Raw genomic sequence first — 144,179 nt, 5'->3', positions numbered from 1 at the left:
AATGTTACTTTATTTCATGTTATGTTGTAATATTCAATAATTGGGGTGAGGTAGAGACTGTGTTTTATTCAAAAATACAAAAAATGAAATCATTAGTCAAAAAACAGGTGAAGGAAAACCGATGGTTAGATTTAAGGTTTTATCTCAGCCTCTTTTTTTTTTTTTTAAATATATTTATTTATTCATGTATAAAAATGTTTTGTTTTAAAAGTCTTGCCTGCAGAAACAGCAGTTATGTTAATTTTGAGAGAGAAAAATAGTTTAGTGTTAAGGTGGCGACCAACACATTTGACTACCAAATAAAAACAGTTATTTGGACTAAATCTTCTTATTCCAAGATTCAGTGAAAACTACTTGAGTGGTTTGACAGTGAGGCAGATTCAAAATCACACTCATTTGACTTTTTTGGCCAAAAATCTTTATTTTGATGTTGGCAGGGATGATTTTAGAGTCTGTTGGTGATCCAGGCAAACATTCAGAGGAACACAATCAGCCTAAAAAAAAAGTTAAATGATCTGAGATAAAAAAAAAGAAATAAAAAAAAAAGAAAATAATATAAGCAACGATAAAAATTAAATCCATTTAAAATGCAATATTAGAACTAAGATGAGCAATATTATGAAGAAACCATTTAAATAACCTCTTTAAATTAACTTCTTCTCACTCAATATCTTTTTCTAAACTGTGTGGGTGAAACAGAACCACAGAGCCTTATTACTTACTATTATTGGCTACAAAGCAAAGGTTCAAATGTGTACTTTGGTTGCTATTAGAGAAGAAACTTTGGGGGTACCTTCTTGGTCTTCAGACTTTTTTTTTTTTTACCTGCAGGCAGCCAACACCTTCGGGTGCAACTTTCGGCTGAACCCACCCAGAGAGCTGATTGGTTAATGTTTGGAGAATAACTGAAAGAAATGTGCACTTATATGAATCTTATACATGACTTTTAGGACAAACTAGCAGGAACAACTTAGTTTGTCAACTTAAGCAATTATAGAAGTAAATATAGAAAGGGAGAGTGAAAATGTGTGGGTAGAAAGATGTTTGAAAACTTTCTTTAAAGATGAATCTAAAAATATGCTTTGCTGATGATTTATCCTTTATTTTAGGTTGTTTTATTTTGTCTTGTCCAGACTTGTCTTTTTTATTATCTAGAATTGTCTTGCTTTGTCTTGTCAGCTCTGTGTTGTGCTTTTTGTCTTCTTTTGACTTGTCTTGCTTTGTCCTATCTTCTCTAGACTGGTTTTGTCTTGTCTTGGCTCGACTTGCCTTGTCTTTCTTCATCTTCCTTTGTCTTGCTTCAATTTTTTTTTTTTTTTTTGTCTTTCTTTGTGTTGCTTTGTCTTCTCTTTCTGTATTTCTTTGTCATACTTCATCTTGCTTTGTCTTTGTCTTTTCTTCTGTTTTTTGCTTTGTCTTTTCTTGACTTGTGTTTTTTGTCTCGCTTTATCTTGTCTTGTCTGGACTTATTTTTCTTTGTCTTTGTTTTTCTTGTCTTTCTGTGTGTTGCTTTACCTTGTTTTGTCTTGTCTAGATCTTATTTGTGTTACAAAGCAAAGAGACATGAAAAATGTATTGTAAGACAAGAATTACTGTCAAGTTTGCGCCGTAGAAGAAAAGTTGTTTGTGTTCAGTGAAAACGTGCAAACTCCAAGGCTCAGTTCAGGTTTTTGAGGGAGTCCTTAGAAGATAAGAATGAATTAATCTCTATGTTCAATACTCAAGTAAACTCTAACCCTTAAAGCCTAAAGTTTGCAATTAAAAAAGAAAAATTATCAGTTGTTATCAGTTTACCATCAAAAAAAAGACAACACCATGGACCACAAACGTCTCCAGAGGGTGGTGAAGACGGCATCAAAGATCACCAGGACTCCATTCTCCTCTCTGCAGAACATCAACAGAGGAGAGCTGCCTCCATCATTAAAGACCGCACACACCCCCAACACAGACTGTTCACACTTCTACCCTCAGGACGGAGGTACAGAAGTGTCAAATGCAAAATCACCAGACTGAGGAACTCCTTCTTTCCCCCTGCTACCAGACTCCTCAACAGCTCATAGAACTGAACATGATTCACCTTTTCTCATTCCGTGGCTGTTAATATTGACCATTGTTTAAATGATTTTCTTATAGTAGAAAGGTTAACTGGAGCCTTTTTTCCATCTCTGCTGTGTATTGTGTCAACATTTACTGCAGCTGATCTCTGTGTGTGAGTTTGCACCTGCCTGTAAATTGTACTATTTTTATTGGAGTGACGTTTGCACACGTTTTATTACCCCTGAACCTTAAGTGAATCTGCCCCTATATCTTTATTACTTTTTAAATTATTATGATTGTTATTATACTTTTCTTTTCTTTGTTTTGTTTTGTTCTGTTTCATTTCTTTTTTTTTTTTTCTTTTGCGGTATCCAGTGTGAACGGCAAAGTAAGAATTTCATTGTACAGGGAAACATGTTTCCTTACTGTGCTCATAGTACGGATTTGATCGGTTTGGGTAAAATTAGTTCTTCTTTACTTGCCGACTTGACTTTTTACTCAAACCAACAGGAGTCTCCTTGATAAAGCTTTGTTCTTTAATCAGCCCACACACAATCTCTAGCAAAAAACTTTTTAATCTTCTAAACTCATCTCATTGGCTTAAGATAATTACAACGCCCACTAGATGTCACTCCAATAAATTAAGTCAACCTTCTTATGAGTCACATTATCCAATGTTACTGGAGACCAGAGAGAGTAGTGCAGTACTGCTCTACTGATGTTTGATGTTAGTATTAGAAGCAGTTCTGTGTGATGGTCTGGGGTGGAGAAGTGTTGCCCTGTCAATGCATAACAGCTGATGAGGTGTCAACTCTGTGGGACCGTACCATTTATCACTGTTTTATTATTTGACAAAGTGTTTCAGAGCACACACACACCTAAAGGCACACACTCACACGATAAGTACGAGCATCTATCACTGTGTGGCTGATTCGGCAGATGGATTACATATTACTACTGCTTTCTGCCGTTCCATTTTTCACCAAACGCTCACTTTTGGACTATGTTCTAAGTGGCTCTGACAGGTAAGAAGACTTGCATGCATATTGAGCACAGGTGAGATGACCCTGTTGATTGTGAAGCCATATCCCACTCATGGGGACCAGCTTCCTGGTCCTTTAGTTCCCTCCATTCTTTCTCTGCATGCGTTCGCTCCTTGTTTGCAGTCTGCTCAGATCCCTGTTGTATGAGCACATTTCTCATTCCCTCTCCTTTTCTCCCCTCACCCTCGCTCCCTCAAGATTGCTGCTTTATTAAACGATCTTCCTATCTTTCATTTGCTGTGCTCCCCACTCACGGTGCCTGTGTTTCTTTTTTTGCGCCCCTCCACTGCTTCTTCAATGCACATATCCCTCCAGCTTTGCATGTATCAACGCATTGCTCAGTGGACACTCCTATGTACACTTTTGATGCCGTATTGTTGTCGTTGCAGCAAACCAAAGGAGGGAAGGTAATGTAATGGAGGAATTAACAGTTTCCACTTCTCTGAGTTTTATATCTCAACCACTCCCTTTGTTCTCTTTTCTCATGGCTCCAACCCCATGTGCTCCCTCCGTCTCTCTGAGACCCAGGGCAGCTATATTTAGCGGTAGGTTAACTGCTCCTGTCAAAGGTCTGATTTGTATTCTCTGCATGCAAGTCTGACTTGGGCCTCGCAGCAACACAAACAAAAGGCCCTAGTTTGAATATGCACTGAGCTCAGTGGCTTAGGAATCAAAGCCCTCTCTCTGCCCCTCTGCCAGTGGCACCACCTGCTATGGAAAGGGAGGGTGGGTGGGAGCGCCAGGGGAGGGGGGTCAGTGTGGTGGTGGTGGGGGGGTGGGGTCATGGTGACTCAAAGTCAAGTTCAATTTGCACCAAATGCAAAACATCCATGCAAGGAGGTGCTCCACAGAGCAATGGGCCCCCTTTACTTTGTCGCACCACCATGCTCTGATAGTGCCATACCTGAGACTGCAACGGGTCACGCTCTTGTTAGCTTCCCTGGGAATGTTGGATGGCAGGAAAGGGTTGTCATGGAGGGGCAGGGGGAATGGAGGGAGGGGGATGGCAGAGGGAAATTGAAAAATAGCCGATCTGAGAGGAGACGAATTGAGAATAGAAATCATCCCATCCTCATAGTCCACCTCAGGGCTGAAGTGACAGGGGAGATTAAAGTGAAAGGCACGTTCACGTTATGCTACTGTACATGTGAGCACACACACAGCGAGCCTGTGGAGCAGAGCTGGTGCAGAGGTGTGATGCACCCTGCTGCTTTCCCCCTCGTTTCCGCTGTCTGGTCTCATCTGGTCCGGCAGCTTGCAGCTGAAATGGCACCAAACCACACTGAGTACAGTCACTCTGACCAGAGGCTGTTAGCACTACATATCCCACATACCACAGAAAACAGAACCTCCACTGATTGTTCTCGAAGCTTCATCACTCACCCGTGCTGTTACTCTTTCATCAAAAAGATTTACAATCAAGCAAAAAAAGCAGCTTTTCTCCAGGATAATTAACCTCAAATGATATCAATAACATAGTAAAAATTAATAGATAAATAAACAAATTTTCTCTATCGAGTATCTCGCATTCTTGGGTTTGACTCAATAAATATGAAAGTATTTGTACTTTAACGCTTTATAATTGCATGTGTATACTGTTCACACTAAACATTTAACTATACAAAACCTGTACAAAGTTTGGAGCCATACATTGTTCTTTTAATGATGTCCTTATGCAATTGTAGACATTAACAATAAGTAGCAGTTCTTTACTGATCGGTTTGTTTGAACGCCCCTTGCGCACGTTATCACATGCTTTGTTATTTCTGCATCATCGCTTGTTTTTAACTGATGCTGCTGAAAAACAGGCTTTCACATTGAGAGCTAATCGGTGCGTTTGGCAAATGTACCATCTTCAGAAAAACAAGTTAGAGTGAGGTTGCTGGAGGGTAAACCTCCCCAAATCCAATAAAAAAGGCAGGACAGATACACAGATGCTAGCCTATACTCTCTCTAGAGCAGGGAAAGATACAGTGGATGTACTAAAGCTGAAAGCGAAGCTTCTGAAAGAAAGAATAATAACTACAAACCCTGAGGATCTGCTGGGTGTTGGTTGAAACGCCTGCAGCACTTATCTGGGTAACTGTTCTCAGAAACAGAACTAATACATGATCTAATTGCTGTTTAAAGTTATTAATTAAAGGGAGAATATTTTGCCTATAGTTTTACCGTGTAAACAGATGAATTAAGTACAAACATTGGTTAAATATTACAACCATCACCCATTATCAGTGTTTGGACTAATGTGTTATTTTGGGCTGTAACTAATACGCAGTTACTGTTGCTTTACAGTGCTCAATCATGACCTCTGTATTATTTGTATTGTGTCTGTTAGCAGGATGACGTCAAAAGCACTTCACAGATAGAGCTTACACCATGAAAGATTCCATTCCATTTTGGAGGGGATCCCAATCAATATACTGATTCTCGTTCATTTTTCATTTTTAAGTCTTATTGAACTGTTAAATGTTTCCTGTTGCACTTTTTAAACATGTAAAGCACATTGAATTGTCTTGTGTATGACAAACGCTATGCAAATACGTTTGCCTTGCCTTAGTAATACACAAAAATTTAATAATTATTGAATAATTGTAATAGTAATAATAATATATTGATAACAATTCATATAGTGTAAGAATTAAAGTCTAATTATTTACAATTACAACCCCCTTCAACACAGTAGATCATGAAGAGCTGTCCGTGTGTGTGTGACCCCTGCTTTATGGTTATCAATGGGATTTATTACAAGCCTTTAAAGTGGGAATAATCATGGTACCATTAACATGATAACTGTTGAAATCTGGCTTTGTGCTCACTGGGTGCTCTTGTTTTTTTAGGTAAATCATATGTAGATTGGTTACATCTGTGATGTAGTTTCTTATCCTATTTCCTGTTCATAGCCAAAGGTTCACTGAAGACGTAATGTGATGTCATGGCAGAGTCAAACAACCCAAACTGGTGACGTCTCGAAGCACGGCGCAATTTGTTTACTCTCAATGCGCTCTAATACAATACAATGGAGATATTCTCACTATTTTAGTTAGTGGAGGACAAAGACAAAAACATTGTAGTTAAATGTAAGCTGTGTTTGGGCTCAGAGCTCCTTATCTACTGCCATAAACAGTGTTTCTAATCTGTGGAAGTACGGCTAAGCTAGAAGCTTAAAGAGACCCGATGGACACATCCAAAGTGATTGAAGCTATACGCTATCCACACTACGGCAGCTGGATTAGAACCAAGGGAATGTTAACCAGCGACAGCTTGACAGAGATGCTGAACAGTATGTGGTAGAAAAAAAAGCAACCTGTTTCTACGGTGGAGTTGACATTTTAAGGGCCGATAACAATCATGATAGCATGACCAGGTAGCACACGATAAATAAAACATAATAACAAAACATAATCATTTTAATAACACAACATGATGTGAATCCAAATGAAGGGTAACTGTCAGGTTGACAAACAGTGTGTAGTATTCTCCATACAGTAACAGTAGTGACATAGAGACTTTAAAGGACCTGTAGTGGAAATGTATAGAACATAAACTGTGTTTAATGTTTTACCAATAAACTAAATATGTGCATTTGTTTAATAAAACAACACATTTTAAATAGGCTTGGGAGGACAATGAAGCCATTTAGAGAAGGATAATCTGTTATAGAAATACCTGTTTGCATAGCCACAAATAGCACTCACTGCACTACCAGCAGCTAAGTTTAGCATGATGGTGGCCAGGCCACCATGTCTGATGAACGGGAAGGTTTCTTGTCTCCTGGCTGCTCTAAAACGAAATTTTAAAGTTTTTCAAAAAAGTAACCTGACTAAACCTCGAATATTATACATGATTCTTTGTCAGATATTATAATTCACTATAATAATTTGGTGCATTCTAAGGATTTTTAGAAGTAACTTAAAGGTTACAGTAACGCATTACTTCTTGATTTAAAAAATAGAAAAAGATGTCAAAAATCGAATTTGCTATGATTTCCATTGTAAAAACAATTATTTTTGCACATTGCATTGTCAACGTGACTTCCCAACACATTTCTTTTCACGGACTAAAAGTTGTGGTAATACAATGGCAGATGTTTATTTTGGTGCTCATGTGTAAAGATAAGAATCTGACCAAAAGTAAATGTCCTACAGAGTGAGATGACATCACAGGGAATACCTGGAAAAAACCATAAACAGAACTCTAAGAGCCTTCATTGCAAACTCGATGAGGTCGTGGAAAACCACCCTTGAAGCCAATGGCAAGCCACTTGCACAAGTCTCCATCAAATGTGGCATATTCCAAGGAGACGCCCTGTCCCCACTGCTGTTCTGCATAGGTCTGAACCCCCTCAGCCAAATAATCAACAAGACTGGCTATGGATACTGACTCAGGAACGGGGCCACCATCAGTCTCCTCCTCTACATGGATGACATCAAGCTGTACACTAAGAATGAGCGAGACATCGACTCACTGATCCATACCACCCGGATATACAGTGCAGACATTGGGATGTCATTCGGACTAGAGAAATGTGGTCGGATGGTGACTAAGAGAGAAAAGGTAGCCCACACAGAAGGGGTCTCACTCCTAGAAGGAACAATAGCAGACATTGAGGACAGTTACAAGTACCTCAGAATCCCACAAGCAAATGGCAACCTCGAAGAGGTGACAAGGAAAGCGGCTACGGCCAAATACCTCCAACGAGTAAGACAGGTCGTAAGAAGCCAGCTCAATGGCAAGAACAAGTCCTGGGCAATAAACAGCTACGCCCTGCCAGTAATCAGATACCCTGCAGGAATAATAAGCTGGCCAAAGGATGAGATACAGACCACAGATGTTGAGACGTGAAAGCTCCTAACCATGCACGGAGGGTTCCACCCCAAATCCAGCACCCTGAGACTGTATGCTAGCCGGAAGGAAGGAGGCCGAGGACTAGTGAGTGTGAGAGCCACTATCCAGGATGAAACATCCAAGATCCATAAGTACATCAAAGACAAGGCTCCAATAGATGACGTGCTCAGTGAATGTCTCAGACAATGGGGAACAGAAGATGAGGTGCTGGAGGTTCCATCATGGGAGGACAAGCCCCTACACGGGATGTACCACCGAAACATAACTGAAGTGGTGGATATCAAGAAATCCTACCAATGGCTAGACAGAGCCGGACTAAAGGACAGCACAGAGGCACTCATCATGGCTGCACAGGAGCAGGCCTTGAGCATCAGAGCAATAGAGGCCCAGATCTATCACACCAGAAAAGACCCCAGGTGTAGACTGTGCAAAGAGGCCAATGAGACAATCCAGCACATAACTGCAGGGTGTAAGATGCTGGCAGGGAAAGCTTACATGGAGCGCCATAACCAAGTGGCTGGTATAGTGTACAGGAACATCTGTGCAGAGTATGGGCTGGAAACACCAAGGTCAAAGTGGGAAACACCTCCAAAGGTGGTAGAGAATGACCGAGCCAAGATCCTGTGGGACTTCCAGATACAGACGGACAGAATGGTAATGGAGAACCAACCAGACATTGTGGTGGTGGACAAAGAGCAGAGGAAAGCCGTTGTGGTCGACATAGCAATACCAAGCGACTTCAACATCAGGAAAAAGGAACACGAGAAACTAGAGAAATACCAGGGGCTCAGAGAAGAGTTGGAGAAAACCTGGAGGGTGAAGGCATCAGTGGTGCTCGTGGTCATTGGGACACTCGGGGCAGTGACCCCCAAACTGGAGGAGTGGCTCCAGCAGATCCCAGGAAATACATCAGACATCTCGGTCCAGATAAGTGCAGTTCTAGGAACAGCAAAGATACTGCGCAGAACCCTCAAGCTTCTGGTAGAGGACCCGAGCTTGGAGGAAAAAAGAGACCGCCCGCGGAGGGTGAGGAAGAGTTATATATATATATATATATATATATATATATACGCCCCTTGGTGCAGGAAGCAGGTGACTCCTGGGCTGCGTCCAAATACTCCCTCCTATCTCCTTTCTTATCACCTTTTCCCTAAGGTGTGAGTGTTCCTTTTAATGGTGTTGCCGTAAGGAATTGCGGGTCAGCAATACCTCGTCTCCTTTAGTAAAGGATGCATCAGTGTTTCCTAGGATAAAGGAGGTTATAAAGGAAGCATTGAGCCTCCTTTCCTTCGCTTAAAGAAAATCCAAACGCTCTTCATCATGGCCGCTTCCAGGGGTTAAAGACCAGTGCATAGGATAAGAAGATAAGGGGGCCTATATTCAGACGCACCCTCCTATCGCTTTTCCTAGCCACTTTTCCTTAACCCCAGAAGTGTTTAAGTGGTGGCCATGATAAGGAGCATTGAAATTCTCTAAATGCTAGGGAAAGGAGGCTCAATGCATCTGAGTGGAAGGTGAGTGTGAGTTACCATTCTCAATTTTGTTCCTCGTAGCCTGGTAGCCTCTTTTCTTTTGATTTACATTCAAACCGTATGATTTTTGAGATTATATCAGTGAAAAGTGTTATAAATGTGCTTTTAGGGAGAGACTCAAGGTAGGAAATAGAAAGGTGAGATGTGAAGTTGTTGAACATATTCTGCTTATTATGTTGTGTTATCAAGCCAGTATAGTGACAGTGTGAAGCTTAGCTATAATGGTGGTGGCTGTGGACAGGGGGAATGAGTGAGTGGTAGTACCTAAAGCAGGTATTTGGGATTAACGTGTCTAAAGTTAAGCCCAGTATGAGTTTTATCCCACATCCCAAGGCGTGCCAGTGCATCGTAGACCAGTATATGTGCAAAAATCGTTTCCGCAAACCCAGGAACTGCCCCCGGCCAGCAGATGCAGCCAGATCAGCAGAAAGAGTGGGGGCCAGGGAGCCCCAGCCCCCCCCCCCCACGGCCGAGCAGCCCCCCAGACGCCCTCAAGATCCCAGGCCGAGAGGCAGCCACCGCCCCTACACACACATCCGAGGAAGCCCCAAGCAGCCGAGCATCCAGCGCATCCACCGACTCCAACCCCCAACCCCAAGGCCCCCCGCCCAGCATCCCGCCCCCCCACCCACCCACACCCAAGCACCCAAGCCCCGAGGGGAGGGCCCAGAGAGCCCCCCGCCCGAGACCCCAGCAGAGGAGCCAAGGCCCACGCCCAGCAGACGGGTTTTTTGACAGACGTCACTAACCTTCACGCCGTCGGATTATTACCTCACCTATAAGTGCGTCTGATTGTAAAAACAACGTGATGGCCTTTCCTTAGCTCCTTTAGGAAGTCTCCTAACTCCTTTCCTTAACCCTGTGATATCATCCACGGGGTTAAGGAAAGATGGTTAGGAAAGGAGATAGGAGGGACTATTCAGACGCACCCCAGGAGTCCAACTCAACTACCTTCCATCCAATCAGGAGCCTGCACTCCTGTGATGAATGAGAACAGACTTAACATCACACACTATTCCCACAAGTAGATTGGCCAGTGGTGTTGTGTACAGACCTAACGCTGCTTAAACGAGTCACTGTATGGAGTCATTTAAAGCTCCTGAGCTGTCAGGTCCCGCCACATACACAAAGCAAATAGAAATCATGCAGATATGATTCATGTGGTGTTGGTAGGAGATGCCATTCTAAGGCATTTTGGCTAACTGCATTCTGATAAGCCTGAAGTTGGTGACCATGTGCTTGGTAAATATTTCCAATGCATACAGTGACAGTTGGAGACCAGTCTGCTCAGACCAACAGAACCAACAAACATAACCCATGAATGCACAAAACAACCTTCTTAAAATGATGGTTTGACTTGTGAGTGCAGCGTGTAACTCTCAGACAAATGAAAATTTGGTTTGAGAAATTGGGCACAGACATGTAATGAATATATTTGCTGGTTGGCAGAAACCTATTTGAATATAATTTCTTCATTTGCTGCTTAAATCATAGCATTGTCTTGCTCAGCCACTGAAGGATGTAGTGTTGCTTTTCTTTACGAGCTGAACTTGGAGGTAATGAAAGTGACATAATTGTAACACACAGAGCATCATACTTCCTTTTAAACCTTCAAGACCTCACAGCAAAATTCCATATGACAGAGATAAAAAATAACTTAGTATTTATTTATTCATTTAAATTGTGTAATTGTATGACTTTCTGAGCATCTTCATCTTCTCTCTGAGAGTTTTCATTTACTCTGGGAACTTGGGTTTCCTTCCACAGATCAAAACATGTTTGTTGAGTAAATTCTACAGTCTAAACTGACAGTAGAAGTGATTGTGTTACTAAAACCGTCTCAAGATTTGTTCATAATGAGATTTAAACTAAAATGTTAATTACAGTATATGATTGTTCAGTGTGGGGTGACGTGGGTGCGTGGGTGTGTAACAACAGCCTTGAGCATGATAAATAGAAAAATATTTATTCTTTTCCTTCAAATAACTTTATAATTACTGCTATAAGAAAAGAATAGTCACAGATGTTACCTTTTTAATAAAGGTTACATTCTTTTAAAGCCATTTTGTTGCAATGAAAAGAGATTTGTTTAAGCCCTTTATTTCCGAGTGGAGTTACAATGTTCTCCCTTTATGTGGGCATGTTTTCTACTATAGTCCAAAAACTAGTAATCATAGAAATAATGATCCTGGGGATCCATCCAGGTTTACTGTACCTTGTTTCCTGAAGTTGAGACACTCTACAGCAGAAGTGTTGATTGCTTCAGACCATCAGATGTGTTGGTTTCATGCCACAAAAACCGTCCCATTGAATCTCCAGTGAAACGTAGAAAATTTGAGATTCACCATTAAAATTTGTGAAATATTTTTTGTGTAGAATGTTTTGCTTTGGAGTATCTCATGATCTTGATCAGGATAAGCAGGTAAGTATAGTATTTTAATTTTAATATATATTCATTTTATTGTCGATTTAGTGTTGCTGATTTTAATGTTGTTTTTGTTTTTTTATTTCCTGTTTTCTGTTGCACTTTTTAATCATGTAAAGCACATTGAAGTGCTTTGTGTATGAAATGTGTTTCCTTCGTTCCATAATATTATTATTTATTTAAAAAACAAACAAACAGGATAAGCAGGTCGAGAACATCAGGGGGTATGCTATAAATCTAGATTACCACTTCCTACAAAGCTGGCTGGAGCTTAATCACTGTAGCAATTAATGTTGAAAGGCTAACCTGGTAACCAGCAGGTTTGGCTCTGGCTTGGATGTTAGTGAGTCCTAAAGTCTCGCCTACTGACCAATCAGATCTCTTGGAAAATGACCTGCCATTGATAGAAGATTCTGGTTGGTGCAAATCTGAGTTTAGGAAACAAAGATTCTTAATGATAAATGAATCCTTTCATTTACCGATGATATCCTTTAGGATAGATATAGATTTATATCTGATGGACTGATGTACAGTCAGCTGATGAAGCCTGTGTGCGCGGACGGCTGAAGTAATTGTTTAATTAATTAATTAATTAATTACTTCATACGTTGGGGCTGACATTATCAGCAGGAACATGCACAATGTGCTGTCATCTCAGTGTGTGTGATAGAGGTCTACTTACTACTAATAGAAACACGTGTGTGCTGCAATAAAGTTTAACTGCAGAGCGCTGTCCGTTTATCATCCAATGGATTACTATCAGAAATAATCTCGCACTTTTGCGCATTCACAGTGTCAGCAGCTTCCTGTCTGGGTTCTCTCATTCCTGCCTTTTGGTCTGAATTATGGATTGTAATTTTTCATCATTTTAAACTTCAGCAACCTGCTGTGCGCTGCATTCATTATATTGCATTTGTTTGAGATCATAAACTGTTCCTCCATTCACTGTAAAGACGCTCAGTCTGCCAGTTCTCTCCATTGATTGGTCAGACGCTGCAATCTCCACCTCTGTAATCACTTGGCTTCAATTAGCGTGTTGTGATCATAGGTTACCGATAGCTCCTGTCTGACAGGGAATGTTTGGTTAGTTGAAGCCAGTTAACGGAGATTACTGCAATATAGATTCCTAACATAGGCCCCAGATGGATAGTCAAGTTTGTTAAATATATTTAGGATTTATTCATTAAAAATATCTGTTTTTATGTTGGGTAAAAACTTGATGTCATTCAATCTTAAACTTCAGTTGAAATAAATGTTTCCTGAAAAGTGATCAAATTGGTCATCCAAAATGTTGTATCAAAAAGTTGATACATTTGTTTTTTTTAAAAAAAAAAAAAAAAACACGTCAGAAGTATAATACAGGTTAAAGAAGTGATCATATTTAATGCACTGTTTCATACACATAATTATAGGACTCTGTTCTGTGTCATTAGCTGTGCACCATCTTTCATTGTGTGCATTCACTGCAGCACCGTAATCATGCAAATGCATTTTTATAATATTATTGTTCAGGCTTTGTTCTCGTCTTTCTTCAAAACTGCTCATGTGTGCGCACACACGAACATGCTTGAGAGCACATGTTAGGAACATTATGTTGGCTGATTTTAATAGTCGATGTAGCAGTGTTTAGCATTAGAGGATGTCTACTGTATGTTTAAATTGTGTTCCAGTTTTTGGCTGAATTATTACAGGAAATAAATTGTTTCAATAGTGAGCAGGTCTGAAACATTCCAATAGAAATAAACAAATATCGGATCAATAACAGGACATCAACTATTGTTGGTGTGTTCATCTGCCTGCCAGTAATTACAATGTGTTTTATAGAGCGTATTCACACCCACTTTTACGTTCTCATCAGCTCAGGCAGTTATTATCAACATCTGAAATCTATGATGGTGAAAATAAGGTTGCGCCAATCCTTTGTTGCCATGGAAACATGTTCATTTATGCCTACCTGTACAGATGGTTCATATTTATTGGTATCTGTTGCAAGTTTCCACACTGAATAAAGGAGTGAGAGTAACTCTGTATCCTTCATCTTCATCTTCAAAAAAATAAAAATAAATTCAATAAAAAATCTCAAACAGTTTAAAGACTTATTTAATCAATCACAAAACAAATTCAGTTTCAGTGGGTTATATTCAAGATGAATAGAGAGAGTGTGGTTGAGAAAAAAAACAACAACTTGTTGAGCCGTGCTCTTACAATTTTAGCATTTCTACCTGGTGGAGCCACAAAACAATACAGCCATGAGGAAAAGTGTCATCATTAACCTAATTAACCATTACCGTGTCACACATAGCATGTTCCATCCATCCGCCCATGCATGCCCTGGTTAGGGTTGCAGAGGTCTGGTTATGTCAACTTACCAAGGGTGAAACATGGTCCAATTACAGTTATATACACATTATTTCCTAAGGTAAACATACTCCTATTACCCTTTCAGCTGTGGTGGAATGTGCATTTTACACCAAGGACTTCAATAATGTCGAAGATAAATTATTTCATCACTAACACCATGGTTATGTCATCATAGATGGAAACTATTAATGCATAGCACTAAAGGGGAAGCTCAATTTATCATTACAAATGCCAAAAAATGTAATGACTGAAACTCAATGGATACATTTAACAGGGAACCCACACACACACACACACACACACAGACAGATACATAAAAAATAAAAATAACCAATAAGAACCTATAATCAACTTGTTCATTAGCCAGAAAATAGCGGACACAGAAATGGCCATGACCAATCATATCAGTGAAAAAATATGCATATCAAGCTCCTCCCCTCCGGCAGGCGTTACAGATCATTGTAAGCCAAAACAACCCGTCATAAGAACAGTTTCTTCCCCCCAGGCTGTCAGACCTGTTGCTGTGAAATAACCCTGGAGCTAAACTGTCACTGTGAATGTACATATAAGTTTTTTATTTAATTTAAATGTTCATCTACGTACACTCTTCAACGTAAATACTGGAAAAGATAACTACCTCATGTTTACTTCACCATCCTTTTGCACTACACACCACTGCACTATTATTCTATTCTATTATTATATTATCCTATTTAGTCTTGTACATATTAGTCTTTAATTACTGTTTATTCAGTGTTTTTAGTTAATTATTATTATCGTTTACATTGTTCAGAGAGAGCACAGTCTACCAAAGTCAAATTCCTTGTGTGTTAACATACATGGACAATAAAGATGATTCTGATTTTGATATCACTCACAGATTTTGACCTCTGCCAAGAAACTCATATTTATTTATTTGTTTGCTTGTTTGTCTGAAGGATTCCATCAAAGTACTTCATGGATTTTGCCAAAATTCTAACCAAGGATAGACCTCAGGCCATGTAAGATTCTATTAAATTCTCAGTTTGTGATTGACCGATCTTTATAAATTTGACTCACTTATTTAGGGTTGGTTCCTTATATCCACCACCGAGTTTCATCTGGACTGGGCATTTTATCGGGAGAAAAAATTGGGGTTGCCCATACATTTGAACCTAATGTTTTGTTATTAATGGCGATAGATGTTTCTTTGAAGCCTTTAAAGTGTAAATGATCATGTACCATGATCAGAATCACGGATCCAGATAACTGCCAATATCGGGGAAAGAGGAGATTTGGGAGTTGGTGGACATTTGCGCTCTAAGAAGCTGATGTCTTCTCTTCATATTCTGCCACCACATACCTCACACTTCCACTTTAAGCCGGTGGTGGTGTAAGGAATTAAGGATTTAAGCCAGCTTGCAATTAGAAGGTCACTGATTTAAAACCAACCTGGGCCGTCATTGGGATGTTGAACGAGTCCCTTAACTCTAACTGCTCGTGTTGTACGTTGATTTGGATAAAAGCGTCTGCTAAATTAAATTGTAGAATCGTAGCCGCTGCAGCTCAAACAACAGGTTGCACTGCGTTACTCTCATCAGTCATCTCGTCCACCATCACTTCTTCTTTAATCACCAATTGTGAAATTATGTTTCCATTAACTAGTAGATCCACTCCAGTTTCTTCAAAGGTTTATGAAATCACCATTGCCTGTAATTGTCCTGATCTGCTATGGTGTATTAATTGAGCATAGCGTTAGTTCAGGTAGGTCGCGGACGTCAAGCCAATCACACCTCCAATCAACCAACAGCCCAGATTGGCTCCCCATTGGCTAATGCATACAGGAGGCATTACTTAAACCGTGACTACTGTCTCATATCTCCTCAGCAAACATCTCACAACCCACCTCCACCCCAACTCCTAGGGGTCAGTATGTATCCAACTATCTGGGTGTCATTTTGCTGTCATTAACATCTGCTCTGCTCTGTTCCAGGAGGATTCTACTAACCGCTCTCCTTGCTTTAGCCTTTAGCCAGGGCTCATGGAAGGTCAGGGAGGAGTGCTCTCCCTACCTCTGGCATTCCCCGTAAGCACACGGAAAGGGCAAGGAGGTCCCGGAACAGACCCATATCGCTAAATACAAGATTGCATGGACATCACTGTAAAGCTGTTACAGTTACAGAAAAATAACATAAAAAAATAACTCAATTAAACACTTTTTTTTTTGTACTCCAAATAGCACTGAACTTTTCCTAATGCCTGTGATCCCGATATACCCATAATACTGATGCACAGACTACAATGCACAGACACCAACGAGTTGACACGGTGCTTCGTGAGCATTAATTTTAGTTTTTTTTAAACACCTAATGAAAAATTGAAAATTGCGCAAGAAAGAGTTTGCCAATCAACAAAGCTCATACAGCCTCAAGCCTCCAACCTTCCAGCGGAGCTCTTCCACCTCAATGCTAAACATGTAGCAGCTAGCATGGACAACGGTCCAGTCCGAGCAGGCAGTGTCTCCAATCCACACCCGTAAAATGAGTCCATGACTGACAAATTAACAAACTTCCTGGATAAATGGATTGTAGTGGACAGTTGACCACTATCAGTGGTAGATGATGTGGGCGGGGCTAGAAGCGCTGCTACAGATATCATCATCTTACCCAACATATCAACTGCTAAGTAGAAAGAATATTTTAAACTAAATTCATCAGCTTCATCAGTTGCTCTGTTTGTTTCATACCACAGATATTTTGCACTGTTCAGTTTCCACTTCTCTGGAATGTTCTGGACTAAGTGATGTTTTTTTTATTTTAATATAAAAACACATTTGTTTTAGAAAGTTAACCAAAAAAATCCAGAAAAGCATAAATATATATATATATATAGATATATATACAGTATATATGTATGAGATGTGAAGTTGTAGAATATATTGTGCTTATTATGTTGTGTAGCATCCTGCCACCCCCACCCACCCTCACCGAGGTACCCAACCCCCCGAGGGGAGACCCCAGAGAGCCCCCCGCCCGAGACCCCAGCAGAGGAGCCAAGGTCCACGCCCAGCAGACGGCCAGAGCCGCGCTAAAGGGAAGCCGGCGGGTGGGCCCAGAGCCAGCAGGGACCAGACCCCAGGCCAGAAGGACCCTGAACGAAAGCAGCACCAAGAGCAGCGCTCCCAGGGACGACGACCACGTCCATAGTCGCCAAGGGAACCAAGGGGTTGCTGCAAGTTGCCCCGCCGGCCCCAAGGCGCAGCGACCGAGCACCCCAGAGCGCGCCAGATCTCCTTTCCCCACCCCCCGCACCAAAGGGCCCAGCCACACCGCAGAGCCTGGCTCCGGTGCCGCACCCGCAGGCATGGTACGGCGCGGCCTGAAACCACCCCACTCCGGAAGACCCCGGCCAGGCCCGCCGGACCCCAAGGGCATCACTGCAGGACAAGGGACCCCCAAGGGCGAGCCCCCGGGCCAAACCCACGCGGGGAGCGCCCACCCACCCCAGCCCACGAACCAGCCACAACCCAGCAAGATCGCACAACCATGGACGACGCAAGAACAGCAGCCCAGGCCCCGCCCCCCCACCGGACAGCACAAGCCAATGCCCCCCCCCCCCCGGCACAAGAGCAACTAGCAGCCGCCACCACGGGAGAGAGGCACCCCAATGCCACACAACCAATGCGGAGCAGCAGCCCCCAGCCAAAGGCGCAGAATCCACCCACCTGCCAGTCCACAGATAGCCGGACAGACCTACCAAGCTGCCGATACCGACCTCAACCACCGGAACGGCTAGAGCCGCCCCCCAGCAAAAAGCACCACCCCGGAGCGCCAAGCAATCCCGCCCCAACCCCGGCTTAGACGCCAGCACCCCCCAGCGCGCCCACCCCCCACACCGGCGCGGCAGGCCACCCCGGACCCACACGCCGAGAAGATTATTCTGCTCATTGTGCGACTGAGAGCCCTCATATCAGTAATATCAGTGTGTTCTTATGGCTGCTACTTTAGTGTCAGAGTCATTTTCAAGCATTTATGGACCAAACTAGAACCTGTGGTGGGTATGCTTTTATTGTAGCTTACGTACTTTAAGTTCTATTGACATCCATCCAGCCCTCCATCCATCCATCAGGGGCTCTGTATGATGATTTGAACCTAATGTGAAGAAATTGAGGTGTCATGTTTCTCAACAATTTTGAAACAATTTTAACAATAATCACCTGCAGACCACCACATCTTAATGTTGTTACAGGTTTTAGTGAAGTTAAGACCCAGTTCCATCTTTTATTTTAATACAAAAACTCAAAATAACAGAAAATACAAATACAGATTATCCAAGGAAAAATGCCACAACATATGAGCAGAGATGGCAATGAGCCAGCAATCATTCTGTCTAAACTGCTAAATAGGAAGGGAAGCCAATCAGGAAATGCAGCAGACCTGAGTGCTAAATAGGAGGAGCCTAATCACTCAACAGCAGAAACACATGGACGACACTGTACTGAAGCCTGGATTTATCTCCATTAGCAGGCTTCACAGATCCAAACCTCAGAGTTCCTTTACTACCAAGCGTGATATGAACTCACTAAATTAAGACAGGCTTTGTGTGCTCTTGTGACAGGCAGAGATTGCAACGTCCGACCAATCACAATCACAGAGAAACTGTAGAGTCGTGGTTTCTAAAAATGTTCAGTCCCGTACCCCTTCAGACACTGAACCTGAAGCCATGTACCCCCTACTCCTGCACACTTAAAAACATAATAATGTAATCTCATATACAATGTAGCCCTACAGTGATATTTGTCCCTGAAATTTACCTATCCTGTAGAGAAATAAGATATAATACAAAATAATCTGTGAGCATACAAGAAATCTTATTCAGAATTGTCACTTTATTTGACTAATTATCCTATTTCAGTGATAAACCAATCTCTTTGTTTTGGAAATGGAAATCACCCAAACATTTGTTGACTGAACATATATCAGTAAAACAACACATTAATCACTTTGAAACTGTGAAATACATGTTACGGGCCCCAAGCTCTGGGACTGGCGTAGCAGTGATATGTGCAATCTGAAAAAAACACTGAAAAACACTGTGAATGAACAAGAGCAATGAATACGAGGTGTGCTGCCTTCAATCCAGATTGCATTTTCTTTAATCATTCACAAATCACTCTATTTCAGTACCACAAAAGTACACTCCACACTCAGTTTCCATCCACAACATATCAATATAAACACACAAGACACATAACATCATTTCACCAAATTAACATGGCATCATTTATCACTTTCTTAATAAATGTTCTTCTTCAGCTACTAAGCTCACTCACAAAACCAATTTAAGTTTTAACTAACACTTAAGATAATCAGAGACCATTAACTTAAATCCTAAAATTAAAGTAAAGTGCATATTAACAGTTATAAAAGTAAATTAAACTCCCAAAACCGGAGTCTCCGAAATATCGCGATATTTCGGTCACAACATCTCGCGTGACTTCACACGTGTGGGAAAGGTTCGCCTGCTCTAACCCTCACACAAACATCGGTTCTAAAACACCAGTAATGTTTTTAACAGCAAAACATACACATAAACAACAAGGTAGTTACCTTACAGTGTGATAAATGACAGATTTTACTGTGTACTGACCTGAAAAACACTGTGAATGAACAAGAGCCATGAATACGAGGTGTGTTGCCTTCAATCCAGATTGCATTTGACGGGAAACAGGAAGTTGCACCGTAAAACCCAACCCGGGGTGCAGCACCTCGAACACAAAGGTTCCGCTCTGCTCTCTCACCCTGGCTCAAATCAGGACAGCATTAATGAGTGTAAATACTTAATATTAAAGAATAAATAAAATACCCCACACTGGGAAAGTTTGCACTCCACATAGTCCAAGATAACTCACTACTCCCTGTGACTGATATGAGGGCTGACCCAGGGAATTGTAAGCAAGAGCCTGTGGTGGTCTTCTTTCTCGTGTTGATCTTCTGAGGGACAACTCTTGTGCAGCAGCTTGTTCCTCAAGTTCTGAGTCCATCTCTGATGCAACTTGTTCTCTGTCTCTTTCAAGTCCTTGTTGGCCAGTTTGTTCTTTGTCACATTCTGAGTCTTGTGCAAGTTCATTTTCATTTGGATATTGATCCTCTGTGAAAACATCTGGACTCGGAATGTCTGTTTGTGAGTGTTCCACTTGTTCTCTTGGAACAAACACCTGAGATGATGTTGAACGTGGTTGAGTGATTTCTTGTCTCTGTGGCCTTGTCATGACTGGGACTCTGAGCCAATAGCGCGTCCTGGATACACATTCAGAGTCTGATGTGTCACTCTCACTGTCCCGTTACCTTGGTTTTGAGTGGCCCTGCGAGCCTCAAGTCTGTTCCCAACAGCTTCTTTGTTGGTTTCCTGAGCTATGCACACAGGTAAGTCATTGGCAAGATGAAGGAGATTTCTATGAAGCACTCTAGTTTTATTCTCATTGTTCTCAGGAAATACTTTGTAAATGCGACTGTCATTAATTCGTTCTTTGACAATGTACACAGTTTGCTCCCAGTATGACCTGAGTTTTCCAGGTCCTCCTTTTTCCCTTAAGTTGCGTACCAAGACTCTGTCACCAGGTTCCAAAACAACTCCTTTCACATGTTGGTCATAGTACTTCTTACCACGGGCACTGGACTGTTGACTGTTGGTGGAAGCAATGTGATAAGCTTCTTTCATTCTCTTTGCCCATGTTTGCACGTATCCTTGGTGTGTCTCTCTCTTTTTCAGTTCCAAGGCCAAACAAAAGGTCTACTGGCAAGCGAGGGTGATGGCCAAACATTAGGAAGTGCGGTGAAAACCCTGTGGCTTCATGTTTTGTGCAATTATATGCATGGACGACTTGTGGCAAAAAGTCTTTCCAGTTGCCCTTTTCCTTTTCCTCTAGTGTTGTCATTATTTGCAGCAATGTCCGATTAAATCGTTCGGCTGGATTCCCCTGTGGATGATATGGCGTTGCACGGGAGTGACTGACACCTGACAACTGTTGAAGGCCCCTGAACAATGCATTCTCAAACTCACGGCCCTGGTCATGGTGCAGCCTAGAGGGGTAACCGAACCGAGGGATAAAATTGTTAAACAGTTTTTCTGCAGCAGTTTTGGCAGATTTGTTTCTTGTTGGGTACACTTGAGCAAAGCGTGTGAAGTGATCGACTGCTACAAGGATATATTCATATCCTCCTCTGCTCCTTTCCAACAATGTCTCTGCTAAGCTCCTCTGTGCACTCCCCAACATAACTGTCAATGTCCAGGGGGAAGCGCGACAGAGTGTCCGCATCCACATTAACTTTACCAGGCCTGTATTTGATGTTAAATCTGAAATCTGCAAGTTCACCCATCCACCTTTGTCCTGTGGCATTTAACTTTGCGGTGCTCAAGACATAAGTCAGGGGATTGTTGTCTGTATATATGGTGAAGTCTGGAGCATAAAACAGATAGTCCCTGAATTTTTCACAAACAGCCCATTTAAGGGCTAAAAACTCCAGCTTGCCAGAATGCAGACAATAATTTTTCTCCGCTGGGGTCAAAGTTCGTGAGCCATATGCAATGACTTTCAGTTTACTACTCTGTCTTTGATATAACACGGCCCCTAGCCCCTTTTCACAGGCGTCAGTATGCAAGACAAAAGGCAGTTCAAAGTTGGGATAGGCGAGGACTGGTGGATTTGCTAAAGTGTCAATGAGCTGTTTCAGGGTGTGGTCATGCTCACTTGTCCAGTTGATAGGAGTTTTGGATGGTAGCTGGGCACCTGTATGTTTGCTGGGCACACTATCAGAACACCCTTTTACTTGAAGCAGGCTGTATAATGGCTTTGCGATTCGGGAAAAGTCTTGAATGTAGACACGGTAATAGCTTAAAAAGCCAAGAAGCTTTCTTAACTCACCCACATTTGTCGGTTTCTTTTGGCTGAGTGATCTAACTGCATCAATGTCTTTTGGATCAATCCTGACTCCATTTTCTGAGACCAGCCTACCCACATATCTGACCTCCGCTTTAAACAGTTCACACTTTCCCGGGCGTAGCTTGACTCCATGTTGCTGCAGAGCTCTGAGGACTTTGTGCACAGCTTCGATGTGTTCAGCAAAACTTTTGGAGTAGCAAAGGATATCATCCAAGTAGGGTATGCAACAGTCATCACGCTTTTCCTTGATCAAGAATGCTAAACCAACTGTGGCTGCCTAGAGTGTCTAAAAGGTCTTGAATACGTGGAAGTGGGTGGCGATCTGGCACTGTTTTTTGATTGAACAGTCTATAATCAATGCAAAGTCTTAATGTGCCATCTCGTTTTCGCACACATACAACAGGCCCAGAAAAAGGTGATTTTGATTTTACTATCCAGCCTTTTGCTAGCAGGTCCTGGATATATTCCTTGACCTCTTTGTAGAATGGTTTAGGAATAGCCGTGTATGTTCGTTGCACTGGAATGTTATCTTTGAGATCAAGAGTCATTTGTAAACTGGGAATATTGCCGATGTCACCATCATCTCGAGCAAAAGCACCTGACTCCTCAAATAACATTTGATTCACTTCACTCTGTTGCGCTGGTGTTAAATGGCAAATGTCCACGGGAGGGTGCCAGCGGGCTGTGTTTGGAGATTCCTGATCTCGGCTGGAGTCTGGTAAAGATTCAAAAGTGTCTTTGGGGTTGTCCGTTTCAACTATTTTAGCGATAGGCTCAATAGACCCCAAAACGGTTGAGCTGGGCAGAGTCACACTTTGCTTTGAATAATTTAACAGAGGTACTCTAACATACGGCCTTTCTGTTTTTTGGATTTCTAAAAGTCCTGCTCCAACACTAAGTTGTTCGAGGTGGCTATTGTCAAGTATCGACTCAAACAATACATGTGACTCTGTCGAGTTCATAACCTCTGGGACCCTGCATTTAATGTAAGCTATTTGACTGGGGTGAATAGTAACTTCTTTAAAGCCAACCTTTACAGTTGCCGACTCATCTACAAGATTTTCCTGAGTCTGAATGAAGCATACAAAAGCATTTACAGCAGAAACCTCAATCCCCATAGCCCTACCGATAAGTTCTATGAACTTGTTGTTCCCACCACTTTCCTTAACAAACTCCTGTATGACATTAAAGCCTATTATGGGTCTTTCAATCTTGAGGTGGCTCACCAGGAAAGGTACTCGTATCGATAGGTCTGGGTCATTGTTGCCCTCCAGATTGACTACTACCTCTACCCATCCATCGTAAGGTATGGAATCACCTGTGACTGCCCTCACATTGAGATCATCATCCATCAGTTCACTTAAAGATCTGATCTGTTGACCTGGTAAGTATCTGTTTAACCATGCATGGTCTAAAAGACTCACCCCAGCCCCTGTGTCTAGTACTGCAGTAACTAGGTAACCAGCCATCATGCATTTGAGGAGAGATTGGCGACCTACTAGTGGAGCTACTAGACCACCTGGCTTTTCAATGTCAACAGTCTCTTGTGGACCAGTATTACTTATTTCTCTTTCTGACTTATTTTTCGACTTTTTCTTTATTTGGGACAGCTGAGTGTTGTCGATCAGAGGTGGTCCCTCTGCCCTGATCGTCTCCAGTTTCCCGATGGCTTGATTCTCTTCAGGCACCCAACAGCACGATGCCCTTCTTCTCCACAGACAAAGCAATGGCTGCAGTTGGGGTTGTCCTGTGCAGCACATTGTTGACAGTTCTTAGGTCTTTGCATTTTTCTCTCAGGTTGGACTTTGGGCATGCTAAACTTTGTCTCTTTCTTTTCCGCAGTTGGGACTAAAGTTGTTGATTTTAAACTTTCAATGGCTTGAGTGAGTGCTTCAACTTGAGCACTAAGTCTTTGCAGTGTTAAGTCTCTATCTATCCGATTCACATTTAAATTGTCCTTGTTCTTCTCCTTGTTTTGTTCTGTGCTAGTTGCATGTGCTTGAGCCACTTTTGGAACAGCACCACGACCTAATCTGCGCTTTCTTTTACTTTCCTCTGTTGTAGTTTTTATTACTTGGCGAAGCAGTGCCTCATCACTAACAGTGGGGTCGCTCAGGAGTGTTTTCAGGTTGCGGCGAACACTGTCATACTTCTCCCCCCGATGCCCTGACAGAGAGTGTTAAGAAAGATGCATTGGATTGTCGATGTATCATATTTAACAACTGAATCGGGTTGCCTGAGTGAGAACAGGATCTTTTGTTTAAGTCCAATCATTCTGTATAAAAACTGTTGAGGTGTCTCGTTGTCATGTTGTTTGGCACACATCAAATCTTGGAAGAGTCCTGTGCTACTCTTTTCACCTAAGTGAGACTGAAGGAAACTTTTAAGCTCTGTGACTGTGAGATCATCTTTGATGGTCAACATGTCACGAAAGTTACCTGGTTTAATTACATGGAGGACTCCTCTGATTACTTCATTTTGGGTGTGATTTTCTCTGAGACCCTCATCTATTTGTTTACATATGCTATTGTAGCTTATTTCTGATGTTGTGTCACTTATCATTCCCCCATGAATCTTAAACTCTTTGCGGGACAGCAGTGGCAAGTCTTTCATGGAAATCATGCTTTCTGAATGAGTTGTCTGTTGTGGCAAAGAAAACTGTTGGGTGAGCTCACAAAATGGGATTGGTGGCCCCACCTGTCGCTTGTTGGACTGGTGTCTGGATTGGCTGCTGGCTATTGGAATGGCTAGTACCTGGTGGAGTTGAGTAGAGCCTTTCTTGGACTGGAGAGGTTGCAGCAGACAGGACTTGGTTCAGTTGACTTTGAATGTTATAACGAGCGAGTAACGTTTGCACATCTGCATCACTAGTGCTTGGTTGTTGCTGTAGAGTGGGAACAGTACGCTCTCTACTACCAACCTCTTCCTCCAAGAGCACAGGACCTCGGCTGCGACTTACAATCTTCCCATCAATGATACATTCAAGTCTCTTTAGTAGCGGCAATCCTTGGTCTTCCCTTTCCAGGATTTCTCGGAATGTCAAGTACATGGTAAGATACTCAATGCAACTCTCTTCATCATCTTGGCTTAGCTGTGTTGCATCAAGTCCTTGGACTTCGCCGAAAGTGGTTATGATTAGGTGAGCTTCAGTACCTGTCAGTTGGTGAAGCTTCTTCTTTATGCTCCAAACAAGTTGTTTTCTTTCGTCGGCTGACATCCTGCTGGTCTCAGATGCTTGGGTTCGAAATGTCGCACTGTGCAGGCTGTGCACCCTCTTCGCTGGTCACTTGTCCCTCTGTCGCACACTGGGTCACACCTGGCACCGAAGCACAGCAGTCCCGACGTTCAGTATCACTGGCTCAGCAGCAGCCCATGGAGGAATGGCGTGCTGATCCCGGACGAGCCCCCACAATCTGTTACGGGCCCCAAGCTCTGGGGCTGGTGTAGCAGTGATATGTGCAATCTGAAAAAAAACACTGAAAAACACTGTGAATGAAAAAGAGCAATGAATACGAGATGTGCTGCCTTCAATCCAGATTGCATTTTCTTTAATCATTCACAATGGGGAGTGGTGGCCTAGTGGTTAAGGATGCTGGGCTTGTAATCGGAGGGTTGCCGGTTCAAGCCTCACCTGGGCCATCGCTGTGGGATGTTGAGCAAGTCCCTTAACCCTGAACTGCTCCCCAGGCGCCGCAAAATGGCTGCCCACTGCTCCTCAGGGATGGGTTAAATGCAGAGGACAAATTCCATTAATGTAAAAACATTACATGGCCAATTAAAGGCGAAAGCCCCGATTTAACTGAACTTTAACAAATCACTCTATTTCAGGTACCACAAAAGTACACTCCACACTCAGTTTCCATCCACAACATATCAATATAAAGAGACATAACATCACCAAATTAACATGGCATCATTTATCACTTTCTTAATAAATGTTCTTCTTCAGCTACTAAGCTCACTCACAAAACCAATTTAAGTTTTAACTAACACTTAAGATGGTCAGAGATCATTAACTTAAATCCTAAAATTAAAGTAAAGTGCATATTAACAGTTATAAAAGTAAATTAAACTCCCAAAACAACATCTCGCGTGACTTCACACGTGTGGGAAAGGTTCGCCTGCTCTAACCCTCACACAAACATCTGTTCTAAAACACCAGTAATGTTTTTAACAGCAAAACATACACATAAACAACAAGGTAGTTACCTTAAAGTGTGATAAATGACAGATTTTACTGTGTACTGACCTGAAAAACACTGTGAATGAACAAGAGCAATGAATACGAGGTGTGTTGCCTTCAATCCAGATTGCATTTGACGGGAAACAGGAAGTTGCACCGTAAAACCCAACCCGGGGTGCAGCACCTCGAACACAAAGGTTCCGCTCTGCTCTCTCACCCTGGCTCAAATCAGGACAGCACTAATGACATGTGAAAATGTCCAAATGTTTAAGTGTAAATACTTAATATTAAAGAATAAATAAAACCATCTTTTTATTACTATAACATACAAAATAATAAAATAACTAAAAACAATGTGGTCACATTTTTAGGTGCACCACATACAACTCTCTACAACTTTAATGAGAAGGGTGAGGTTTCATATTTGCACTTTTTTGATTAGATTTGATTTGTTTTAGTGTCTGAGGCTGCATGAGGGGGCTTTTCATGTGTAATCTGTGGCAATGCGTGGAGGCTCCTGACTGCTGCTCTATTTACCATATATTCTAGTTTCCAATGTTGTCACACTGTTTTTAATTTTTATTCCTGTACCCCAATGACAATTTGCGTACCTGTGGGGGTACCCGTACCCCACTTTGGGAACTTAGGCTGTAAAGTAATATACATAACAATTGAGGAATAATTATTTAAAAATGTGAATAATTAAAATCCATGATGCAGACTATGAACCACACTGTTGCTGCAGAATAAGCAGGAAGAAATGACAGCGCTCTGATCAGTTTCACTTATTACAGCACAGATGTGTTTCTATTCTCAGTGGCGTGCTCAGACATTTTGGGGTGCAGGTGCTCAGTGAAAAATAAGGGCACTTTATGCAACATATAGAACTGACGGATGCCTTATTATAGCAGTGTGATATTTAAAAAATAAATAACCATTACAGGCACATGTTGAATGTAATTGCATAATTATGTCAATATCTTAGTAAAATTACTTGACCTTTGAACTGGTACAGTTTCACACTATAGCACTGATCAGTCAGGAGTGAAGAGTGAGCGTTACCACTCTCTAAAGCAGCATCCTCCTTGGTGCCATGTCTTTAAAGAGTCTGATGACATCACTATGGTTTACCTGGATGTCTTTCTCTATGGTAAGCTGTTGGATATTGCATAGCCGCTATTTTTTTAATTGTGTCATGTCTTTCACATACACCTGCTACATCATGACTTTCTTGTTCTCCATCATTCTGGTCATAAGACAGAACTTGCTGCTCCCTCCCACTCTGCTAGTCGAATTATCGTGAGACTTTGTCTCAGTCCCATGAGATTGGTGCGCGATGACGTCACCCTTTAAACATGGCCGCGCTGTAGGTATATGAGCGTGTGTGTGGGAGCTGGTCAACTATACCGCTACAGGTAACTAACTGGCTTTTAATTGTTTGTTAAAAGCGGTGAGGTTAAACTCTGATGCCTTCCAACCTTCTCTAGTTGCCTCTACCTCTGTGGACATAGATCGCTTTCTTAGAGGGACTAGATCACAAGTGAACTGGTGAGTGTTGCTACAGTGCTAAATGTTAGCATCTACTTAGCCTTCACTGACGTGTATGGGAAATCAACCATGTAAGCTGGTGCTGGCGCTGGCTGATCATGGTTGTATCTCCAACGCACTATATTCAATTGAAGATGTATTGTATCATGACCTGTGGTGCTTAACTACTATTACTATTGAACTGAAACACAGTAGCAATCTAAATGAAATGGTTGAAATACTATTTTATTAATGAAATATTGATTGTTGTACAACAAAGAATTATAAGAGTACTCTTGTTAAATTAATGGAATTATCTGCTGAAATGTGAATCATGTACATGACGGAATGATGTGATAATTATGGTTATTTACTATGATTACCTAAATATGAAAATGAATTGTATTATTCATACCTGGGTCCTGCTTCCTACAGGCCAGGTTCAATGGTGAGCTAGAAGGCTGTGAGCCTAATGATCGAAGGACACAACGTGTGAGTTCTACCAATCCGGTAGGAGGCGCTGTAGCCATCCACACACACACACACACACACACACTCACTGGACTGCTCTTTGTGAGTCAACTGCGTCTGGGTCATCAGTAAGCACTGCCCCTTGTGTGGGAGAAGTGTTGGATGACCTGGAAAAAATCCTCCTTTGAATATAAAGACTTTGAACATGTTCAGAATCAGAATCAGAATCAGAATCAGCTTTATTGACCAGGTACAGTTTAGAACAATACGAGGAATTTGACTAGGTAGTTGCAGTGAGAGGAGACACATCAACACACCGGAGCAGCCATTTGCGGCGCCCACATATTTAGGTGAAAAAAGGGATCAATAACAGGAGGAGAGGAGGGGGTGAGGGGAAAAAAAACTGCCAGTTTGAAACTGATTTCCCTAAACAGAGAAAGCAGTGTGAAACCAGGAAAAAAACCGCCTCTGCAAACATAAATGTAAGCATGACACAGTCAAACAACTCGAGACAAGGCATGTAGGAAGGGTTGGGTGGGAGGTTGGCTGGGGGAGGGGGTCAGGTGGGAAGAACAACAGGAGTCCAGCCGTTTGGGGACATGGGCGTGCTGCCAGTCGGCGCTGCAACCACGCCTCCATGCAGCTGCGGTTGGGGAGGTGGGGAAAGATGGCCGACGAGGCATTTGAAGTTGAAGACCTGTAGCTGCGTTACTGATGACCAGATGACGTGTGGAAAAGTTCAGCATCAACAGTTCCAGGAGGAATGTAGGGAAGGAGCGGGGGGAGGGAGTGGGGGGTAAGAGCCGCCGTCTGCAGAAACTTCCTGGTGATAAGAGTTGAGACAACCTTGGCTTTAGCCTTGGCAGCTGGGGAGCCGAAAGGGAGATAAGCAATGTGATTTGATACAGGCTATGTTAATTTCCAATAGCCTTCTGTCCTGGGTCTCTCTGCTGTAATCCAATGAGTGGCCTAGTTTCCACTTCCAAGCCGGGTCTCGAACTTCTCCCAGTTGTTATCCATAACGCGTAGACGATCCAAAAGCAGCTCCTGCTTGCTTTTGATATCGATCAACACATGAGTCTGAGTGTTCAGAGCCCTGCTACATCCTTCAGAAATCACTGGCAGCTTTTCCAAAACAGTCGCCAGCGTAGTACGGACTTTTCGATAGATTAGGAAGCCACCAGTTCCGATCAGCAGCATGCCTACTATCATTATTCCAATCATGTAGATGTCCTCCACGTCTTCCACGGAAAGGATGGACAGACACACAACTCGCCACTTGTTCCAAGGGTCAAGTGTGTATCCAGCCGCAAACGTCCCGCTTGGACATGCGGGGTCACCACCCCTGGTTCTTTGCGTCGAAAAAATCTGATCGATAGCACTGAGAGACCAACTAATTAGTTCCATTATTCCGGTTTTGGATGAGTTGCAGAGAGAGGCTCTTGTTAGTTTCACAAGACCTGACAAAGCAGCAGCTAGGAGAGAGATAAGACGGAAGGGAGGGAGAAACAGAGAATGCGACTGACCTCGTCGAGAGAAGCAAGAAGAAGGTTGGACTATTGGACATTTTCAACTACTTTGTATAAATTGTAAATACTTGTAAATATTTTTATCACATAATATAATTCACTGCAGCATATCAAGCCTGTGTCTGTGTGTCTTTAAACATTTCCACTTCCCTCCCAGAGCTGAACTTAAATCTTCTGATCTAGTCCACTGCCATATATTACACATCATAGCAAAATAGGATCAGTTAAACCTGTTACATAATTGGTGAGCTAGCTAGGAGGGATTTGGCTTCTGTTTAGTGTACACCTTGTTCTATTTTTAGGTTTATATTTTTTTGTCATTTCAATTATGGATGTATTTTTGAAACTTGACATTAATATACCAAATGCTGTGTTGGTGGAAGGCATAACAGACAAAGTAGATATAGATGCTGACGTGCTTCAAATCTTAAACCAATATGGTTCAATCAGCAAAACGCAACTTATCTCAGAGTTTGACGGCGCACTCGTAGTTGAATATAGTAACAATGCTGCTTTAGAAGTGTTGCATCCTAACTTACCATATACTTTTACTTCGATTAATGAGACTGTTTCCTTCAGTATTTCAGAACTGTCTGCTGTTTACACCGAACATTTTGGTAAAACTAGAACCAAGTCCTACTTATCTGATCTTAAAAATCTTGCTAAATTGACGGGTGTAGATTACACTGAAGTGCTTAAGTCAATGATGAATCAGATTGGACTATTCATCCATCCATCCATCCATCCATCTTCTCCCGCTTAGCCGTTTCCGGGTCGCGGGGGCAGCATCCTCAGTAGGGAGGCCCAGACTTCCCTCTCCCCGGCCACTTCCTCCAGCTCTTCCGGGGGGACCCTGAGACGTTCCCAGGCCAGCCGAGAGACATAGTCTCTCCAGCGTGTCCTGGGTCTTCCCCGGGGCCTCCTTCCGGAGGGACGTGCCCTGAACGCCTCACTAGGGAGGCCTGACTAGGGAGGCATTCAGGGGGCATCCTAATTAGGTGCCCGAGCCACCTCATCTGGCTCTTCTCGATGTGGAGGAGCAGCGACTCTACTTTGAGCCCCTCCCAAATGACTGAGCTTCTCACCCTATCTCTAAGGGAGAGCCCAGCCACCCTACGGAGGAAACTCATTTCGGCCGCTTGTACCCGTGATCTTGTTCTTTCGGTCATGACCCAAAGTTCATGACCATAGGTGAGGGTTGGAACGTAGACCGACCTGTAAATTGAGAGCTTCGCTTTTTGGCTCAGCTCCCTTTTTACAATGACGGACCGGTGGAGACTCCGCATCACTGCAGACGACGCACCAATCCGCCTGTCGATCTCTCGCTCCATTCTTCCCTCACTCGTGAACAAGACCCCGAGGTACTTGAACTCCTGCACCTGGGGCAGAACCTCATCTCCAACCCGGAGAAGGCACTCCACCTTTTTCCGGTCGAGAACCATGGACTCGGATTTGGAGGTGCTGATTCTCATTCCGGCCGCTTCACACTCGGCTGCGAACCGATCCAGTGAGAGTTGAAGGTCACGGTATGTTGGAGCCAACAGGACCACATCATCTGCAAAAAGCAGTGATGCAATACTGAGGCCCCCGAACCGGACCCCCTCAACGCCCTGACTGCGCCTAGAAATTCTGTCCATAAAAGTTATGAACAGAATCGGTGACAAAGGGCAGCCCTGGCGGAGTCCAACCCTCACCGGAAACGATTTTGATTTACTGCCGGCAATGCGGACCAGACTCTGACTCCGGTCATACAGGGAACAAACAGCTCCTATCAGGAGGTTCGATACCCCATACTCCCGGAGGACCCCCCACAGGATTCCCCGAGGGACATGGTCAAATGCCTTTTCCAGGTCAACAAAACACATGTGGACTGGTTGGGCAAATTCCCATGACCCCTCAAGGACCCTGCTGAGGGTGTAGAGCTCATTGCTCCTCCTGAATCTGAGGTTCAACTATCCGGTGGACCCTCCTCTCCAGTACCCCTGAATAGACCTTACCGGGGAGGCTGAGGAGTGTGATCCCTCTATACTTGGAACACACCCTCCGGTCCCCCTTCTAAAAAAGGGGGACCACCACCCCGGTCTGCCAATCCAGAGGCACTGCCCCCGATGTCCACGCGATGTTGCAGAGTCGTGTCAGCCATGACAGCCCCACAACATCCAGGGCCTTGAGGAACTCCGGGCGGATCTCATCCACCCCCGGAGCCCTGCCACCGAGATGCTTTTTAACCACCTCGGCAACCTCAGCCCCAGAGATAGGAGAGCCCACTCTCGGGTCCTTGGGCCCTACTTCCTGATTGGAAGGCGTGTTGATGGGATTGAGGAGGTCTTCGAAGTATTCCCCCCACCGATCAACAACGTCTCGAGTCGAGGTCAGCAGCGCACCATCCGCACCATACATATTGTTGACGGTGCACTGCTTCCCCCTCCTGAGACGCCGGATGGTGGTCCAGAATCTCTTCGAAGCCGTCCGGAAGTCGTTCTTCATGGCCTCACCAAACTCCTCCCATGTCCGGGCTTTTGCCTCGGCGACCGCCGTGGCTGCACTCCGCTTGGCCCGGCAGTACCTGTCTGCTGCCTCCGGAGTCCCACAGGCCAAAAAGGCCCATCAGGACTCCTTCTTCAGCTTGACGGCATCCCTCACCCCGGGTGTCCACCAACGGGTCCGGGTATTGCCGCCACGACAGGCACCGACTACCTTGCGGCCACAGCACCGATCAGCCGCCTCAGCAACAGAGGCACGGAACATGGCCCACTCGGACTCAATGTCCCCCGCCTCCTCCGAGACATGGTTGAAGTATTCCCGGAGGTGGGAGTTGAAGCTCCTTCTGACGGGAGACTCTGCCAGGCGTTCCCAGCAGACCCTCACTATACGTTTGGGTCTGTCAGGTCTAACCGGCATCCTCCCCCGCCATTGGAGCCAACTCACCACCAGGTGGTGATCAGTTGACAGCTCCGCCCCTCTCTTTACCCGAGTGTCCAAGACATGTGCCCGCAAGTCCGATGACACGACTACGAATTCGATCATCGAACTGCGGCCTAGGGTGTCCTGGTGCCAAGTGCACATATGGACACCTTTATGCTTGAACATGGTGTTTGTTATGGACAATCTGTGACGAGCACAGAAGTCCAACAACAAAACACCGCTCGGGTTCCGATCAGGGGGGCCGTTCCTCCCAATCACGCCCCTCCAGGTCTCACTGTCGCTACCAACGCTCACGTTGGCAGCGAAGCAGCACTCTCCAGTACTCCCTCTAAGGAATCCAAGAAGGGTGGATACTCTGAGCTGCTGTTTGGCCCATAGGCACAAACAACAGTCAGGATCCGTCCCCCCACCCGAAGGCGGAGGGAGGCTACCCTCTCGTCTACCGGGGTAAACTCCAACGTACAGGCACTAAGTCGGGGGGCAAGAAGTATAGCCACCCCGGCTCGGCGCCAATCACCATTGGCGACTCCAGAGTAGAAGAGAGTCCAACCCCTGTCGAGAAGGCTGGTTCCAGAGCCCTTGTTATGTGTCGAGGTGAGACCGACTATATCTAGTCCGAACTTCTCCACCTCGCACACAAGCTCAGGCTCCTTCCCCGCCAGAGAGGTGACATTCCACATCCCTAACGCTAGCTTCAGTAGCCGGGGATCGGATCGCCAAGGCCCCCGCCCTGGACGACTGCCCGATCCACATTGCACCGGCCTCATATGATCCCTCCTGCGAGTGGTGGGCCTACGGGAGGGCGGGCCCACGTCGTCCTTTCGGGCTCTGCCCGGCCGGGGCCCGTGGGCAAAGCCCCGGCCACCAGGCGCTCCCACTCGAGCCCCAACCCCAGGCCTGGCTCCAAGGTGGGGCCCCGGTAGCGCCAATCCGGGCGACGTGAACTGCCTTTGTTGTTTCATGCACATATATGGCTATTGAACCGCTCTTAGTCGGACCCGTCACCTGGGACCTGTTTGCCTTGGGAGACCCTACCAGGCACATTAAGCCCCCGACAACATAGCTCCCAGGATCATTCGGGTACTCAAACCCCTCCATCACGTTAAGGTGGCGGTTCATGGAGGAGAGATTGGACTATTCGTTGCAGAAATTCAGCCTAAAATACAAGTCAAAGATCAACCAGTAGACACAGAGTCCCAGGTCCCGCCAGCGGAACCTCAGATGAAGAAAGTGTCAGACCCGCCATTGTCTTCTTCCGCCTCTCCATTCCAGGACAGCGCCGGTCAAAGATCAGGAATGGGGGCAATTGGACTATTCGTTGCAGAAATTCAGCCTAAGATACAAGTCAAAGATCAACCAGTAGACACAGAGTCCCAGGTCCCACCAGCGGAACCTCAGATGAAGAAAGTGTCAGACCCGCCATTGTCTTCTTCCGCCTCTCCATTCCAGGACAGCGCCGGTCAAAGATCAGCAAAGGGGGCAAGCACCCAACAGTACACTTCTACTGTGCCCCCAGTGATGAGGAACTCCTCATCCAACATTGAAGTAAATCCGCCTGGGGTCCAACGCTACGCTGTAGAGCATATTGTGAAGAATGAGGAGAATATGGCTCATTACCACAAGCTTCAAGTGTTTTCTCGACGACAGCCCAGGCCTGCACATGAGTCTGACTATGAGACCTGGCGATCAGGAGTAGATCTGCTAATGAGAGACCCATCTGTATCTGACCTCCAGTGTTCCCAAAGAATTGTAGACAGCCTTTTGCCCCCAGCAGCTGATCTAGTTAAGCATCTAGGTTCCAACACAATTCCCACTATGTATTTAGACACTCTTAACTCTGCGAATGACACTGTTCAAGATGGAGATGAACTGTTTGCTAAATTCATGGACACGTTTCAAAATGCAGGGGAAAAGTCATCCACATATCTTCAACGGCTTCAAGTTGTCCTGAACTCCGCCATGAAAAAAGGAGGAGTTATGGAGGCTGACTTAAACCGGCACTTGATAACCCAGTTTTGTTGTGGTTGCTGGGATAATGTTTTAATAGCTGAACTCCAGTTAAAGCAGAAGAAAATGAATCCACCTACATTTTCTGAACTGCTTCTCCTTCTGCGTAATGAAGAGGACAGGGAGGCCACAAAAGCACTTCGGATGAGGTAGCACTTAGGGCCCAGTCGCCAGAAAGCAACCACTAATGCCCAGGTTGCTCGGCCTGGATCTGAAGAGGGGGCGATCAGCGCCTTAACATCCATTACCCAGCAGCTTGCACAGCAACTGGCAGATGTACAGCGACAGCTAGCTATGTTAACAGCTAGCCATCCAAAACCGACCTTTCTTCCCAAGAGTGCACCCCACATGCAATCGGTTAAAGGGAAGTCCGCTGGGTCTCAGCCGCGCCGCTCCGCAACATCCCTGCCAAAACCAGGCTATTGTTATAGGTGTGGTGAAGACGGGCACATTCGTCCACAGTGTGAGAATGAGCCTAATCCAGCTTTGGTCGCAAGTAAAAAGAAACAATTCAACAAGAAACAGCAGAACAACCCCACTTACCATCATTTAAACTAAATCCGGTTCCTGTTGAGGGACAAACAGGAGCCAAGAGGGCCCAACCCTGTCCCAAGGAAAAGAAGAGTGTTAAGTGTGCAAAGATGTCACGTGCCATAAAGAAGAGTACACCAGTTCAACTTCCAAAGGGGCTAGTTGGATCAAAATGTTCCACAATTGTCACAATCGCGGGACAACTCCACAGCTCTCTTTTAGATACTGGCTCACAGGTCACCACAATTCCAGTCTCTTTTTACAATCAGAGCCTTAGTGACCAACCTGTGAAGCCCCTATATGACCTGCTCCAGGTTGAAGGTGCTGCTGGCCAAGCAGTGCCATACCTGGGGTATGTGGAGGTGACAATAACTTTCCCTAAAGACTTTTTAGGAGAAGAATTTGAGGTGTTAACTCTTGCCCTGGTGGTTCCAGATGCACATACCGGCAGCATTGCGCCAATACTCATTGGCATGAACACTCTCGAGCCCCTATATGAGCAATACACTACAAGCAGTGTCTCGAGTTTCCAGCCTAATGCACCAGGTTACTGTGCAGTTCTAAAGCTTCTACAGTTGAAACACCAACAGTGCTCTATGGGTAGTGAAGGATCTATGAGGTTACTAAGCCAAAATCATATACCTGTGCTGACTGGTCAGACCATAGTTCTGGAGGGCTCTGTCAGAGTGAATAGGCCACCTCCTGTTTCATGGGCTGTAATTGAACATCCACCATCACCACTTCCCGGAGGGATTTATGTCCAGAGCTGCCTCGTAACACTCCCAACTTGTGCTCCTTACAAAGTTCCTGTGATCATGACAAACAAATCAAAACAAGATGTGGTAATTTCCCCCAAAACCATTATTACTGACATTGGGCCATCACCAACCATCCTGTGCCAGCAAAGAGTGGACACCAAGTCACTTCAAGAAGGTTTCTTGAATTCCACTCTGGATTTTAATTTCGGCGATTCACCTATTCCCACCGAATGGAAAGAGCTCTTAACCGCAAAATTAAACAAGATGCCTGAAGTGTTCTCTCATCATGACTTGGATTTTGGCTGCACAGACCGTGTAAAACACCATATCAAACTCCATGATGAGACTGCCTTTAAGCAACGAGCCAGACCAATTCATCCACGGGACATTGAAGCTGTCCGAAGCCATCTTCGAGACCTGCTTGAAGCTGGTGTTATTAGAGAGTCTGAGTCACCGTTTGCATCCCCGATTGTCATTGTCCGTAAGCGGAATGGCTATGTAAGGTTATGTATTGACTACAGCAAGCTAAACCTGCAAACTGTCAAAGATTCCTATGCTCTCCCGAATCTTGAAGAGCCCTTCTCGGCGTTAACAGGCTCAAAGTGGTTTACTGTCTTGGATCTGAAATCTGGGTATTATCAGATTCAAATGGCCAAAGAAGATAAGGCAAAGACTGCTTTTGTTACCCCCTTGGGTTTCTGGGAGTGGAACCATTACCACCAGTACATTTCAGAGGCTCATGGAGCAATGTATGGGCGATTTAAATCTTAGAGAGGTCCTCGTATTCTCGGACGACATAATTATCTTCTCTGCCACTTTAGAGGAGAATGAAAAGCGGCTGCTGCAGGTGCTCAACCGACTTAAAGAATTTGGCCTAAGATTGTCCCCTGAAAAATGCAAGTTTCTTCAGTCCAGTGTATGGTATTTGGGGCATATTGTATCTGAGGATGGTGTCCAAACTGATCCCAAAAAAATATCCACCCTTAAATCCTGGCCTGTTCCCCAAAACCTTTAGGAACTTCGTTCATTCCTTGGGTTTGCGGGATACTATAGAAGATTTATTAAGGATTATGCCACCATAGTGAAACCTCTAAATACACGTGGCTACACACCTGTGCGACACTCCAATAAAAAGCGAGAATCCACAGTAAAGTATTTGGACCCAAAGCAGTCTTTTAGAGAAAAGTGGACTTCTGACTGTCAAGCGGCTTTCGACTCTATGATTGCCAAATTAACATCTGCCCCTGTTCTTGGGTTCGCCAATTCACAGTTGCCTTACATACTGCACACAGATGCCAGCATAACAGGATTGGGAGCAGTGTTATACCAGGAGCAGAATGGCCAACTCAGTGTCATTGCCTATGCAAGCCGAGGCCTGTCCTCTAGTGAGTCTCGATATCCGGCTCACAAACTTGAATTTCTGGCCTTAAAATGGAGTGTGACAGAAAAGTTATCTCGTCCACCGTCTTGCAGAGCCGATAAAAGACTTCGAAGAAATATCTCCTGATGTTGTTGGTGCCATCTGTCAAAGTGGCCTGGTGAGAACACACCACAATCCCAGCCTGGTTCCAACTGACGTCACTCTAGTTGAATCATTGACCGCTTCAGTCAACGTCATTCCTGATTGTTTTGGAGAAGAGGAGGCACATGGTCTACCCCTTGTCCCATTGCTAACCCACAATGAGTTACGGGAAGAACAATGCGCTGATCCTGCACTGCGTGAGCTCATCCATCAGCTTGAAACAGGCGAGAAAATTCCACCCACTGTTCGAGGGGAACTGCCTGAGCTCCCCTTATTGCTGCGTGAGTGGAATCGGTTGGAGCTGGAGGATGGTGTTTTATACAGGAAGCGGCAAGTAGCAGACCACATTCTCTGTCAGCTCGTCCTACCTCCTGGGTTAAGATCGACCGTCCTAAAGAGTCTCCATAATGATATGGGCCACTTAGGAGTAGAGCGAACTCTTGACTTGGTGCTCCAATGATTCTTCTGGCCGAAGATGGCAGCTGATGTGGAGCAGTTCATCAAAACTTGTGGCAGGTGTGTACGGCGCAAGGCTCTACCAGAAAGAGCGGCTCCTCTCGTTAACATTAAAACTAATCGTCCCCTGGAGCTACTTTGTATGGATTTTCTTGCACTTGAGCCAGACAGCAGCAACACCAAAGACATTCTAGTGCTGACTGATCATTTTACTAAATTTTCTGTGGCTATCCCAACGCCAAACCAAAAAGCTAAAACCGTGGCCAAGTGTTTATGGAATGATTTTATGGTCCATTATGGTATCCCTGAGCGCTTACATTCTGATCAGGGGCCGGATTTTGAATCTAAGCTGATTAAGGAACTCTGCAGTGTCGCAGGCATCCAGAAAACACGTACAACACCCTATCATCCAAGGGGGAATCCCGTTGAGCGGTTTAACCGCACTCTCTTAAGTAAAACGTGAAACCCCTTGTCCATGCGTATAATTGCACTCGGAGTGAGGTGACTGGGTTCTCACCTTATGAGCTCCTATTTGGTCGATATCCACGACTGCCGGTGGATCTAGCTTTTGGCCTACCTGTGCGAGAAACACCCTTTATCTCTCACTCTGACTATGTAAAGAACCTGAGGTTGCGGTTAGAGGAGAGTTACAGGCTTGCATCCAAGAATGCTTTGAAGATGGCTGAAAAAAACAAAACTCGTTTCGACCAGCGTGTGAAGCCTGCAACTCTGGAAACTGGTGATTGAGTGCTTGTCCGCAATGTTAGAATCCGTGGGAAGCACAAACTTGAAGATAAGTGGGAGCACCAGGTGAATGTAGTTGTGAAACGTGCCGGGGATCTCCCTGTCTACACTGTGAAACCAGAGGCCAGTGATGGACCAATCCGCACTCTACACCGGGATTTGCTTCTTCCCTGTGGGTACTTACCAGCATGTTCCAGTCAGGATGAGGTTGAACATGTGTCTGCTGGAAAACCACATACACGTAACCAGAGCCGGAAGATGGGTTCTACTGAAAGCCCACAGAGTGAGACTGATGACGAATCAGTTTTTGAAAATCCACCACAATTCCCAATTCAGCTCAGTGTAGAAAGCTCAAGTGGACTTGAGCTAGTAACCAAAACCAATGATGTTATGGGGTCTGCCTTACCTCAACCCCCATGTAACAAAGACCCTGATCACTTTTCACAACCCTTGCCAACCTACTTACCTGGAATTGGAGGGAATTTTCCATCTGTTGGTGATTGTCCAATGTTGTCCAGTGGTGAGGAAGATGTTCTCGGGGAGATGACCGAGGAAATTGATCAATCCCACAATCGCTTACCTTACCCTATGGAAGTATCTGTGGAAAGAGAGACAACATTATCTGCTGAAGAGGAAATATCCACCAATGCGATGAACAAAACCTTACCTGAAGTTAAAGAACAGTTGGAGCAAGAGGTTGAAGATCAAGGGCTAGTCCAATCTGAGGCATTCGTGGATCCGGCTAATCAGGGCTCTGGCCAGGTTCCCACTGATATGGTAATGACAGACATAGCACCTAGACATTCAAGTCGATCACGTCAACCGCCTCAACGTCTCCAATATTCAGTATTGGGTAATCCACTAGTTTCGGTTGTTCAAACACTCTTTCATAGTCTGTCTAACATTTACACCGAAGCTCTTAGTTGTGCAGCTGCAGTAGATACCGTCCCTAAACTGAAACATTCTGTAACATTGTGACCCTGCAACAAGGACATGCAGGATTTCAAAGGGGGGAGGGTGTAACCCTGTCGCTCTGCTGCTCCCTCCCACTCTGCTGGTCAAATTATCGTGAGACTTTGTCTCAGTCCCGTGAGATTGGTGCGCGATGACGTCATAGTATGACGTTACCCTTTAAACATGGCCGCACTGTAGGTATACGAGCGTGTGTGTGGGAGCCGGTCAACTATACCGCTACAGGTAACTAACTGGCTTTTAATTGTTTGTTAAAAGTGGTGAGGTTAAACTCTTATGCCTTCCAACCTTCTCTAGTTGCCTCTACCTCTGTGGACATAGATCGCTTTCTTAGAGGGACTAGATCGCAAGTGAACTGGTGAGTGTTGCTACAGTGCTAAATGTTAGCATCTACTTAGCCTTCACTGACGTGTATGGGAAATCAACCATGTAAGCTGGTGCTGGCGCTGGCTGATCATGGTTGTATCTCCAACGCACTATATTCAATTGAAGATGTATTGTATCATGACCTGTGGTGCTTAAAGATATATTTATATGAATTGCATTTGAATGATTACTATTGAACTGAAACACAGTAGCAATCTAAATGAAATGGTTGAAATACTATTTTATTAATGAAATATTGATTGTTGTACAACAAAGAATTATAAGAGTACTCTTGTTAAATTAATGGAATTATCTGCTGAAATGTGAATCATGTACATGACGGAATGATGTGATAATTATGGTTATTTACTATGATTACCTAAATATGAACATGAATTGTATTATTCATACCTGGGTCCTGCTTCCTACAGGCCAGGTTCAATGGTGAGCTTGAAGGCTGTGAACTTAATGATCGAAGGACACAACGTGTGAGTTCTACCAATCCGGTAGGAGGCGCTGTAGCCATCCACACACACACACACACACACACACACACACACACTCACTGGACTGCTCTTTGTGAGTCAACTGCGTCTGGGTCATCAGTAAGCACTGCCCCTTGTGTGGGAGAAGTGTTGGATGACCTGGAAAAAATCCTCCTTTGGATATAAAGACTTTGAACATGTTGGACTATTGGACATTTTCAACTACTTTGTATAAATTGTAAATACTTGTAAATATTTTTATCACATAATATAATTCACTGCAGCATATCAAGCCTGTGTCTGTGTGTCTTTAAACATTTCCACTTCCCTCCCAGAGCTGAACTTAAATCTTCTGATCTAGTCCACTGCCATATATTACACATCATAGCAAAATAGGATCAGTTAAACCTGTTACATGTACATAGACTTGGTGCTGCTATGGTGCTTTATCTGTAGATGAATCTGGAAATACATCTATCTCAACTTCTTTGCTGGTAGATGGCATCCTGCTTTCCTGCTGTAGCTGCCTAGAATAGAATAATAATAGTTTTAGTAATAGCCTATTTTTAAGGTTGAATTTACTGTAGCCTATTAAGGTAAATACAATATTACTGCAAGTCTTTTAACATAAATAAGTTGGTACAAAATAATATAATTAGCTAAAATAGCTTAATGCTTAATTTAGTACAGCTAAACCACTTTGTGTAGTTAAAATAACATGTGGACAGCTTTTAAAATATTTCAGTAAAAACAGTTCAACTTTAAAATCTGAGCTTTAAAATGCCCTAAACAGTGAACATGACTCTTGACTCTGACTTTTCATCTTCATCTTCGTCTTCCACCTTGCTGCTCCTGATGGATGCTTTTATCCAGGAGAGCAGAGAGCTGCTCCCTGGGCTTCCTGCTGTAGCTCCCTTTATTTTTACTTTCTTATCCTCTCCTTTCTAGGCATTATACTGTAATTGGTGAATTGGTAAATAAAAAGAGACTAACAATATGAATAAGACTTTTGGTTATATTTCAACAGGACACAGGGCTACTTTTTCTGCAGGCAATTAGGAATTGCCTGTTTGTCAATTATCACATAAATTACAACAAGTGTTATGTAGCCTAATGTAAACCTACACAATAGCCTACTAAACAATGAATCTTAAGTAAGTATAGTGATAGATTCACATGCTGTAGGACACCAATGACCGGTGGTCAACATCACGTCATATCTATTATTGGTTTTGGGCAGCGTCAAGTAGGAATGTGTGATATATTTTATTGTTTATAATTTATCGTCAAAAACATTCTCACCGGTAAGAATATGTCATTCCACAATATAAATGATAAATTTCCATGTCAGAAATTAGCGAAGGCCATGGGCCATTTGTCCCTCAATTTAGCCCAGAATGCCCCTAAAAACTTTGTTCCACAGGACAAAACTGCCCGTTCGTTATCAACAACTTAGTATTCTCTGCCGGAGAGGGTGTGAGGTGTTCGTCTCAGCTACCTGAAGCTGCCGTGCTGCGATACATCATGGACCACTACTTGGTTAAAACCAGATAACCATCCAACAAAGATTCAAGTTCCTCCATCAGATCCACCCAAACACGGGGACAGAGATGAACCTGTAGCAACGATTATGAACTGGAAACTCAACTAAAGCTAACTATGCTAAGCTAACCCACCACCACACAGAGCTAATGCTGACCTCTCCATTAAAAGAATAGACCAAGTAAAAAGAACACGTCTTACTGTCATAAAACCACAGAGAGCCATCGATTTGTTTATGGTCAGATTTAACACTTTGGAATGATAAAAGCTAAACATGTCACGTTGTTTGAAATAAATGTTAGCATAATATTAGTGTCACTATTCATCCGTCCCAACTTGTGAAACGCAATATTTTTAAATTTTATTTCTTGTGTTTACAGACAAAGCTGGTCTCATTAGACTAATGTAAATATTGTGTTTATTACACATAAATATACTGAATGATTAAATCATCAGCTTGATCTGGTTTAATTATAGGAAATCAGAGAAATATTTATCAACCATTACTTTATGCAACTCATTGTCAAATATGAAATAAACAAGATTCATCAGCAGTGGAAACACTATTGAAGTTATTCGTGCTTTTCATGTGCTTTTTTTTTTCTTAGAAAATAATTTCATTTCAAATGAGGAAATAAATGAATTACATACAATAACACTAGAGTGACCCACATGCACAAATATATTCCATAAAATATCAGCTCATGAACTCTATGAGTCAGCAGTTATTGTAGTCTTGTATAATGTGTCTAGTGTTGATGTATTCACATTTATTTGTGTTTGTAAGGAACCTGTTTACACTAAGCTGTGATTTTTTAAATTTATTTATAGCTTTTATTTATCGTAATTTTTAACATTATCGTAATAATACCTGAAATTATCAAGATAATTTTTTTGCTAAGTAGTTGAGCAGTTGGCTAATTTGTGCCCACCTGTGTGGAGTTGCGACAGGCTACTTCACAACAGAGACAAATAAATGCATTCATTTATGTGTTTTGTGGTTGGTGGACAGGGCAGGAGGTGTGTTTCGGGCTGCAGCTGTGCACTGTCTGCTGCTACAACGCGCCTGCGTTTGTGTCTCCGTTTGCTCTGCGCGTTCACGTTGACAGAGGTGTGTGCGGGTGGGGGTGGAGGAAATATTAATTGGGACACTATTATCACATGCTTTTAATCAACAAGCACTTTCAAAAGGGCACTTGCTTGGTCCAGAGGGCAAAGGGCAGGTGCTTTAGCACCACCTAGTGTCTACCTGTGCACGCTGCTGTGTATTCTAAACCTCAATTTATCACACACACACTGGGATGAGAGCACATTGTGTTCCTGCTGATGCTGTTAGCGTCACTATAGCTGCATGTACAGTATGTATGTATGAATGACAGAGGGAATGATCAGGGAGAATCATTCCTGGGTAGAGTGCTGGCTGGAGGAACCTGGAAGTCGGTGGTCCATCCATGATAAGCACAGCTCATTCATTCATCATCAGCTGACAGTAGATCAGTCCATCAAATATAAATCTATATCTTTCCTAAATGTCATCAGTAAATTAAAGGATTGCATTTAACCATGAATAATCTTTCTTTCCTAAACACAGCTGTCAGATCTGCACAAACCAGGATCTTCTAACAATGGGCAGCTCATTTTTCAAGAGAACTGATTGGTCAGGAGGCAGGACTTTAGTACTCACTCAGATCTTATTCACTTCATTCAGCCTAAGTTATCATGGTGATTTAGCCCAATAAGACTTTAGCCAGTGTCGTATAGGACACAGCGATTAAATCCAGGAAGTTTGCACGATAGGGGAAATCCAGCTTTGTAGTACAGGCCCTGTTAGTGTGGAGAGAAGAAGGAATACCTGAAGCACAAAAAAACAGAAGAGGAGTTAATAAGAACATCCTAACAGGGCTAAAACTCACATATTACTCACTCTGACAGACGTAGCTTTCCTATTCTACATTTCAAGTGCCTTATTTTTGGGCCTGATCTTGAAACTACTTAGATAATCACTTTATAAAGATGTAAGTAGATAAGATGTATATAAGTAAGAGATTTTGGTCCTTTAGAACCATGGTCATATTTAGTTTTCCAGTGTTTTGTTTGTTCTTAAGTTTTACACTGTCCCTGGTAATGGATTCCTGTCAGTATGCTTGTGTGACTTACTCCTGTTTTCACAGGTGTGTCTTAGGGCGCTTTCACGCTGTTGTTGTTTCTGTGTCTGTTTTTTCTTTCTTTGTCTGTTAACCTTCCAATGGGACTGGAGAAGGAAATGAGTTGTATGGCTAGAATCTCTTGTATTTACATGTTAATGTATATCAATACGATTTTCCTATTTAAAAGAATAAATGAATAAACTAACCTATTAAACTAAATAAATCTTGTCACGCAGTAACTGCTGTAGTAGTCGTTTCCATAGAAAGTCAACTTCTTTTGACCTGGTGTAAACAAACCCCAAACTGGGGTGGATCAAAAAAGTGGACTCTATTTCGGATAAAAACATGGGTCTCGCAGCAATTGCAAGTGCATTTAGCTCAGTTTCAACTCTGACAGACAGAGCTCCACAAAAATACAAAAACACATTAAAATTTAAAAACAGTTTATATGCATACATGAAGCAGTGGTGAGGAAGAGGAAGTAACAGGAATAACCAGGTTGTAAGACGGCTATGGCTTTATCAGCTCAGGGAGAACACACACATACATAAAACTCTATGACTCGCTGGTGAGAAATAAATCAGGGAGTCAATGACTCACTTCACTTTAGCTCGTTGCTTCTACTGCTTTTTGCAGCTAAAAATTAAAATCATATCCACACTTTACAATACGAGTTATAAAAAAACAAACAAGAACAAGCAACTTTTGTAACTTTTTGTGACAGTGTTTTCCTGTTATTTTGGAACGATTACAAATGTGCATTGTGAAGGCAAATCGAGTCGGATCAAGATGTTTTAATTTTCAGCTGTTCTCCACCCATTCAAACCAGAGTCTGGACAAAGCAACCGGATTTCCTAGCTGCTTCGATCCACTTCTAAAAGAGTATCCAACCACTGAGTGAGAAGCTGCTGCATTGACAATTAAATGTCTTCTTCTCCGTGGTCTGTCTGTGCCCACGTCTATCTGTGTCTGTCCATTTATTTTAGTTTGGAAGTTTTTGGTTTGTACTTTAATTCTTGGTTGCTATTGGTTTTTGTTGCTCCTCCTGCATTCCTGCATGCATACAAGGCAAGGCAAGGCAAATTTATTTGTATAGCACATTTCATACTCAAGGCAGCTCAATGTGCTTTACATGATAAAACATTCAATTGTTTAAAATCAATAAGAACATTTAAAATCATCAGTAAAATCAATTAAAATCATCAGTAAAATCATCATGACATCAACAACATGACTAAAAATCTCTCTCTCAATCATATGCAGTAGAGAAAAAAAGTGCCTTTAACTTTGATTTAAAAATGTTCACATTGGATGCTGACTTCAGCTCCAACCCGGCTCGTCACACACTCGAGCATCGAAATCTCCAGCCAAACATTCTTTTACATCCATTAATCCTTAGATAAACTCTAAGCAGAAAGAGCAGGGATTAAGCTTTGATTGTTGCTTATCACCAAGAGTTGAAAAGATTTTAAAGGAGTTTTTGATTTTAGACTAAGGTCTGAAGTCCTTGAAATGACAAGTAAAGCTGCCAGAAAATACACCGTGCCCGAGGCGACACACAGTGACTGACATACGTGCTCGTATCTACAACATATCACACATGTTTCTCTTCTATAAACCAAGTCACAAGCTGTTGCTCTCAATCTTGGGCCTTCTCCCCTCCCACCCCTCCCCATCTGTCTGTCTGTTTGTCTGAAGGCTGAAATGCACTGCCAAACCCACACCCATAAACGATGACCGATTTTCCCATTTGCAGCTGTCTTAGGCAGACTGTGAGGTGTATTCAGCTTTATGGATATTGACTCCTCCTCTGCTCTTTGATCTGGGCTGTCCACCTTCAGATTCCAGCTTTCTGGTCGGCCATAAAACCAGAGACAGCCCCAGACAAGGAGCTCTGACATTAAACCGTGTGTAGGCGTATTGTCCGAGTTAAGTCGGCCAATCATTGGTTTTGTCAATCACACTTTCAGACAGCCAGGCAGGCCTGAAATAGGATTTAAAGAAGAAAACATTTATCACACACAAGTGAATCAATATTTTGGTTAATTTCATCTTTCTATCCTGATGAATAGGACAAATGATTGTAAACTATTCCTTACACCCACCCTGTTGTTGTTGCTTTCTCCAAATTCTCTTTTCACATGTAAGTGAAAGACATCCAGAGGCTGCCGTCAGTCAGATTTACAACAGCAGCGGTGCAGCGTTGGCAGTGGTTTCACAGGTTGTGCTGGGGTTCTGAGTGACAAGGCTCAGCTTGGCTCGGCCCCTCAGGTCCTGCTGAATGTTGGAGCATGTGTGAGTCCTTGTGAGTCCGTCTGTGGGTTTTTTAGGTCAGCACCTCGCCCTCAGCCCACGGATAACGTCTGTGCCAGATGATGTCATGGTATCGATCAGCAGGGCGTCTGTTGTGAGATTTGGTGTCAGTGTCTGGAGAGAGAGGAGAGGATGTGGCTGATGGGGTTAGAGGGGAGTGAAGAGCGGGAAACAAGAAAGAAAGAGCAAATAAATGAAAGGAATTTAAGTGAAAATGCTGGATTCAAATAAGGTAACACTTTATTCATTAGAAGGGCTTTTTAGGAAAAGATTTATAAAACATTGTGCTCACTGGATGTCCTCAGGCAGTTCGCTGCAGTGCCTCTGGGTTTCAATCCTCACTATGAGGAGATTGAAGAAAGACTTCCAGACTCAGGAGACCAACAAAGGACTGAGGAGGTCCTTTACACATTGCCTTTACAGTCGCAATGCACTTTCATATTAAAGATCCCAATTTAAACACGTAATTCCTGTTTATTAAACCTGTTGTAAGATAGATTGCACAATGAGAAAATAATAAGAGCTACATCACAATCCTAGTTGTGATAGTTCTGTAGCTCTAAAGATTGTAAATGTGATATTTTTTCTCACTTCTGCCAATGTCGGCGCCACTGAACCTCCACTTAGTGACCAATATGAATACAGCAGGAAGCGATGCATTGATCAAATTGTCACTGGCCGAGTCCCCGTTCATCATTCCTGCTATTTTTCATTTTCTTTATGCACATAAATGCCACAAGGACGTGGGCTGGAGTTGTTTCAACGTGCACATGGTGGTATTCAGATGGATGAAGCAGCAGAAGACATTATTTTTGTGTCCTGCTGTTGTAGCGGTTATTCATTACAAACAGACATCATTCATTCATCCATTCAGACTGACCATGACATTCACACCTGCAGCTGACTCCAATTAACCTGACATATATAATTTCTATCATTTCTATTGGCTTCCTCAATTTATTGGGGCAAAATCAAAGCGGTTAACTTCTTGAAAACCACAGTCACTACTGATCATAACACATTCTGAGTGAACTCATCCTTTAATATCTCCGTAAGGTGATCATTTAAACCGAAAAAGCGGAGCAAGAAGGAAAAAAAGTGATCAACCCTCTCTCTCTTTCTCTCTACCCTGTCACCGGACACACACACACACACACACACACACACACACACACACACACACACACACACACACACACACACACACACACACACACACACACACACACACACACACACACACACACACACACACACACACACACACAAGTGATCGCATCACTGGAGCAATGTCATGATGGAGTGACCAAAAAGCACCGCAATGTGCAAACGACACATCAGGGGCGATGGAAGGTGTGAATGCACCTTAATAATGAGAGAGAAGGGCTTTTCGATCTGATACAGAATCAGTATATAGAGGGTTTTCACACTTCAAGGGCAGTAACCCAGATACGTGGCCATGTTGGAGGTAAGCGGATGTTGAAACTACATGTTGGAGGCTCACAGAGGTGTACTCTGTGATGGATAAATCTCAGAAAAGCTCCTCAAAATGTATTATAGATGCAAAGGCATACAGGGAAGGACTTGGTCCGCAGGAAAGGGCACGATATTTGGATAAAATATGGTTTATTGGTGGTGCAGATCCATACGAGTCGACTTCCTCGTCTTGGATCAATGAAGAGAGTCTTCCATCTATTATGTATCCTGATATCATCAACTACCTGGTTTTCACCAAGCCATACACAGCAGAAGACCTTAAATCTTATAGAAGTTTGGAGGTCGGCTGCGGCTGTAGAGGCTCGTGTTAGCAACAGAAATACTGTATATCAGCAGATAACTCAGTCAGTTCTAATAATTTCACAGTGAACCTGCAGTGTAGTTACTGTAAAATAGTATACGACCACCAGGTAATCCTAGATTTAGGCAAATCAAACAGTTATAGTCTGTTAGATTAGACTACTCTGGACCTAGAGCCTCGGATTGCTACGCCGACTACATTCAGTGACCTGCGAAGCCTCGTACCAGCGGTGACGTAAGCAATGTGATCGGAAGCAGGAGCGGGGCTAACAACTAAGCTAAAAGCTAATCCTCATGGAACGCAGCTTTCTTCCATTCTGTGTTCTAATGTCCGCTCTCTGGAGAACAAACTGGACTACCTGAAGCTGGATTTAAATGCAAGACAGGAGATGAGGGTGACGGTGTTTACATATACACCAATAATAACTGGTGCAACAACGGTGAGCTAGTCTCATGTCACTGCTCTCCTGATTCAGAACTACTGATTATAAAATACAGACATTGTTCTCCATGATTTGTTATGACGATTAGTACAGCCAAAAACACGGCAATAGATCACTATTTCCTCGCAAAATTCGGGATTTGCTTGTGTGTGTGATGTTTGTAAACCTGCTGCTTATCTCCAAAATGGCAACTTCCAGGTTGATGACGCGGTTAATGAGGCGCCGTGAAAACCCTCTATTGATCCTGATCCCCTCCAAATTTTGATGAAATCTTCCATTATAAAGCCTATCTTTAGTTTATACTAGTACAGTGCCCGTCCAAAGTATACATTCATGTGTGAGCATAAGGGGTATAATTGCGGGTGCAAAATGTGGGTGTAATTTTCCTGGTTTAATTCTATGGGACATGTGCATGATAAATGTGTTTGTTGTTTGTTTTTTTACTCACTTTTATATTTTTTTGTTTGCGTGTATTTTTCTGTAATGTATGTTTGTTGGAGTCATGTGTATTTTTGTATCTTTCTGTTGTATTTTTGTGCATTTTTTGTATAATTATTGTTTTTTTTTGCCATTGTAGTGTGATTCAGGAGTCAATTTGTGTATTTTTTGTGTAAATATTTAGTTTTGTGTATTTTTTGTATAAATGTTTAGCTTTGCATATTTTGAGCCATTTTCATGTTTTTGTTGTATTTTTCTGTAATGTACAGTATGTTTTTGAAGTCATCATTGTGTATTTTTTTATCTTTCAGTTGCCTTTTTGTGCATTTTTTGTACAATTATTGTTTTTTGTTGCCATTGTAGTATTATTCTGGAGTCATTTTTGTATTAATATTGTTTAGTTTTTTGTTTTATTTTACTCATTTAGTATGTTTTCATCATAAATACTGTGTGTGTGTATGTCTACATCCATCTCCTCCGTGCGTTATCTTCACACACGCGCTCGTCTTACTAAGAGAGACACAGAAGTACCACAAAAAATAAACGTTTTGCAAATGGTTTGATTTTATGGGACATGTGCATGATAAATGTGTTCGTTGTTTTTTTTTTATACTCATTTTTATTTTTTTGTTTGATGTATTTTTCTGTAATGTATGTTTTTTGGAGTAATTTTGTGTGTTTTTGGAGCATTTTTGCATATTTTTATGTATTTTTGTTGTAATTTTGCGTACTTTTTGTATAAATATTGTTTAGTTTTTTGTTTTATTTTACTCATTTAGTATATTTTTTATCATAAATACTGTGTGTGTATGTGTATGTGTATGTGTATGTGTCTCTACATCCATCATCCTCCGTGCGTTATCTTCACACACACGCGCGCGTTTTGCTAAGAGAGACACGGAAGTACCGCGAAAAATTAACGTTTTGCAACACCAAAGTCGCAACTCTCTCTAAACGGCTCTGCGTGCTCCGCATCAGCCGTGTGTGTGTGTGTGTGTGTGTGTGTTTACATTTATTAGCACATAGAATAATATAAGAACACTTACCCTTGTGCAGAACAAACAATAATCAAAGTAGAGCCGTGTTGTGGATCCACAAAAACGTTACATTCCTCTGTCTGAATAACCAGATAGTTTGTGATAAGGTCGACTAATGACCGTCAGCACAGCCACTGCTCACAGTCATGGAGACGAAGGAGGAAGTGAAGTCCGTGACCGGAGAGTTAAAGGAAGTTTGGAATCACATGAATAATATTAAATAACCATGAAATATTAACTTTAATGATTTTTAGCGGTACAAAAACGTTTTTAATATTGAGCTTTTTTTAAAAAATTTTTTTTTTAACCCAAACAACCTGCGACACGGTGATGTCATGAACCCGGAACCGGAAGTAGCGCGCTCAATACCAAGGGAGCCGTAACTATAAAATTAATGTTTTGACCGTTTTGCTCCAAAATAACAGATACACACACTCGGGGTATTTGGAACGTGGATGAATAGCAGTTGATCACAGTTCATCTGTTTCACCTTCAAAATGGATTCCGGAAATCATCTCAACTGTGATTAAGACGGATTCCGGAAGTCGTCTCAGATGTTGCGCTAGCGCCCCCTCACACCCTGAGGTCAAAAGCTGAATAGGTTTCATTTCGGGGGCCGTCCAGAAGTGAAATAGAATTAAAATAAACATTTTGAAATGACCAAATTACTCCAAAATAACAGATACACACACTCGGGGTATTTGGAACCCATTGACCGAGTTTCAGGTTGAACTCACACAGCATCAGGGAGATATTTTCTACAAACACACACACACACACACACACACACACACGCACACACACACACACAACACACACACACACACACACACACACACACACAGACCTCCCTTGCTTTTATATGTAACCAGGCGGTTAAAGTGTGGTAGTTTCCCACCGTCATATAGCCCGTGAACGCATCATCCTCGTCTATCGGACGCTTTCTTAACCACACCCTCTGATTAGAAGGATTATAAGCAGGTGTGCACGCTGTAGCGTCTACGTGTTTGGGCTCCTAGGCTGTACTGTCGGGTGCTAAATGCTATCGATGGGAGTTTGCATAGAGGGGGAAATGCTGCTCTTGTGAGGCGCCCTGAGCCCCCGATGGGAACCGCGTTTCCATGTGTGGAAGTTGGCCGCTGCTGTTCAAATAAGCTCTCAAATCACATTTAAATAAGCTCTCAAATCATATTCTAATAAGCTTTCAAGTCATATTTTAATAAGCTTTCAAATCATTTTCTAATAAGCTCTCAAATCATGTTTACTAAACGTGGCACCATGCACTTTAGCTGAATGAAGTGAGGTTTAGCTGATTAGTTTGATTTTGTTAATCTTTGTCTAACGTTTGGGTTGTTTTTGGGTGAGTTACTAACTTTGTTTGTTAGTATTTTCATTTTCTAAACTTCAGCTTGTTTGGTAAAGTTTTGTTGGTGTTGAAAATTTATTTTATTTCTGTATGTCAAGCTTTTAAACCACATTATGAAATAAAAAAAAGTATTTTATTATGATTGTTGATGATAAATAAAATAACATATTTTGCTACCACTTTGGCCTCTGTTCATATTCTTGCCAGACTAATGCGGTGAGATTTACTTCACCAAAAAGGGAACCCCTGCCTTCCCATTGGTTACATACAGGTAGATGTTAATACAAAATAATGCAACATAAAGAAGTCTTTATCCTCTAGGTTTCCTTCTAAACCTTGGTGCAGAGCAACACCAACTTCACATTGGCAGTCATGTCAGAAGGCTGAGCCATGTTGTGTAGATACGCTTTAGGTTGAGATGATGCTGCATCAGGGCACACACACACACACACACTCACACACACACACACACACAGACAGACACAGACAGACAGACAGACACACACACACACACAGACAGACAGACAGACAGACAGACAGACAGACAGACAGACAGACAGACACACACACCTCTTTCTAGAAGACTAAAAGGGAAAAAGGACTTTTTCCTTCATCCCCTCCTCCTCCTCCTCCTCATTTATCTCTCACTATCCGCTTCCTGGAACCTGCCCATGCAATTGGATTTAGTGTCTGTCTGTGTGCCTGGTTTGTCTCAACCTCCTCAGTCTCTCCACTTCCCTTTTTCACTTCCCTGATCAGCTCGTCTCTGCATCCTAATAGAACTATAATACAGCCTGTGTGGTCCACAGCTACAACGCTACATGACAGGGCAACAACAATAGAGCTCCTCCAACAGGCTGTGTAACGACTCATTACTGCTGCTACTGCTGTGTGTGTGTGTGTGTGTGTGTACTTTACTCTGTGTGTGTTTGCACACTTGAATGCAAAGCTGATGTTACAGTTGTTTGTATTTAGATAAGGGCGGAGGCCAAAGACGGACGTGGTTCATTGTTTACCTTTTATCGATTTCTCTTTTCTTCTACATGATTCACACTCTTCTCCCTCTTTTACACCTGACCCTTGTGCACACTTATCACTGCACCAATTGGCCCCATTCTGCATCTGTGGTGGGAAGAGATCTTCTGGTCGAGTAATGGCTGTAGCAAACGTCCTAATAACATTACAGCTGCCATAAGGGTGGGGTGGTGGGGGGTCAGGGAGGGTGAAGACAGGGAGACGGCAGTGGATGGCTGGTGGAAGGGGGGAGCATGTATGAATTGCAAGAGGTTGGAGGGGGCTCTGGAGGGGAGAGATTGGGGGAGGGGCAGGTGCATCACTAATGGCTTTTTAAAAAGGTTACAGCATGTCGCTCCCTCTTCATAATGGGGCCCTGGCTGTGCTGGAAATGCAATTTCCGGGAAAGATAATGCAAGGAGTGAAGGGTTGCATGTGTGTGCAGCATGTGTGTGTGGAGTAAGAGGAGGCAGGACATCACCTTATGTTCAACTAAAAGAAAGGAAGATGAGGGCAGAGTAAAGTGCAGTGGAGTGCAGGCGTGAACAAACCTCGGGGTGTAGGTGCAGATATCCTCACATGCTTAGATGTAGCAGAGTAAAGCATGCCTATCTGCTGGCACTGTGATGCATCAATACTTAGTGAAGACATTATATGAGGACGCCTTGCCTATGTATCTAAACAAACCCTTCAACATCCTGCATGGTTGGTTAAAGTCGAGTGTACTAATTAACCCCTCTCCTGCAGCCGCGACAGGCCTCAACTTTTTTGCCTGATTGAATCCTCTCGCTTTTCAATGGGTATCTGTAATTGCGAGTAATGTTAAGCGGGGAAGACTTAAGTGTATACGTTATGTTCTTGTCAGGCACCGAGCACTTTGCTCGATGCTGTGGCAATACTCTCAATTTATTTCACACCCTCTGCACACACCACAAAATCAATAGCTCACAGTTATGTGTAATTTCATTGTGTCAGCCTGTAGTTCTGCCTGAACAATTATAATTTAACTAAATTAATATTGAGCTGACATCTGGTGTGCGTGCATGTGTGGGGCACTGGTGGATGTGTGTGCTACAAAAAAGAAAGAGGGAAAGGCCTTACAGTGAAACGCAGCAGCTTGACAAGCAGTGTTAGTTTAGTTTTTTCTTTTAAGTGACCATAAATAGACTATGACTAATAATATATGTCGACTAAAGCTGTATCCAAATATAATGATATATCTAATCCAATGTGATCTTATGTACTGATCAAATAAAATATCTGTGTATTTACAAATATTAATACCAATATCAGGTTTATCAATGCTAATTACATGAAAAATGAAATAGAATAAACTCCTATGCTTCATATTTTAGTCGACTATAACTGTAATAAATTTATATTAATGTCAATTATTTTGACTAAAACTAAACTATTACTGAAACAGATGACTAAATCTTGAATATATATTTTTTAAAGTTATATTTTAGTCAAAAGACTATTACTGAAACTAAATGCGTTTATACCTGCATGTACACACGCCCACACACACACACACACACACACACACACGCACACACACACACATCATGATTCATCCGGCTAGTCTCTCCTCTTTTCCACTTAACCATGATGATGATGATGATGATGATGATGATGATGATGATGATGATGATGATGATGACATGTGCAGAATCCTCCACAGATCATTAACTCCTCCCACTGCACACACTTTTAGAAAAGCATTGCTGCCATATCAAAAGAAACAAAAGCTATAACATCCGTTAGGGATTAAGTTTTGATCCAAGCATAAATTCCGCTGTGGTCTGGATAGCAGGGGACAGAAAAAAAGTTTCTTAAAGCTGAAACTTTGCAGTCAGTTGCCTTTTAAACCAGTGTCATTAGTAAATGTACAAGCAAACAAATGAAAGACTCAGCTAAATCTGGTTCATTGATTCAACCTGTACAAATACATATACAGTATATATATACTGTATATATATATGTTCAGACACATTTTGGCACATTTGTTGTCCAATTTAACAAAATGAACAGCTCTGCCAAAAAAATATCTCACTTTACAAAGTGAATTATGTTCTGTTTAACTGTCAGCAAAATGTCTTTTTAAGGTGGAATTAGAATTAAAGAAGTTGTTGGAGATGGTTGTGTGTGTGTGTGTGTGTGTGTGCGTGTGTGCGCGTGTGTGCGTGTGTGCGTGTGTGCGCGTGTGCGTGTGTGTGTGTGTGTGTGTGTGTGTGTGTGTGTGTGTTCCATTTACTCCTAACTGTAAACTACTGATGGATTATAAGGCAAATCCATGCAGACTGACCCAAAGCTCATTTTAACATATTTAACATATAGAGTCAGAGGAACTCATGTCTTATTCTAACCCTAACCCTGGAGAGCACCTGTCCTGCATGTTTTTGATGCTAACTAAAGCATAGCTTGTTCTCTACTTCAGCTGGATATTTGTTCAGATTTCCCAAATTGATGTGATTTGATTCACAAGTGCCTGATTTGATTCGTAATTCCTTTTGATTTTTCAATCCGATCAATAACTTTTCAGTCTGTAATAATACATCAGTTTTATATAGCGCTTTTAGGGCCTGTACTACGAAGCTAGATAAATACATCCTGGATTTATCTCCGTTAGCAGACTTCACCTAACCAAACATTGTCAGTCAGACAGAAGCTGTCCTACAAATCTAGATTACAACACGTTAAGTTAAGCATGTTGATTTCAGCCTGGTTACGTGTGCACTCCTGTGACAGAGGAGGAGATTACAGCGTCAGACCAATCACAATCACAGAGACACTGAAGAGCGATTTACGTCACTGAAGAATAATTCTTTCAAAATATGAAGAATTAAAATCCATAATTCCAACCAAAAACAACACTGTTTCTGCAGTAAAAATAGCAAGTAATTAATGTATTTGATAAAAATATACACATATCATTAGTAAATGAAAGGATCGCATCGATGTCTATATATATTTTCTCCGTCTGCATCACATCAGATCCACACAGAGATGTGTTCCCAATGATCCTCCTTTTATCGGACAGCTCATTTTCTAAGCGCTCTGATTGGTCAGGAGGCGGGACTTTCGTACTCGCTCTGAACAAAACCTGGTCCCGACCAGGTTAGTCATTCAACCTAAGTTACCATGGTGTTTTAGCTCCATAAGACGTTAGCCAGCTTTGTATTCCAGCACACACTGATTAAACCCTGGAAGTTAGTGCGATAAGAGGAAATCTAGCTTTGTAGTACAGGCCCTTAAAGACAGGTGTGAACAGGTGGGTTTTTAACTGTTTTGAAAGATTTCAGTGAGTCTGAGGAGGATGTTTGGGGGAGAGAGTGGGGGCAGGCTGTGGCGAAGGCTCTATCCAAGGTACGATGCTTGGATTTGACAATGGGAGTGAGGAGAGCTGGTAGTGCTGTAGGAGGTCAGAAATGGAGGGCCAGGTTATTAAGGGATTTGTAGTTCTGATTTTACTTAGCGATTCTCAGAGAACTAATTCTGTAAATGGTAGAAAATCAATCAAACTTGGAGCAGTATTATATATATTATTGTTTACATTAATTTGGAGCACAGCACTGACTTACATAGTAGAAGAGACGTATTAAATGATTGATTTTAGGTTTTTATGAATCGTTATCAAGTCATTCATAGGAAAATTGAATAAAATTGATTGATTTCTTTAATTGTTTTTTAAACCCAGCCCTTTTATCTATTATCATTAGATTACACAGGGATCATGAAACTGTCAGGAAATTAACCTGATTTTTCGGGCGTGGCAACATGATTTCCTCATCATTTTTGTGCTGCAGAGTTCACATTGAAAACCGATGTTACTTAATGAGATTTATCACCTCATCCTCAACTCTAACCTTTTTTTTCTTACCATGGGAAAAAGTTCTAATAAGTTGTAATTGTACAAAATGTCTCCCAATCAAAACACATGAATTTGAAAGTTGTGTCTAACAGCACAAATTATTAATTTTTGTGACAGTGTGACGTTTCCTGTGAGATTGTGTTGTAGATTTAGGTGTGGGTCAGGGGTTTTTCGTACGGTTGCTGTATCAGTATACCGACATTTTACCCAAACGCAGCGCCCCATCTGGCCAGTTTATGTCATGTGACAAAGACTCAAACTTAACCTAAACCTAACGCTAACTCTAAGTCTAACCCCAAAAATTGTTGCGATATTGGATTATAACCTAGCCCTAACACTAACCGTAATATGCTACATATGTAGTCCTTCGGTAACCATACCAATAGCACCGGGGGTTGTCTGTACGGCAACTGTACAAATAGACACTTTCAATCTAAAATGTGCAGTAAAGCAAGTGTAACAAGGAGGAATGCATGTAAGTAAGTAAGAATAATCAGACTAATGAATAAAGACATCTGATTCTAAAGAAAGCAACAATTCTCTTATTCCGTCAACACTTCTGAGGTCCCCTGTCAGATCTACACCCTCTGCATTGGTGGACATTCACATGCATCCATAACTAAGATCTCTGTGTATGTGCAGACCGTGTAAGCTCCTCGGCTCTGAGATGTGGTTTAAACATTTGGTCATTCTGATCACGTAAAGCTTCAAACCCCAAAAGATTTATGGTTGAAAAAAAAAATTAACTAAAATTACCAAGAAAAAAAAGAGAAAACACTGTGTGACTAGAATTCAGAAAAGGAGCAGAGAACTTCAAATCCCCACAAACAGGGATTTGTGTTGCACACACTAATGAGGTCTGAGAGTAGGACGGAGAAGAGGCAGAGGCGCTGCAGGTGGGTTTCTAGAAGGAAATGGCTTCATGGTGCTTGTTTAAATGTAGTCAAACACTTTTCTTCTTCTTCTTTGGGACTTGCAGGTGCAGAGTTGAGTTATCGACACAGTGTAGTGTCTTTGATAAGCTCCTCACTCTTATTCCTTCATTAATGTTATGTGTTTCTTTTCAATTCAATCCCAAAATTCTGACACAAAAAAAGTCACAGAGTGTGCAGGGATCCAAGACGCTGATGTGTGGGTAATGCTCACTGTAATGGGAGACATTTAGATAATGACTCTCATTTTGTCTAACAGGTGCAGATTCTCTCATTTGGCTGTAGCTTCACTGTTTCCCTCATTCCTACACAAAGCCTGAGAAGAACCTCATGTAGGAGGAAAAGATGAACTCATTCTACAGCCCAGGTCTGTTGTGCATTGCCATCTTGTGGAATTCATCTTGAAATGCAGTGACCTGGAGCCTCCTAGCTGGAAGACAGAGGATGTGAGAAAAAAACATAATACATTAGATTTACCCAAAAACTTCAAATTTACACTTCAGAATAAAAACAGGTAAAACAAACAGATATTAGTCCCTCCCACAACATTGCACATGGCCTTTGCATCTAGAAATAGAAAACACAACAAATAGTGGAATTTTTTTTAATGCTGTTTGTTGTCATATGATAATATGTGTTTATACAGATTAAAATGGATTTGTATTCAAGCATCAAAACCCATCGTCAGATACAGTATGTTGGGAAGGACATCAGTGATCTATCATCTATAGCAGAGATGGGCACAAACATGTGAGGGCCACATTATCAGCTTTCATAACACAATTCAAAATATTTACCGATCTGAGCAATAATACAGGAAAGAACAAATGATTTAGTTTTGTAAATAGCTTTCTCTCATTTTATGTTTTTTGTATTTTCTGAGTCATTTTGTGTATTTTCGTTGCCAATTCATGTGATTATAGAATATTTTGAGTAATTTTGTGTGTTTTTAAGGTAATTCCATGTATTTTGCATTATTGTTTTTCTTTATCTGTAGCTGTCCTGTAAGTTTTATGATGTAATGTTGTGTATATTTGTTTGTTTGTATTTGTTCCATTTATTTTGTGTGTTTACTTTGGGGGCCGCATATATATTTATGTGTGTGTGTGTGTGTGTGTGTGTGTGTGTGTGTGTGTGTGTGTGTGTGTGTGTGTGTGTGTGTGTGTGTGTGTGTGTGTGTGTGTGTGTGTGTGTGTGTGTGTGTGTGTGTGTGTGTTCTTTTTCCAATCACCGTATCAGGCAAGCAGATCATTCTAATATTGAAAAACTGTGTTTACATCAGTGGTTCCCAAACGGTGTGTCGCGGCACGCTGGTGTGCCGTGAGGCAAGTCCGGGTGTGCCGTGGGATTTTGTGACAACCATACATTTATTGCAATATATAACTGCACAAAATAATAATTTTTTATTTACTACTTTGTATGCACTCATTTCATTATACAGAGGCAAACTCTATACCTAAAATGTTTTTGAAATATTTCATTAATAAATATTTCATGAGTATTATAGTTGTCTTTGTCACATTTTATTTGGCATTAGTAAATAATTATGCACATTTACAGATATTGTACATGATATGAGTGATAACACAGGTTATACATTCTATGTTGCACAATAGGTGTGGCTTCAGATTTTTACTTGTCCTTTGGTGTACCTTGGGCACAAAAAGTTTGGGAACTGCTTTACATTATAAACTCATGCTATCACATTCCAATGGCAGTTTGAGATAAGATGAATTTATTTGCTGAATCCATTCATCATGTACAGTATGTATTTTTGCTTCTAAGTAGTAATGTGAGGAGGTTCTTTTCCAATCTTTTAAAGCAACATAATTGTGACTTTAAACAGATCACGTTGTGTAATATACTGAATGAAGAACATGATCTCATGTGTCGCTGTTTTTAACACATCTCCAGGAAAGCCTCATTGCAGCGACTGGGAACTAAACATTTAAGAGTTAAGAGCCATGATGTGAGCAGAAGCTGTCAATGGGACTAGAATGCATTGAGACCAAGCAAAGACCAAGACCTTTAAGATACATTAAAAAATAAAAAATGTCAAGGTTGAACAATTAAAAAGCAATTTCTATATCATTTTAGTTTCCTTTTAAAATATTTTTCACAGGGGGGGAAAAAGCAAATATTGATACATTTGTCCACCTAAATTCTTGCCAAAAACGTATTCATTAAAAAGCCACCGATACATAATTATTATACAAAATGCGTGTTCAGAGGTCTTAATGGCTGGAAATGAGATGGACTGATCTGGTCTGACACATAAGGCACTGGAAAAAAAACAATCAGTGAGTTAATGCTAAATGTTTAAAGTCAAATTACAGCATTAGTTTATCTGTAACATGTCAAAGTGTTTTTCCTAATAATCATTGGTCTTGATGGGAAATCCTGAGTTTGTCCTGTCTGAGACTGAGATGACCTTTATAATGTGTGTTCTGACTCTTCTGCCAGTTATGACTCATGAGACACTTCAGACAATCATTTATCTAACTGTAATCTCTGCTACACAATCACAGACAATATCTCTCTCTCTCACACACACACACACACACACACACAGAACAACACCAAACACGTTTTATTGCAGCATCCATTTATTGTTCTTGTCACACAGGTCTTTAAAAACACAAGAGGGTTTTTTCTTCTTCTGCTCGACCAAAGGAAGCATCACGCTCCCTGAGATGACCTGTGTGCTTTTCTTACCACGTGTCAGTCAATCCCCACTTGTTTGTTCTTTGACTTTCAAACACAACTCATTGAAGACTATACAGAAGAATCTGTGGGGTTTTTATTGTTATTTCCCCCTTTGCTTAGAATCTTTGCACTTCACTCACACAGTGGTGACTGATCCAGATCTGCTTCTGTGAAGGTTATCTGTCTCTTATTCCTCATGTATCCTTATGCCCTGGAAGGTAAAAATCCTCAGATATTTAAAGACCGAGTCATTGAGACATGTTTTACTTATAACTGACAAAAACACAGAATTTGACAACACCAAGTGTTGGTGATTGCTTGTGTAAAAATCCCCCTCAATAGAAAAAAGAGTTATCTACAATATAATACATAGTTCAGATGGTATAAACAGGAGTCTGAAGTATAAGTGTGATTGTGCCAGTGTGTGCTTTTAGATATTTGTACGTTTCATATTCTCTATTTCTGTAAGTATTTGTGTTGTCCAGCAGGGGGACACCTTTTACAGCACAGAACTGGCTTTACAGCTCAAATAGAAAAATCAGGGGGTTCAGGGGTGGGGTAAAAAGAAGTTATATTTGTAGTGTGCAAATCAAAACAGTCTTTTACGTGTCACGCCCATGGCACAACACCATATGTACATCTAACAGCTAAAAAAAATCTACCACAATAATTACAGTATGTGAGAAGTCTGTAGCACCAAGATGAGGAGGAAGAAGAAGAAGAAGAAGAAGAAGAAGAAGAAGAAGAAGAAGAAGAAGAAGAAGAAGAAGAAGAAGAAGAAGAAGAAGAAGAAGAAGAAGAAGAAGAAGAAGAAGAAGAAGAAGAAGAAGAAGAAGAAGAAGAAGAAGAAGGATGTTTGTAGGACAAAATACAGTTTTTCCAGCAAAAGAGCTTTATTTCCACTTTAAAGTTTGGTCTCATCCATTGTACTTATATTTTTGATCCGGTTTTGGAACACTGTAGAAAACAGAAAAGTGTTTGCTTCTCTTCTCGCTCTGCACCACAATGATTAGGAACAAGATTTAAAACAAAAAAAAAGAAAAAAACATAAATATTTAGTTTAGTGTATTCTGTTATTGAATCACAGAATTCTATATGTGCCCTTTTGCCCCATAGCAGGACTTTCAAACCTTAAAACTAGTGCCCAAAAGTTGGAAAGATGCCCATTCCCATGTTTTTATAACTCTGTCCGACAAAACTTCCTTTAAGCTCAATCCCCTCCTTCTCCTCCAATATGTTCCTCTCCTGTCGGGACTCCCTCAAAATCTATGCCCCCATAAACTTGAACACGGATAACAATAACAATAACAAAAATAACAAATCTCTGCCAAAACAAATAATGAGCTTTCTGACAGAAACCTCTGCATCACTTTCAGGCCCTTCAGATCCTCATTTGTGCTCAATGTTTCAGGGAATGGTATCACATGATGAGTGTGGAAGCAGTAGATAGGAGGGACAGAGGGTGGCGTGGCAGGACGAGACATGAAGGCATCTCATTGGTTCTTTCCATTTGGACAAAATGACAGGGATTGGTCAGAGTTTTAAAAGGATTCCAGCTGCTAATGAGCTCTGACTCCTTTTGTTCCTTTTTCTAAATCCCTAATGTAGCGACTGCTCTCAGGATCATTTCACCCCAAGAAGCAAACAATGTTTCTCGACTGGATTGAGGCCTTAGAACATAGAAGGTGTGTCTGATAACGATTGTGGTCTTAGTCTGTGCGTGCGTGCGTGTGTGCATGCGTGTGTGCGTGTGGTTGGATTGTAAGGGGGTTTTGTCATGGGTAAATCTCAGTAGCAGCTCTTCTTTGGTCAACTGATGGGTTCAAGCTCAGAGTCCGTCTATACGTTCGTTCAACTTTGGGCCTCCAATATATGTGTGTGTAAACTCGTAATAATATAAGAAATGTTCTCAGTGGCCAGAGTTTGTATAAAAAATGACACCAGATTGTAAAAAAATGGAAAAAAGACAGAAACGTGAAAGTTTAACTTCACTGGAGGTCCAATGAAGAGAAAGTCTTTAAAGAGTTTTTCCTATCGGTTCCCCAAGAGATGGATGTCCTGTTTGAATTTGGGTTTAGACCTGTGTGGAATACGAGCGGTGCAGCGTGGCGTACCGCCCGCCCGTTTGTGTAGCACAGCCAGGTGAGTGCTGCTCAGGCTGGTCTAGACTTCGCTGGAAATGGAGCGAGACGGTATGAGGACATCTGGGGTGGCAGGGAACCGATAGGGCTGATGGTCATCTGATCTCGCTGAACGAAGATCCCCTCGAAGTCTGCAGGGGAAAGAGAGGAGTGAGAGAGAGAGGGCGAGGGAGGCGGGTGGAGGAAAAAAGAGAGAGAAGTGAAGAAAAGAATAATCAAGAGTAATGCACGAGGGAAAGGGAGTGAGCGAGGGAGTCAAAAACAGAAATAAGGTGACAGATATGCCGAGGGGGTAGTGGAAAAACAAAGAAGTCAGAGTTGGTTAGAATGGCTGGACGTAGGTGTTGTAAGGTGGAGAGGAGGGCGAGAGTGCAAGATGCTGAGGGAAGAGTGGAAGGAGAGAGGTAAAGTGGGGGACAGAGGAGAACAGGCAGTCAGGTGAGGGTTAGTGACAGAGACAGAGCATATGGACACAGGACATTTGACCTGAACACAGGCCCAGGTACACAGTGAGAAAACATTCAGCGCATTTCATATCATGCTAGGATTATGAAGCATGATTTAGTTCATTGTGTGATTATGTACAGTACATACCTGACACTCAGAAGTGTAAAGATTACTGATATACACTATTCACGTAGAAGTACTGTTACTTGATCGAAATTATACTCAAGTACAAGTAAGTCATATACTGCATAAAATACTCAAGTACAAGTAAAAAGTAGCTCAATTAAATAGCACTCAAAGTAAAAGTTACTACCGTAATTTCCGGACTATAAGCTGCTACTTTTTTCTCACGCTTTGAACCCTTTGGCTTAAACAATGACGTGGCTAAATTCTAATTTCCCGGTTTTATAAGCTTCATACCGCCACAAAATTGAGCTCCGTCACATTAGACCAGGTGGAACAATGAAAGTGTTAACATTAAATCGTTCTTGCTTGCACTGAATCTTTCCGATCACTCATTTTGTCATTATGTACACTGCCTCGTCATAGCAACGACACAGAGAAATGTGGTCAGAGAGAGAGAGAGAGAGAGAGAGAGAGAGAGTTTGTTCAGGATTGATCGGTGATGGAGATGCTTCCGTAAGGAGGACGGACAGATGGAGTAGAACATCCTGGATACTGGCTGTATCCAGGATGTTCTGATCTCTGCTCTGTCTACAGTAAGAGTCAGACAGTTTGTAATAGTAGCATAACAGCATAAAGTTACCAAAACACCACGTTGGATTTGTTCAGAAGCGATTGCATCCGTATTCTGACTCAGAGTCTGACTCTCTGTGATGGTAGTTCATGGTAAGAGGAGCAGATGAAGTAGTGTATCAGTCTGGTTCTAGTAAAAAGTGACCATAAAAGCTGTAAATGGACTGATATGTAGACGTGGGGCAGTGAGGAGGTGACTTCATGTAGTAAAGGAAACTTATCAGTTGAAACACGGACACTTCCCTGCAACCTAACATGAATACAGCAGCCTGCCTACCTGCCCATTCTGATTGGCCGAGTTGTTTGAAGGGCACCCTCATCAGTCAATAGGGTGCGGCCTATGTTAGGCTGTGGCATTTTTGTGGATTTTCCTTAGAAAATTGCTAAATTATTGTAATGCAGCCAATAAAACAGTGCACTTTATAGCCCGGAAATTACAGTAGTTACTTTCACCCCTCACGTTTATTTTTAGTAATAATGGTTCTCTTGCCTACAGTAAATATCTCATGTAGAAACTTAAAAAGGAAGAGACCAAATCTTGCACAATTAGAACTTAATTTATTTTCCACAAAGGCATCTGTATAAAATTAAAGGTTTGGCAAAATGTACAATTATTTTTCAAATAAAATAACACCAATGAATTCAATTCAAAATACAATAAATTAACAGGCTCAAATTATTGCTAAATGTATTAACTCTAAAACTGAGAAAATAACCTCCATTCAATGCACGGTGCATTACGTTTAATCTGATTGGTCGGCAATGATGTGATGCATTTGATTGTTGTCTACCAGTGACGTGCAGTCAGGGTAGGCAAGGTAGGCAGTGCCTACCCAAGGGTGAATTGATATTTTGATTATTTGTTTTAATTATAATATAATTATACATTATTTATTTTTCAATTTCCGATAGCCTACAGTACCTATAAGTTTGTGCTTTTCATAGCCCAAATTACTAAACATCACTATTTCCTAACAGCTGTAAGGCAAGAGGAGGCCACACCCCCTTCTCAAAAGCACATTGCTACTCTGCCTCTGTTCCCATAGTGTGTTTTTATGTGTTTGCGCATGCACAGTCAGTTCCCCATGATGAAAACCATTTACGTCCAAAGGCTTGTTCATGTGGATCTTGTTGGGTTTTTTCTTTCTTGTTATGAATTTTATATTTTGATAAGCGCATTGAGATGACTTTGTTGTAAATTGCTTTATACAAATAAAGTTGATTTAAATTAACACTTACCAGCAGAAACATATGAAATTGTCATTGGTGTTGACATTGGTGGTCTCAATTTGGAACGCCCTGCCTACCCAACCCTAGTGCTCACGGCACGTCACTGGTGTCTAGTCATATCATATTTTGTAGTTTCACAATGTCCGTCGATCATTTTAAAACAAAAAATGATTTACTCAATAACGGTTGGGAGTAGAAATGTAACAAATTAGTTTACTTCTTTTAAAATGTACAAGTGAAATTACTGATATACTCAAAAAGTACAAGTACCTGTAAAAGCAACTCAATTACAGTAACTGGAGTACTTCTAATCCATTACTTTATGTTCAGGACAAAAGGAAATAAGTAAATCAAGTGACCAACCTAATAAACTTTAATAAACACATCTCTACAGGGTTTGTTTTTTTTAACACATTTTCCCTTTTAGAGGCTGGAGATGGAAGTAAAAAAAAGTGGAATACAATGAAATAAAATCGTTTTTTGTGTTGTGTTTTTAAAAGCTACAGGGAACCTCAGCTACACCTATCAACTCTCTGAAAGTCTTTGGAAAAATTGTGAGGTGCAGTTTAGGTTCAACATGGAAAAGAGACAACAGTCAAATGTAAAAAGTGATAAAAAAAAAAACTGAACAAGTGCATTGTTCTGACTCCGTTGAAGGAGGGGAATATATAAAGAGAGGAAGAGAAACACTACAGCATGAGAAAACAAAGAGCATAGCCATACAAAACAAAGCCATATATACCTATTATTGTTTTGCTTTTTAAAGAGATTTCCTTTAAAATGTCAAATACTATGTTAAAGTGATACCCTTTAGATGATCGTCTGAGGCTGAAGAATAAAACTTTGCTACTAATTTGTGTCAGAAATGTATTCATTGTCATTTATATCATTTATTCGTATGTTTTCTGACCTTGTCTGCACATGCTGTCAAAGGTCAACACTATATGAAGTGCAATTTCACCACACTTTTAAACCAATTGCAGAGCTACTGATATGTGCGCATACGCAGTTTTCAAACAAGAGTGTGGAGAAAATGTAAGAAGCCATATTATTGGCTGAAAGCAAACACACCTGATAAATCTGTTAATCAGTTTTATCAGCCAATGGTGACGTTCATTGACCCGTGACGTCAGGGCAGTCTCAAAATTCACCACACACACATTTCTCTCACAAATGCACAGATGTTTCACAGCACAGAAGCAGTTTGTAAATGCATATTCAGCAATTTGCATTATCTGTGCATTTATATTACAAGTGTGCCTCAAAATAATATTTGTGAAGTAGAATGTGTGCATTTCAGAATTTATATTACAAGTTTGCATAAAATATATATTTGTGAAACAGATTGTGTGCATTTGTGAATCTGAAATACAACTGTGAAACAAAGCATGTCCATTTGTGAAAAACCCTGCAAGAGTTCATTCATTATGATACGGTTCTGATTCCATGCGCAACCAATGTTTGTGCAAGAGCCACTTCTGCGAACCCAGGCGCTTGTTTCCTCAGATAGTCCTGTCTTTTTGCAATAGTGTAAGAGTTCACTTGAAGTCTTCTGTGGAGCAAACAAGCGAACTCTGGTCCTCTATAAAATGTGGATCTCGGTTCGCCTCAAGTGAAACATGGTGTGGTCTTTAATCGTGTGAGAAAGCAAACAGGACCAAATATAGGACTTTACTTTGAGCAGAATTGTGACGGAGAAACTCCATCAGTGATAGGAGCACACAGCAATCACAAACACTATCATCGCGGCAACAGGCACGCGCACACACCCAGCATCCCAGCAGGCAGCACACACACATCCAAACATCCATCCATTTTCAGACCCACTTTGTCAGCACAAAAACAAACATGTCACAAACATTTCCTCACTCCCTTCTATATTACTCCCACATGATTAGTTTATGTCACTTCTCTCTCTTCCTATGTTTCGCATTGAGCGTGGGTTGTGGTACTTCTTTTCTGCTACTCGGTGGAGGCGGTCACATCCTTCTTTATTCCCACTTTCCTCCCTATCTCTCCCTCCTTGTTTTGTCTGCTGTCTTCTGTCTTGTAGATCTAACAGGAGATTTTCTCTGCATTCTTCCAATAACCAAAATCATAGAATTGGTCAGCAGGTCTCTTAATGCTATCGATCAAATTTTTTCAACAAAAAGACCGGAGTGAGCCCGCGTGTCCGGCCGGATACACGATGGATTCCTGGTGGAAAGTTGTGTGTCTGTCCATGCTTTCCGTGGAGGACATCTACATGATTGGGTTTATGTTAGCAGGGATGCTGCTGATTAGAGATGGCAGTTTTATGATCTATCGCGAAGTCCGTATTACGTTGGCAGCTGTTATGGGAAGGCTGCTAGTCATTTCTGAAGGTTGGGGCAGAGCATTCAACACAAAGTCAAAAGTAAGCAGGAGGCTACTTTAGAGCGTTTGTGCGGATTCAAACAAACTTGGAGAAGGCCACATTATTGAATTTACTGCTGAGACCGAACACTCAAGGTTACCGAAACAGTGCTAGCCTGAAACGAAAACAAATCGTTTATCACCCATTGCCCCCTTCACCCCACACGCCAGCTCAAGGTTGTGTCTCTTTTTCACTATGGACAAGGCGACCAATCGGTTTGCCTGCGTGACGTTGTGTGGGAAGCTTGGTGCGCTTGGCAAAAAGTAGTGTGGAAGCGGATTGAACCAAATTATAATGCAAGATTGCAGACTCTCCGCCTGAACCGCACCAAGTCCACAAGATTACATGTGAAAGCACCCTTAGGGTCCAAATTTTGCTCCAGCCTGCTGCTTTACATCACATTCTGATGGTAAATTACACCTCGACTGTGTCGGCCTAACTGCTGACTCTCCTCAAAGAGACAAATATCTCTTAGGTTAGGTTTTATTTTGTAGGACTGGGAGTGTTAGGGGGTGTTTCTTAGTTTATGCTGTTTGGACGTTTAGTCTTCTTGGGTGGGAGAAGGAGGAGGAGGATTAGGGATTAATTCACGGGTGCACGATGCATCTCAGTCTTTTATTTATTTATTTTTTTATTTTTTTTCCTTTGTCTGCACATGCTGTTGAAGGTTAACACTACAGGAAGTGCAATCTTTTAACAGCAATGCATATTTTGTTATTGCAATTAAATAAATTTATTTATTTCATTGCATAATTGTGACCATCACCAGCTCTCCCTAGGGAAGGGTAAGAAATACTTTATTAAAGGGAGGGTGTAAAAAAGAGAGGGCAGTGTTACACCAAGGTGAGGGGGTGGAGGGGGGTGGGGAAGTTAACAGGGAAAGGGATACAAGATAGGAAATGGAATGGGTGGGGAGTAGTTGTTAGGTTTCAAGTGATGCGATGTGAAATTGTGGTTGTGTATATTGTGCTTGTTGTTGTGTTATCAAGCCAGTTTGGTGACCAGTGTGTGGCTTAGGAATAATGGTGGTGGCTGTGAACAGAGGAAGAAGTGAGTGGAAATTCCATAAAACAGGTATTTGGGAACAACGTGTCTATGGTTGAGCCCAGTATGAGTGTTATCCCACAGCCCAAGGCCAGTGCATCCATGACAAATGTATTTCCAAGAACCGCCACTGCAAAACCCACGAGCTGCCCCCGGGCCCGAAGAAGCAGTCAGGCCAGCAGCAAGAGCGGGCAATCTAGGGGCCCCCGGCGACCACCCCACGGCCAAGCAGCCCCCCGAACGCCCCCAAGATCCCAAGCCGAGAGGCAACCATCGCCCCCCCCATACACACCCGAGAAAGCCCCAAGGAGCCAAGGACCCAGCGCACCACGCCACCGATCCAACCCCACGGTGCCCCAGGGGGCGACCCCCGCCGCACGCCGGCCCAGAGCGACGCCCCCCCGCCGCCAAGGAGAGCGGCCGAGCAGGGGGGAGGCCCGTGCCCGCACCAGGGCCAGCACAGGCCCACCCGGCGCCACGACACAATACCCTCCACCGGAAGGCGGCCCCGGCCCCCCCGACGAAAGAGGACACCATCTACCGCCAAGCAGGGCCACCCCGCCAGCCACGGACCGGCAAGCCCGAGTACCGAAGCACCCCCAGCCCGGTACCGCCATCCCACACCAACGGCGCCAGTAGAGCCGCCGACGACCCACGCACCGGCACGAGACACCCCCCCGACGCCAGCGCACCCCGGACGACAGCGGGCCCCAGGCCACCAGCCCCGCCCCGCCCAAGGCTGCGCAGCGCCGCCACGAGCCGCGGCCGGTCCCCGGGCAGATGACAGGAGAGCACGCCCCCGGACACCCAGACCACGGATCCACCCCCGGGACACCCCCGCCCCGGAATGGCGCCCACGGTGCCCGGTGCGCCCAGCCAGCAGACCAGCCAATCCCGACGCGGATCCACCAGGCCAAGAGCCACGCGCCGCGCCCCCGCACACCCACCCAACACGACCCCGGGGGAGGCCCCATAGCACCCCCCACCCCACACCCCTAGCCGTACTGGCCACACCGGAGGGGGGCCCCGCCCGGCCCGTCGCGCAAGCGACATCCCTGGCGAAGGTGCGCCCCAGGGAGCCAAGCCGAGGACCCGGAAGGGCCGACGGAGTAACCCACAGCCACACCCAGCGACCCAGGAGGCAATCGCCGACCCCGGGCAGCAGAGGAGCGGCAGAGGAGCACGCAGGGCCCCAGCCCCGGAGGCCGACCAGATGCGCATGCAAGGGGCAACAGCGCCAAATCAAACAGCCCTGGGACCCTGTGAACACCCAGAAGGAATGCACACCCGCGCCGAGGCAACCAGGCACCCCGGCAACCCTCCCCAGCCAACCTGGCCAAGACTACCCCAGAGGCCTAAGGCGGCCCAGGCCTACAGTTGGACTAGTGCGTTAGTAAAAAGTGGTGCTGGCAGTCGCTTGCAGGCTAGATCATCAGGCTTTAAAAATTTAGATTTAATGCAATTAAAAAAGCATCTCAGCCTTTTAAAGAGCACAGCTGCTCCCGCCCCTTACCTGAGGACCACTTAACTTTTCGAGTGGACTCTCCACACACGGCAGCGTGACCATTGGCATGCCGAGCACCGACTCGGGTCGCTGAGGTTTTGCCAGAGGAGGATGGGGTTGCAACTGCTGGAAGTTGTTAATCACACAAGTAACCTGTAAACAAGATGATCAGAGAAGGTTTAAGTAGGAGGAGGAGAATGAACAGGTGGAGGTTTCACATCTTATTCCCATTCTGTGTTAAGTAGTTTTGTTTAATTATTAATAATGTGTGTGAAAAGCATCTCCTCTGGTCTTCCTCCTGTCATTAACCATTCTTCTCGTCATACCAGGAACACAGCAATGGCACCCCCTGTAGAAAATCCTGCCAGGACATCTGCCCAGTGGTTGCGGTACTCTGCCACTCGGACCACGCCCACGAGCATGGCCAAGCAGAGGAGTGTGAGGCTGATGGTCGGCTTTGTGAGACGCGTGCCTTTAGTCTTGAACACCAGTGTCACGTACATCTACAGGGAAACACAGTGGACAGATCGACTTGATAAAACCAATCTAAAACATAAAATCCTAAATCTGTTCATTTAAAAATCAAGACATTTACTGTGTTTCCGTAAAACATGTTCGCATTTTGCTTCTAGATCCACAGCAAACTGTAAGCTAAAGTTTGTTATAACCCATTTTATTACAATCCTCATTAACGTCATTTTTAAACACAGAACTATTGACCTTATTCACTTTTAAGTGAAGGTTCAATTGTGGGCATAACTTCCTGCGTTGGCAGGAAGTGAGTGGCTAATCTGTATAAATTATGTTTGTAATTGGCATTTTTTTAATGACAAAAATAGCAGAAAACAGGATTTTGAGGATTATTTCAATATACAGTAAGTAGCCTATATACCGCACTTTAGTTGTGAAAGGCCATTTAATGTATTTATGTGTTTATTATGCAGGAAGTTGCAAGTGTGATAGTAAAAAATATTCGTATCAAGTTTCCCAAACATTGCTTTATTTGTGGTGGCCCGCCATGCAATATTTATATGTGAAACCTGATTTTAAAAGTACTCAGATCGGGCCATGCGTGGAATCAACGGAAAGGTTTTCGGGTAGAGACGAAATATCGCTCACGAGAGTCGAAATGCACAATTTTCGGGCCGAAAAAACGTGTTAATTTTGTGTAAAATGTGGTTTTAGTGGACAGGATATATTCCCCCGAGTCCAAATATGTGCTTGGTTTTTGAAGTCTGAAATGGGCCAGCTGGAGGTCCCGGAAGATTGGTACGGAGTATTTTATTTTGAACCCCCCCCTCTTTTCTGTTGTGAATTTTGTTGGTGTGTTGAGGTTTTTGTTGGCGTGTTGCGACTTTTGTTGGTGTGTTGTGTTGTGTGGCCCCTCTGGGCCACCGTACTTTTCCCACTGAAACAAGTACCCAAGTACCCCTGACTGCAGATCGGGACGGATGTCAACACTGCAGGAACAGAATGTTGTGATGATGCGATTAAACACTGTGGTCAGCACACGTGTCTAGAAACAGGCCAACATGTCCATGGAGTGGCTGTAGGTCGAGACGGAGCAAATATATATATATTGCATGAATCAATATTAATGCTTCAGAAATTAAATCAATTAAAAATATTTTTGAAACATTAATATTAATTTATGCAACTGTAAAGTTATAATTTTAGTGAAGTTCGTAACATTCAGAGCCATAAATGCTAAGCTACTAATAAATGGCATCATCATTTCTCTTGGTGTTTACATTGATGTGCATTATTCTTTCACTCCACACACTGTGATGGTAAGCTACTATTGTAGCCAAAGCTGCCACATTAATACTTGGCAATGTGGCTAAAGTGCCTTGCCCAATGACTTAGATAGAGCGGGATACAAACCACCAACCCTTCAGTTATTGGACGACCCACTCCAGCACTGAGCCATGGTTACTCCAAATCATAAAGACTTCTCAGTACAAATATGTGGGCAAACAAGTCCAGAAGTTTAAACAGCTCACACTCATGTTATATGAACCTGTGTCTATATACTGTAAATGTAGCTGGAAACTCATCATGTGCATTAACATTAACTCATGCTGTTTGTAGTGTTAGCCAACATGCTAACCACTTAATGTGTGTCAAGCTGCCAGTTGGGGAGTTCAGTTACTATTAAATCATTTAGTCATTTAGGGGTCTATACTCCCGTCTGGACTTAAGCGCTTTTTTGCGCACCTGCAGTTACGCGCGTCTCTCTTACGCGTATTCTCCAGTCCAGGCTGCTGACACGCCCACCGCGCGTAAGGAGCCAAAAAGCACGTATGTGTGAATGAAGGCGGGATGAAGAAAAGTAGGTGGTGATGTCATTTTTTTTGGGCTGTCTTGAAATCCCGGATCCTGGAGTTTTCCCAACGCTTGTAAATGTCTTTGAAATCTGTGAAAATGATAAAGTTCACTTTTAATTTGAAACGCCTTCATTGATAAACAACATAACAGGTTGATTTGATCAGATTATTGCAGTGTGACTGAGGATCGACTGCATTCTGTCCGAGTCACAGTTAAAATTTCTTTCCTTGTTCATCATCATCATAATAACTGTAATGTGTGACCGAGTTAGATGCTGGAAATATGAGGAAATAATCCGGTCGCAGAGCATCCTGTTTTAATACAGAGGGATGTTTACAGAGAAACAGAACTATTAACTTCCATAATACACAGTTTTAAATATAAATCGTTTAAAGTGACCTGAGCTGAGCCTCATTAAAATATGTGTGGGAACAGTTTGTGTTCCATCCTCATCTGCATATGACAGCTTGTTTCACGGCGTCTGTCAGAGTTTCAATTAATCACGCAGCAGCAGCTGAGTGATCACAGCTGCTGCTGCGCGACGCACGAGTCCGTGTGGCTTCAAATGTAACTAAGTCCATATTTCTAGTGCAATATAATGTTTCACCTTATGGGGGCGCTGCACTTATTCCAGGGTTAGAAGCGCGTAAGAGGAAAAGCACTTACGCACACCGGAGAATGTGCGTAAAGCCAGATTTGAATTAGAACACCCACATTTCAGGGCTGCTCCACCCACAGTGCGTAACTGGGATGAAGGCGCGCAGCGACTGACTTAAGTACAGGGGGAGAATAGCACACAGCCAGAAACAGCGCAGCTTTTTGGACTTGCGCGTATGGGAAAATAGAGCCCTTCGTTACCAAATGTATTAATTCAACTTTATTATTTTTTTTTAGTAATTATTTTTTAATTCAATTATATTTCATTGTATTCATATAAATTTTTAACCTCAGGTGGTAGAGTGGTCGTCTTCTGATTGAGAGGTTGAGGGTTCGATCCTTGGGCCTTGTCCTTGGGCAAGACGCTTTGCTCCCAGTGGTTGGCTAGCACCTTGGATGGCAGCTCAGTCTCACTGGTGTGTGAGTGTGAGTGTGAATGGGAGAACGCTACTACTTCAGTGTGGGGATAAAGCGCTAGTTACCATTATCCAAATATTGCAGTTGCAGTTCCTCCAACCTACCACTGTGTACACTGCCGAGTACACACTTAGAGCTGCGTCCTTGGATGGGAAGGACTTTCGAGCAGACATGACAATGAGTGGGTTGCCAGTGCAGGCGCGTCGTTCTGTGATATACTGCATGGTGGACTGGCAGCCCAACGCTGTGTAGTTTGGTCTACAGGCGGATAAGAAGTGAGGCGTCTGGTTCCCGGTCACAACTTGGCCAGCGTTTGCAAAAATGGTGGTGGTGAAGAGGCCAAAGGCGTAGACACCTTCATGGGTAAAGGAGGAAGAGGTTTGTTAAAGGCATGTGGAGAATACAGCGAAGATAAAAACAGGTGATAATAGGTTTCACTTCCTAAAACAGCCATAACACATTATTATCAGCCAAGGTGTGAAAATGCAACAGAAGCCTTCACCTCAGCTTAGCTCCAGATGCCAATTTGTGAAACTTAATATTCATTAAATCCATGTTGCATTTCCTAGGTTTTATCATCCATTAACAGCTCCACGCTCAACAAAATACAGCAGGTCACGTTCTTACTTTTTGTATGTCATGTTGTTTGGAGCTTTCCCTGGTCACTGTTAGTTTTTCCAGATAAAATCACACACAGGGCGACACAACGGCTCAGTTTTACATGCTTGTAAAGAGCAAAGGGCCTTGTGTACTAGAACACAGTGAGCTCACCAAGGAAGCGTATTATCCGTCGCAGCAGGGGGTTGAAGTAGCAGCAGTCGGCTGTTACAATGGTCTTCTCCTGGGTGCCCTCAGCCTTGGTGAAGAAAGCACACAGCTCTCCGATGAGAATCTGTGTCCAAAGACGAGACATGAGAAAGAAGAAAACAACCAAGCTTTGGTAATGTAATGGACTTTTTAAAATCAGAAACCTCTAAAGGCAAGGGATGCTTTAGTTGATTATTTTTATAAAGTAAAATGTAGCATCCACAAGTTTTGCATGTTTTGTCACTCAACCAAAAGGTCAAGAAAAAGATAGCTGACAGTGCTGTTTCACTTTCAGTTTCAGTGCAGTGTGTTGCATGTGCTACGTCTGCACTGCATGCACTTAATTATCACGCTAATGGAAGTCAGACACCAGATAGTCTCCAGTTCACTTTTCAGTTAAACCAGTCTCCAGTTAAACCGAAGCACAAATCCCACGGGACTTGGTCGATCCCCTAAAGTCGGGCTCTCCTAGTTGCCTGGTGCACTTGCATTGTATTCTGTAAAAGTGCTGCATTGCTCTAATGCAGTTGTTTTCTAGGTTTGTGTATATTTTTGTTTTTGGATCATTTCTACGTTTGGTGATGACTTAAATTCCAATCAGTATTATATGACCAATCCAAAGTCATTTTGTCTGCCATAGATAATAAAATGTAGCTGAGAGACAATGAAAACGTGTTGGCAAGTTCATTTCTTCTACTGTTCACAGTCTGAAGCTGGTGCCTCTTCAAAATGATGAACCCGGAATGAAATTTATTGGTTAAACCATCGATAAAGAGTCTGAAAACACAAAGCTGCAAACAAATTCTCTCCACAAGTGCTCCTCAATAATTCATACTCATGATCTCCATTGTCTGATTGCCAACAGTGGAACCTGCTTTAACAGGGCTTAAGATGTTTTTCCTTTTCCAAATGCTGAACATCGCTTTCTAGTTGTGGTTAACAATGCCAGTGTTTTTTCTTTGACTGATTTAATGAAACCAACAACAAGTGTGTCTGTTGAGTCTCATGCTGCTAACCATTTTCTAACTTCAGACCATTTAAATGAGTTAATAGTATGCAGGAGGCCTGCCAGTGCAGAAGTGCTGTGAAGTGCATGCCCATCCCTGTGATTTCTGCTATTAGGGGAGCACACACCCCACTGGGTGTTCCATGGTATCCCTTAGACCGGCAATATTACTGTGACATCCAAGCTAATGTGGTTCAATCAGTCACCTAAAACCAGAAATGTAATGAGTACTGTTACACTGCATGTAGATAGGGCTGGAACTTTATCGAATTAATTGTAATTGTTCATTACAGAAAAATAATGCCCCAAAAAATTAACGCAGTTAATTGCTTTTTTTTCACACTCCAAACAGTGCGGAACCTTTCTCATTTCACAAGTTTCCAGTATGCCCATAGTACTGATGTACAGACCACAACACAAGAAACGGCTGAACCTGAGGAGAAGTTGTTGCTGTGCTTCGTGGGCGTTAAAAAAACACCAGATGGAAAAAGAAAGCCCAGAAAGAGTTGGCCGATCACTGAAGCTCTTCCACCCTCTGCTAGGACCTGAATGCTAAACACAATGCAGGTGGCAAGGACAATGCTAGCAGTGCAGTGTTCAGCTCAGTGCTGTTATTTATTATGATACGCAAAAAATTATTTGTTTTAGAAAGTTTACAAAATAATCTGGAAAAGCATGAATATAGCTTACCTAAATTTAAGTGTGTACTTTGTGAATAATGCAATCATATTATTCTTCATTCATATTGCATATTATGTTAGCACTCACTGATGAATACACATCATTTCAAGCCCATTGTTGTTTAATGGGCTTGTTGAAGCTTTGAAAAATGTTATCTGTTAACCGCCATCTTCTTTTCACACACAATCACATACCCATAACAAACAACGTTTTTCAAAGCTTTTACATGACTAATCTTTCTTTCAGATTAAAGTAGGGCCCTTAGTGGTTACAGATGATGTGACATTTTGGAAATATGTGATACTGAATGACAATAAATCTTGTTTTAAATACAGAAATCTGTAGTCCGCCTAGAAAAAACAGAGATTTACATCAAATATAAATCCAATTCTCAGTAGAGTAGTAAGCTACAAAGGCACAAATAATTGAACTAATGTATGGACATCAACGGAAGCACATTTGGTGATAACAATAAATGATAGGCCAAAGATACACATGTAAAAAAAAAAGGAAAAAAGTTCAGGTGGAAGCCCACTTTGCCAAAGTGATGCCAAATTTTCCCACAAGTTTGGGAACAAGTGTAACGGCAATATGTCAGTCAAATTGATTCCAATCCATCCCAATTGACCACTAGATGGTGCATTTGCCATTACGCCTGGTACATGCTGTACCAGGCGTAATGGCTATTTTTCATTCCACTCTTTAATGCAGTTGCGCGTGGGTCTTATTCACCAATGCTTTGACCAATCAGAATGCTTGACACAGCATTGTAAAGCTCAGAACCAGGAGAATTCAGTGATATCAAACACTATGGGACCAAGGTTTAGCCCTGGTGAAGAGCTGGATAAATGGGGGACCTTCTATTTTACATTTTACATATGAGCGCTGTGCACTCATTGGATGGATTTCTTGACTGAGGAATGGCCAAATGTCTGTGTTGGCAATGCACAATTTGGATTTATCGAATATATATGAAGTTTTATGCACAGTGGAGCAAATTTTGATAAGAAACAACAAAGGCAAGAAACTATTTGTCACCATTGCTGACTTTTGCTGCGGTGCATTTTCTGATTTTGTGGCGTTGTTTGAAATGTAACATACCCAACCTGTATATCAGTAGAGCCAGCTTGGCCTGTAGTTTTATGTAGCAGTTTCTTGGGATTACAGAGAGTTATAAAATGTGTGATTTCATTCATTCTTTACAACATTTAGACCTGTGAGAGTCACGAAGGCAGGAGCCGGTCTGGTGGGGTTGTAGAGCTATTGAAAAAATGTTGCTTCTTGAGTCAATAATTGTTAGGCGATTAATTTAGATGAATTTATTTCAGTGTCTTAGTAATTAGATTATTTTTTTCAATCTATTCCCACCACTAATAATAGCATATATTTAAAAAACAGCATAAAGGCTGTTTCATTAGGGACAGCTGATTTTTCTATTAGACCCGTCCATCACTTTTTGATGCAGACTTTGAACAATTATTATCAAATGTGTCTGTTTAGACAGAACATTCATGGGTGCAAGAAGAATGCAAACAAGCATTGCCAGACTTTACCATTCCAGTTCAAGTTGTAGAAAATATCAGATTGAGCCATTAAAAAGGTTTGTGTATGTGTGTTGCTTTCACAATCACTGATAAAGAAATGAGGTTTTATAAAAGAAATGTGGATTTGGCTGCAGTCCTTCCATGTACTTCTGCTCAGCTCTGATTATTCTGATCTTCTGTTTGGTGAAGATCGTCTGCCTTGCTAACATGATCTCACAAGGGGGTCGTGGAATTGTGACTGTAATGAATCTATTGTTTTGTGTGCTAGTATTATTTTCCTCTTTTTTGTGCAGCTTAAAACAAAATTCAAACAGATATATTTCAATTGGAATTAATTGTGCGCTAGCCATAACAAACTTTAAGTCCAGTTAGGTTTTAAGCCCTGGGTTTGATAGTTTCTGTAATACTCGGGTTAGGATTTTGAATAATGTTTATTGTTTAGGGTTCAGTGTTTGGTGGTTCGAGTTTAGGACTGAGTTTTATGGTTTCTTACTAAGGTTCGGATCAAGGTAAAGGTAGATTGAAATTTGTTCCAAGCAGCATGAATGAAATGAGGATATTGTGGGGTTTTATTGTGCGTGTTTTTTTTTTTGTTTTGTTTTTTTGTTGTTGCTGTAGGCCTTGCCACAAGAGTCACGTTAGATACTTTTATCGGCAGGAGTCAATATTTTCAAAATCTCTGAGTTAGTAAAGCTTAGACATTTTGTACTCAATCAAAGCTACAATCTTTAGGGTTACAGTATGTGTTTATTCCAAAGTGCACTGAGAGACTCCGCCAAGCACAATATACCATCTTTGCCAGGTTTGGAACTTCTCTGGATCAGTGATCCTAATTATGGTACCATGATCATTCAAACTTTAAAGGCTTGGAAGAAATGTATATCCCCATTAATAACGATACAGTAGGTCCAACTGGAGGGGCATCCAATTTTTTCCCTTTTGAAAATCACAATGAAAGGCGCAATCCAGATTTGATCTGGATGAAACTCGATGGGGAAATTGAGGAACCAACCCGACCTAACTGACAGAAGTTTCATACAGATCAGTCACTCAACTGTGAAAATATTATAATTATTTTTATTTTTTACTAATGGGTAGAGATGAGATATTTTTTTTATTTCTGAAACTGATTCTGAATCTTTACAATGATTCAAATCACCTCCAAAATTTGATGGAATTTTCCATGGATTGGCAGAGATAATGTGTTATTTTGAATTAGTTTTACAGCTGAGAATGTTGATAATCCAATCACAGACACACACTTCATTCTGATAATCCATTTAGAAACAAGGGAGGAAACACTGACGTCCATGCTTTAGGGAAAGCTTCCCTTAGAGAAAATTAAATCAAACCCACAAACTTTTTTAAACATTGTTTTTTTTTTTCTTTACTTGTGAACTCCAGCAGATGCTACTCGGTAATTTTGCTTCACATTCTGCCTCAACTCTGAAACCAAGTCTGTCACCTTCCAGGTGTCAACAGCAAGCGTGAAACTAACCGCAAGAGTGAAGGCAAATTGAAGTGTCATGAGATAAGAGAGGAATGTATTTTGTAAGGTAGAGACAGGAAAAGGGAATTGGGAGACATGTGTGGAGGCCATTCATGTGAATATTGTGGCACATTTTTTCAGCAAAAATCTATAAATTCTATCCCTGCTGTAGTGGTGAATTTCTTAAAAGATTCTGTTCTAAACAGAAGAATAGCTGATAATTGTAACCTTTATAATTTAAAAGGCAGCACGTCTACACACGTAGCAAAAATGACTCCAAAATCCACTTTTCTGTGTTGAACAAAGCGGCTGGAAGTCTCTGCTCTGTGTGTCGTAAGTAATCAGATCTTGATCTGTGTCAGTGGATGTATTAGTCAGATGTGAATGTGCATTCACAACAACACTCTTGATGAACAGAAAGCTTTCGAACAGCAGAAGAAGATATAATTGGTTGTTAAATGGATGACAAATATAATGTAATTGTCAAAACCTGTGAATACACAGAACTCCAGGAGGTAAATAAAGGATGATTACAAGAAAATGAATAAAGATGAGCATGTGTCCACAAATAACATTTTTCAGTGTATTGTTTCTTCATGTAATGTTTATTCCAAACCTGTGAATTAAAAGGCAGCCCATACTCTAATATGTCCCCTGTAGTTTCTGGAGAAAGAAAGTTACTTTTAGCTCCTGCTTCAACGTTTCATGCAGTTTTCATTCCAGCTGATTGATGACATATGTTGCGTTGACAATGATGTCAGTGGGAGAGAAGGCAAAATACAAGTAAAGTCAATCAAACACAGTGTTGAAATTTTTTCTTGAAGCAAATATATATATATATATATATATATATATATATATATATATATATACAGTATATATCGTTTGCTTTTTCTAGTTGCCAAATGTTAATTAGCATATACTGTGTAGTGGCAGAGAAAGCTTCTTTTAGAAATAAATTAACACACATGGTAATGAAAACATAATTGCTGTTGAGGTGTAGAAATAAACCCCAAAATGTTTAGTTTATTCTACGGCTCATCATAAGTGGGTATACACAAAAAGACAATCAATTTTAAATCATGTAAGATTATCCCATAAAATTTAAATGTGGTCTGAAGTGTGTTAAAAGTGCATTTGTCCTGATGATTGGCCCCCAAAATGAGTCCGGCCGACAATTGTAAATATCAAACTTCATGACCAAAACTCTACGGCCCTGTTTACACGAGAACGTTTTTTGTTACATTTTGGTGATTCATTTACACGGCAACAACGTTTTGGTGATTGAAAATGAAACTTTATAAAAACGGGCTCCAGAGTGGAAGTTTTTCAAAACGTTACCCCCTCCTTGTCCATGTAAACCATTGACTGTAAAAAGAATGGACGGGACAAGCTCCTCCAAAAGTGAAGCTTTTATTTTTAGAGCTCCCCCTGCTGACTGGCTGCAGTATAGGTCATAAATATTAACAGATGGGATGTGGGTGAAACTGTAATGTTAAAATACTCGTCACATAATTATTTTCCAAACCTAAACTCTGCTGTGATCATTAGTTATTATCACCCTACATTGTGTTCAAGTGCTCATTGTTCTGTAAAGTTTGTTTTAAATAAGTTATTTGAGGTTGAAAAACAGGATTTTACATCATATGTGATTATGATTGACAGCCGTTGATCTTGCATAGCTCTCTTTGGGAATAATAGTTACGTCGTGAAGGAAAGCTGAGACGCCATTTAACTAAATATTAGAGTGTAAATATATGGTGGTTTAGTACTAACCTCTGTGATCTGAACAAGACGTTGGTAGTATTTCCAGTGGGAAAGATACGCATGTTCTTGTCGTAGCTGGGCTGCTTAAGTCATCAGGGCAGTACACTAAATGGGTGGGGCGTGTTACCAGGGCTCCTCCCACCAGACCCTACTGTAGACTCTGGCTCCAAATGATGCCAAATTTGCAAGATGGAAGCGCCCCTAAGCGACATATTTTGGCTTCAAGAAAGTTTGAGTGGGAACAGTTACAGTACACGCCCACTGGTGTAAACAGGGGTTGCAGAGCCTCAGACGCTAGTTTTAATCGGAACTACAAAGTTAGACCCAGCCCGTAGCCTTCAGAATACAGGCTGAACCAGAATAAAGCCGATCTTGAAACATTACCTGACGTTCATTCACTGTGCAGCGTTTGAGTCCACGTTAAAAAGATCAAATTAAGCCCAACCCTGGGTTCGATCAAATAGCTCTCAGTAGGAGTTCAGCACAGTGATTGTGGTCAGAATCTGATGCAGATATGAAATATGTCTCCACTGATCCAAGTGATGGTGAAGTAAATCAACACTTTGTTGGAGAAGTTCAGTTAAATTCCAAAGAGTGATGCACACAAACACTTTTACTTGTGATTGGCAAAAGTACGTCTGCGTGTGCGCTTATTTTGGTGCTTTGTTAGAACTCATGAAATGTTTGGCTTGGAGAAAGATCGGTTGTGGGAAAGAATCATTACAGTATGTTTCTGGTGTGTCATGTTAAGCTTATTGGAGCAAACCACATACAGTAGGACAACGTAAATGTTTTCAAAGTCTTTGGGAGTTTTGGGGCAAATATAAGTAAGAATGAAATAAAAACACTTCTATGCATCCGTCTACAGGACTCCACATCCCACAATGCCAGTGACGGCAGTCAGGGTAGGCAGTGCCTACCCAAGGGTGAATTGATATTTTGATTATTAGTTTTAAATTTTAAAATAATTATAAATGTATTAATTTTCAATTTCCGACAATATTCCGACCTATAAGTTTGAAAGTGTCAGCATTTTGTGCATTTCATGGCCTAAATGACTAAAAACCTGGTACGGCACAGACGCTGCACAATCTCACTCCGCTGTAAGGCAGGAGGAGGCCACACCCTCTCCCAAAAGGACATGGCTGCTCTGCCTCTGTTCCCATAGCGTGTTTATATGTGTTTGTGCTCACTGAGGCTGTTGTGAGTTGTTGTTCTTGTCATTTTCACCGTGTTTCTGTGTTTCCAAAACAAACAAAGGATGCGCTGCTGCCATGTCATGATATATCTTGTTGGGAGAGTATGGAGGCTATATCAAATAATTGTTTGTTTTTTTAATGGTGTTTTATCATGTTTATTTTGTTGCCAGCCGAAACATATGAAATTGTCATTGGTGTCGACATTGGTGGTCCCGATTTGCAACGCCCTGCCTACCCAACCGTAGTGCTCACGGCACATCACTGCACAATGCAATTCACCAAACGTTTCCAACAATGTCAATAAACTGTGTTCACAGTGGAGATAAAAACAAACTTTTGAGCCACAATTTCAATCTTTTACATCTTTTCTGATGAAATTATTTTTGATTTATTGATCCATGAGGCCTCCTGTCTTCATCTGATTTACATTCCCTGTGTCTGATGGTTTATTTCTTGACCTTTGATGTTTGATGAGGCTGGGGTTACATTTACACTTTTCGCATTGTGTCTTGGGAAATTAACTTTTTGGGGCAGGTGTGAAAGTACACTTTCTATGGGACTGCAGATGCCTATTAGCTTCAAGCTAAAATCATGTAATATGCATCAAATGGAAACATTTATGCTTGTTACTGTAATTAATTTTGAGTTTTTATTCAACCCGTTTGGACCAGCAATCTGGCCCAATTCTCATTTCTCCCCAACACCGGTGAATAAACTCAGTCTCTGTCCTGCAGTTTGGGATTAGATGCTGCACTTGTCTTAACCAATAAGGATTACTGCCACTTATACCAACATGTGCCTCTCACCAAAGGTTTGAAACCTGCAGCGACAGGAAACCATTGCCTTAAAATTACAGACAAAATAATAAGAGGGGGAGAGCCATTCAAAAACAGCTGAATGAGTTATGTGGTTAAGTAAGAAGAGATCATGGTATTTTTATTTTCTATTTTTGCCACAGAGTGAATAAATATAACCTAAATGAAACGTACAGCAATGGAAAGCTGCACAAATCTTACAGCATCCACAAACCTGGTATGGCAACCAGTTTATCCAAACATGCTACTGTTGTGAAGTGATTCCACGTGCAGACTTTTTGTTAAAGCAATCTAAAATCTCCTAAAACACATGCTGTTTTTAAACGGAGCACAGACCATGAATAATGTCTATCAGCCTTACTAATTCCTTTCTGTGCAAATTATCCTTTCTTTTCATGTACATTTGCAGACTGGAAGGATAAGCGCTCCTTCCGTTACTGCCTTTCTCCTCTCTTTATCTGGCTCTGTTTGAAGATCCATTTTTGCTGCTCAGTCATGCTCCTAGAATATCCATTTCTATGTGTATGTATAATATCTATCCCTGCACGATCCTTTTTGTTATTCAAGTTTGTCACAAAACCCTTTTACAAGCTCTCAATGCATTCTTGTCTGGTAAATATACAAGTTATGTTACAACAAGTAGCAGTTTTTTCTTTCTCTAAACATATTCTAAATTTCCACAGCACTGAGTGAGAATCTCTGTAATTTGAGGCCAGTCTCTTCAACCCTTTGGCTACAGAAGAGAAGACCAAATAATTGAATCTGTTAAAATTGTTTTCAGGCTTGTCTTTTGTACTCACTTTGGCCTTTACTGTGTGTGGCGGTATACTGGTGTCTATCAGAGCTTACACCGACACAAGGCGGGGGTACACCCTAGGGAAGACATCAATCTGTCTCCAACACAACAGCCAATCATAGCCACATACTCATTAACTCCTACTAGCAAATTAGAGACTCCAGAAAACCTAAGATACAAAATCAGAGGAGGTCCTAATCATTAGACCATTGCATTGACCTAATTTCATAAGATGAAAATTATGAAAATCCATCATTATTTATTTGAATGCATATTATTTTAAAAAAAAAAATGCTAATTCTCTCATCATAGGTGAAATTTCAAAAATTCTGCAAAAATGATTCCAAGATAGAACAAAAACAAACACACTGTCTGACTGACTGTCGCCATTCTGTGTCAAAACACTCAACTAAAGAGTGACAGAGGCTAATTGGGAAATGCTTTATACCTGAGTGAAACACAGGTCATCTCAGCACACACACACACACACACACTGATAAGACAGGGTGTGAACTAAGACCACAAGCAGGTATACCTGAAAGCACAGAAAAACACATGAAGACAAGACCAACTGGAAACTTTAGGTTATTTACATAACCCCGGTTCTATGAGCAATATGAGTGATATGTCTCACTATGGGGATGCATCCTCCACCTGCAGCCCTCAGAAGGAATTTCTCAATCTGTCTGTCCGCCAGTGACACTCCTACCTCCTATAAAAGGAGTAGGCAGACAGACACTCTTCATTCAAAATAAGCACCTCTTCTTACTCGTTCGAGCAAGAAGGGTTGTCTGGAGAGACATCTCACTCATATTACTCATAGAACCGGGGTTATGTAAATAACCTAAAGTTCTATTTCATAATATTTCATGAGATGTCTCACTATGGGATGTGGTAGCTAAACGTCTAGCATGTAAAAGCGGACAAACGTGAGGGGCGAAATCCAACTCGTCGCCGCACAAATGTCCTGGACTGACACTCCCCTGAACAAAGCCCAGGATGTGGCGCGATCCTGAGTCGAGTGTGCGTGCAGACTCTTAGGCAGCCGCAGACCCAGATAATAGCCTCCACAACCCAGTCTGACAGGTGTTGCTAAGTAACAGGCTTCCCCTTACAGGGATTAGCCCAGGAGACTAACAGCTGATTGCTCCTCCTGAGGCTCCTTGCTCATGTTCATATAAGTGTACACCGCACAAACCGGCAGACCAACAGGTCAATGGGAGAACATGAGCCCACTACCTCTGGCACAAAGGCTGGGTTGGGCTTGAAAATGATCCTCACATCGCCCAGGAAGAGCTGAGCGCATGGATGAAAACGCATGGATGTCACTGACTCACCTAGCTGATGCCAGAGCCAGTAACAACACAGCCTTCAAAGAGGAAAACTTCAGGCCCGTCTCCCCCAGCAGTTCAAAAGGAGGACGTTTAAGTCCCTCCAGAACCACAGCCAGATCCCACGGTGCTATCAGTGGTCTGGACACGGGTAAGAGCTTTCACACTGGAAAAGGCTTTGCGCTCAATCAGGTCCTGCAGGAATGACAAAATCACTCCCACCGGGCACTGAAAGGGGATGTGTCTGGAGACACCATCCCTCAAATATTCTCCACTTGCAATCATAAAGAAATCTAGTGAAGGATACTTGAGCACTCTGTATAGTAGAAATCACGCTCTGTGAGAGTCCCATGGCTGACAGATTGAGCCACTCAGGGGCCAAGCCCACAGCACCCAGGTGCTTGGGTGTGGGTGAAAAATTGTACCCCTTGCATGCTGCAGCGGGAGCTGCCAGGGACGAGCACGCAGCAACTGGTAAATTTCCGCCAGCTAGTGCATGGCAGCCCAATGTGGAGCCACCAGGATCAGTGCATGGCCGTGCTCCCTCACCCTGGACAGAATAGGGGGTGTCAGGGCCAACGAGGGGAATGCGTAAAGAAGCACGCGCGGCCAATCGTGCGCTAGTGTGTCTACTCCGAGGGGGTCCACCGTCTGTAATGGGCCCACAACAGTTGCACCACCTGGGGTTCTAACCTCCATTCCTTGTATATCGCCGCACCCCTGGACAACAGGTCTGCGCCCATGATCAGCATCCCCGGGACGTGCGTCACCCGCAATGAGAGGAGACGATTACAACTCTACAGGATCAGTTTGCGTGCCAGAAAATGTAACCAGCGAGAATGCACCCTGCCCTGGCGATTGACGTACGCCATGGTTGTGGTGGACCTCACCCGAGCCCGTCAGGCTGACGTCTGTGGAGACCACCTTTCTGAACATAACGGTGCCCATAGGTTCAGAGGCGCACAGCCGTGCCGCACACTGGCATAATCAACACTCTCCTTGCGCCATGACTCACAGGACTCAGCCCATGTGAAGCCACCCACAGCTGGATGTGGAGGACAGCGAGGATGGTCAAAGCCATCAACCCGAGTAACCGAAGACAAAATCTGAATTGAACAGGTTTGCTTGGTCGAAATAGCGCGAGGCATGCCCTGAACGTCCTCACCCGCTCCACCGAGTGCAGAGACAGTCTCAGGAAGATTATTTCCTGGGTAGGGGACAACATGCTCTTTTTCGCGATTATCATGAACCCTTGATCGGATAGGTGATGTAACACAATATGCGTGTGCGCTCTGGCCTCCGTCTCCGATTGTGCCAAGAGTAGTCAATCGTCCAGATATGTGACCAGGTGAAGATACATCCCCATAGTGAAGCATCTAACAAAATATTATGTAATAGAACCAAACGCTACAAATAAAACAAGGCAGATTCATAACATTGACTAAAGAAAGATCCTTCAACCCAGAAATGGAAAAACCATGTCAGAAGATGAATGAACTATTTTTATCAGGAAGCTTCAATGGGAAAGGTTTTGCCTCGTCAATCAGTGGCACTTCTTATCTTTTCCTTAATCTGAATTTTTCTTCAGATAAATTGTCAGAGCTTGTCAATGATCAAAGAGAAAAAAAGGGTTCCAGAGTTTTTGATCTGTAGAAGCTCCTGCTGTGAATGCAGAATGAGAATTCTGTCTGTGTGAAGCATGATAGTCCACAGGCGACACAGGAACCACAGAACATCTCTGCTCTCGACCTGAGTGAAAAATCTTTCAAGGCTAAGAGGCAGAAAAGTCAACAAATGCTCAGTTTAATCGTATTTCACAGGAAAGGGGCGACTTCAGACGGATAACACAAAGTCTATCTCTGAAGCTGCGTTCTCTGCATAATCAGTCGGCTGATGCAAAAACCACCTGAGGCTTCGTGGAGCAACGAGCACAGCAGAGGGTTCGACTACAGAGAGTGACAGAGGGAGCAGTGGTGATGGATGGGAGGGCAACAGAATCAACAGGGAGAATACTGATGATACAAGGACCAGATTTATGTAATTATACAAGTTTATGCAGACATAATGATCACCATCACAAACTGGTAATCTGTTAGATTTATGTATGAGATATCAACACTACTGACCCTTTACCTCATCACTTCATAACCTCTCTTGCAATGAGGGATTAACCATATTTACACATTTGATCTCCCCTGTCCTGAAATCCTACGACCTTTTGTCTCATTTATTTAACATGTTTAATTTACAGCTTTAGCTTCAGGAGCAGGAGTCAGAGACACATAACCCAAAAATAGCTTTTAGCCCTCACATATGCTCTAATGCGCAGTAGTGTTTGTATCAGCATGAAGACCACCCTGCCATCTGTCTCATTAACATGGACTGGCAGCATACATGCTGAAATTATAATTGTGTAGTTGTTTTTTTTAACATGATATGAGAATATAAAATCACAAACCTAACTGTAAATGTCCTCTAAGCCCCAGCCAATTTTCTCCAAAAATCACATACCCATAACAAATAATGTTTTTCTAAGTTTCTACATGACCTACATGGGTAATTATTGTTCAGATTGAAGTAGGACCCTTAGTGCTTACACATGATGTGAAAATTTGCAAATATATGATATTGAGTGAAAATAAATCATGTTTTAAATACAAAAATCTGTAGTCCGCCCCAAAAAATAACTAGAGATTTAAATCAAATATAAAGTCAATTCTCATTAGGGAAGGCTAAAAAAGCAGGAATAATTGAACTAATGTATGGATATCAACTGCAGCAAGTTTGGTGATAATAATAAACAATAACCCAAAGATACATAGCTTTCTGTACAAAAAAGTTCAAAGCCCACTTTGCCACAACTGTGCCAAAGTTTTCCACAAGTTTGGAAACAAGTGTGTAACTGTAATATGTCAGTCAAATTGATTCCAATCATTATTAGTCTTATCTTGATAACAAAGTGTTGCAATTTGGCTTTAAATAAACACATATCGTTTCTGTTGTGCCATGCGTAACGTATTTTTTTTATTTCGTGGTGTTGTATTCGGTACGTAACATACACATCCTGTATATCAGTGGATTTACCTCAGCCTGTAGTTTCACGTGGGCTCTTGTTATAGAGATCTGTGTTTATTTTGTGACTCAAAGCAGTGGAAAAAGGCAGAGTTTACTGAGTTGTTGACTTTTCCCTCTTTGAACATAATGGCCTGGTGTGTGTGCTGTGGTCTTTTGTTCTAGTAGTTAGTTCGAGTAGTGACTTGCGATCATATATTATCTTACAGCTAAAACGTATGGTAGCTGCCAGTGCAGCCGCAGCCATCAGAGGCGCAGCTCACTAATTCTCCTTTTGCACAATTTTTCATTGTTAAGTTGTTTGATATGCTTGATTTGAATATTTGTATTAATTAGATAGTTGGTTTAGTGTTTTGTTAATATAAAAAAGTTATTTATAAAGTATTTTTTATTTATACATTTATAGTGTTTTATTTAGAACTATTTATTTTGTATTTTTCATTTATTTTGTGGGTCATATTGTTAAAAATGTTCAAAAATTAACAGATTGATGTTCATTTTTTTCCAATTGATTTTAAAAAAGGAAGGTATTGATAAAGTACCAGATTGATAAGAGTCGTAGTATAGTAGTATACCCATCCCCAATGTTGAAGAGGTAAAGCCACAGATTTGTTTGCTTTATTGTTGTAATTTGTGCTTTAAAATGTTTATTTTATATTTATTTAAAGTTTAAATAAATTTGAAATATGTTATTATGAAACAGATTGATTTATTGCTTGTGTTCATTGAAAAATGCATGACAAGAGGCCCTTGAAAAAAATAATTGCATATTAAATTGCAATCGTAATATTGAGGAAAAAAATCACAATTAGATTATTTTCCAAAATCGTTCATCCCTATAAAGACCGTAAATATTTAAAGTCTTGGCCTATTCATATGAAACACAATAGAGCTAGAAACAACTAGAATGTGACCTACAGCCTTATGACATGACAAGACACACAATCTCTTTCTTTTTGTTTCTATTTGTTTATTCTCTTTTAATTAAAGCTCACAGCACAAAGCTGGCATGCATTGGGATTGGTAACCTTTTAACATGGTGACCAGTAAAATTGTAGAAACAATAACTAAGCACAAAAACAATCCAGGGAAATGTATCATTTTCAACTGCCGTCAATATGACGGTGGCGGAGGCTCCGATCAGATCTGCTATTGTTTTTAGCTGCTAGCTAGCAACATTTCTACTGTGAATGTCTCTACAAAAACCACTTCTAAACCTAAAACTTCTACAGTGCACATTTCAGAGCAGGAATCTGATCTGTATGAGCCACAGCCATACGCTGGTGTCACATACTGAGTTTGTGTTGCTGTTTGTAATAGATGACCAGTGACCATACTGTATTACTGTATGGTATGGTACCACTCTATATGCTAGCTTAACTTGTCATTGCTGGCGTCAATGGGGATTTTGCCGATAAGTTTTTTAAAAGCCGGTGATTCCACTAATGTCAGAGGCTGCATATCCTCTACCACACACTCTTCACCAGTCTCCTCACTTCTCTTGGTTCACGTAACACGGCAGACAGAGAGAAACTTCATTTCTGCTGCTTTGTCCGACTCTTTTCCACACTTTCGTCCTCTGCTCTCTTTCTCTTCACCTGCTTCTCTCTCTGTCAACTTGGTGTTAGCGTGGCACTGGTCCCGGTGTTTCTTCAACTTACTGCTGCTGTTTTTCACATCTCAGGTTAAAATACATTGTAACGTGCGTTACTGAGATTTGTAATGGGTATAATATTCCTGAAATTTTATGTTTTTGCGATACAGCAAAAAGTAATACATGACTATAATTGTGTTACTTAAGTATCACGTTTCTCCCATACTACTGACAGTCACTCCTACAGCAGAAAGAATGAACTGTAACAGCCACTGAACATCACGGTGAACTGAATGTTCAGAAATCAGCTTTAGATAATGTGTGAAAGTGATGCTTTCACAGCTTTAATAACAGGATGGATGCGTTATGGTCCGTGTGCAGTACGGTGTGTGGTCGTGGAGGGAAATTACCTGGGAGAGACTGACAGCAGAAGTCATACATCTGTTGAATATTTGTTTTTATTTATATATAAAATAATATTGCTGATTGTATAAATAAAAATAAAATACTGGTAAAAAAAATGTATGTCTGGGGAGAGGTGTTGGCTCGTATGCATTCATGGTGGGAAGAGCAAATAAACAATCAAAAAAAGGTTTAAAATATAAGACACAGCCAGTTTTTAATAGTAGATAGTAGCTGCTACAAATCTATATTCTAACTGCAAGTATTAACCTTAGGGTGCGATTGTTAAGGCAAACAAAGACCTTTTGTCAACAGTGTATAAAAAGCTGATCCTCATTTTTATGAACTTGTAAAAAAAGAAATTGCATTGAGAGTGGAGGTTCAAATTTACTGCATTAATTCAGTCTGGATTCCCCAATCTTTTTACCTCACTCTAGTGCCTTATGTGATTCTGCCATCTTTACTTCACGCATGTGAGTCAGACCAGAGCACTGCTGAAATGTGACATTTGTTCCCTCTTACTAAACACTCATGTGGCTTTTACCTCACCTGACTGCACTCAGATACAAACTTTACTTCCTGGAGCAGGATACGCTACACCTGAGAGGAGTTTTGATAGCTTCATGTCAGCTCTGCAGCAAACAATGTGAGAAGGTCTATCAGTTTGCAGAGGGTGTGTTAATTGGGAGCTCTGATAAATATAGGTGCATAGAAAGGTCATAAAGGGCAAAACTGGAGGTGTTTGAAAGGGAGGGAGAGGTGCTAATGATGTTGGAAACATCCTTGGAGGAGCTTCGAAGGGAAAAGGCATAAACATGTAAGGGTTGTTAATAATTTAAGGACATCACAATGTTACAAACAAGATCATAAAAGCTTGAGAACATTAAACCCAATGGCGAAAGCCAGAATTACACAGAAAAGAGGGGGAGAGGATAACAAATTTAAGGTAAGAACACAAAGCTCAGGGTGGCTGAGATGCTTTGTAAGACAGATGTAGGAAAGATGATCAAAAACGGACATGAAAAAAAAAACAAATGTGCAAAGGAGAAAATCTACATCAGATCAAAAGAGAGACTCACACAGAGAGCGATGATGCATTTGTAAACAAGTGTCAGACCACATCTTAGCTGGGTAAGTTCATTCACCCCAGGCTACATTGGCTTATAAGCTCCATTAGGCAAACTTTCAGTATAGCCTCACAATGAACCGAACTGGGACACGTGTTCCGTGTTCATATGAAAAATTATCAGCATTATCGTAGATATTAGGCTGGCTGTTGTCAGAAGTCATAATACAATGAACAACATTAACTTTGAACAGCCATGAGATTATTGTACATATTTTTATTCCAGGTCAGTTAGAATTCCTTTAATGTTTTATCTGTTTTTTGTTTTTTTTGGTGATGCCAATATTTATTGACGTAGCTTTTGGAACTCTTTATGAAGACAAGTCACACACAAGTCAAAATAGAGCAAATACATCATGAATGTGAGTGCTGAAGTTCTAAATACATAAATTTGCCCTTTAAGGTGTAAAACGTATTGAAGCCTAGCCAGGATACCCAGTGTAAGTGTTCCTATAAATGACCAAAACCAGATCAACTAAGCAAGTATTGGTTAAACTGAGAAAAAAACTTACTATGACCAGAACCTAACCTTTAACATTGAAGGCTGAAACAAAACTGATCCACGTAACCAACTAAGAACAAAACCACATCCACATGACCCATAAACATCTTTAAGAAATGTATTGTTCTTCTAAAAGAGTCTCATTCTATTCTCCTGGCTCCCTATTACTTTCCTGCAGAAAATGGTGAAGAATGCTGCTATCATGTTTGGACAATACATTCTTCAATGTCTTCACAATAGGAGACTAGTTCAGGAGATACATCTCTTTTGTTCAGTTTTTGGTCTGATGAAAGAACATGTTCTAAACTTTGCTCTCTCACAACAATACACTGTTGTCTTTGACATCTCTGTACTGTTTAACACAACATAAAAATGGCACTTTATTCAAAGTAGCAAACACCAAAGGGACACACCAAACCTACTTGAGTTATTAAACCACTCTGAGGGTGTGCTCACACTGGCAACTGGGGCCGTTCCATGCTCACAGCAGGAATCCCCCCCTCCCTGTCCGTTTTCTGACACGGTAGGACGGACGTGATCACCAGCTCCACTCGGTTCCCACAGAGAAACACATCATCACGTTAATTTATGACACACGTATGGCGTTACGTCACCATTAAGCGACTCTGGGTTTGTTGTTGACAGTACATTCTGTTAATTTCATATTTTCTGTTGCGTTGGGTAACTATAAACCAAGATTTACCCAGACACGTGCACTTTACACGGACTGGGTTTCCCAGGGCCCCTGAACGCATCACGTTAATTTAAATGACTAACTCTGCTCATATTTGCTCCATCGGTGAAATTCCACCAGTTTATGAAAGATAATAAGTTGCTCTTTACAGCCAGTGTCGGTACATTGCGGTAATTTTACTCACACGTAACGGAAACATTAAAGATGCTGCTTTGTTTTGACAAAATCAACACAAGGAACAGAGAGAACCAAGTGAGTGAGAAAGAAAGAGATTAAAACAGACCAAATAACGGTGGATTCATTAAAAATGAAAGACTCTCTTGATAAAAACCACCATGAATGGAGGATCAAATGGATTTAAAAACAAAGGAGGAAACTGAGCCTATAAAGGTAAGATCAGTTTAATTTCTGGATCAATAAATGTCGTTCTGATTTTGTGGAGCTAGTGTACATTAATATAAGTGTAAATAGATGCTTTTAATGTGTGAGACAGTGTTTGTGTGTTTGTTTAAACTCTGTGTGTGTGTGTGTGTGTGTGTGTGTGTCTGTGTCCATCTGATCATATTTATCTCCATCACTTTCAGTTTTCCTTTTGATGAACATGACATTATCTAACTCTTCTTTTATTTCTTCTTCTTTAAGTCCATACAGAGTGGACACGCCCCTCCCTGGACATTAAAACCATGAGCTGATCCTAGTTTCCATCATCAGGTTTAGACCCATCACTTCTACAGACAACAGACAGAATAAAGCTCAGAGTCAACATGGGATGCACTTATTTATTGAAATGTATATTAAATGATTATTTAATTATCTGGAATTTTATTTTTTAGGAGATGTTTTTAATTGTTTCAATAATTTAGAGACTTAAGGAACAGATTGTTATAATGCATAATAAAGGTGATTTACTTGAGTCATCACTAATTTCAGATTGTTTTTAAGTCTTTGTATAAAAATACTTTAACAGGACAACAATGATGTGCAGAGCTGCAGTAATGTTGGCTTCATTCTACAGACTTCTGACACCGCTATCATTGCGGAATGCGGATGTTTATGTGCCGTAAAGCGTCGCGCGGTACCAACGTCATCACATTTTGCTCGCGGGTCGAGTCGAGTTGTGCGTGCGCAGTTTGTAGTTTGGACCACCTCTTCTAGCAGGACCATCGGGCCGTTAACCCCCCCTGTGGTGCAGTTCACACCTACGCAGGCCAGACAATGGCCCCCCATGGTTTCACACATGCACAGAGCTGGTTAGGAACGGCCCTGGTTGCCAGTGTGAGTACACCCTGAAATACAGAGGCACGTTTACACCCGGGTGGTGGGAATGCATGCACACACACACACACACACACACACACACACACACACACACACACACACACACACACACACACACACACACACACACACACACACCAATATTATGAGTTTGTGTATAAAAAAATCCACACACGTAAAATACGTTTATTGTCACAAATGTTGGGAAAAAAAATGTATAGACTTATATTTACACATAAAATTACAGCTGCAAACTTGTAATCCAACATTTATTCACATGTTTTTTAATTACTTGCGTAAATGATCGTTTACAGCCACAACTCTCCAGTTATAACTTCTCTAATCTACCGCTACACAAACACAAACTACTTTTCTCGTGTGAATCTGCGTTGCCAGAGTTTTGCAACACATTTAGCGACACTTCTGTAGCAAAACTGATTCATGCTCGAAGAAATGGCCCCTCCCCTCCCCACTCCCCCATGTGTGGGATTGACCAATCAGAGGATTTGGAGACAGTGGGTGTGTCTTTTTAGTGCCGCAGCCAGTGATATGACCTAAACAGTCATTTTTCTTCACTGTAAAGGCAGAATGCTGAAATTTACCTCCACAGATTGTTAGAAAAAGGTTGTTAGAGTTATTTATGAACACAAATAGTGATGGAGAGTTTTTCTCCTTGTTTATATTTAGGTTAACACTATGTATGAGGATCTAGAGCTGACAGCTGATGCAGTGGTCAAGCGGTTCATGTATTTTACAAAATCTACAATCTGTATAATGTTACGAAGCAATAAAACAATGAAGATGTATGTGAACTGTCTCATAAAAAGGAAGATTTTGTAAAATACATTAACCGGGGGAATCCGTTTCACGCAATAGCAAACTTCATTTGTAATAGCCATTCAACCCTTAGAGGGCAGTAACTCTGACATCTTACAACTAAATACGCAAAATTAAAATACTTTTACTAAAATGTTAATAGTTAGATTAGGATCAATCAACAGCACTAAGTAATACATATGTATTCAGCAGAAAAAGGTGCGTTTGGGGTTTAGTTACTCTTTAAGTATATCAGTTTTTATACTTAATACTTTAATTAGGGTTATTGTTTATCATTCAAGCCAAAGTTTTTAGTTGTTTTGTTACATGGGGTAGTGTACATGGTGTAGTACACATACTGTAGTATACATGGCATAGTGTACATGGTGTAGTACACATACTGTAGTATACATAGCGTAGTATACATGGCGTAGTATACATACTATAGTATACATGGTGTAGTATACATACTATAGTATACATGGTGTAGTATACATGGTGTAGTATATATACTGTAGTATACATGGTGTAGTATACATGGTGTAGAATACATACTGTAGTGTACATGGTGTTGTATACATGGTGTAGTATACATACTGTAGTATACATGGCATAGTATACATGGTGTAGTACACATACTGTAGTATACATGGCGTAGTATACACGGTGTAGTATACATACTGTAGTATACATGGTGTAGTATACATGGTGTAGTCTACATGGTGTAGTATATATACTGTAGTATACATGGCGTAGTATACATGGTGTAGTATACATACTGTAGTATACATGGTGTAGTATACATACTGTAGTATACATGATGTAGTATACATGGTATAGTATACATGGTGTAGTATACATGGTGTAGTATACATACTGTAGTATACATGGCGTAGAATACATACTGTAGTATACATGGCGTAGTATGCATGGTGTAGTATACATGGTGTAGTATATATATACTGTAGTATACATGGTGTTGTGTACACAGTGTAGTATGCATGGTGTAGTATACATGTAGTATACATGTAGTATACATACTGTAGTATACATGGTGTAGTATACATGTAGTATACATACTGTATTATACACGGTGTAGTATACATACTGTAGTATACATGGTGTAGTATGCATGGTGTAGTATACATGGTGTAGTATACATACTGTAGTATACATGGTGTAGTATACATGACATAGTATACATACTGTAGTATACATGGTGTAGTATACATGTAGTATACATACTGTAGTATACATGGTGTAGTATACATACTGTAGTATACATGATGTAGTATACATGGTGTAGTATGCATGGTGTAGTATACATGGTGTAGTATACATGGTGTAGTATGCATGGTGTAGTATACATGTACTATACGTACTGTAGTATACATGGTGTAGTATACATACTGTAGTATACATGGTGTAGTATACATGGTGTAGTATACATGTACTATACGTACTGTTGTATACATGGTGTAGTATACATGGTGTAGTATACATGTACTATACGTACTGTTGTATAAATGGTGTAGTATACATGGTGTAGTATACATACTGTAGTATACATGGTGTAGTATACATGGTGTAGTATACATACTGTAGTATACATGGTGTAGTATACATGGTGTAGTATACATACTGTAGTATACATGGTGTAGTATACATGGTGTAGTATACATACTGTAGTATACATGGTGTAGTATGCATGGTGTAGTATACATGGTGTAGTATACATGTACTATACGTACTGTTGTATACATGGCGTAGTATACATGGTGTAGTATACATGTACTATACGTACTGTTGTATACATGGTGTAGTATACATGGTGTAGTATACATGGTGTAGTATACATGGTGTAGTATACATGGTGTAGTATACATGTACTATACGTACTGTAGTATACATGGTGTAGTATACATGGTGTAGTATACATACTGTAATATACATGGTGTAGTATACATGGTGTAGTATACATACTGTAGTATACATGGTGTAGTATACATGGTGTAGTATACATACTGTAGTATACATGGTGTAGTATACATGGTGTAGTATACATACTGTAATATACATGGTGTAGTATACATGGTGTAGTATACATACTGTAGTATACATGGTGTAGTATACATGGTGTAGTATACATACTGTACTATACATGGTGTAGTATGCATGGTGTAGTATACATGTACTATATGTACTGTAGTATACATGGTGTAGTATACATGGTGTAGTATACATGTACTATACGTACTGTAGTATACATGGTGTAGTATACATACTGTAGTATACATGGTGTAGTATACATACTGTAGTATACATGGTGTAGTATACATGTACTATACGTACTGTAGTATACATGGTGTAGTATACATACTGTAGTATACATGGTGTAGTATACATGTACTATACGTACTGTAGTATACATGGTGTAGTATACATACTGTAGTATACATGGTGTAGTATACATGTACTATACGTACTGTAGTATAGATGGTGTAGTATACATACTGTAGTATACATTCTTCTAATTTGTACGTTGCATTTTCGGAAACAAGACCCTGACGTGTCGCGTATGAACGAACAGTGTGAGCTGTCAGTGTTGATCCTTATAGTGTGAGAACATGAATAGTGAGCTGTGAACATTCAGACTCTACAGTTGAGTTTCACAGTTTGAGCTGGAGCTGAATACAACGTCTGCCTTAAGTTACTCCAAATGAAAGCTTTGTAAATGAATGGAAAGTAGTTCCTACAAATAGTTCTTACTTCAACTCAAACTCTGACTCAACATTTTCAACATGATCTCTGACTGTATTCAAGTATTAACAATAATTTAGATAAAAATTCTGGTTGCATCCGTTCTGTGAGAGAGAGTTGACCCAGCACACAAACATCTCTCTGTGTCTGTTTTCTGCTCCAGTTGTTAGGCAGGATGGTGTTGGCTTTTCTCTGCTGTAGATGTTGGCTGTGAACTTGCCAGTGTGTGTTATTTGTACTATATTTGGGCTGGAGCTGCTCAGGTTTGTGACTTTGCTTGAGTAGCAGGTGTTAGACATTTCTGGCTCACTGCATTGCATCTGACTACGTGTTCATCCATGGAAAAGATTTAAAACGCTTTCAATTGTTAAGATAAGCGATGCCCTCATTTATTGTCTGTTATTGCCCACTCAGCGATCCTCTCCTTTGCTTTCTGTGTCCAACAACACCTGCACCCTAGTTTCTTAATGCCATGTCGTGATAATGGGTGCACCTTCTGCAGAAGAAAACTTACACAGCAACATCTTCACCATCAAACACTTCCACTTTGGTAAGTTCTTACTTTTATAGTTCATTGGCTCCTCATACCACTACATCTTTTAGTGTTGTACATAATCAACTCTTCTTACCGTGAACGTGGGGATGGCTGTGACGAGCGAGTAGATGAGCACCGGGGGAAACTTGCTGGTGTTGTCCGGACCAGGATAGGGCTTTGAGAAGGTCTTGTCATAGCAGAAGAAGCCCTGGATGTGCACAGGGAAGGTATCTGTGTACTCGAAGTAGTAAGCCAGCAGCACTGTCCCAGCCATGATCACCAGCTGGAAATAAAACATTATCCCCGGTTAGGAAGCACAAGAACGAGGGGTGAATGAGATAAGGAGGTAGGAAAGGAGGAGTAGCATAGGAAGGAGTCAGAGAAAGATCGGATGAAAGAAGGGCTCCAGAGTTTGGCGAGAAAAAGAGGTTAAAATAAGATAAGATGGACTATAAAAGAATGAAAAGCGAGACAAAAGATGCGTCACAAGCAGCAAAAAACTAGAAATTACACAGAGTGATCCAGTAAGATGATGGAGGTGCGAAATGGAGAGAGAGGAGGAGGAGGAGGAGGAGGAGGAGAAGGAGGGGTGGAGGAGGGGTGGGTGTGTGCAGCCTTTTAGCTGCTGGGATACACTACAGCTGAGCTGTTGGTGTATTAATAGATCCTGCTTACACTTGTGTGTGGAATGCAAAAATGCATAAGTGCCAAGAGATGAAGTGTGTTTTTGCAAATGTGTGATTCAAACTATTAGCTGCTGATGATGCTAAACACAGTTTCATGTATTCTTACACAGAAGGAGTGAGTTTTAGAATAAAATTAAAAGCATGTGTTTATTAAATGTTAAGCTTGTTTTGCCTCATTAATAAATAACTTGTGTATTTATATACTATTATGAATCATAATCGTGATGTCAAGCAATATTTTTTTTCTTATTCTCATTACAAAGATTATTAATATGATGAAAATAAACTGTCATGAGAAAATACACACAAATCAAGAATAGAACTAAGTGACATAAAGTAGTCTTTAGGGCTGTTTCAAAGCTTTCAGAAAGGCTTAGTGATGTCACTAAATGAGCTCTTATTACCACATAAACCTCATCAAATACTCATTTAACAAAGAATCTGAAATCCTAATATGGTCATGTGGAAATATGTCAATCAGCTCCAAAAACGAGTGTCTGAGCACTCTGCTGTTATTGTTGTTTTTGCTGCCCCCATGTGGATACAAAAGAAACCATTTCTTCTTGAATTTTCTTGTTATACAAATACAACAATATAGAAAAAGGTCAGAACTGGACTGAAATTATCATTACAGTATAACACATATATACTACTTGGTAACACTTTAGTTTAGGGAACGCCTATTGACCATTAATGCTTTATCCTTATTAATGCTTTATTATACACTTAATGGCAGTCCAAACAGGGTGAAGGTTAGGATTAGGATTAGGATTAGGATTAGGGTTAACGTTAACCCTATCCCTAGCATGTTGATATTGTAATTCATCACAACAACTTCCTAACTTACTACTAATAAGTAATAATTCTGAGGTTATTGAGGGAAAACTCTTAGTTAATGTCTTACTGGTTGTATAATAAGGTCATGCAGAATAAGACATTAATAATTATTTAATAATGACTAATTAAGTGTCAATATGTTACTAATGTGTGTGCTAATAGGAAACTAATTAATGGTTCATAGGTGTTCTCTAAACTAAAGTTTTACCATATTTTTAATCAAACTCCTTTTTTGTATAATCTAAAGATACATTTTCCCTCTAGAGTGATGAACTGATTTGACACATAATCAGTTTCCATTACATGTGACAAACATGTAATTCACACGTCTGCGACGCCCAGGCCTGTTCTCCACTCTCTGCTCAGTCCTTTTCTTTACTTTCTATCATTTCCGGCTTCAGTAGCATTAACATCAGGGGCAGCGTTCACAGTGACCTGCTTTAGAGTGTGGGGAGCAGAGCAAAGGCATTCAAGTCTCAGCCTGTCAACACAGAAGGTCACATTTGGAGCTGTCACCAGAAGATGTGAAGCTGCCTGTTTAAGCCTCAGGTGAAGAATGAAGAGTATGTTCTTCTTAAAAGCTGCCATCAGCATTCTAATCCTCAAATAAACACTGAAAATATGCTTCTTCATCCATGTCAGAGTTTGGAGGCTTTAGCTCAGTGATGTATAACAAATTGATATCAATGACTTCATAATGTGAGAGATTTTCTGAACTTCATACAGTATATTAGATTATCATTGTTTTCTGAGCACAATGGAAGGTGCACCAGAGTGAAAGACATTGTCGTCCATACATTTGGACCTACTGTACTATTCACTGTATCAGTGAGGTGCATGACTGGTGAGGCACTGTACATATAAATATATATAAACATACATATTTATATATATATAAATATGCAACATTTCTTTTTTTAATGTAATTTTGTATTTGTAATTTTGCAAATAAGGAACAGTCATTTCCTTGTACATTTACTACTTTGTCCTGCTATTGCAAAAAGATATTGTTACATATATTGTGTGTTCTTGTGCTGAAATGATACGAATTTGAATAAAATTTACATTTAGCATTCTGATAATATTAACATTTTGACCTTCATTTATTTATTTATTAAGCTTTTGATTATGCTTTAATTCATTCCATATGTTTCAACAATACAACATGAAGTTTGTGGGTATTGTTTAAGCACTAATATTATGGACGGCCATGCCTGTTCAGTGCTGGTGTGACCAAGCACAAGCCTCCTCTCCTTCATGCTGAAAAGTACACTTCCCTCTTTCTGTGCAGCGTGGTACTGTCTGCCTCACACTGTACATATTCATTGTGCGTTTATAGACGATGCAGCCGACCAGGAAGATTAAATATGTCACACCCGTCCATTAAAGATATAATACGACTGTTGATCGTCAGCATGTGCAGTAAACCAGTAATCAAACATTAGCAGAGGTGAAAGTAACAGATTATAAATACTCGTGACTGTAATTGAGTAGTTTTTATGGGCACTTGTACGTTTTTGAGTATATTTCTAAATCAGTAATTTTACTTTTTTTAAAAGATCAACGGAGATTATAACTACAAAAAAAAAATTATATGACCAGACAATCTAATGCATTGAATAACAGTTATTTCCTCAGTTTTAAAGTTTATAAAAGTAGCTATACTTAGAGCCTGTTAATTATATTATTTAATTTATTGGTGTTTTCATTTTTTAAATAATTATATATTTTGGCAAACATATTTCATACAGATGCCTTTGTGGAAAATAAATTAAGTTCAAATTGTGCAATATTTGGTATCTTCCTTTTTATGTTTATACATGAGATGTTTACTGCATGTAAGGGAACCGTGGCAAGATTTATTAAAAGTTAAAGTAACTAACTTGAGCTACTTTTTACTTATGTATGACTTAATTGTACTTATAGTTTAGATCAAGTAACAGTACTTTTTATACTTCTGTATATTAGTGAATCACTAATAGTGATAGAAAGAGAGAAACTTGACATACACTGATGGCTGCTTCAGTGTGTGACTGAGTGATATTGCATGTGAAGCACCACTACTCCACCACTACTCCACCACTAGCTCCATCACTGCTCCACCACTACTCCACCACTACTCCACCACTACTCCATCACTGCTCCATCACTACTCCACCACTACTCCACCACTACACCACCACTAGCTCCACCACTACTCCATCACATCACTACTCCACCACTACTCCACCACTACTCCACCACAACTCCACCACTACTCCCTCACTACTCCACCACTACTCCATCACTAGCTCCACCACTACTCCATCACTGCTCCACCACTACTCCATCGCTGCTACCCCACTACTCCACCACAACTCCACCACTACTCCACCACTACTCCACCACTACTCCATCACTGCTCCATCACTGCTCCACCACTACTCCACCACAACTCCACCACTGCTCCACCACTACTCCACCACTACTCCATCACTGCTCCACCACTACTCCATCGCTGCTACCCCACTACTCCACCACTGCTCCACCACTACTCCATCACATCACTACTCCACCACTACTCCACCACTACTCCACCACTACTCCACCACAACTCCACCACTACTCCACCACTACTCCACCACTACTCCATCACTAGCTCCACCACTACTCCATCACTGCTCCACCACTACTCCATCGCTGCTCCACCACTACTCCATCGCTGCTACCCCACTACTCCACCACTGCTCCACCACTACTCCATCACATCACTGCTCCACCACTACTCCACCACTACTCCACCACTAGCTCCACCACTGCTCCACCACTATTCCACCACTACTCCACCAATACTCCACCACTACTCCACCACTAGCTCCACCACTACTCCATCACTAGCTCCACCACTACTCCACCACAACTCCACCACTACTCCACCACTACTCCACCACTACTCCACCACTACTCCACCACTAGCTCCACCACTACTCCATCACTAGCTCCACCACTACTCCACCACAACTCCACCACTACTCCACCACTACTCCATCACTGCTCCATCACTACTCCACCAGTGCTCCACCACTACTCCACCACTACTCCATCACTACTCCACCACTACTCCATCACTACTCCACCACTACTTCACCACTAGCTCCACCACTACTCCATCACTAGCTCCACCACTACTCCACCACTACTCCATCACTGCTCCACCACTACTCCACCACTACTCCACCACTACTCCACCTCTACTCCATCGCTGCTACCCCACTACTCCACCACTGCTCCACCACTACTCCACCACTACTCCATCACATCACTGCTCCACCACTACTCCACCACTACTCCACCACAACTCCACCACTACTCCACCACTACTCCACCACTACTCCATCACTGCTCCATCACTACTCCACCACTACTCCACCACTACTCCATCACTGCTCCATCACTACTCCACCACCGCTCCACCACTACTCCATCACTACTCCACCACTACTCCACCACTAGCTCCACCACTACTCCATCACTAGCTCCACCACTACTCCACCACTACTCCATCACTGCTCCACCACTACTCCACCACTACTCCACCACTACTCCATCGCTGCTACCCCACTACTCCACCACTGCTCCACCACTACTCCACCACTACTCCACCACTACTCCACCACTAGCTCCACCACTACTCCACCACTAGCTCCACCACTAGCTCCACCACTACTCCATCACTGCTCCACCACTACTCCAACACTGCTCCACCACTACTCCACCACTACTCCACCACTAGCTCCACCACTACTCCACCACTAGCTCCACCACTAGCTCCACCACTACTCCATCACTGCTCCACCACTAGCTCCACCAGTAGCTCCACCACTACTCCATCACTGCTCCACCACTACTCCAACGCTGCTCCACCACTACTCCACCACTACTCCACCACTAGCTCCACCACTACTCCACCACTAGCTCCACCACTACTCCAACACTGCTCCACCACTACTCCCCTCACTCTTTTTCAACAGATTTGAAAAGAAAATGTGCAAATGCAACGTTTGTTTTTTTTTTTTTTACCATAAATATGTTGAAATAATACAAAAAATAATTTTTTAAAGCAGTCAAGTGAACAAATTTATGTTTTCTTTTCATTGTAGTATTTTACATGCCATACCATTTTACAGGCTTTTAATTTGATCTCAAGTCAGCCGCAGAAGGGTGCCCTACCTCACATGTCTATGTAAAATGATGTTAAAATTATAGACATGCACAATAAGTGACAGATATTAGTCATGGCAGCATTTTCACTTTAGATTTCCATTATTTTGTTTTAATTGTTTCTTTTTTTAATTTAGAGAAATTTTGTGAAATAATTTGAGGATTGAGCAGAAAATGGGAAAATTTAAGAGTTCTTTCAACAACTTGTGATTAAAATTACTGCCATCATGTGTGATATAAGCATCAAAAATCTGTAAGCCTCTGCAAATATTCTGGAGTTTCATTAAGTTATGTATTTGGAAGGACTGAGTTAGTGATTTACACAATGATACATGTTTTTTTTTTTTTGGTGTGTCATTTTTACTTTCTCCTGCAGGCCAAATTAGGTGCTCTGAAGGGGATGATTTGGCCTCCAGGGGCCTCAATTATAAAACTGCATAAGTAAGATCACTTCAGCTGGAGTATGCTAAAACAAAAGAAATGCATATGAACGAGTGTAATTTGGTGACACAGTGGGTATCACGAATGCCAGAAAGGCAGAAGACTGAAGCGTGTGGCTGATGCTGTGAACAACGTCACCTCAGAGGGTCAGACTGGCTGAGGTGACAAAGAACTGGTCAGACATAAAAGTGGAGGAGTAAAGGCGTATTGATCTCTATAGGAAGAGCATCTGTGCAACAACACCCTCACAGACCAAAAGCTTAGGCCATTAGGTACCCCTCAGTGTTATAACAGAGGTTGAGGACACGGATGCACCAAATGTTCCAGAAGCACAGGATTTAAATTGTATTCTCTTGTTTCAAATAATAAAAATAAGCATGTCGTAAAACACCTTTGTAACATAATTCACAATAGTTTAATTTCAAGTAAAGCAATATTTCTCTGTTGTGTCGGTGGAACTGTGGCTCGATTGAATGAAGATGGAGGCCCCACAGCACCTCGCCCTCCCTCCTGCACCACCTCGTCCTCATGGGGGGGGGGAGTCCTGTTAATTGATCTTGTTGGTCTCTAAAGATCCCCTCCCTCCAGAGTTCCCCGTGCACCATGTCCTCCAGCAGTACTAGATAAGCCACTGTGCGTCTTTACGCATTGTAAGTGAGTTCCTTTTTATAACAGTTACAGGTGTTTTGGAAATCTCGCTCTGGTTCAGTTCTCGCGCATGACGGTGTAAACAGCAAGTCTGACGGAGATTGAGATTATTTTTTCCCGTTGAAGCATTGATTCTTGGAGAAAAATGTGGTATCGTCTCCAAGGTAGAAATGTTGTATTAGCTGCTAAAGCTAATACTGCACACAAGCTAAAAATTCAGGTTTTTCCTGCTTTTCAACAGTGATCAATCAGCTGATCAGTGCTATTTCACTGATCGGACTGTTTAGTGTCCATCCTGTGCACTTCCTTCAAATTTGTAAATTGAAATAAAATATTAGCTTAATAAAAGTATCCAAATTCCGCCCCAGCTGGAGATCCAGGTAGTCGGTGTTTTCATGGACCAGGTGAGGTGTATTGACTGCTTAACATGATATTCATTTATGCAATATTCCTTTTCACTTAAAAGCTGAGTATTGCCTTCAACAGGATGCCTGTCAATCGTGGAATTTGCTTATTCTTGTACTATTCTGCTGTTTGCATGTGATATTGTCTTGTGACCTTCCTATTCACATTGCCTCCTCCAGTGAAGGGTAGTTTAATTATCATGTGATGTCTGAAAACTTTGTGAGAGATATAAGTGCCTCTCTCCTGTTCTTGCTTCAGAGTACAGTTTGGCCATCAGTGCTCTCACAGGAGTTCTGCCTTTCTCCTGTTTTTGGCCTGAGAGCTAGATTTGACCCTGGCTGCTGTCACAGGGCTTCTGTATAGCCCTGTTCTTTTGATTCTGCTTGTGTTAATAAACTTTGTTTTATTATGCGAGCCAGTTTCATCGACGACCCTTTTTTCCACACTACATCTTTTTCATCATCCACATCATCACATGGGGAAGTCACGACACAGGGGACACCTGTGTGTAAGCGAGAGGACTGCCTTTCTTTCATACTGCTGCTGCTGCTCCCATCGGTTTTTAAAAGTGCTCGGATCGAAAGTGGCAACAGCGGGAAACCCAGGTCCCTTCTCGAGTCTGAATATGAATAATATAAACACGAATAAAACACTAAAGATCTCTGGAATCCCTTCCTTTTTATCCCTCTAGACTTATGACCCCCCAAGTTGTGCATGCACAGTTCCAGAGTGTGAAAAGTCATATTGATCAGCAGTTTTGTACAGTTTTACACTCACTTCATGGGGCATCAGTATATTTTTTTCCTCCTTCTTCGTTTTTGTATCCTTTATATATGATATGTGTTGTGAAATGTGTAATATTTGATTATTTTACACAAATGTATCATTTTCACAGAGCTGTCTTTAATTTCACCTTCTCCTGTTGGAGGCGGAATTTCCCGTTTCTCCTGATTTTGTCCGTAAGGCTGCGTCAGAGCTGCTGTGGAGGTGCGCACATTATCTCGTTTGTTTTCTATAAATCCCAAACGTTTCTTAAAAATGGCGTACGCTTTCTTTTGTACGTACGTGGTGTTTATAAATGAGGCCCCAGACCATGACTTTGACAGGTACCAGAAAGACAACATAAAAAAAATGATGTCAAGTGAATTACTGTCCGTCTTTTCTCGTGAGGAAAAACAAAAAAATCACAGTATGAATGAAGGAAATACACTTCTTTAAGAAACTTTTCTTTTCCGGTACCATCTTTGCATTCTTCTATGCAACTCTTGATCTGAAAGGACTCAGCTTTAGGAGCTTCTTGTGGTTTATGGCTCTATGCAATCCAATAGTCCGCATATAGCCAGAAACAGCTGTAATCATTGTCTTTGTATATTAAAGGTCATTTAGTCTCAGATGGTTGACATTTAAAAGCAGATACAATTAATTCTTTGAGAAAAATGTAATTACTGTTGTCTTTAAAACTCATAAAAATAAACGTGCTTATTCTTCCAACTGAGAGATATCAGATGAGATGCACCTGTGGACATCTTTGTCTCAGAGACTGGCTCTCCTCCCTGTGCCTCTCCCTCTGAGGGCTGCTCTGCTCAATGAGTGCTGTGTTAAAGCCATGTTGCCTGAAAGAGCAGTTTTGTGTTTTCACCAGTGGAGGATTTAGAGCAGAAGGATGATGAGGCACAAGGGTCCACCACCGTCACACTAAGGCCTGTGATCAGTGCACGCTACACTGCACCTGGTCTGAACAACAGCGAACAGGAGGAAGATGATTAGAGCTGGGGGAGGATTAAAACACAATGGGAGGAGGAACTGTATGCACTACACATTCTTTCACATCAAAACCCAGAGCTGTCAACATTACAGGAGATCAAGAGGCAGAACATCTGAAACTAAAACCAAAATAGTGTTCATGTACACAGTCACTGTAAAGAATAATAAATTGAAAATATATGCTATTTACAAACACATTTATGTTGAATTTGAATTTCTTATAAGTTACGCTGACTTAGATCAATTCGATTTGATTAACTTAAATCTTATTGATCTAAACAAACAGAAATGAGCTTTTTAAGACAACCAGTTTGCATATTTTTTCAAGTAAAGTCAACTTTTTATTCTTCACAGTGCTGCAGCCATCAACAAAGAAGATTGTTCAGAAACACTGCACTCAGAAACAAACTGTATGCTACAATAACTCAATATATTTTTCAAACAATGGTGGAACTGGCTTCATCATGAAAAAAATACCCAATATTTGATCTTACACTGTTTCCCGTACAATGTTCAAAGCCAAAATCCACCTCCAACCATTCCCGAGCTCCTCTGTGACTACAGGCACCACCTACACAGGACCGTCCTCCCACCACCTATCTGGAGACCTCCATTATCTACCTTACATGAAGGAACTGAAAGGCCATGACCCAGTTGTACACACGGGGAGGCTCGTGCGTGTTTTTTCTGTGAACTGAGAGCTAACAGGCGAGGCGGTCAGTGCTAATCACGACTTCACAGCGCGTGAAGCTCAGTTGTTGCTATTGATCTCCAATCTGTCACATTGAATACAAGAGAGATGTCCTGCTGAGACTGGAACCAGAGGGACACGGACAGAAAAACTGCTACAAAACAAAGACACACAGACTCATCACTCCTGATGAATCCCAGTGTTCATTACAAATTAGACATCGAAGCATGAGGGCACCCCTCCTTTTAACATGAGGGATTTTTGACTAATGCAGATAAAAATTCATACTGAGGGAAAGATTAATATGAGTCACATTACTTTAAGGGCCTGTACTACGAAGCTAGATTTCCTCTTATCGCGCTAACTTCCAGGATTTAATCAGTGTGTGCTGGACTACAAAGCTGACCAACGTCTTACAGAGCTAAATCACCATGGTACCTTAGGCTGAATCACCATGGTAACTTAGGCTGAATGACTAACCTGGTCAGGACCAGGTTTTGTTCTGGATAGGATCTGAGCGAGTACGAAGGTCATGCCTCCTGACCAATCAGATCTCTTAGAAAACGACCTGTCCAATAAAAGGAGGATCATTGTGAACACGTCTCTGTGTGGATCTGATATGATGCTGACAGGAGACAGAATAATTAGACATCGATGCGATCCGTATATGGTCTCATTAATTTATGCATTAACACTCATTAATTCCTGCATTAATTACTTGCTGCTTTTACTGCAGCAACAGTGTTGTTTTTGGTCTGAATTATGGATTTTAATTCTTCATATTTTTAAAGATTTATTCATCAATTGTGACGTAAGTTGCTCCACACAGTTTTTTTGTGATTGTGATTGGTCTGATGCTGTAAACTCCTCCCCTGTCACAACAGCGTGCACGTATCCAGACAGAAATCAACTCGTTAAACTTAGCGTGTTGCAATCTAGATTTGTAGGACAGCTTCTATCTGACAGATAATGTTTGGTTAGGTGAAGCCTGCTAACGGAGATAAATCCAGTATATAATTATCTAGCTTCCTAGTACAGGCCCTAAAACCCTCAAAGAAATCTGACCCTGTAATGCATCAGATGCAACATCAATATCAAATATGCATGTGTTTTTAGCCTCATATTTGTTTCTTTTATGTGGATCCAGTCTAATGAGTTCACCCCTGGCCTATGAAGGCTTGTGTCTTAGTGGTGGAGGTGGGGGGGGGGGGGGTCTTTGTTGGCGGCGTCTGAGTAACTTTGTCTGACAGGTGTGAAGTTTCTGAGCGGGTTACCCTCCATTAAACATATCAGCTTATTTATAGAGCGAGAGGAGGGAGCTCAAGATGCTGTCGTGATGCCGAAGTGTTTTCTGTCTCATCGCTGTGTGTCGCTGAGGCGTTAATGAGTCTTTTGAGACTGATGTGTGTGCGTTTGTTCGTGGCACAGTCGCTGGGCATGTTTTTTTTTATTTTTTTTATGTCAAAGTAAATTAGGTGAAAGAACTGAGCAGTGAAAATTTGATGATGGGTCTGTCACAACTGCTGCTGATAGATCAGGGTCAAAACAAGAGGATTTCAAAAGGAATGTGGCTAAATGTAACAGCAGTGCCCCCTAACGTCAGAACTGAAACACAACATGCCAATTAAAAAAAAAAACACATTTACTGCAACATTGTACACATTATGATTATTATTATTATTATTATTAGGGGCCAGGCAGCATAAAAAACATTATTATCCTGCAAGTTCTTTCTTTCTTTCCTCTTCTTCAGAGAAATTCATACTTCTGCAAAAAGGTCCACTCCCATGACAGTCTAATATCACATAATAATAATAATAATAATAATAATAATAATAATAATAATACCACAGCAAGCCTCTACATTTTTTTCTTTTATATATATCAATGTGCTACTGATTTGTAACTTTCACCAAAATGTTGCCGCAATACTGAATAAACATTTGGACATGATTAAGTCCATCACTCCTGCACAAATTATTCACAGTATTTAAAGTGTGTTTTTATTTACTAAAAATGAAGCCGACAGTGAATCAAAATGTTTGACTGCAAACGGTTTTAAAAACGTTCTTGCCAGTTGTTGCAAATTACATTTTCAATGTTGATTAAATAAAAGACAAACATTTGAATTTCATTGTAATCTAGATGATGATTGAAAAAACATTTTATCTCAAAAATAGATTTTTTTTTTTTTTTTACAGCGTTTAGATTTTTGCTTTCATGCTAACAATTGGAATTGATGAAAAAATGTTTTTCACTTGTTTATGAAGGTTTTTCAATCAGTTTTTCACTCATGCAGCCAATCAATCATTGTTAAAAAGAAATGACCTCGTGATGTCGAGATGCAACATGTGCATAACTGTCAAGTTTTGGATTTGAAAATAAGGGAAATTTTCTGGCGCCCACTACGAGTCGTCCCACCCTCCCAACCAAGCTCCAGTATCCCTTATATTATAATATAGATGTACAATAAATCTAAAATACCTACTTATCAACCACTTATTAAATTTAATGATGTGATTATAATCTGGTAGGTCGACCTTTATTAATATTATAATGCTGTGAACATTCCTTCTAGGGCTGGTGATATGAACCAAAACTCATATCTCAATATATTTTCTCAAAATGGTGAAATATGATATAAATCTAAATCATTTTATTAAATAAAGTCTGACCAGAAAAACAATTCTTGGGTTAAATTTGCTGATGCTAAATGTCACATGGACATTTATTAACAAACAGCTGATCAATATGTGACACTTATTAATCATCTAACTGAGCTTTACATGTTGTTCTGAGATGTAAAAGCAGTGACTCCTAAAACTAGTATTTTGTTTCATGATAAGCTATAATATATACACATATATTTTTATATATATATACAAAATAGAAAACTTGATACATCTTGAATCTCGATATATCGCCCAGCTCTAATTCCTAAATTATAAAACAGCCTAAATAAAAACATAAATGTGTATATGAAGCATATATGTTTATTTAATATACTTACAGTTTATATACAAGTCAACACGTTGAATATTTATTATTAATTTCACATTGGAAATTAACATTTTTTCTTTATATATTTTTCTATAATTTCTCATACTCTCTCATGTGGTTCTCTGATATTCACTAATGACTTATTAAACACATTTATTACAGACTTTACATTATTTAACACTTTATAAACAGTGTATATTTGTGGAGCTTGTGATTGGATGATTTTTCATGGTGACTTACGTGGTTCCTTCTGCTGTGGTAGACATTAAAATATCAGTTATTAATCTAACAGAACGTGTAACTGTGTCACATCCTGATGGTCTTTATGAAGATAAACTCTATGTTATATTTTACAACATATTTACACCAGTTCTTAGTTTTTATCATCAGAACGTCTTTATTCATCATCTCTGTTCTGAGTTGTTTCTGGGTTTGTTGCCACTCAGGTCATTTCAGGTGGTAGTTCTCACGAGGCTAGTGACGGCGTTCAGTTTAGTAAGTCATCTTTTAATTATTATTAGATTAAAATATGGGATATTTATGGGAAAATACTAATACAGGAAGATGGCGGGAAAGGGGGGTAAAATACGGGAGTTTCCCGGCTAAAACGGGATACTTGACAGGTATGCATGTGTAGTTTGGGATTTTGTCTTAATAACATTATTTTTTGAATCTGCCTTTAAACGCTAACAGCTGCTGTCTGGCACACAGGTAAATGACTTAAATTAGTGAAGCTACAGTTTCCATGTTCTAATTAGCTCAGTGACATTGAGGATGTTCCATCATGAAATAGTTGTGGATTGATTATGTGTTTGACTTTGATTTATAGACTAAACATTGCAGCATAATTTCTATAATGAGAGATAAGTTTTAAACATATGTACCGCAGCTGTTTTAATCAACTCATTTACATAGAGCATCGTCTTCTGTGCCAGATATTGTGAGTTCAAGCCTCAACTGATGTAAAATGCATATTAGAAAGCAATCTTTTCTCATCCTCCTACGCTGTGCTTGTTGCTCAAAAATACCAAAAATAGTCTGGCCCAGAGCATTGCAGCACAGCAGCTATAATAATAATTATAAAAATAATAATTTGTACTTGTGTACGCAGGTAAAACCCCAAAAACGCAAACTATCCAGAAACAAAGACCTGGGCTTGCTGTGAATTTTGCAAAGCTTTGGAAAAAAGCCTCGCTACAAGAAATTATTACACGCACAAACACACAAATGCATGCATGCACCCACCTACGCACACAGAGGGATCGAGGGACCTCTACATGTTGTATTCAGAGTGGTGTAATAAAAGTGTTTATGTGGAACGCTCCACTGGTCTGAACAAGAAGAATCAAAGGTTTGTCACAATAAAAAGCTTCTTCAGGCCTCCTTAGTGAAACATGCAGGAGGTGAGCTTTAAAGGATTTTGCTTTCAAACTCCAATTTTAATCACCTTCTTCCAGATGGCTGCACTTTTACTAAAGAGAGAACGCTGGGGCAAGTTCATCTTCACAAATGAGACAACATGGAACAAACTGAAAGTGTGATTCACACATGTTGGAATGAAAAGGGCTTTAAATGAGTCTGTGATGCTGTAAAACAGGTTAGATTTAACTCAGAAGTGATAGAATATTATTGAAGTGGTTCACACAGAGTGAAACAGAGGATGGAGATAGTGAGTTAGCTGAGCAGCTCTGAAAGGAAGGGTTGTTACTGTTAATTAGGACAGTGTTAGATGAAAAGAGTCAAAAGAAAAAAGGAGAAGACAGGCTGATTGGTTTCCATGGTAACCACTCATGGTGATGATGTCGGAGTACGTGCGTGTGCGCGCTTGTGCGTGTGTGGGTAGTGAGGGATTACTATCCATTTGTTTGTGCAAACTAAAATATATCAAATAAAACAATAATTTAAAGCCTTCTTATGTTTTGTTATTTACATTAAATAACCTATAGCCAAACCTTCACAGCAGGAAAGACATCACAGACACAAACATCACTAAAGAGTGCCCACTAAAGTGTTTATCAGTTTTATTTTTCTTTGTCTCTTATAAATTGATGACATTTGTAGTGAGTCTGATTTTTTGTGATGGCAAAAAACGGACGAAAAACGGACAGAAATTGGACGGAAAATGTTGAATTCACAGCAATCCAAACCCTTTATTTCCTCTCTTTATTTAAAATCAGACTCCGATATGGTAGAATAATACTTCACATGCATGTTTTAGGAGAATATCACTCATTTACACATTATTTTCCCCCAGAAAACAAGTTACTGAATGTCTATGAATGTAGCAAACAAACAAATATGTACAATTTCGCTCATATTTTCCTTCGAAGTCCTGTGCTATGTAATCACAGCTATATGTTTCTGAAAATGAAATGGACATAGCTAAATGACACAGACTAAACTCTCACCTACATGTTTTTGGACCTCATCGTGATTTTTTACATTATTTTCCCATAAAACGGAGGCTCACTGACTATAGAGGTGTAGCTAATGGACATTCTTGCTATGTAATCTTGCGTGATTTCAGCATAACCTTGCCGGATTCCTGAAGTCATTTGAAGCATATAAATATAAAATCCATAACAGTTGCTGTCTCTATTTATCCTATTCTACTTGTTTGGTATGATTCTGTGGAGTCAGCCTATATATGTGATCACCAAGCTGGATTTCTTCAGAGTACAATGTGGCCACCAGAGCTCTCACCGGAGTTCTGCCTTTCTCCTGTTTTTGGCCTGAGAACATGATTTGACCTCCTTTGTTCTCCCAGGGATTCTGAAGAAATCCAGCTTGGTGATCGCATATATAGGCTGACGAGAAATTTGAAACCAACAAGTGAAGTCTAAGGCTTTGGCCTCAAGATAAAGACAGAAAGCCACAATGAAGAACTCCCCTGTTTTTGATATACAGCTGTCAACGGAGGAGAGATAATCCTGGGGAGGAGCAACTTAAGGTTCACAAGTCAATCTACAATCCAACAGCAGGGCTGGTTGAGTTTGATTATGAAAGCATGCGTCCAAACACCATGACAAGGCAATACTCAACTTTAGGTAAAATGTATATTGCATTAAATGAATATCATATTGGCGCAGACAATACACCTCATTTCCCCCCTTTTCGAGACAAACAAGTTTCGAAAAAACAAAGATATCAAAGCATATTGTAAACTGTCTTAAAATTATGGCACCCCCTTTTCATGTTGAGACTTATTCATACTGTAAAATGTGAAATGTGAGAAGGAGCCTTTCAAATATCATCCTATGCCAAATTAATTAAATCTCTAACCAATCAAAATGAGAAAACTAGTATTATTTAATGAATGCCTTATTTTATCTTATATTTATCAGTCTTTAATTCAAAGTTTACTTAACTCTAATTTAGTTGATTTGTTGTTACTTAGAAAGAAAAACATAAATGTCTAAATGTCTACGTGCATCTATATAAAGTACACACATTGAGAACCTCAGAAACAAACAAAAGGTTGCCCACTGTGAGGTCTGGTCGCCCCATCGCACCTCACAGTGAGCCTTTTCTTACCTAAGCCCCACTGGCCCTGCTAATAAAACCGGTATCTTGATGTTGGAGATGGCGGTTCCTGATCAATGGTTCGCAGCACAACTAGTCTGGGACATTTGGATGGTCTATCCTTTTCTGTTGGTCCTTCTGTCCACTAACCCAACCAGTCAAAGAGAATAGCTGCCAGCTCTGAACCTGGTTCCGCTGGAGATTTATGCCCATAAAAAGAGGGAGTTTTTCTTCCCAGTGTTGCTAAATACTTGTTCATGTGGATCTTGTTGGGTTCTTTCTTTCTTTTTTACTATGAACCATATATTTTGTTAAGCACGCTGAGATGACTTTGTTGTAATTTGCGCTATATAAATAAAGTTGAGTTGAGTTAAAGTTTAAAAGCTGGTGAGGATTTTTGATTCAGCAACGGCCAAGTTTAATCTGTAATCACTGCTAATTACTGCATCTTTTAGCTGCACTTCTAATGTATTATTTACTTTTGTAATGGCAGAACTTATATATGCCAATATAGGTGCTAATATATGTATATTTCTCCCTCCCTGCATGCTCAGAGCTCTGTTTCCCAGTGTTATGACTCTCTTTCCAGGCCGGAGTGTCCCATAACAAAGTTCTTGCAGGGTTCCTTCACCTCTGTTATGTGATGAGCCAATAGCAATTTTTCTGATCGGTTTTTCCCTTTTATATCCTATAAGAAATCTGTGCTGTTACTGTGTGACCTCTTCATCTGTACTCTTTGTTCATGCCAGAGCTCTGGAATAAAATCCACAAAATATATTTTGGCCTATTTTGACTTTATTTCAACAGACATATAGTGTATGGTCAAATATCTACTTTAAACTGTGGGTTGAGAAGCACTACTTTTTTCTTTGATTTTCTTTGTTTTTTTTTTTTTTTTTACATATTTTCAATCTTTAATTTAACCATGTTTGTCACATGGTTGAGGCTTCAGGACAGCAATACATTGAACTAACGCCAGATTTTCACTGGATCCAAAACTGCTCTGCTGCGTAACTGCAGAACAATCTGCAGTCCTTCAATTACCACCACCTCTGTTTTTGCTGCTAATCCGTTGCAGTAAGGACTTGGGAGATTGTGCAAAGCCATAAAAACAGTTCACTGTGTCCTTGGAGAGGAGCAGAATTTACAGACCCGCTTGTAAATGGATGGAATTAAGATCCACCTTGAACACAGTGTTTTATTTTGAAAATAAACAGGATATTTTATTCTGTCTGAGCACTACTTCCTGTTCTGCCGAGGCTTATCTTTGTTGAACTGCTGCAGAGGGCTCTGACATGCTGCAGAAGTTACGCAGCTGTTGTGGAGCAGATTCGGATGCTCTTTAAACCTATGAGCTGCGTTGTGGCTCTGCAGCAGTGTCAGATGCGGTGGAAATTGGGGGCAACACTCACTCAGTGCTTGGACAAACCTTAAGGAGTAGGGAAAGTAATTAACTGATGCACCTGAAACACCTGAGTAGGAATTCTCACACAAATGTTTATAGGACAGGGAGTGAAGACACAGACTGGAAAATATTACCTAAGAATTAGCAGAACTGACATGAGTACAAAAAAATAAACAGACTTAAATCTGCAATGTTACAGAATGCTGGAAAAGTATACTATACAAAACCTAAAATAAATAAATAAGTAAACATCAACCTGAACTCAACAAAAAACAACCACCAATTCCAGATCATGACCTGTAGACTATGGGCCTGTACTACAAAGCTAGATAAGTGAAGCCTGGATTTATCCCCATTAACAGGCTTTACATAACCAAACTTCCATTTCATCCCACCAGAGGTGGTGCTTTAAGCACTGGACGATCATCCTTGGGCATGCTCAGGTCAAGAAATGAATAACAATAAAGTCACCTGTGATCCCTCCGGTGAATCACGTAAGTCTATCTCAGTACCTGATTAAAGTACTAACTAAAGAACATAGGCAGGAAGCTGCTGATAATGTTAATGCATGAAAGCATTAGATTATACAATATTAATCCATGGGATGATGAATGGACAGTGCTCTGATCAGTTTCACTTTATTACAGCACACATGTTTCAGACGTATTTCTGAATTTATCACACACACACTGGGATGAGAGCACAGATGAGATGGGATGAGAGTATGCTCCTGCTGATGCTGACAGCGTCACTATAGTTGCACGTACAGTATGTATGTATGTATGTAATTTTGGGTAGTAGGTAGTGGCCAAGTGGACTTGGTCATCAACATGGGTGGGGAGCACCGCTCCCCTCCATCCCCTTTCTTTTAATTGCACCTCATACATTCACTAGACGCACACATTCACACAGGGGATAGGGAAGTGTCTCTCCATTGAGGAATGGAGAGGCACCATATTAGGGTGGTGGGTAGGTTCACACATTTGGGCCTGTCGGGGCCCGGCCCCTCTGCTGATGACTGGGCCACCGTGCAGAGTACAAATACATCAGGATGGTGCGGTCAGTGGGCGGTGGGGGTGGTGTTGCAGGATCTCTTCGGGCAATGTCGGCCTGACGGGGCGTGGGGGTGCTTCTTCCCTTTAAGTGTGGCTTGGTGCTTGTCTCATCTCCTGGTTGCTTTGGGAGCGGCCCCTGCAATGTGTGGGCCCGGGGGGGCTTGCCGCGCCAGTGTGGTGGGTTTCTTGGCGCATAGGGATGATGCTGTTTGCTGGGGGGCTTCACTAGCTGTTCCGATGGTTGAAGTTGCTGCCGGCCGCCTGGTGGACCTGTCCTGCTATCTGCGGACCAGTGGGTGGGTCCGGGGCACCCTTAGCTGGGGGCTGCTGTTCTGCACGGGATGTATGCCATTGGAGTGCCTCCTTCCTGGCAGCCGCCGGTTGCCTGTGCATCCAGTGGGGGGCATTGCCCCGTGGCTTGCGCTGTCCAGTGTCTTGCGCTGTCCGGTGTCTTGCTGGACTGTGGCCGGTTAGTTGGTTGGAATGGGGGGGCACCCCAAAGGGGGGTTTTGCTCGGATGCTTGTCCCTGGAGGTTCTCAGTCCCTGGGGGGTGCTCTTGGGATCCGGCGGGTTAAGCCGGCTGGCTGGGTCGGTTTGGGCGGTTTGGCGTGGTCCGCACCCTTGCATGCCTGTGGGTGCGGCGCAGGGTGGCCCCTGCTTGGGTGGTACCATGCAAGGACAGGGTCTGCGTTTCTGCCACCTCGGGGCTGTGCCGCATGCTGGTGTAGCGGCCTGGCTGGACCTTTGGGGAGGGGCCTGACTTTAGCAATAACTAAGACTCATCGCGTGGGCTGCATCAATAAAAGGTGATCTGGGGCGCTTTGGGGGGCTTGATCGGTGCGCCTGGGGGCCGGCGTGGCGACTTGCAGCATCCCCTTGGAGCCCTAGGTGGCTGGGGATGTGGTCGTTGTCCCTGGGTGGGCTGCTCCTGGCGTTGCTTCTATTTTGGGTCCAACTTTAGACACGTTGATCCCAAATACCTGTTTTAGGTATTACCACTCACTCCTTCCTTCTGTCCACAGCCACCACCATTATACCTCTCACTTTGAAATAATCAATTCTTCCCCACGCTTTCTATTTCCTACCTTGAGTCTCTCCTCCATGTTTGAGAAAACATGATGTAAGTAGGCTGAAATGTTACTCATGATAGCAATGCTAATTTGCTAATATGGAGTGAGATAACCTACAGTATATACGCAGCAGATAAACACCCCTCTGTTGAGGGTGTACTGGGCCCAGTTTTAATGCAACGTAAGGTACTATACATATATCATATGAAACTAGAGAACCTAAGGATTAAACACATACCAAGCATATCACGCTATCTTATCAGCAAGGGGATGAATTAAATGCTCCAAAGTTACTTGTGTCTTGCCTTGTTGTAAATGAGGTTATTTCAGAATTAGTGAAATAAAATTGGGTCACCTGAAGCATCTAGTAATATTAAAATAAACTAGTATTAAAATAACTAGTACAGTGCCCGTCGGAAGTATGCATTGATGTGGGAGCTTAAGTAGAGTTAATTATGGCCAAATGAGTATGTGTTTGAAGGTTGGATGTACAAAGAGGTGTACATATTCTGTACTCTGTAGTGTTATAAAGGGGTTGATTTGCGGGTGCAAAATAAAACAGCGCGTGTGATTTCCCTGGTTTAATTCTATGGGACATGAACATGATAAATGTGTTTGTTGTTTTTTTTTTTTACTAATTTTTATATTTTTTGGTTAGGTGTTGTGTTTTTGTATAATTATAGTTTTTTGTTGCCATTGGAGTGAGATTCTGTTGTCATTTTGTGTATTTTTTGTATAAATATTGAGTTGTCAATTATGGCCAAATGAGTATGTGTTTGAAGGTTGGATATACACAGAGGTGTACATACTGTGTTTTCTTTGTGGGTGTAAAGTAAAATAGTGTGTGTGATTTACCTGGTTTAATTCTATGAGACATGAACATGATAAATGTGTTTGTTGTTGTTGGTTTTTTTTTTTACTCACTTTTCTATTTTTTGTTTGGTGTATTTTTCTGTAATGTATGTTTTTTGGAGTCATTATGTGTATTTTTGTATCTTTCTGTTTCTAATGTGATTCTGTTGTCATTTTGTGTATTTTTTGTATAAATATTTAGTTTTGTGTATTTTGAGTCATTTTTATATTTTTGTTGTTTGGTGTATTTTTCTGTAATGCATGGTTTTTTGAGTCATTTTGTGTGTTTTTTATATCTTTCAGTTGTCTTTTTGTGCATTTTTTGTATAACTGTTTTTGGTTGCCATTATAGAGTGATTCTTGGGTCATTTTGTGTACTTTTTGTATAAATATTGTTTAGTTTTTTGTTTTATTTTACTCATTTAGTATATTTTTATTATAAATAAATAAATACCTTGTGTGTGTGTGTGTGTTCCCGTGAAATGTTTGAGACGCTGATAACAAAACTCCATTGACATTGTAGCGCCAATCGGAAAAGTAACAAAACTGTGCAAAACAAAACATAAAGCTCCAAACTACATGAGTGAGTAAGTAAATTAAAGTATTATGTACAATTCGGCTGTCTTTCTTTAAAAAACAAAAATCATTTTTTACCTTTGAACCGAGTGGTCAGAGCTTAGCTTCCATGCACGGCACCACAGAGAATCCAGAGTTTTCCAGATTTGCTCCACACACACACACACACACACACACGCACACAAACACACAGACGTTCCTTGTTTTTTCGATAAATATTATTTAAAACATTTAAAGAATTAATTTTTATTTATCTATTTTGCACAATTAAAAAATTGTTGCATAATATCACAGAATTAGACATACAGTGCAAGAAGAGGCAGAAAGCTCAAAGATCTTAAATATGTATTATTGTTTTTCAAATTAAAACACCACACACAACAAACAACTGTATTCTATTTCACCTTCTCTAATATAAATGTAGTTCAAATAAAATGCAGTATGAAAAATTACTGAGCATGCGCATAATGTCACTTTGTGCACTAATCCTTATTACTTTTTATTTGTAACACAGTAAAAAAAAAAAACATGATCAAAAAACTAATTTTAGCAACAACAAAAAAAAGTATCTGGGGTGGCCAGAAATGTGTGATATAAAAATTGGGTCACAACAAGAAAAAGGTTGGGAACCACTGATATACACATTTTATTATGTTCATTCAGTTTTTTTTTAATGCATTCTATGTTTTTCCCACTGAATGTATCCAAGCCTCTCATTCAGGGAGTGATGGTTGATTTTGGAAGTAATAAATTGAATCTGAAGTTACTCACTAGTTGAGTAGTTTTTTTTAACAAGGTACCATGTACTCTTACTCAAGTACTTATTTTTCTGGGTACTTTTACTTCTACTTGAGTAATTATATTAGGAAGTAACAGTACTTTTACTTCTCTCTACCCACCAGTGGATGAAATACAGGTACAGTTTTAAAAATGTTTGGGATTGTCGCCGGCAACTTTAAACCTTTGCTGGAATCCGAATTCAAAACACCATCGTAGAAGACAATCAGTAGATATAATCCTGAGAAGAGGAACAAAAAAAACTGTTTAATTCAATATTCAAAAAGGGAGAAGTCCAAATACAACCTTAAAGGTCCCATATCATGCTGTTTTTCACCCATCTTCATTTGTTCTAAGAACTCCAAAAACATAATATTTGAGGTTTATTTTCTCAAACGAATGAGAAAAAACACTTTGGACGTAGATGTGTACGAAGCCCTAATAGCACTTTATCATGTTTAAAGTACAGAAAAGTTGATTTAGCTTAACATGGGCCCTTTTAATAAAAAGTCTGGAGATGAATAAAAGCTTTGTGATGTTACATATCTGCTTAGCAACAGCAACAGTTATGGACAGGTTCTCCCAATCTGTATCATATGTGACTCAGTGTTGATAATCAACAGGAGTTTATGGTAGTGTTGTGGTAGTCCAGACACGTCTTGGTCTCGAGACCAAATTTTAAAGGTCTCGGTCTCGTCTCCGACTCTGAAGCATTTTGACTCGATCTTGTCTCAGACTCGGGATTTTCCGTCAAGACCGTTTGAGACCAGCACAAATTCCTGCTATTTTTAAACTTTTTTATAATGTGATAATAACACAGAGAAGAACGGGATAAAACAATCCATTATTCATTATTTAATCCACCCTGTATAATGACCACAACCTTCCTTAATGTGACTGTGTGTGTGTGTGTGTGTGTGTGTGTGTGTGTGTGTGTGTGTGTGTGTGTGTGTGTGTGTGTGTGTGTGTGTGTGTGTGTGTGTGTGTGTGTGTGTGTGTGTGTGTGTGGGCACAACGCTTGCTCTCTCTCTCTCTCTCTGCCTGCAGTGATGGTGGTTGGATGCACACACTGGGACTATGTAAAAGCTGCTAAAAAGTTTTAAAACAGTCAAAATGATGCATGCACACACAAACATGTGCAGTGTTTGCTGGCTCAGGTGCGCATTTGGCTGTAGTGCACACATGGTGTGTAGTGATTGGCTGTAGTGTGTCACGTGACTATAGACTCCGGCAAATTGTGATTTTTTTAAATGAAATGAATCATTAAATGGACTATTTCAGTCCAAACAAATCCCACGTCGCACAGCTTTAAATCAAGCTGCATTTATGTAGCAAGTATGAGCTCTGTCTGTTCCTGAACACTAGAGATATTTGAGGCACAGACACACAGAGATACCTTGCTTTAATAGATAGATGCTCTGCTGTTGCCTCTAGTGGCGAACAAAGCAGGACGTGACGCAGAGAGTGAGAACATCTGGTCACAGTCCAACACTGAAACATTTACCACTGAGGCTGAGAGAGGTGAGGAAAGTCGAATCTCAGATCAGAGCAGGTTTGCCTCCTCTGAAGTCATATTAAATTAATACACCAAAATGTTAATTTACAGAATTCAATTTACTTTTTAAAACAAGGAAACAATTGAAGAAGAACATCATTCTGACCTGTATGCTGAACAACTGATTTCCTTCTTCTAATTTTATCATAAAACAGCTTCATAAAAGCCATTTTAAAGCACCAAACAACTATAAAGAGTTGGAGTTAAACAAAGTGAAATCAAGTTGTTGTTTTTCACAGTTTATTGTGCCACCAAAACTGTTTAAAGGTGCATATAGGGCAGGATGCGTGCAAAAATATACATAATTTTAAGTGTTTTAATGCTAATGGTTGTGTGATGCATTTTGTTCTGCTGTTCCAGGCACAAATTTTCCGTGCAGTTCTGAAGCCGTGAGGTCAAATGACTCTAGAGCGCCGGAAATAAAGAAGAATGAGGAGAAGAAGACGACTTGGAGGCTGAAAGAAGACAATCACAGTGGACTAAACTACTGTTTGGTTCCACAGACGTACGCAGCGGCATGTGCACAGATACTGTAAACAGTCACATGAACGGAGAGTAAATAAATAACCATGTCACAGTTTGAGTGCTGGCCTTATTTTCTCGTCCGAGTCCGACACAGCAGTGAAAACCTCTTTGTTTCTTAAAGAAATGACATGATCACGTCTGTTTTAGTGGTACGCTGCGATTTTATTAACAAACAACTGTTAATGTCAACATCAGATCAGTGCACGAGTAATAAGTGAAAGTGAAACACAAACAGGGGCACAGTGCACGCAAGAGACTCTATTTACATAATTCATGTCTCAAAAATAAGGATAAAACTTATTTAAATATATCAGTAATTCCTTTTTCACATGTAAGAATAACAATTATAGATATCTACAATTCAATTACCACATGTTAAAAAACCATTGTAACTAGTGAAAGTTTATTTCCCCATTTTAGATATTAACATTACATCCTGGATATGTGGGACATATCCAAATAAATGTCAAAATGTCTTGCCTAGCACGCTGTTTTGACATTTAATCTGATATGTGGGAGGGGTCAAATTAATTTTGAATATGTGATTGTGATTGGTTGATTTTAAAATCGACCCGCCTAACTTATTCATCAAATGCCGGTCACTGCTGCCTGAAGTGGAGCAGAAGGAGGAAAACAGGATAGAGCACGTTATGAATAAAAATAAAGGTAAATGTTTTGTCATTAAACTGACATACAGTATATTATACACAGCTGTGTGCAGTCAGACAGAACTGTACGCCATAAACGCCTCGATCGTCAACCTAACGAGATTTACTGACCGACTTTGTACTGAGACATTCAGAGACAGACGTCTGTGGATCAGAGAAATGTCAGGATCGATGACACCGGCGTCTGTATGATGTACAGTGTACAATGTTGATGTTACCGTTCTGTAATAACTCCGTTTGACTCTAATTAATCACATTAAACATTCAGTCACAAGCACAGACACTGTATCAGCATCAACCGCTTCCTGCTCCGTTGTGCTCGTTAGCTCCTCCTCCTCCTCTGTCCTTGGCTTTCGTGCCTTATTACAATATGCATGCATTTTGGATGTGTGATGCCCCGCCCACATAACAACAATTGCAATTGATATGTTCAACATATTAGATTAGATGTTAAAACGGCATGCTAGCATTTAATGCTTAACATTTAATCGGATATGTTGTTTTAACTAGTGGAAAGTCTCTTTTTTGATATCTATAATTCAATTCAGACTAGTTATAAAATGAATTGTAGATATCTAATGTAGGGAACCAAACCACATCAAGCCTAAAGACCCTCTTCCTAGCAGGAATTAACCAAGGAGCCTGTTTCTTTATCACAAACTGTTTACACAATAACTGCCCCCGCAACTCTGAGGTGCATAGCTAACCCCACTATGCGGCCTTTGAACCCAATACCATAGCCGAAAAGACTGACCCAACTCTTTGAAATATTCAGTACGAACTCTTTTTATGACTCCACACGGGGGAAGAACATCCGTCTTCTCCCTCCTTTACAAACAGATACTTTTGGGATGCTGTAAGATCACAGAACTGTCCCACTGACCCCTGACCCCCTGTGATGAGATGTCACAGAAGGACACTTTCCAGGCCTCTTCTCTGAGATGTGTCCCAGTGAAGAAGGGAGAGCAAAGAAATTGTATTATGTTTGAAAAGTTACAAATGAAAACATTACTGGAATGGTTTCTACAGAAATTGAATTTGCAAATGTTGTCTGTCCTATTCCAGTCTTTTCAGATAATTTAATACCCACAGAATGTTATTTTAAATGTTCCATCATTTAAAAAGTGCTTAAAATACCAGAAAACAGCACAAAAGTTAGTTTGAGGTATCTACTGCAACCATATAGTAAAGAAGAGGCATAACATGATTTTTGACATTTATGTTTATGAGTAATTACAAGTAAAATTCATTAACCGGTTCCTAAAGTGATCCTAGGCTATTTTCCAGTCGTGTTTGGTATCAAACTCTTTCGTATTACATGATATTTCAAGATATGATGTTGAAAAGATTATTTGAATATGCTGAACTCATTATTATGGTTTATGTGTAAATCTAGGAATCATCCCTCCTGTTTGTCTTTGTCTCACATAAACACACACCCCAGACACACCCACAGACATCCAGCTGAGATGCTGGCAACTTTAAACCAATCAACGAAGTTTCCTTCTTGGGAGGCAAGTCCCAAAGATAAGCTTTTAAAAAGAAGAAAACCGCTCCTAACTTCAGTTTTGGGACGCTGGCGTTTCATACTCAACGCGTTTCCCTTCCCCACCTTTTCATTTATTTCATTTTATTTTTAGTTGAAACAGTTAGATTTTTGGAACCAACAACTGCCTGGTTCGGACGAATCCAGCATCTAGTGACGTGCGTAACAGCCGAAAGAAGCCCAGCCCGCGACCCACTGTGGTAAGCCACGAGCCATAATCTAACCCAGCTGTGAAGGCCAGAACCACCTGGAACGGCTGAAGGGGCTATACTCTGTTGATATGCAACAGAACTCAACGGTGGCACGTCCTACTGCATTTCTTCAAACAGCACCTCCAGGTCCAACCCTGACATCATCTTCAAGGTACCTGAATGAACTTTCATCAGCAACTTCATCCACAATAGATCACATACATACTTCCATAACTACACACTTACACACACTCACAACATGTTCCACACACAGTTCATCTCATTCATGTTTGTTCGTCTCCCCTGTCTGTCTTCCTCTCTTTGTTTTATGAGCTCTCTTTATGATTTTATTCTTATTATTCGAATATGTATCCTGCATTTTTATTCAATATTTAGTAGACTAGCATTCTCCTAGAATAGTGATTTCACTTTATTACATATAATCCTCACTTTTATTAGCCTAGAAATGCATTTTATCATAATTTAAGTATCCCATTTCAATTGATATTTTGACTGTGTTAATTGTTGACTTTTGAATAAAAGGTTAAACATAATATTTGATTCCTCTGATTCATTAAAGCTGTGATTATGGTGTAGATGTTACTGTTAGAATTCACTTTTCCCTGGTTTCACATTGATGAGTTTAGTCTAAAAACTTAGACATATTTCTCCTGTTAAAAGGAGTGGCACCCCACAAAATTTGAAGTAATATTAATAATCATAATTAATATTCTTAGTTATATAACCCATTAATAATAACTCATCCTCCTACACTAACATAAATGTGTTACTTGTAACAATTATATTTTAGATATCTGAAATTACATTCTGAAATTACATTCTCAAGTCCATCTACTGGCGCCCTGTCAAGGGTGTACCCCCGCCCAGCGCCCTATGAGAGCCGGAGATTGGCACCGGCAGACCCCCGCGACACTGATAAACGGGAATAAGCGGGTATGAAGATGGATGGATGGAATTACATTCTCTCTAGTTACAGAACTAGTCAGAATTTCAGATATCTACAATTCAATTTATGATATCTGAAATGTAAGAGCAATTGTAGATATCTACAATTAACACTATGACTAGTAAGAATGTAATTGTTAATGTCAACAATTAACATTGTTTTTAGTGGGAATTTAATTGTAGATATCAACAATTACAATTGCAACTAGTCAAAAATATATTATGAATATGTGACCTCGGAGTTGTAACATGTCAAAATTGAATTGTAGATATCTGAAATTACATTCTGAAATAACGTGGATGGCTGTTCATCATAGGAATGGGATCCACACAAGGTTCCTGCTGCTTAACAGAAGGTTTTCCTTGCCGCCATGATGAATTCATGTTGGGTGTGGGATACATATGTATGTGTATATACGTATATATGCATGTGTGTATCCATAAAATGAAGAGTCCGTCCTTAAGACTGCTCTACTGTAAAGTGTCTTGAGATACCATTGGTTATGATTTGGCGCTATACATATAAAAGATTGATTGATTGATTGATTGATTGATTGATTGATTGATTGATTGATTGAAATTAAATTTGAATAGAAGTCAATGGGACATTTCAACTAGTTGTAATGAAGTTTCAGATTTCTACAATGGCAATTTCCACCAGTGAGAATTGAATTGTTGATATCTACAATTAATAATGTAACTAGTGAGAATATAATTGTAGATTTCAATAATTAGAATTGCAACTAGTCAAAATGACATTATGGATATGTGGACATGGAATTACAACATGTCAAAATTACAAGTACCGCTACTTATTAAATGTTAAAACAGCTTGTCATACCAGTTCTAATCATCTGTCCGAACCCAAACCCGTCCGGTGCCGTGGGGTCCCGTTGGGCTCTGGTCGGGTATCCATCCTCTAGTTACAGTATCTAATCAGCTGTGCTCCTAAACAGCTCCTGCTGCGGCTTGTCTCAAGGCTGTAGTTACACTAACCACCGAGGTGTCATTATAGAGTCTGATTTCTAGATCCTGCCCTCTGCTCCTTTAAATCCTAGTTGGGTGTGGAAATGAGTAAAATAAAAATTGTATTAGTGATAGAAGTTAGGTATGCTAAGTACAGGAATCCACTCAGGTAAATCTAAAATGTGTAAAACAACTCTTTATGTTTTGTTAAACATGAATCTTCATTATATGGGTTTGACTGGAGTGTATTTATTTTTGCTACGTGTCAGGTTCTGTTTATTTAACCCTTGGGGTCCTTTTTTAAGTTATTCTGTGTCTTTGTTTATTCGGTTTGAGTCTGGTCTTGTGTTTAACTCTTGTCTGTGTTTCAGGTGTTCCTGCTTGTGGCTCCACCCCCCAGTGATGTCTGTGTGCTTGGTTGGTGCCTGATTAGCTCCCTCATGTTTCCACCCAGGTGTGGCCCATTCCCAATCAAGGTTCCCTCACTATTTAGTGCTTGGACACAGTATGACTGTGGGATCATTGTGTCCTGCTGCGTCTGGTCTTTGCTCCCTGTACCTCACTGTCTTATTGGATTTAAGTTTTGTTTTGTTTCAATAATAAAGGATGGACTGGTTCTAAGAACACTATGCATTGATCCTGCCTCCTTCTCTCTCTGCATTCAGTGTCCACACCCACATTGAACTGTAACAGCTATGGTCATTTAAAAAAGAACTTCTGTCAGTGCTTTAAGTCAGAAAATAAAGTTTATCTTGTCACATCTGATCAAAAATGAGCAAAAGCCCAGCAACTCCACAACCAGATGACAGAAAGTCCATACCACTGCTTACAAGGATAAATAAAAATTCATTTTTAATGAAATCAAAATAGAACTGCAGTGACACAATTTCAGACAAAAACTTACGCTTGTAAATATTTTCTGTCATTAAAAATTGAAGCATGGCGGGAGTCCCATCATCCTGTGCAGCTGCTTATGTCTTTAAACTGATTGTCAGAATCAAAGTCATTAACTCAGTTTTTTTTTTTCTCCTAGCTGCCAACAGAGTGGCTAAAATACAGAGGAAATTAAAAGTTAACAACTCTTTATCATCTTTTTTCATCCCATCAGAAAAGTTATTAACACTAAGCAAAAAAAAAAAAAAGAATGTGAACTGGCCTGTATTATGTCACATTGTTAGATGAGGAAACACTGCAGTCTTACCTCCACAAACAGGAAGCAGGGAACAATGGAGCTGCTGCTCTTCACACCTGCTTTTTCCTCTGCAGCCATTTTTCTCTCCGTACGCACTCAAAGCTTTGTCGTTCACTGCAAGAAAAAAACATTTGTTCATTTGGATTTATTACTACAGTGTAACAATTACAGAGTTAGACCAGATGGTAACTTGGTCACCAGGTCTCTGATAGGCTGCTCTGTTTCTGCTTCTTTAACCAACTTCTGAAAGACACCATGAACCGCAGACCGAGAACACCTTTCTGTTCACACCGCTGCATAGAACAAAGTCCATAAAGACATGGATGTTTGTCGTAGAGGACCTTGAATGCACCTGAAAGAATGCCTTTGGGAGCTGAGACTGACTCAAGCCTTGTCGTGCAACAGCAGAGCCTGTCCTAAAACTTCTGGTGATTTCTTCACAGTATTCAAATTTTTGGAATTCCTGTTTTCATGGGTTTTATAAGCTGGAAGCCCAAATTGTGTAAAAATAAACACATAAATACTTGAAACTGTTTAAATTGTGGGCCCTGAATCTATAATCTGTGAAAAATTAACTTTTTGAATGGAATTATGGAAATTAAACAACTTTTCCATGATATTCAAATTTTTTGGAAAGGGTCTGTATTAACTACAAGAAGCATGGATACAAGTCATTCCAAGCAGCAATAAAAAATTAGGAAATAGTGTTGGCGGGCACAAAACATGCAAGATCGATTTATATGTATATATATATATAGTTTTTGTCAATAGGTTTGACACTAGTTTCAAAACCAATTTCGTAGACACAATTCACTGAATCAAATTATTTTTGGTTTATTTGAATTATTCACATAAACCAAAGATCATTTGTCCATTGAACTATAGTCACCTGTTCAAAATGACACAACTTAACATCAAAGTATAACATTTCAAAATGCAATTCACACATAACATTTGAGATGACTGTCTATTAATTTCATTGCAATAATCGAACTATCATTTGACAGAACTGCTCAAAATGACAAGTAACTGTTGCTCTGAAAGCATAGTTTTATGGAAACTGAGGATGAGCATGTTCAGAACATGAAAGTTTCAGGATGACGACAGTCATTGACACCACCTGTGGCACCGATTTGTTACTGATGATTGATCTGACCTTGTGGTATTGGTAAGTGGCATCCACAACAACACCTGTAGGGATACAACATGGAGCAGGCAGGTGGGCACCATAGAGGTCAAGTAGAAGAAAGAAGAGGAGGGAGACATGGTCAAAGGAATGGCAGAGGACGAGCATCCCATTTGATAGGTGGTCATGGGCCCCGTTTGAGAGGTGTGGGGAGAACGAGGTCGAGGACAAGGACCCAGACAACAACGGCAAAGAGTCTCCAATGAGATTAGAGAAATAGTTGTAGATCATGGCATGACAGTGATTGAGGCAGCGAGAATGATACAACCAAACCTTAGGCCCTGCTTGGGCCGTTCCAAGCTCACAGGAGGAAATCCGCCCCCTCCCCCCCCTGTCCCTTTTCTAGCTCGGTAGAACGGACGTGATCACCAGCTCAACTCGGTTCCCACAGACAAACTCGTCATCATGTTATTTTATGACACACATATGGAATTACGTCATCATTAAGCGACTCTGGGTTTGTTGTTGACAGTACATGCTGTTAATTTCATATCTTCTGTTGCGTAGGGTAACTATACGTCAAGATTTACCCAGACACGTGCACTTTTCACGGCTGGATTATACGAACAAACTGGGTTTCTGGGTAACTCTGCTCGTATTTGCTCTATCTGAGAAATTCCACCATTTTATGAAAGATGCTGCTTTGTTTTGACGAAATCGACACAAGGAACAGAAAGAACCAAGTGAGTGAGAAAGAAAGAAAGAGATTAAAACAGACCAAATAATGGTGGATTTATTAAAAATGAAAGACTCTCTTGATAAAAACCACCATGAATGGAGGTTCAAATGGATCTGAAAACAAAGGAGGAAACTGAGCCTATAAAGGTAAAGATCAGTTTAATTTCTGGATCAATAAATGTCGTTCTGATTTTGTGGAGGTAGTCTTTGTGTACATTAATATAAGTGTAAATAGATGCTTTTAATGTGTGAGACAGTTTAGGACAGAGTATTTGTGTGTTTGTTTAAACCTAGTGTGTGCGTGTGTGCGTGTGTGTGTCCATCTGAGCATATTTATCTCCATCACTTTCAGTTTTCCTTTTGATGAACATGACATTATCTAACTCTTCTTTTATTTCTTCTTCTTTAAGTCCATACAGAGTGGACACGCCCCTCCCTGGACATTAAAACCATGACCTGATCCTAGTTTCCATCATCTGTTCTAGACCCATCACTTCTACAGACAACAGACAGAATAAAGCTCAGAGTCAACATGGGATGCACTTATTTATTGAAATGTATATTAAATTATTATTTAATCTTCTGTAATTTTATTTTCTAGGAGATGTTTTTCATCGTTTCAATCATTTAGAGACTTAAGGAAGGTTTATATGATTTGTTTCAAGAACAGATTTTTATAATACATAATAAAGATGATTTACTTTTACTGATTATTGTTACACATCATCCTGCATGTGCATTACATACAGTATAAATGTGTAGACATGTATACTGTAGACAAACAAAAGTAGAAATAGTGTATTTAAATTGTGAAATTAGTGAGTTGTTAAAGTGCTGAGGTGCAGCAGAGGGTCTTCTTCTGCAGAGACGTGATGATGAGGGGTTCGAGTAAAACCCAGAATTCCAAGGTATTTCCAAGGGCACAAATATGCATATAAACGCATTTTACTGGTATATTAACCCATATAAACCAAAAAAATATGGAAATGGGACATTTTACTACTGCAAATGTGTAACATATTACTGGTATTTTGAGAACAGGACACGTTTTTTGGTTTATATGGGTTAATATACCAGCAATATGTATTTATATCCTCGGAAATACCTGAACCTGATGATGAGCTGCTACACGCCGCTCTGCCTCATGAGTTCTCTGAGATGCCGTTCATATATATATATATCGAGTCGAGTTGTGTATGCGCATGCTCGGCCCACCGTGCCAGTCTGGCACACTGTTTGGACCACCTCTTCCAGGACCATTGGGCCGTTATCCCTCCCTGTGGTGTAGTTCACACCTATGCAGGCCAGACAATGGCCCCCCATGGTTTCACACATGCACAGACCTGGTTAGGAACGGCCCTGGTTGCCAGTGAGTACACCCTAAGAAGATCAACCATGGCCTCAATCATTAGAACTTTCTGCAACGGGGATGACGAGTGATTGTTGATCCTTTGTTTAGCTTTGTTTTTTGTTTTTTCAGCTGAGGAACACGTTAACTTGTTTTGCAGGACTTTTTTTGTTGTTACAGTAATTGTTACTTTCATTCAACCTATGTTGTCATTTAGTTTGTGTTCATCAATACATTTGTCTGTGGTATTCTCTCTACTAATCCTTTTACAGTGACAATACGTGTAGCAAAGAATTAAACATGTATCACATCCATGGTTTATGTCAGCATGACCATTTTGTTAATTGTATTTTAAAATGGAAAACTAATAAACATATTTTGAAAAAAAAAAAAAAAAAACGTGTATAACATATTTTGTACTACACTATTTAATGGTTTTACGAACAACAGTGAAACTATGTGGATGTTGTGTGTGGGTGATTTAAAGAAATATTCCTAAGGTATTTCACGATCAATGAATTGTTTGAACCAATGATTCTGTGACTGCAAGCGTTCTTTAAAGATAAAAATACACAATAAAATGTTTTGAACGCTGGACAGTATGTGATACAAGTGGTGACTGTTTTGAGTTTTGTATCTGGAGTTGTGAAAAATTACATTAAATTAAATTAAAGCAATTAACAAAAACTGTAAGCTTTCTACAGAGATTGTGAAACAAACATTGTTTGGTCCATCAAAGTAGTTAAGATGTTCCTTATTCTGATGGTGTGAATTCTGCAACTTGCTGAAAAGCTTTGCTCGTCGAAAGTCTTTTTCCAGGTTGTTGAAAGAAGTGTGCCTGAGGGATGAATATAACATGAAGCTATGCAAACACAACAGAGCAACTTTTTAGAACGGCCTATGTGTGCGTGCGTGTGTGCGTGTGTGTTTGTGGTACGAGCTGATGAAGCTGTCAGGGGAAACAAGCACAAGCCTCAGGTAATGGAAACTATCAGTGAGAAGAAAAGACGAGGAGAGCCTGACTTAGGAATTGGTTCAGCTTCTTCCCCCGCAGATGCTGATGGGAAGTGATCATGTGTGCATCTTCAGTTCCTTCCCACAGGTTTAGACCCTTGGCTGAGAAAAAGGTGGTGGTGAGAAAGAGATTTTTCAGATTTTGTGTGATGAAGCAGTCTTTAGGGAGAAATTACTTAGATTGATTAATCACTGATGAAGAGAATATGATACACTGACGAGCTTTCTAAAAGAACAAGAATAATAAAGCTTAAACTTAGGTTACCCTTGGGTGTGTGTGGGAATAAAGCGGCACCATTTTGTAGGTGGAAATTAAAAGATGCTCTTTGAAAATTGGATTAATAAGGAACAATGTGTCCCTGGTTGAGTATGTGTGGAAAATGGAAATCATGGTTGAGTTTTGAACACAATTGACCAATTATGTAATGGTAATTTAATAGTTTGATTCACTCATACTTAAAATTCAGTAAGTTGGCATCACTCTTTCATTACATAATGGCTAACAGGGATCCCGTACATTTTTTAAAGCTGTATTCACACATGTGGCTCCTTTGCTTTACGATTCAAAGGCTAAATTAACATAATTGTTGCATATTTTATTTGGGTCGGTCATGTTCACGCAGCAGATGCTTGGTATGAGGTTGTAAACAAATTCCATGCGCAGCGTAGCTGTTCACTTATCGGTCAGAAATCCTGGAAGAAAAAATGCCAGTGTCTGTGCTTAGAAATAATGTCTCCATCTAATGAGAAGAAGGCATACCACCTCAAGTAATCACTGACAAAAATTAATTCGGACACTTTCTGCAGAGATTTCTCTTCTACTGTTTTGTTTGTTGTGGTTGACGGTTGGCAGCCGGAGTCACTGGCTTCCTTTATTGGTGGATGAACCACGTTTATGAGTCAGTTGTGTTGGTTGGTTGCTGTGTCGTTTCTGCTCTCACTGCAAACAAACTGCTACACATGTTGAATGGAAGGGAGTCGGGACCACCTTTTCTAGCAAACTTGAGCTGCTTGTTTTATACCGCCACAGAGAGCGATTTCTGTGTTCATGTATGTCCAAACAAATAGATCTATGACGAAAACGTGTCAGAACAAACACGCAGCTTTATTTATTTTATTTTTTTATTTATTTATTCAGTTTATTTCCGACATGGTTACATTTCCTTTTTTTTTTTTTTACATTTTTTTTTTTTTTTGTACATGCCGAAAAAGGAGACGAGAGAAGCAGTTTGCTTATCTGGGTCCCGTCCCCTGTTTTACCATCGCAAATTTACATGGGTTTACATGTCTCTCTGGTCAAACATTCTTGAGTTGTTCTGAACAGTCCTTTTTTGTGTATTCTCATCTGTAGTCAGTGTTGTCTTGTTTTTATTCCTCCTCCTCGCTATCGTTGTTCGTGTTGGCCTTGTTCCCTGCCAGACGTTCCTCCAGTGCAAGAATAGTTCCTCTTTCGAAGGTGTTTGGAAGTTTTTTTTCCCTTTTCATCCATAATGTCAACACTCGGGAATGTCTCTTTTGGACACACAAGTTTGCAGCTTGTTTTGTCTCTACATCAAGGTTAATCCAGCTGTTGTTAGTTCTATTGGCAGTGTTGTATTTTCCACTGTTAGATTTAACTTGTATAAACACATTATTATATCTTAGTTCATAAGCAAGGTAGTAATTTCATTGTACAGGAAAACGTGTTTCTAACTGCACATATGACAATAAACACTTTGAATTTAAATTTAATGTAATCCTTAATCACCCCACCACCTAGCACTTGAAATGAATAAATGACAGACCTTTTTTACTCTTGGTTTCCACATTTAATTCAGTCTCCGTAAAATAATCACAGTCTGAGTTTTGTTTCCAGTGTTTATATAGATCTGGGTTCATATCCATGATTACCATCAGTAATGTTGTTGTTTAGGTGGATCCTTCGTATTTTCCCAAGTCTTCCATCGTTTTGATGAGGATTGGTTTGCCGTCCTCTTCTCCCAGTGGTGTGATGTAAATTCTGCAGTTCCTTGTCCACGTCTTTAAAATCTTTCCTCCTCTTTTTATTTGGCGTGCCTTCCATGCGATGCTTGCATTTTTTTTTGTCAGGTTTTCATTAATAAAAACCTTCGTTTCCTTCAGCTTTCTTCCTTGCTTCAGTAGTTCTCCTTTGAATTTCATATTCGTGAAGGTTATTTTTACAGCTCTGTTATCATTTTTCTTTGGCAGGAGATGGCAGGAGTTGATGTTGTCAGGGTTCAGGACAATGTCCTTCGACTCCAGGTAGTCAATGACCTGTTGTTCAATCGATTTTGTTTCTTCGTCACTCGCGTAACTCCTGGGTTTTATCTTTAGGCCTGTGATGATGACATCTTTCTCTCTTTCCTTTTGTTCCAGCTGTTCAACCCTGGCGTTCAACAATTTTATCTCTTCAGCATTTCTTTCATTCTTTTCTTTCAGTACCTTTGCTTCGCTTTGTAGGTTTTCCAGTGAGTTTTCCAGCGTCTTTTCTAACGACTTTTTCTCGGCAGATAGGTTTCGTAGACCCTCGCGTATCATCTTCTTGACCTCTTCCAAACCCGAATTGGGTTCTGAAGGGCCTCCCTGCGTTTTTTTCACCATTTTCCTTCAGTCTTGGGCCCAATTTTTCAGGCTGTTCAGCTGTAGCCAGCTGTAGCCAAGGTCGTGTTATCGGAGCGAATGAAAACACGTCTGCTCTCTCCAAAGACCAGAGAATTTGGTCTTTGAACACGCGAATAGTGTAGGTCTCACAGATCAGTACATTCAAGATCATTTTCTCAAAAAAAAGATGTAGAAGGTTGAAGACATTGTCAGAAACGTTTCACCCATTGCATTGTGGGATGTGGAGTCCCACAGATGTTACAACTGGTGCTTCATGGCCTCTCAGCCTGCCCTTCCTCCCTCTCACCTAACGCACCTGATTCAGATCAATAATCAGGTGTAGAGGAAGGAGGAGCCGTGTAAAGGGCTGAGTGGACCAGGAAAAAGGAGGCATAACTTTTGACCAGCAGCAGCAGATGTGGGGAGTTTCTTCTGCTCCCCACTTGACATCTTATTTTAGTTTGGGCTGGAGATTTCTGGTAGTCCTGTTTTCGTGTTCATGTAGGTTTAGTCTTTTGTTACTTTTTGTAGTTTAGAGCAGTGGTTCTCAACTGGTGGGTCACGACCCAAAAGTGGGTCGCGGGACTGTATTTGGTGGGTCGCTGGCCTTTCCCCAAAGAGAAAAAAATAAATAAATATCATCAAATTTAATGAAGAGTTGATGTAGTTCCCCTTCGCAACAGTAGTGGCGGTAGTATCATTAGTGGGGACACTCGCATTGCTGTAGAAGAAAATGCATGTTTACATTTTTGATAGCAATAGCAACATAGCAATAGCAACATAGCACTAGCAACATGTTTAAGCGCAAGTACGACTCTGACTACATTAATATGGATTTTCCTACATTGAGGACAAAGGAGTCCAAAAGCCTCAGTGTGTTTTGTGCTGGCAAGTGAAAGCATGAAGCCGTCTAAAATGATGCGCTATTTGGAAACCATCTTAGAAGTGAACATTTGCAGGTGTTGTATCATGCTGAGGTGCGCTGGCTTTCCAGGGGAAAAGTTTAGTCCCGTTTCTATAATAGTTTCTACATAATAGTAAATGGTGGCTTGCACTTGTTGAATACCTTACTGACATTTTTGAACATTTAAACACGTTAAATGTGTCTGTGCAAGGAAGGAGACACAACGTTCTTGAACAACGTGATAAGATTGATGCTTTCAAAACGAAGATCTCTCTGTGGATAAACCACGTTTCTAACAAACGACTGGATATGTTTCCTAATGCTTGTTACAAACAACAACAACTGGGCACGGCAGGGAAAAATACTGGGTCGTTGTGAGGTGCTTCATTAAATTTTAGTTGCTTACAACGGATGTGGACAAAGTCTTCACTACCGGATAACAGTTTATTCAATCAATGCATGTAACGCACCACATTTAACGTTATATTCGATAATGGCAACCGTATGAATAGACACTTTCTATTTTGTTTGGCCTAAAAAACTGACAAAGTGACTTCCCAACACATTTCTGGTTATTTAATGCACTGAAAATGGCAGATGGTTATTTTGGGGAAAGACTTGAATCCAACCGACATTCAATGTCTGGCAGAGTGAAGTGACATCACAGGGAGTACCGGAAACAAACTACAACAAAAATAGTGTCAAGTAAATCACTGTCCTCCTTGTGTGGCAAAAAGACCAGAACTATGAGCTCTACACTATTTCCTTATCTAATAAAACAAACAAACAAAAACATATCTAGCAGCTTTAGGTAATGTAAGAATAAAAAAGTCAGATATGTGTCAGGAATTATTTTCTTTTGGTCAAATGCTTCTTTGAGGTTCACAGAAGTACCATTGGAGACCCCATCTCAGTGACCAAATGTAAAGTTTTGCAAACTGGATGCAATGCAGATGTTCAGGTGACCTGGAAGAAGCCATAAAGAAAACCAGAATTTTTCTCTTCTTCAATCAAATGTGATGAAATTATGTTTCAGGAATCTTTATATACTATGACCAAAAGCTTTTCATGATGAGCTGATTCCAACGTTCTACATTTGTCCAACTCTAAGTAATACCAGGTTTGATAATTGATCTAATAAATGAAAAACATTCTTCAGATTTCAGATATTGATATAATCTGAGTAAACAGGAGGCTGGAATTATAGGCTATGGTTTTGTGTAGCATCATATTATTGTTCTTGAAGATTGTTATTGTAAATGACATTTTTGTTCTGTATGACTTCTGTAGCAGTTGAATAAAACTGAACTTGTTTCTGTTGCAGATGAGTTACGTATGGCAACACTTTGAGACAAAAACTCCCCTGATCATGACCCAAACCTCATTGTATTCCATTTCTATTGAGAGACAGTTTAGCTTGTAAACAAATGAAACTGTGGTGGGATGATAAAGAGGCCAAATCTGACTCCATCTATCAATCATAGAAAGTGGCACAAGTAAGACTTACACACACTTTAAAGATACAGTATGAAAAGATTGAAAGTAAAAATATTGGAATTGGCACAGAAGGCAATGCTGCTCTGAGAACTCCAGTCAAATGGTAAGAGATGAAGGCAACCATGTCCTCTGCCCTGCCTCTGCAGTCCACCCTCCTCCCTGCCCCAGGACACACAGCGCACATCACTGTGCACATGCTCACAAACAGACCCAGGCCAGTTGGTCACAAAACAATCTGGATGATGCTGCACTCTGCATTTTCCCAATCTTTCCATTTTCACATTTCTGCTGCTGCAACACGAGAGAAGCTGCAGTGACCAACGGTGTGACAGTCAGCCATTCCTCTGTTTCTCTGCTCTGCATCCAGACAGATACAACTCTGCTGTTTCCCAAATGGCCCGGATTGTCAGCAGAATGATTGTAGTTGACCCTTTACTTTGCAATCTGTCATTCTTTAGCAAGCCGTCTGTCCTCCACGACTCCCTCCCATTGCTTTGCATTTTTATGGATTTCCTTTTTTTTATGTGTGTGCAAAAGGAACAACTTTGCCCTGCAGGCATCCCAATATTTCTTTAAAATCTCTGCTTTTGTCAGCTAATCCAATTAGCCTCAAATGTTAAACCTTAGCCTCAAGTGTTCAGGCAGTGAGAGCGATCCCCTTTTTACAGACAGAAATTTGGCACAGGAATCCCTGCATACTGGAGGATTTTGGAGCACTGTTTGGAACATCTTTTGTCATCCACAGATATGCCTATTAAGGACAAAAAACATGCTGAATAAATTAGCTCCTGACATTGCAGCATCCAAGACAGAGCGAGAGATGATAACCTCAAAAATCTACATCCCTACATTCATCAGTCCCTCTTACCTTGGATATCTCGTCACCCAGAGGATAGTTGTCAGGGCTCCAGTTCCCTCTTTGATGGCTGTATGAAAACGGCAGTAAACGTGCTGTTAGATCTCCTCTCCGCTCAGCCGCTCTCCTCTTCTCTCTTGGTCCACAGTGAAGCCTGAGAGAGCAGGCGGAGAGATGGGGATTGTGGAGATGTCTTAGCATCCAAATCCTCCACAAACACAAACACACACACACAAATACACACAATTAGCCTCCTTCAGCAACAGCCATAGACTGATAAATCTAGTGGCTGAAATCATCACCTCTCATGCACTGCTGATCCAAGGAAGCACAGGCAGAGGGAGGGAGTGTGAAGACGTATGTGAGTGAGGAAGATCAAGTAAGAGAGAGAAAGAGAGAGAGGTGGGAGGGAGGGAGGGTGCATGTGCATTATGTGTGTCAGCTCATTTGTATTCAAAGCTTGTTTTTCTTCGTCCCTTCTCTCCATCCATTGCTTTCCTCTTTATGAACGGACATGTTCTCAGCATGGGATGAGATGGAGGGACTGTGTAAGTAGAAGGAACGGTGCTCCCGCCTGTTTCCTATGCTGCACCTTCTGGATGTAGGTTAATTATGCTTTGCTACTGATATGATGGTATCATGCGCGTAGTTTGCGGGCGTGGGGGGGCATTGCCCCCCCCTAGTGGTCCAAAGTTTTCATTACAGTTTTCCCAATTCTTAATGTAATTTACATAATCTTTTAAGTGCCAAAAACACAGTGACTATGAAATAAAAAAACGGGGATTAAAATACAAAGGTTCACAAAATAAAACCAAGTAAAAGCGTTTTAAAGGAGTTCAGTGGCGTGATGAAATTGGACACTCCTGCTTCCTGTGGCAGCTCAGAGTTATGTTTACAACATGGCGGACACTGCGGATGATCTGTTGACCCATGCACTGAGAAAACAAGCGGCTGAAACATCGAACGAGCAAACACCATGATCAGTGTGCGCTTGTCTGGGTATAGAGCGATGGATTAAGCAGTGTTGTTACCATCTACTCACCCCCCCCCCATTCCCCCCTCCATGTTAAAGCGTAGCTCCCATATTACAGTTGCAGTAGCAGAACACCTCCGGTTAACATCATAGCTGGGCTGCACCATTGTAGATACGTACTTTCAGTAGGTTCGGTGGTCTGGAGCATACGAGGAGTTTGTTCTCCTGGTGGAGTAATCCACCTGACATAATTTAATCAAATTTCTAATGATCGATTATTTACGAACTAAGATATACATTTTTGAAATGCTGCTAATGGTGAGAGATAAGGATTTTTTATATTTTTAAATCTGATTCAGAATTAGTATATTGATCAATGTTCCCTCCCTTGTTTAAAAATGTTGTAAAAATATGTGAAGTACTTTTCATGTAATCCTGCAAACACACAAATTAAAACACCATTAAAAATGTTACCTTCTTTGCGGAGGTAATGATTCTAGATCAAATACTGTTAATCAGACAAAATGACTGTGTGTCACTATACATGTGAAGCCTTCAAAAGCACTTATGACAAACATTATCTGACTAAAGGCTTGAATGATGTTTTGAGGCTTAATCTTTCTGGATTCCACCAATAATGTTGGACTTTGTCAATTAAAGCTGCAATATGTAATTTTCTTTTGCATCATTTGGTCAAAAATCCATAATCATCTTTGAGCATATTGTAATTCAAAGTATTCTGAGTGGACAATGAATCTCTGCTCCTTCTCCTGGCTCTGTAAAAGAGCTGTAGAAATCCAGGAGCGTGATGCTGGACTTCAGCCAATCAGAGATCTTTTCTACCAACAGGGCGACCCCATGAGCTGTTTTAAGCATAACTATTGGCTGCTCAAGCTGCTTGTCAAAAGTCAATGCCTGTTCCAGATCTGAGAGTAGTGAAAGTACCATTGCTTTATATTCAAGCTGACGTCTCTAATGCGGCTTTTGTCACAGCGGTCACACGGCAAAGCAAAAGGAAAAATTAAGACTGAGGTGGAGAAGCAACAGAGTCCGTGGAGGTTCCTCTGACTCGGTGTGTGTGGCAGACTGCACATGATTCACTTTCAGTTTGCGCACAGTCCGCCCCGAGTCAGAGAGAGAGAGACGGGATTAATAGCTTGTAAACCTAAGATATATATTATCTGAGGTGGAAACAGAGAACAGACACAATTCATTTGCAGTGTGGAGTGTCTGTCTGCTCTGATCAGCTGGGATCGGCTGCTTGAGTGTGAGGAGCAGCTGTGACTGTGAGCGCTTCACGATTTTGCAAACTGCAGCTTTAATACATATGTGATTTATTTTCATTGAGCATCACAAGTTTTTTGTTAAACTAATGCCCATAAGAAGAAAAAAGAAAATCACACCATTTCACACCATGCTTGTTTCTTCAAATCCCACTCTTAGAGGTGACCACGATGATGAATGATGATGAAGCTCATAAAGACCCTGAGGCACTAAATTAATAAAAAGGTTGGTCTTGGTCATTTGCTGCTTGTGGCTTCTGCTATTCCCACTCTTCATGAATATAGCATTACTTTAGTTACATTAATAGCCACCAGCCTTACTTTATTCAAACAGCTTTTGACCTATTTTAGAGTCAATACTATACCAAGGAAGGTGAACACAAACAGCAAGAACTACTCGTGTTCTTAAAGGGATCCTCCAGCGTTTTTACAAATGTATCCTAAAACCTTTGAAATATCCTTATTAAAAGATCTATGTCTAACAAAACACGTGATTTTGTGCCATATTCGTTTAACAATGGGACTTTACCATTTCAGGATCTGTGCGCCATCGCCGCCATCTTGAAATCACGTGATTGATGAAGCATGGAGCCCCTTTTAGCCTATTGTGTTCTATAGGAGTGAAGCATTCAGCCTGCTTTTGGATCGTTTAGCAGCTTTTTCAGTCAAAATGACAACTTGTGCTGCTTTGGGTTGCTCTAAAAAAATCAGTAAAGTTAAAGATGCCGATGTAAACCAAAAGAGATTTTTAAAAATATGTAAATGCAGGGGACAACAGTTCTAACTCTGCCATTTTGTAGACGGCATGAAGCAGAGAAGAAGAGCTCCCTAAGGGAGGATACATTTGTAAAAACAGTGGAGGATCCCTTTAAGTAAGGACATGTTGATAAAATACAAAAATATTTTGTTGGACAATATTTTGAATAGAAATAGAATGAACGGCTCAGACTTAATTGCTTCCAAAACTGTCAGTGAAATTCAGTGAAATTCAGTCCCCTCCTCCAGTGCTGAGTCTGCTGTCCAGGCTCAGACGGGTCTCAGCGGGGTTGTCATAGCTGTGGATGAGATATGGCCTGAGCATAGTGGAAATGAGAAATCTCCTGTTATGGTTTACAGCATGTTGGATCCAAGTCCCTTGGGTCTACTCTGCTCCTGGTCATAAACCAAGATTCATCTCCAGGTCCATCCACACCTCCCCCCCTCTTTGCACAAATGAATCGAACCCAACAAACTCAGGCAGTGACTGACTGGAAGGAGAATGAATGAATAATAATTTCACAAATCAAAAAAAAGGTGAAGCTTGACAGGATTTCTCTGAGCTGAGCTTCCCACGTGAATTTGTCATTTCATCAGAAAAATAAAAGAAAAAAAGCAAATGCAGTGTGTGGAATGTTAGTTTGCAGAGAGTATTAAGTCATTTATTCATTCATGCACATTGCTTAAGGCTCAATCAAATACTTCTAATATTATATGTTGCACTGCTTGCACACATGTGGATGGCTTTGCTTTACCCTCACTGCACACTGACACTTTACCATTGCTCGTGTAAATATTCCACATGATCAATTCAGGGTCAGTTAAGCATCGGGCGAGGCAGCCATGCAAAGCTTTTTATCGGTGTGACGTGTGTGCGGCTGGAACAGCTGGCAGAAGCAGAAACAAATTTAGACTGAAATATTAATAGCATCACAGTACCACAGTATCACAATTACTGTCTATAAAACATTTTAATCTGCGTGGAATTAATTTTCTCCTCTCTGATCATTATTCATAGTATTTTCATATTATGAATAAATAAAGTGAATTGAGGTGACATTTAGATACATTTGTTTCTAAATGAGCTTTTGAGCAAAGCCAGGACAAATATGCAAGTTATTAACTACCACATTGTGGTCTCCTCACCAAGATTCTCTGTACCCAGCCATGTGCCATATGCCATTGTCTTTATTATTTTAACCTGTATGTCAGTGTGTGGTGGATTGTAAGGGGTGTTTTTTTTTTTTTGTTTGTTTGTTTGTTTGTTTGTTTTTAAGTTTGTAAAAGTACTTTAAGCTGCATTCATTGTATGAAAAGCATTTTTTATAAATATAGATTGATTTCATTTACCATCAGGGTGTCCTTGTCCACCTAAACCTGACGTATATATATTTATATTATACATTGTGTTTTTTTTTTTCCACATTTATTTATTAAGAGCATTAAAAAATGCATATAATGAAAAGAGTTGATGGACGGAAGAATAAACATGAGGACATTCGCAATGACACACTGACTTATTACACACACAGACATCAGCAAACGGAACAGCTTCATCAGGACATTAAGCACTAGAACTTCACTAATGATGCACGGATCATTATAAAGTTATTTTTTCACTCAGTGTCCTGTATAGTGGAGGTAGAACAGCTGTAGCATTAACTGCTGGCTTTAATTGACCAACGTACGATCATCTGCCTCCTTCTCTGTTGCTTTATCTTCTCCTTCTGCTCAGAGGACCAAAGTGAAACCGTGTGTTATTGTCCAGCTGCTGCTTCAACACTACAATCAAAATAAAAGTCAAAATATTATTATGTGGTCTTCTATGTTATAGCTGAAAAAAAAAAAGATTTGTTGTGCGTTTTTTCCCGATAGACGTGATACGTCACGTTCTCCCCCTGTCCAGTCAGAGCCTTCCCAACCCCCAGACCTAAAGCGAAATTGAATAAAGTCCTTAATTCAGAATTACTATTTCCATGTGAACACAAAGCAGAACATTTAAATCAGAATAATTTAATTTGAAATAACTAATTATGAATGAAAAAAATCATGTGTCATGGCCATTTTGTAATATCGGGATCTGCAGTTTACTAGCTTACTTTTACCCCCACGCTCTCCTTTGTTATTCACCTATCCTTCATTATTACACGTACAAACACACACACACACACACATTATACGCAAACTACAGATAAATAATGATTACCCAACCTCAAACAAAAGGACAGCATTCCTGCACAATATTCCCTCTTTTCTCTTCACCTCTCACTCAATTCACTGCCAGTTGTCCCACTTGCACAGTGTTGAATTACATTGTTTAAGATTTTTATCAAAGATCATCTCACTTTCATCATATCTGTCCTTATCAACTATCATTTACGAGTTAGTATGTGAACACTGAATAAGGCATTATATTATACACAGTGGCTGCAGGATATATTTTAAGGTGGCGGACAAACCTTTGTAAGTATTTCAACATAAGCAAAACAAATCATCATTACGATTGTGTGGTTAATGATTAACGGGATGTCACAAATAGAAATCACTACGACCAGTGTAAATAGCATTACCAACAGAACTCCCACATGATAGCGGCATGTTTTGTACATATCAGATGGTCCTTAAATAAGACACCCATTAATAGAAAAGAAGAAAACCAATCTTAACCAATTTCACTTTCTAAACTATGCTTGGCTCCATTCATTTATGCAGAATTCACTAGAGTGAGCCTTGGTAAAGGCTTTACTACAAAAACCCCCAACACACAGAAAGGAAACGATGCATGTCATTACAAACACACCAGACGGGGTGTCATGGCACAGGACATGGAGGATATGTAGAGTGGAGCTGTAATGTGATGTAAATTAAGGCAACTCCAGGCCTGGGACAGTGGCAGGCAAATTTTAATAGATGACCATGCAACGCTATGCAAGTGAGAGACTTGTAGCAAATCTGCATGACCATTTAGGGCTCAGTAACTTCTCCCCAGGGATGGGAGCAGAATGCTAAAATGCACAGAGTAATGGATTTTGAGAAGGGTTTCATGAGTGAAAAACTCTCTACTTGATGATTTCAAGTTTTGTTCTTGATTGTTTACACACATTTTCTGAATCTCTACACACAAATCAAAAAACACAAACACAACGGATAAAACCCCTCAATTCTCCTACAACACTTACTACAGACAGTAAATGCATGAGTGTGCTGTGAAATATATTAGAATATGGTTTTTATACTCACAAAACACAAATACAACATGTGTTTTCATTTTCAAACAAAAACAATGTACACAGTGTACATCCCATCCAACACAAAGTTGCACATACAATAATCTACATATCAAACAGAAGAAGTTACTGCATACGGTTACAGTGAAAAAATAAACTGTACTACTGTAATCAATGAGTCCTGTATTGGTATGCAGTACTGCAATTTTCCAGTGAGAGTATATTCCTTATCTATTCTCATTTTGGAAAGTCCAGATGTTGGATGTTCCTGTGAATCTGCTTAGATTTGACTGTGTCCTTTTCCCAACCTCCCTCATTGTAAAACCATGGTTGAGCACATGGTCAACCATGGTTACTCAGATCTCATCAGATTACAGTCCTTTGCTCTTCTGCTCCTCCTCTTCCTCTGTGTGTGTGTGTGTGTGTGTGTGTGTGTGTGTGTGTGTGTGTGTGTGTGTGTGTGTGTGTGTGTGTTGTGTGTGTGTGTGTGTGTGTGTGTGTGTGTGTGTGTGTGTGTGTGTGTGTGTGTGTGTGTGTGTGTGTGTGCGTGCGTGCGTGCGTAGCAAAACGTTCATAACGTTAATTTTAAGATTACGGCCCTCTCAATAATGAGCGCGATATGGAGCGTACTACTTCCGGTTCCGGGTTCATGACTTCACTGTGTCGCAGTTTGTTTGAGTTGAAAAAAAAAAGTCAGTATTTTTTATTATTTCATGGTTATTTACAATTATCCCCATGATCCCAAACTTTCTTTAAGTTACGGAGTCCACTTCCTCTAAAAAAAAAATAAAAGTCCACTTCCTTTTCCGTCTCCATCTCTGTGCCTGCCATGCTGTCGTCACGTCTCAAACACGAAGCTCTCTGAATAAGTCATTTGAAACCATCAGCCACTGGTGAGTCTTTTACAGACAAGTTTCCCATTGTTTAAACCATAT

At 40.9% G+C, this 144,179-nt stretch overlaps 1 protein-coding gene and 1 long non-coding RNA gene across 4 annotated transcripts; both read right to left on the bottom strand.

Moving 5' to 3' along the window:
• Window positions 1–59,670: 59,670 nt before the first annotated feature.
• Window positions 59,671–137,379, bottom strand: plppr2a (phospholipid phosphatase related 2a). Of its 3 annotated transcripts, XM_028455572.1 has the most exons (9): window positions 137,308–137,379; window positions 137,018–137,213; window positions 126,931–127,035; window positions 97,477–97,665; window positions 73,940–74,060; window positions 73,273–73,523; window positions 70,093–70,269; window positions 69,792–69,919; window positions 59,671–62,521 (listed from the first exon to the last, which is right to left on the bottom strand). In XM_028455572.1, the coding sequence occupies exons 3-9, from the start codon at window positions 126,997–126,999 to the stop codon at window positions 62,413–62,415; spliced, it is 1,044 nt and encodes a 347-aa protein (XP_028311373.1). In that variant the 5' UTR covers window positions 127,000–127,035; window positions 137,018–137,213; window positions 137,308–137,379; the 3' UTR covers window positions 59,671–62,412. The 3 variants fall into 3 exon arrangements, with proteins under 3 accessions (XP_028311373.1, XP_028311374.1, XP_028311375.1); XM_028455573.1 differs by having other exon boundaries at window positions 59,671–62,769; window positions 69,776–69,919; window positions 137,018–137,349; XM_028455574.1 differs by having other exon boundaries at window positions 69,776–69,919; window positions 137,018–137,349.
• On the bottom strand, window positions 75,921–87,360 carry LOC114468590 (uncharacterized). Its single transcript, XR_003674655.1, has 3 exons — window positions 87,292–87,360; window positions 86,891–86,900; window positions 75,921–76,012 (listed from the first exon to the last, which is right to left on the bottom strand). It is a non-coding gene; the product is annotated as an uncharacterized LOC114468590 (long non-coding RNA).
• Window positions 137,380–144,179: the final 6,800 nt, after the last annotated feature.

This window comes from Gouania willdenowi, chromosome 8 (assembly GCF_900634775.1).
Source record: "Gouania willdenowi chromosome 8, fGouWil2.1, whole genome shotgun sequence".
Taxonomy (NCBI): Eukaryota; Metazoa; Chordata; class Actinopteri; order Blenniiformes; family Gobiesocidae; genus Gouania; species Gouania willdenowi.
This window is presented reverse-complemented; position numbering and strand designations above follow the sequence as displayed.

What these genes read in the sequence shown, in the direction of transcription:
- plppr2a (XM_028455572.1), bottom strand. Translation starts at nt 126,999, where the DNA reads ATGGCTGCAGAGGAAAAAGCAGGTGTGAAGAGCAGCAGCTCCATTGTT. An exon ending in CCTGCTTCCTGTTTGTGGAG is followed by an intron (nt 97,666 to 126,930) that starts GTAAGACTGCAG and finishes TTTTATTTCCAG; the next exon opens with CTGGTGATCATGGCTGGGAC. An exon ending in GTGCCATTGCTGTGTTCCTG is followed by an intron (nt 69,920 to 70,092) that starts GTATGACGAGAA and finishes TCTTGTTTACAG; the next exon opens with GTTACTTGTGTGATTAACAA.